General features: G+C 45.9%; 5 protein-coding genes across 13 annotated transcripts in view; 4 read left to right on the forward strand and 1 right to left on the reverse strand.

Moving 5' to 3' along the window:
* LOC149350805 (malonate--CoA ligase ACSF3, mitochondrial-like) overlaps positions 1–6,639 on the forward strand; it is an 11,021-nt gene extending 4,382 nt beyond the window's left edge. For both annotated transcript variants that reach the window (XM_089579947.1, XM_089579948.1), the window contains 2 exons: positions 1,125–1,250; positions 5,959–6,639. In XM_089579947.1, the coding sequence (XP_089436073.1) occupies positions 1,125–1,250; positions 5,959–6,203 (371 nt within the window). In that variant the 3' untranslated portion in view covers positions 6,204–6,639. The remainder of the gene's footprint in view (positions 1–1,124; positions 1,251–5,958) is intronic.
* Positions 6,640–14,092: 7,453 nt separating this feature from the next.
* Positions 14,093–15,089, reverse strand: Prosalpha3 (proteasome alpha3 subunit). The gene has a single exon (XM_089579955.1). The coding sequence runs from the start codon at positions 14,958–14,960 to the stop codon at positions 14,166–14,168; it is 795 nt and encodes a 264-aa protein (XP_089436081.1). The 5' UTR covers positions 14,961–15,089; the 3' UTR covers positions 14,093–14,165.
* A 200-nt stretch (positions 15,090–15,289) lies between these two features.
* On the forward strand, positions 15,290–20,047 carry LOC149350807 (uncharacterized). 2 transcript variants are annotated; one of them, XM_089579958.1, is made up of 5 exons: positions 15,290–15,620; positions 16,036–16,067; positions 16,134–16,351; positions 18,398–18,519; positions 19,787–20,047. In XM_089579958.1, the coding sequence occupies exons 1-5, from the start codon at positions 15,517–15,519 to the stop codon at positions 19,980–19,982; spliced, it is 672 nt and encodes a 223-aa protein (XP_089436084.1). In that variant the 5' UTR covers positions 15,290–15,516; the 3' UTR covers positions 19,983–20,047. The 2 variants fall into 2 exon arrangements, with proteins under 2 accessions (XP_089436084.1, XP_089436085.1); XM_089579959.1 differs by having other exon boundaries at positions 15,296–15,620; positions 16,146–16,351.
* Positions 20,048–22,649: 2,602 nt separating this feature from the next.
* LOC149350808 (Fanconi anemia group A protein-like) lies at positions 22,650–98,283 on the forward strand. 7 transcript variants are annotated; one of them, XM_089579949.1, is made up of 38 exons: positions 22,651–23,576; positions 23,657–23,708; positions 24,576–24,757; positions 25,652–25,741; positions 25,824–25,897; positions 26,585–26,685; positions 26,764–26,828; positions 29,728–29,761; positions 32,634–32,673; positions 32,735–32,847; positions 32,909–32,985; positions 36,849–36,987; positions 38,706–38,839; positions 40,280–40,390; positions 40,949–41,044; positions 41,168–41,212; positions 41,278–41,360; positions 41,449–41,509; positions 41,613–41,662; positions 41,765–41,826; positions 44,956–45,045; positions 45,579–45,694; positions 49,023–49,160; positions 52,506–52,678; positions 53,332–53,419; positions 53,519–53,626; positions 53,696–53,769; positions 58,466–58,589; positions 58,655–58,788; positions 59,257–59,362; positions 59,855–59,905; positions 62,064–62,251; positions 63,916–64,051; positions 64,125–64,178; positions 65,939–66,093; positions 66,552–66,687; positions 66,769–66,861; positions 75,248–75,361. In XM_089579949.1, exons 1-38 carry the CDS (start codon positions 23,496–23,498, stop codon positions 75,326–75,328), a joined length of 3,735 nt encoding a protein of 1,244 aa, XP_089436075.1. In that variant the 5' UTR covers positions 22,651–23,495; the 3' UTR covers positions 75,329–75,361. The 7 variants fall into 7 exon arrangements, 6 of the variants coding, with proteins under 6 accessions (XP_089436078.1, XP_089436077.1, XP_089436079.1 ...); XM_089579950.1 differs by lacking the exon at positions 75,248–75,361 and adding an exon at positions 71,319–75,222; XM_089579952.1 differs by lacking the exons at positions 66,552–66,687; positions 75,248–75,361 and adding an exon at positions 98,148–98,283 and having other exon boundaries at positions 22,650–23,576.
* LOC149350809 (uncharacterized) lies at positions 96,396–113,659 on the forward strand. Its single transcript, XM_089579956.1, has 3 exons — positions 96,396–96,450; positions 98,153–98,565; positions 113,399–113,659. Exons 1-3 carry the CDS (start codon positions 96,396–96,398, stop codon positions 113,657–113,659), a joined length of 729 nt encoding a protein of 242 aa, XP_089436082.1.
* The last annotated feature ends 7,993 nt before the right edge of the window (positions 113,660–121,652 follow it).

Consider the following 121,652-nt stretch of genomic DNA (forward strand, 5'->3'; position numbering starts at 1 on the left):
TGTACAGTGCCAGATAGAATATACCTAGAGCAAGTGATCTGAGCTTGGTACAGTGGCGGTGAACTACATGGTCATTGTTCAGTTTTATTTGTAGGGGTAGCTTTGTTTTTATATCTGTCATATATATGTTGGTTGAGACAGGCATATAAAATTGCACAGAATATAATAATTACATATTATTATGTAGCTGAGGTGATGCTTTTTTGAAGCTGCAAAGCTTTCTTTTGTTAATATCTTGCTGTAGGGAATGTGTTGGAAAACATTGTGAATCCCCAAGGAAGGTTATGTGAACAAGCATGGAGGTGTAGACTAAGGCATAGTTATTATGCAGCTATAATTGCTGTGTGCTCGTGTGTTCATAATCAAAGGCATCATTACCATCGAAGCAGTGACCATGTGGCTGTGGTAGGATTAATATAGGAAGTGCTGAACTCATATATACTTGTGGCAATTATAACTAAACTGGCTTTGCAAATTGTGTAGATAACAAACTGTGACCAATTGTGGTGCTCCAAGCTTGTGATTGTACTGTATATTTGAAGGCGATATTGAACTTAAAAAATTTAATTTGGTGTGATAGGGTTTTCTTTATTAAAAATCTTTTTTCCTCATACTTGTAGCAGCTGGAGATTGTAAATTCCAACTATGCCTCTCGTGAAGTTGCTGTGAGAATGAAGTCATTTTGTGCATGTGAGCAGAGTGACCTTTAAGCGGCTCCATTGCGCGATAATGTTGAGAAGTCAAAGGCACAAGAACTATGTGTCGAAGCAAGCCTTACTCTCGTTTCTAAAGCAGAGCATGTTGGCAGTTGCCTAAATGGCAAGATGGGATGAGTGTACGGGCATGATAGGTGTGCTGTGAAGGGGAGGGATAGAGCGCAGTGCACAGGTTCTTTGGGAGGGGGATGCTTTTTGCCATTGTTTGCATTTTTTTAGTTTCTGCTGCTTATTCTTTGTTGGAGCTGTAATACATTTGTAAATTTTTTTCTTGTAAATCATTTTTCTGTGGGCCGTTTATAAAAAATTTAAACTGTGTTGTTTTTATGAGCCATTAACAGTCTCCTGCAAATTTGAATAGTTTGTGAAAGGTGTTCTCCTTGCTGTCTTCTTTTGATGGCTCCGCAGGGGACACTGCTGAATACAAAGATGGAGCGTACAGAATACTTGGTCGCACATCATCAGACATCATCAAAAGTGGTGGTTATAAGATTAGTGCATTGGATGTAGAACGCCACCTTCTAGCACATCCAGGTAAGCTTGCCAGTGAGAGTGACATGGCCATGACTGTTAATGAACCTGTGTACAAGCTGTGGGAATGCTACTCCTGGAATGGCACTGCAAAATCAAAAATTTACATACTTGTGCACTGGCATCTGGTTTAAGCTTAGGATACTACTCTTTTGAAGTAATGTACTTCGTGAGATGATTATGTTAGTGTCAGCAACATTATTGCTTCTGCAGTACCTTACTGTAATAGTAATTAGATCAGGAGTGGTAGAAAATGTTGTCCTGTGAAAGTTTTTATCTTAGGAAGAGCTGCAAATCAGAGGAGGAGGTGAATGAGAAGGATAGGATAAATAACCATTTCTGTAATGAAAGTATTATAAACTTTTAATGCATCATGTCTTTTTTTTTATCTTTATTTTGTTCTGCATTTTAAAGCAATGGAAACCAAGAGAGAGCAAGAGGTGTACAAACACCTGACAAAGGCCTACCTCCCTTTAACAAGACTGTGTACAGAATAAAATGTAGAATGCATCGCATGTGGTTATACTATATGAAATATGGTCAGGAGCATATAATGACAAACAGCATATACATAATACATATTATACATACATATGTAATAAGGAACATCATAATTGTGGAAGGTTTGTTTGTCAGTCTAAGGTTACCTTTGAAGACAGTGTAAAATCTGCAGAAAGTGCATAAGAGCAAGTAAGAGCACTGTAGCTTTTATTTCTAAAACAATGCAAGTCATGTTTAACCCTGTGAAACGCTATGTACACAATTACTTATTAAGCAGACTTGCAGATTTTCCTGCAGTGGGCTGTACCTAGCAGTGATTTCTTTGTTTCAGATCAATTTTGCATTTTTCACCTTGCAAATAGGGTGGATTTTTATGCCATATAGTGAACATGGTCAATAATATTTCGCAAAACAGCAATCAGAGTAGCATATCGTCCATCATTTTTGTGCAGACATATTGTGCCACCAATATTAACATCGTTTTTTCTTTGCAGTTTCAAGCCTAATACGCACCTTTGAAATAGAAATTATTTCTAGGTCCTTTTTGTGTTTACTTGAAAAGTTGCAGCATTTCGATGTTGCTGCATCAATTATGGCACTTTGTGCGAAAATTTGCGCATCCCTGCAAAAAATTAAGTGTTAGTATTTTGCACTGGAAAACCAACAAATTGTATTTTTTGAGGGGCTAAGTATACTATTTAGGTGGAAGAATTATTTTTTTTTTTTGAACGGAAACAAAAAATAGCAGGGCAGAACTGTCAGCACTAAATGGTAGGTGATTCTTGCAGCTGATCAAAGTGCACAACAGGCAGAAAGTGAAAAGTGGGCTGTAATACGATGGGTAGTCATAGAGTTCATGATTACCACACAGCTCACTGATAACTCACTGATAACTACCCACTCACTGTTGGCTGGTCGTGGCAAGATGGAATGGGCCACGGCCAGGCTCATGATTTTTCTTCCCTGTGGGAAGCGACCTTCCTGGTCGCATTGAAAATAGTGATTCAGGTGAGATGAAATCCGAGAAGCAGAGGGCTACAAGCTCATGCTAGCAGCTTCATTTTGGTAAAGTGTATATTCACCTGTGTAGAATGGCTTCATTCGTCTCATGCTACCACTTCAGCATGATAGTCGTAACTGAGGGGACAAATGTCTGCACTGTGAAATGGCCTCGTCATTGGTAAGACTTGCCCTCAGTAAGTGGTGCACTGCAAAATGTCTGTGTTGACAAAGGCACAGACATAAAAACAGGTGAGACACACACATCGTGTGATGTGTGTGTGTGTGGTGCATTTATTTCTGTAAATGTCTTTGTCACTGTAGAAATTTACCTGCATGGCACTCACCAATTGAAGATAATGACCAGGTAGCCCATGTTGAACCTTTGTTAATGTCACTAAGTTTGAGTTATGCAAGAAGGATATTTAATAGTAGTAGTAATAGCTTATTGCAAAAAATACAAAAAGGAAAGAAACAATATTGCCAGCCATGGCAATTGTGATGTAATATTTTAAGTGACCAGGCACTGTCAGGAATAAACCGTGTGCATGCAACCACTGCACGTATTTACAACATAGAAACACTGTATATACAAAGCTGCACTAACATAGCATCCAGTCGCTGTGAATCGCACATGCGGCGCACTGCGCAAGCAGCCGGGGTGGAGCGTCTGATCGCATATCGTCCTGTAGATGAATGCGACTTAAAAGCACAGCGGCTTTTCCTCATCAAAGGACCTCCTTCCAGCTAGTGGTGTCGTCTGATTCTCATGACCCTGCTGGTGTAACAAGTGGTAGATGAAAGGGGATAATCCCTTCCCTCTATGGTCGGGGTTAGACTCCTCTCTCCATTGTGGCACCACTCCCTGCATTGTCATGTTAGCAGGGCCATGAGAATTGGCTGACGCCATTGGCTGAAAGCGGGCCCTGTGACAGGGAAAAGCCGCTGCACTCTTGAGTTGTATCCGACTGTAGTCGCTCTATACCATTCATAGCAGCACACATGGAGCGTTTACTAAAGCATTCACATCACGGGCGTGCTACTTGGCGATGAATAAGCGGGATGTCAGGCCCGCCTGCTCGATGTATGCACAGAGGCTCACCATTGTTCTGTCATGGGTGCGTGCACTCTGCTGCTCGGCTACAGGAGCGCCTTGAGATCGTCCGGAATGATTCTCAGTGCCCTGTAGGCCACGAGCATCTCGCGACGCAGCTCTGCAAAAGTGGAACAGCACAGGAGCATGTGCTCCAATGTTTCCACTGCACCGCAATCACTCCATGCTTCGCTGATCGAAAGTCCGTGGCACACCCATCGTTCGTCGGGCCACACAGAGCCGTCACACACTCGTAGAATTATTACGCACTGGAGGTGCAATAATAAGCACGCGTCGACGACGGAGATGTGCTTGCCTCGCGTGATGCATAGGTCCAGGTGTTGTTGGCGGAGGTGGTCATAGTATAGCTTGCTAGAATACTGGCATAGGTCGCCGCATGCACATCCTCCAGGGGGAGCGGAATGTGTCTAGGAGAATTTCCTAGGTGTATTTTGTGTCACTTGCAGTGAAAAAGAAATAAAGGCAGTTTAGTGGTCACTTGTAAAGTAAATTATTGCTATATCATATATCTGTCTGACTAGTTTGACCTTGTGCAGTGCAGTCAGAGCAAGAGAAGATTCTTGGTGCCTTATTTGCATATTGTTCCTCCATACCGCAGTACGTGGTGGCTTTTTTTCTTATTAAAAAAAAAAAAAGGACGACATGCCATTGCTGTAATTTTGTGCGGTTAAAAGTTTACAGGCTTTTGAAATAATAACTACACAGCAAAGTAGTCCGACGCAAGGTTTCTTTCTTTTTTAGTGTCCTTGTTATCTGCTGATGTCACTGAGTTGTGAAAGTATATGAACTCGAGTTTGTGCAGAAATGCACTGTTTTACTTTTGTTTGTAGCTTTAGCATGCTGCACCTTGCATGTAGAGGGTCGTCCACTCTTAGTTAGAACGCGCTAGCGCATGGCCGTGCTCTTTGGAGGGCCACTGCGTCCGAAACGGCTGCGCTTGAAAGCGAAGTGGCAGATGACGCGAAGCACCACGTCCAGGTACACCTTCTGCTGCGTCACTTTGCTGCGATGAGCGACTGTGTCGCACGCGGTGGCCCTCAGAAGAGTGCGGCCATGCACTAGCGGGTTCTAACTAAGAGTGGACGACCCTGTACACTAGAGACAAAGGCTCTCATGGCATCCAGTGGTAGCAGGTGACTGCAACTGCAATAATGTTGAAGTACGGTGAAATAAAATATTGCTTATGTGCAGTTGAGATAGCTTTTAGTGTTTCTGCCCAGGCGAGGCACTTTGGAGCTGGTTTGAGTTTTAGTTTGTTGAAATTTTTGACAATACAATGCAGCATTGTCAAGGTTCCAGGGCAAAAGGGGAGAAGTAGCTCCCCTAACTAGGCCCTGTGGCACCCTACAGCTGTCATAACACAAGTAGCACAAGCAATTGTACAACATTCTTGTTCATTACAGGACATATACAACACTTCTACTTTTAGTGAAAAAAAAGTAATAAATTCATCACATAGAAAACACACATTCAAACACTTTTAGTGCAGTATTAAACATTTTTTGCATGAGAAAAAAAGTAAGTGGCTTTCAGTGTGCATGAAAGGAAGGGAATGCACTCATTGGTTAGACAAAAAAATAACTGAGTACTTTTTAAAAACGGGCAAGCTATGAGACCGTTCTGTTAGTTCAAGTAATGAAAGACGACGATTTAAAAGCTGGGGGACTTGCCATGATAGTAATTGTGAAACTCCAGTTTGTCCTATGTTTGCTTTTCTTAATTAAAATGCACGTGTCTTAAAAAAATAAGTGGGCTCAATATCTGTGTATGCAGAGAGGAAGAGTTTAGGGCTGGCTCGAAATTCACAGAAGACCATCTGTGACAGCTGTTGATCATAGAGGTTTCCTATAGTCAGTATAGCATGCTTTTTAAAGTAGACGGAAGTGGACTCAGACTTGGATATGTTTTCAATAAATTTGACGCCTTTTTTACTATTGCCTTTGGGAAAAATCTTACCTTGCAGAGTTGGCTCTCCTGTAACCCGTCTCTGCGGCATTGATCCTTAACTTCATTCATAGCCATAATTTCCTAAAGTCAGCCGCCTGGATTTTTTGTTTCTGGGAAGCAATTTGTTATGGGTTCTCCGTCATCTTGCAGATATCCAAGACTGTGTCGTTGTTGGCCTGCCAGACATCACCTGGGGGGAGAAGGTGGCATGTGCAGTGGCCCTACGAGATACAGCAGCAGAACTAACTCTGCAGGACTTACGGGAGTGGAGCAGATCTCGCATGGAAGCAGCCATGATCCCAGTGTTATTGCGCGTTGTCCAGGAAATACCCCGCAATGCCATGGGCAAGGTCAATAAGAGAGACATTGTGGCTCAACTCTTTGCAAATTCTTAGGCTAGTGTTGCAAAGTTCTTGAGCGGTTTGTTAATAACATATTTATTGGTTTAGTGAATGCATACTTATATTGATGTGCTGCATTTTCTGCAGCCAATTTGTTGGAAAATGAGCCTAGAAAGCTCCTTGCTCACTTGTTGTCTTACACTTGCTTCAAGTTTATTTAAACATATTGAATGTTTCAATGAAATGCACGGAATTGATGTGCATCATTATAGTAGTGCATTTTATGTGGCATGCAAGAATTGCTGTTTTGTGTGCACTGCAACTTGAAGCTTTTTTACTTCTATAAAGGTTATATAAATGCTGGAAGCATTTAGTTTTATGGTTTGGTAATGCTTGTCAAGCTTTGTTATCCCTTCATTTTCACAAGCTGTCATTTGCATCAAGTGGTGGTATAGAAATGATATTTGGAATAAAAGTTATTTTGCTTAGTTTTGTGTGTGGTCACTTCAACAGAAGTGTCTGATTAGCTCATGAAATTAGATCTCAGTATAATAGAGTGAGAGGAGTAATATATGTATATAGAGTGTTTTTTTTTTTTGCTGTAACCTTAGATTTTGGCACCAAATGTCTTGCATCTGGGGGCTGTGCCCTTGGCTGTCTGTCATTGACTTCAGGCTGTCTAAGTCAACGAACCCAGCATTATGAAAAAGTGAGCAAAAAATAATACACTGCAATAGCTCACCATTTAATTTGTACATTCTGTATCGTTCCTTTAGTGGGAAAGCAAGTGACAGTTGCACCTGCTACAATGGCTTAGTGGCTGTGGCATTCAGCTGCTGAGCCCAACAATGCAGGATCGAATCCTGGCCATAGTGGCTGCATTTCAGTGGAGGCAAAATGCAGAAACCTCATGTACTCTGTGCAATGTCAGTTTAAAGGACCCTAGGTGATTGAAGTTACTCAAGCGCCCTATACTATGGCGTCTGTCATAGACCACGTGCGGCTTACGATGTCAAAATACCATACCATACCAACTGTATTGTATTGACCAGCAAAGGTCATTTAATGACCCTTGCTTGTATTACATGCTGAAAAACAAGTTTAGTTTAGTTTAGTTTATTAGGGTTTAACGTCTCGAAGCGACTCGGGCTGTGAGGGACGCCGTAGTGAAGGGCTCCGGAAATTGCGACCACCTGGGGTTCTTTAACGTGCACTGACAACGCACAGCACACATGCCTCTAGAATTTCGCCTTCATCAAAATTTGGCCACCGTGGCCGGGATTGAACCCGTGTCTTTCGGGTCAGCAGCCGAGCGCCGTAACCACTGAGCCACCACGGCGGGTCTGCTGAAAAACAAGGTGCAAGCATTTATTTTACTGCACCTGAAGACAAACAAAGCAGTTCAGTCTTGTTATATGCATGGCTTGGTTGTCAATTTTTGTGTGAACTTTGCCGCAGAGAAGTCCATAGTGGCTATTAACCAGTTATTCCTTAAAGAGCAACTGAATAGGTTTTAGAAATCGACAAGCTTAAAGGGGTCGAGTGTGTCACAAATGCAGGTAAAGCAGGTGAAGTTCTTTCGGGCTAGCATTTGAAATGGTGACGTAATCGACGACTGAAATTGAGACGGCCATTAAGCTTCTCCGCAGTGCAGAGCGCCAAGTGGGGGTGCACATCACGACATCCTCGAAGGTACCAATACATTACCAAAGCATATAAGTTTGCTTTCAAGGAAAAAACCAACGTCACCGAAGGCAAAGGCCTCCGAGCGTTGTTTAGCGGCATCCAACTAAGCACGGCTGGCTGTGGCTGGCGGCAGCGCACGTTTGAAATCTTACCTTCCGTGACGTCACACCAAACTTCGCCACACCATGAAAAGGCTGTTGTTGACGCATGCGCTGTTCCGGCGGCAGCGTAGCATGTAGACACCATGGGCGGGTGAACTGATAGTTTCGCCGCGTGCCGACAATGGGAGCCAAAAGCATTTCATGCTTAATACGGTATATATTTTTCCTCTGAATCTTGTGAATAGGCTGCAGAGGTAAGAAATTGTGTCAGAAGGCTGGTTAAAAATTCATTGTATTCCTAGTGGTGTGCTACAGGTCAAGACATTCCAAAAATTTCTTTTTCACAAAGCGCAAAATTTTGGTTTTGAATTTTTGTGATGCAGTGCCCGTTGACATATCTAGAGTGAGAAGAAAATTTCGTACAAGAAATTTGAAATTGACAAATATGAAAAACAAAGAATGTCTTGACATGCACTATGGTCCTAGGAATGGAACAAAACAAATACGGTCAAAACAGATGAGAGTCATTAAGAAATCTGCTTCGCAAGGTTAGTATATAGGCGGAAAACCGTAACAGAGAAAAGCATCCACTGTTCGAGCGTTTACCCTCAATGTAAAGCCACCGTGGTTCACGAAACTATGTTTTTAGAGTAGTTCCTGGTCAATTTTTGCAATGAAACTCTGGGACGGTATTAAAAAACGAGGTTTACAAGCGGATACAACAATTATCAAAGAACAGCTTTTTTGGCCCATTTTTGGGGATTTTTCGGCATTTCTTGAGCTGTAGCCTTTATGCCAAGGTCTTTCTTAATATGTTGTAAAATTGTAAACTGTTGGGTTTAACGCCTTGAAGCAATGCATAGGCTATGAAGGATACTGTAGTTGAGGGCTCTAGATTAATGTGGACCACCTGGAGTTTTTTAATGCGCGCCGACATCGCATAGCACACAGGCACCTTTGTATTTCCCTCCCATTAAAACAGGGGCGCTGCGGTCAGGATTGAACACGGATACTCTGGCTCAGTAGCCAAGTGCCAAAACTACTGAGCCACTCTGGTGCTTGTGAACCAATGTACTGTCAGATTTGGTTCACAATTATGTGCAGTGCCTACAACGACTCTGGTACAATTTTTTTCTTTACCATACTTGTCCCGCATTGTTGAGTGTCAAACAGTTTTAGTGTGAACGCACTCCACAAAATGGCCATTTTTTTTTTTTTAGTTTTAGAGAAGTGGTTTGTCCTTTATGTTGGCAGTGAAAACTTTGTGAAGTACTGGTACATACTAGGTTTGTGTGGGAACTTCCAAGGGGAGTTCAATAATTTGACATGTCCAACTCAATGCAGACCATTTTGTTAAAGTGAGGCTTTAGTGTTGCATCAAAGTGTTCTTGGGCTTGAGCTTGTGAGGATGTTGGTGCCTTTCTGCATGGACATACCCTGTTTTCATATGCACTGTAGAGCTTTGGCTCATTGAACTCATTTCTGCTGATTTTGGGAGTTGTTCGTACAGTGTTTTTCGGTTAAATTGTGGTGAGTCTGAAAATGGTTTTCGATAGTTGGTTGTAGATAGAACAGTTGTAATAAAAGACATGGCTGTGAAATTTTCTAGCAATATTCTAAGTAATTGCAGCTTGCATGAGTACTAAATATTGGACGGAAATTTTCTCTAGTATTTTTTTTTTCTACTAATGTACCGTTTTCTTAAAATCTACTGAATGTAGTGTGTTGAAATTTTGCACGAGAATATAATCTGTGGTTCTACCCAACTGGTACCAAAAGTATGCGCACTGAACAAAAAATAGATTTGTTATGTTTTTTACTTCCCCTGTGCAATAAAATGGCGACCCATGAATGGTTTTTTTTTAGTGATTATAATAAAAATGGACTTGGGCTTTTGATTCTGGTACTAGTCATGTAAAAGTCATTGCTTGAAATCTGGAGAAAATTTTGTTTGCTTACACCTAATAGTTCCTGAGAGAACGGTACATGAACTTCCAAAAATGCCATTTTGAGAAAACCACAACTTGACACCACAATGAAACAGCTTGAACATGGGACTAGGAAAGGAAAACAGAGCCACTGCTTTTTCTGACCTCATTAGAGTTGTTCTGCTATGACGTCTCATATCCACATGGCACTTTATACCTTAGCATTTGTGCACAGTAGCAATACTGGCACCATTTTCACGTTAATGAATTTCTTCAAATGTGATTATGAAGAGAAAACCATCACAGCACAACAAGAAGCTCAGAAAGAGCAATCAAGTGTCATTTATATTGATTTTGTGACATAATCTAGCTCTGCAGTGTACATGAGTCACTCATAAGTGGCATTTTCATATAGGAGCTATGAGTCAGAGGTGCAATATTTCAAAAGCTTGTCGGAAAAGTGGCTTACCACCAGAATACTAAATGAACTGGATGTGCTATGCATCCAGCGCTAGCAATCCTGAAGTTAGTGGAATTTATAAATGTAGTGTTGGTCTCTTGGAGCACGCCATCGCATGTTCTTGGTTTAATCATGGAAGTGTATTCAGCGATGAATCCTGCACACTGGAGATGACAATGCAGCCCTGCCTCTTGAAAAAGAGCTGCTTCAGGTTTGAAGGTGCAGATCATAATACTAAAAGATACTCTCACTATAAATGTATTTAGATCAATTATTACCTTTCAAATATGTCTAAAATACAGAGATTTCACCAAAGAGTTGGCTCTTTTGAGGGAAAGGAGCATAAATGTCAAGTACTCATGCGGACTTGCCACACACTTATCACCCTACCTTTTGATGATTTTTCAGTGAGTTCACTGGCTGCACCTCATAAATTGATTTGAAATAATGACTAGAGCAGGCGTATGCAGTTTCTTAGGCGGAAAAAAAACACTAGAGGGAGCATAATGTCACGTGGCCAGCCTCTGCAAAAGGCCTCTTGAAGCCATTCTCGGCCCCATGTGGAGGCCAAGACCCGGTCCTCGCCAACAAAACACGCCGCACGCTGTTGCGTAGGAGCCTACTTTTTCTTTTTTATAACTAGGTGTCACGAGAGACGCGCATCGCTCCCGCCTGGGTTTTTTAATGCGAGAGCATTACTTGGCTCATTGTGTGAAAACCCTGCTGTCATCAGAAACCCGTGGCCAAAACGCGGCACACGAATGATGTCATCGATTTAGGTGCCCACTGACCCACAGAGCCAGTTATGCGCTTTTCCTCTCCTCAAAGTTAATGGAGTCTAAACCTCCAATTTGTTCTGAGAAAAGGAAAGGCACATAACTGTCCCAATTTGTGGGTGGACACCACTGCCTACTCGCAGCACAATTTAGGTGTCCACTGACCCAGTAAGCCAATTACACTTGAAACCCGTGGCGGAAACACAGCACACAAATGACGTCGCACCCCTCCGGGAGCAATAGGCCACCTGCATCCCCACTGCCACATGCCTCAAAGCACGAATGAAGTGTCTGTCCACTGACCCAGGGAGACAGTTACGAGTCTTTTTCCACAAACTCAAAGGAGTCTAAACCTTCCACTGGTTTTGAGAAAAGGAAAGGCACATAACTACCTGAATTTGTAGGTGGATTCCACCGCCTCTCACAGTGCGATTGAGGTGTCCACTGACCCAGTGAGCCAGTTACACTTGATCTTGCATTTATACATCATAAGAATTGCTTAGGTGCCCCAATAATTTTTTCTTCTGCCATACAGTTTCTTCACAATGGTGTGAGAATAATAAAACGCAAAGTATAGACAGTATCAAAAACTGTGAAAAAAAAAAAAGGCTGCGAGGGCATCCACAGCTGCCCTAATCACAGCGCATGGCTTCACTATGGGCACACCAGGTTTGGTGTAAAATAGTTGTATTCCTTCAACTGTGAGCCTTTGGCTGAAGAAACGGCTTTCTGCATTAAGTAAATGATGACTTAGTAACGAAAGACCTGGTTTTCTGCATTAAGTAAATGATGACTTAAAAACGAAATACCTGGCTTTCTGCATTAAGTAAATGATGACTTAATAACGAAAGACCTGGCTACTTGACTATGCTAAGGATGAAAATATGCAGTCTTGACTTGAATCCAGCATTCGAGCAAGTGTGCTTGCTTTGTCAAGGCTCGGTATTTAAGTGTCCTCTAATCAATGTTTTCAACGTGCTGATGTTCCAACGCTGTTTGTCCTAGTCTCAGTAAGTACCGATCTTCACTCCATTATGCATGCTTTACAGGCTTAAATGGGAGAGACGAGAACCCCAACTTAATTATGCTCAATTGCTTTTTAGCTCTAAGTGCACATGACAGCACTCCGGGCAACCACAGCAAAAAATTTCTAATCCAGTGCACAGTCAAGCACAAGTGTGAGAAATGGAATTTGCCGAGTTGAAAAAGTTGAAATTGAAAGTAAATAAAAGGTTGGTTGGTTTCTGGGGTTTAACGTCCCAAAGCGACTAAGGCTATGAGAGACGCCGTAGTGGAGGGCTCCGGAAATTTGGACCACCTGGGGTTCTTTAACGTGCACTGACATCGCACAGTACACGGGCCTCTAGAATTTCCCCTCCAAAGAAATTCTAGCCGCCGCGGCAGGGATCGAACCCGCGTCTTTCGGGACAGCAGCCGAGCACCGTAACCGCTGAGCCACCGCGGCGGCTGTAAATAAAAGGGTCAAACTTCGAAACTTTAGTTTATCGAATTAACTTGCCCCACGACGCACAGTGAATTGGAACAGTGTCCTTCTGCAAGGGGTTTCACCTACATTCAAGGCGAAAAGCTGGGCTAGTTGGTGCGTCATTGTTAATTAAAAGACTAGCACCATAGTCCTTCAATTGAAGGACTATGCTAGCGCATAAAACTAGGACAAAGACAGAGAAAGAGACAGGACGAGCGCTAAACATCAACTGAAGATTTACTACAACAGTACCTGTTTGTTGCAGTAAATCTTCAGTTGATGTTTAGCGCTCGTCCTGTCTCTTTCTCTGTCCTAGTTTTATGCGCGTCTTTTAATTAACATTCACCTACACCACAGCATTCGCCATTTTGTGGTGCTAGCACCACTGAACAGGCTGAACCCACCAACTAATGAGTGCTTAGCAAATGGCCCTCCGGACCAACAGTGCGAGCAGCCACAGTGCCGGTCCTGGTTGGTGCCAAGAGCACCATGCCTGAGCACGTTTCTAGACAGTGTACTGCGCTATCGCTCACAACACTAGCTATTCTGTGACAAAGAAGCAAATAACTAAAAGCGCCAAGCACCTTGACAACCTTAAAGCGTGCTTGAATGAGTATTCATGGCCAAGCAAGTTCTCTGGGGTGGCTGTGGCAGCTGCATCAAATGTTTAATGGTTTATTGGGGTTTAACGTCCCAAAGCGTCTCAGGCTACGAGGGACGCCATAGTGGAGGGCTCCGGAAATTTCGACCACGCGCACAGACATCGCACAGTGCATCAAATGTGCCACTCTGTACACTACAATAGGGAAGTCAAGTGAATCTGTCTGTGAATACCCCCACAGAAGCCTCCCAAAATATTGCCTGGTTTGCAGCAACTTTACTGCCTGTGACGGCCTCAATAGCACAGCCAGCTACTGCACTTTCCAATAGTATCCTTTTGCGAAGGGTATGCTGCAACACTATAGCCTAGTATGCCATTGTTTCCTTGATCCAAACTTGTAAATGTTCAGATGAAAGAAAAGTGGTAAGCTTTTTCAGTCAGTGTCCGCTCTATGTTGTTTTGCATACTTGCAGCTGAAAGACAGGAGCCAGAAAACAGTTAATGCGACACTGGTCCCAGTGCTTGTAGATGCTTAGTTAACATAAGCAGCATTAAGTTTGCAGCATGTCAGTTAATCAGTGGGTAACTGTCAAAAGTTTGCAACTTCATACCTAGGCCTGAAAACCACCATTGTACACGGTAGTGTACAGTGCTGGTTTCTGAGGGCTTTTACTACCAAAGAATACAATCTTGCAAAATCGGACCCTGGCGTTATGGTTGGCGCTGACGCATCGCAAGCCTTGTACCCCATACGGTGCGGGCACAAAGAACAAAAACGCGATCAATCAACATCATTGCGCCCCTTTAAGTTGAAAACGTACCACTGAGCAAAGAATGGGCGAGAAATTTAGACAGGTAAGCGCCACACCAATACCTAGGTTTGAACGGACACAAGACAAACTCGATACAGGTAGGCTGCGCCAGAATCCGGCTATTTAATCGCAGAGGGTCAAAGAAAGATGAGGGGCTGAAGCTCGCCTAGCTGCGGGACTGCTTCTCGCGCTCCTTTTCCTTCTTTGTCGCCTCCAGCTTGGCCTCCTCCTCTTCGTGCTTCTTGATGAGCTTCTCGACTTCAGACTGGGGCAGGATGGTGACGCGCGTTTTGTTACGCTTCATGTCTCTAGTAAGGGTGGCCATCTCCAGCTTGTCAGAAGTGAGCTTAGTCATGTCGAGCGTCTTGCTAAGCACTTTAATGGCCAGCGACAGAGCATCCTTCAGTGTCGTTTCGTTCTCCTTGTACTCCTGCTTGAGGATGGACACAGCAGCCGCGCTGTTATTGCCGATGCAGGTGGCCTTCCAGCCGCTGTAGTTGCCGCTTGGGTCCGACTGGTAGAGCTGGTAGCCGTAATGCTTGTCCCAGCCCATGTACAGGATTGAGACGCCGAACGGGCGCTTACCCCCATACTGTGTGTAAGCTTGCTTCAGGTCACAGAGCCAGCTGACAAGGCGTTCGCAAGGGATGGATTCGCCGTACTGGAGCAGATACCGCTGAGCAATCTGGCGCAGTTCGTTGGTGAGCACGTTCGCGTCTGAAGTGATACCGGCCACACTGCAAGCCATGTCGTCATGCAGCTTGTAGATCTTTTCAGCTGTAAACACTTCGTCCAACAGCTTGTTGGTGTTTCTTCGCTCAGCGGCCAGCAAGATACCGTCGGAGGCCAAGATGCCGAGGCAGGTGCCGGCGTGACCGATCGCTTCCATCGCATACTCCACTTGGTAGAGCCTGCCTTCAGGACTGAATATCGTCGTCCTAGAATCATAGCGGCGTGCCATGGCGAACACAAAGTTCAAGACTCACTGTGCCGCACGTAGAAGGAACAGCAAAAATCGTCGCGCTCGTGACTTGCAAATCCTCGCCGTAAGCGTCCACAACCAGCGCCACTGAGTAACTGACACAAGCCAATGCCACCAAGGCGCAATGACGTATTCATTATATGAGTTGTGGAATCTCTTTTTGTCATAAGTTGCTTTTAAACATTTTATTTGTTGGAACAAAAATAGCGGGACAACTTGTGTAATTTTAATTATTTAATAAGGGATTATTATTTCTTGAAATTAGTGACATAAAGAATTTTGTAAATCCTATAATTAAAGAGTTGGGCCGCATAGTGAACACGATAGAAAAGATAATTTACGTTGCGTATTTCATTAGGGTCAAGTTTTGGTTCGAATGGCAAAGCTTTAAATACGCTAATGTCCCTGCCGTTGTTTGGGTTTCGCAGGTAGTTTCGTGGGGATGGCTTTCTCGCTCCCGATTTGATTGTTCTTGTATGCCGGAATAACTGAATTCATGAATATATTTAACTTAAAGTCGTTTTGAAGGGATAAGATGGCCTGTAGTAACTACGAGGTGTCTACTGCTACTCTGAGCTTCCTTCAGAAAGTATCAAAAGCATGTAATGCAATATCATTGCCAGTTGCACGTTGCTTAAGGTTAGTTCATCATACGTGTGTTGCATTGTTCTGTTGTTTCTATTGTTTTGACGTCGGAAGCCTTGCGGCCAGCTAGTTATGCACTTGTTTATTTTGGGGCATCTTATGATAGCAATAATTACAAACACTAATTGTGCTGCGTAGCTGCCTACGAATCGCTTGACGCGGTGTGAGGGTGCATGGAAAGGTGCATTTCCTTGCATAGTGTGCCTGCTAGCGATTGTCATTTCACTAATTCCTGCTGTGCTAGCACGTTGATGTCAAAAGCCGCCTTATTACTGCGCAGCGTGTAATATTGCTGCCGACACGTGCCTGTGGGCAGTAACTTATTGGAAAAGAAAGCTGCTTACGTACGGAGTGCTAGTTTTTTTCTGGATATTTTTTAATAATAGTGTGATTTTTTTTGTTGGTTCAGTTACCGCCTCATGGAATGCAGTGAACACAGAAGTAAGTACTTTTCATTTTTTTTTTTTAAACTTCGCTCACCTGCCTGAAGCTTTACGTGAGACCCAGCTTTTTGCCTAGGCATAGGTGAAAAAGGCTTCCCGACTAAGTGCGAAAGTTGTGGCACTGCGTGGGATCCATCCAGCATCAAGATACGCACAAAATCCAGGCCTGTGTTGCGACGGAACATGAGGAAGCTGCTTGCCAAGGAACAGCACAGGCCGTGGCTGCTCACATCGAAACAGAAGAAGCAGCTGAAGAGCTTTAGGCGTGCAACAACAATGCTGGTTAGTGGTAATCTTAAGCTTGAGCATTTTAAGTGATTCTGCTCCATGTTTGATATGTGTGTGCCTAATTAGTCTGACAGCACGAAATAGTCCTGCTCTGCATTTCTTGGTATCTGGTGATCTGTTTAATAGAAAGACAGGAAACTTCAGGCCATCGTATATATATACATGACTTGCGCTGACTTCATAGTGGCAACCATGTTTGAGGCTGGAAGCCATCCAGTATATATAAGGCTTGTGCAGATATCATAGTGGCCGCTGTATCTGAGACCAGAAGCTATGCTCTGCACTCCATCATAACATTCGTGATGTCGCATGCTACCATTGCATGGGACTCATTAAGACGTTTATGATATGGGGGCATGAAGCATATCATAAACATCTTAATCTGTCGTATGTTCACTGGGATTGTTCTGTGATATGGAACAGGGCTTCCCTCCAGTGAAGGAGGGGCCTCGTTATGGGAAAACGAGCAGTCCTCAGCTCTAGCCACACTTGGAAAGAACCAACGCTGGCCCATCATGGTGGTGCTATACTAACGAGTTGTCTGATTAGGTTTGGTTTTATGGGGTTTAACGTCCCAAAGCGACTAAGGCTATGAGAGACGCCGTAGTGGAGGGCTCCGGAAATTTCGACCTCCTGGGGTTCTTTAATGTGCACTGACATCGCACAGTGCACGGGCCTCTAGAATTTCTCCTCCAAAGAAATTCAACCGCCGCGGCCTGGATCGAACCCGCGTCTTTCGGGTCGAGTTGTCTGATTAAATATCTCTTTACAATACATGCATGCCTGTGTCCGCACACATGCTTGTGCGGACACTTGTGGAAAAGCAGCAATAAGCACTCCTGCGAGCTGGGGACTTTCCCTGTAGACGACGTAGGGCTGTTGAGAGTGAATTGCTATTAGTGTGCATATCTTCTGTTTGCCCCTTGTGCTGTTCCATTATTCAGCTATGAAACTAATGGGGCAAGACACCTTCCCACTGAAGAAAGCTCCCCCAACTTGGTTTTAAGCTCTGATCTGGTGTCGTCAAAATGCTCTCTAAGGTGTTTCACTCTTGAAACTGGTTTTGTAGATGTGTAGCTGCAGCAGCTGTGGTAGCTGCTGTTGTGCAGAAATGTGGAGTTAATGTTGTGATTGTTTCATACAGGTATTTGCTTTACATTTGTTCATGAATATTCCATTTTAAGTACATTAGGCTAACAAGCATAGAATATTAGTTTGAAGAATCTAAGCACCTTTATGCAAATTTGGTTGGTCATGGTAAAGATATCCTCAGTTTGATGTGGCAGAAGCTTCACAAGTGGGTGCATGCCAGGCTCTACTGTGGCCTACCAATTGCACCCGGTTGGTGTTTTATGATTACCTGGTGACTGCTTATTTTATTTTATTTATTTATTTATTCAATACTGCAGGCCTTTACGGCCCAAGCAATACTGCAGGCCGTAAAGGCCTGCAGTATTGAATAAATAAATAAATAAATAAATAAAATAAAATAAAATAAGCAGTCACCAAGTAATCATAAAACACCAACCGGGTGCAATTGGTAGGCCACAGTAGAGCCTGGCATGCACCCACTTGTGAAGCTTCTGCCACATCAAACTGAGGATATCTTTACCATGACCAACCAAATTTGCATAAAGGTGCTTAGATTCTTCAAACTAATATTCTATGCTTGTTAGCCTAATGTACTTAAAATGGAATATTCATGAACAAATGTAAAGCAAATACCTGTATGAAACAATCACAACATTAACTCCACATTTCTGCACAACAGCAGCTACCACAGCTGCTGCAGCTACACATCTACAAAACCAGTTTCAAGAGTGAAACACCTTATAGAGCATTTGACTGCTGGTGAGAGGAAATGTGCCAAAAATTCAAGTTTAGTGGTGTGCTATCAAGGCATCAGAACTTCTAATGATGGTCATATTCACTGGCAACTCTTCGCATGTGCTACTGGAAAGTGGCATTTAACTGCCATATTCCCTCTTGGAATGCTACTGAATGTACATATTACATGCTCTTTTTTTTTTGTTTGAAAAGGTGATTTTGTGCAGGGTGTGCGGCAAAAAAGTTCAGCAGCCGTGTCCTAAAGACCTAAAGAAGCAGTCATCAAAGGCTAGTTCGAGCACACTGTTTAGCAACAAGCCAGTCTCTACAACAAGGTGAAGAATTGAAAATTGCTAAGGACCCACATGTTATGCAAGAGCCATTTCAAAATTCTGGGTTGCAGTGTGGTTTTTGTAAGGTGTATCCTGCATTGTGATGTGCTGTACGTGCTGTACTTGTTTGAGGCATCCATTAAACTGTGATACAGCTAATACAGAACAGTACAGTGGCTGTAGAATTTAAGTAATCTTGAGAATGCATAGCTTGTTTTCAAAGTAAGGCTGCCAGAAGCTGATGGCATATGCTGACTAGGCGTATATTTCTCTGGAGGAAGTTACATAGAAGACTTGCGAGCAGCACTGTAGCACCTAGTGTACATTCATGCGTGTCCAATTTTTGTTATTTGCAGCACAATTGACTGAGAAAGCATGCTTAGTTGCACCATGACAGGCGCACAGTAAGGCGTGGCTGACCTGTACGATATTGACACATGCCTTCCTTAGAAGATGAGGAAGAGCGCAACGGGCCATTGGGGAAAAGACGAAGTGACTCTGCTCCGTCTCGTGCTGACCTGACTGGCTGCCGGTGTTCCTCGGCGCAGGAGACTTCTTTGTAACGTTACGTTACAAATCTGGTGGAGGTGCTCATCTTCTAAGGAAGGCATGTGTCAATATCAGCAGCCACGCACATACCTCTTTTACACTTTTGACAAAAGTTGTTAACAAGCCATTGCATTTGAAGTCTTTGAAACAATCTTCTTGTCCCATTTTAGTGTTGCTTTCAGTTCCTTATCGTCCTTCATAGCTTCTATTGTGTCACAATAGGTTCTTTTGCACTGTTTAAAGTGAAATCTTGTCAAAGCTTTGCAACAAAAGAAAATGTTCTAAGGAAAGTGTTTGTCAAGGACGGTGCAAAGTCAAAGGCATTGCTGTACTCGGCCATATGTTATAGTGAACTGTTGTATCGGTTATATAGAAGCTCTATCCGTGCCATGGTCTGCCACTTAGCTTACAAGACGACAAGTTGAAGATGGATTCCGCACTGCCTCAGCAGGGTCACATGTGCTTTGTTTTATTGTGCCGCAGCAGCAATGCTGCGTAGCGCCAGGGTGCCTGTCTGTATTATCGTAATATTCTGTAAATACATCTAAAGTATGTAGTGCTGCCTTGTTGGGTTAGGAGCATTTATGTACAAAGCAAGATTTTATACTGAACTCTTGTATTCTTCAAAAACCTAAGTGCTGAATGCATCCTGATCCTGCTGCTTTTTCTGTGGAGTAAACTGAACAGCAACAAATAACTACTGCTCTTGTTCCTCTTTCAGCAAAAAGAAGCCGATTTCAAGCCCAGCCCATGTGCTGCTAAAAAAACGGAAGGAAGAAAAATGTGTAGTGCCAGACCCACAAAAAGAATCTGCCTCTGTAAAACGCAACAGAAGTTTGTTGAAACGTGTTCTCATTGAGGAGGACACACGAAAAACGAGCAGTGGAGGTCTACATAGCTTTCTGTCTTCTCTTTGATTCCTAACTTATGTAAATCTTTCATCTGTTGCAAGGGCCTCTATTAAAGACATGTGGAAGATGCAGCTGAGTTGTGATTATCTTGGGGTGAGCCCACTGTTGCATTGTGCATCTCCTTAGTGTAGTGTTGCCATTTGCTGGTAGTCACTGGGAAATTTATATTGCTGGTGCTTATTGTGAACATTTTATGTTTTGGACTTTACATGAGACTTGTGGCTGAACGAGTTCTGCAGTAACAGCTGTATATAGCATTTCCCTGTGTGAACTGATGCCTGCGTCAGAATATTTTTTAACTGAAAACTTCTCTGTTTATGTATGTGCTTGCCAATAAATGTTATCCAGGTAGGCTGGGGAGTGGACATTCTAAAGGATGTGCCTTGTGTGGTACGATTCATTTGGGCCCTGTCATAAAAGGGGTGGAAGTGCAGTGCAGTTTTTATCACTTATCCAACCTCATAGAAGCAAGAACTCCAAGAGTCTTTGCATTTATATTCAATTGCAGCACCATGCACAGTAAACTACCTTTTATATAAGCTGTGGCACATGTTTTATGTGTACAAACAATTTGTTTCAACAAAAGTCTTTCTTGGCTCAAAACTTATTTTTAATGTTATTTGTAGCTTCGTATTCGGTCAGTCCCTGGTTGACTTCAGAGTAAAAGAGTGCTTGCTCACCGGTTCTGGCCTCCTGTACCTTATGAATATGGTAGTCCATATTAATTTTTACATCGCGGTATACGTCACAGGAGTTACACAAGTTTTTCCATGTGGGCTGCAACCTTTTTGCTAAGTGGTGGAAATTGAAAATGGTACACCTGCCATGAAAAGTTTATGGTAAGCAGCTCTGTAGACTGAATTTACTTCTTTGCATCCAAAGTGTCTGACGAAGATCTGCATATTGCTCTCTATGAGCACAGAACAGTGAAATAATGAGTTTCTTGGAAAAAAGATGTTAGCTTAATCTGCTGAACTGTTTTCATCAGTCCCACCATCTCTGCAGTCGTGATTAAATGCAGTAATTTCACTCACTTAACGGATAAGCTCCACTGGCTTCATGAGGAGGGTCCAATGTGTATAAGCCTGATGAAAAGTTATTTCAATGGATGCAGAGGTTGAACACTGGTTTTGTGTCTCCTCTTCAGCTAGGCTTTTGGTGTTTCTGTCCATGGCTTGTGTGTCGCGCATGCTTGCCTGTGACCCACTGAGCTGCCACTTCAGTTGTTAGCCAACAGTTATTCAACAGTTCTTATAGGCTTCGACTGTTTGTAACCAATTGGAACGGTTTCAACTTGAGCTTCCAGTTGGTTCCAAAAACACCATTGGGAATTTCCCAATTGTACCCTATGGTTTTTTTGCCTGGGTGGGGAAAGGGGTTCGTGGTTGTGGCGGCGCTCTACTCATGTTTATGTAGATGACTTGCAGTCCACGTGTGTAGACATGGATAAGACGGAGAGAGTAAACTTTATTCAGTCCTTTAAAAATTTAGTCGGGTGGTCTGCCCAAGTCCGGGAAACCAGCATCGTAGGTGGCTCTCCAAGCTTGGCCTGTCGGCTGTCGTTGATGAGCCAGCTTCTCCTCCCATTGTACAAGATTGATTTGTAAATTTAAATATTCTTGGAGCTGATTGGGGCAGTTCCAGATCATGTGTAACAGGTCGGAGACCTCACCACACGCTGGGCACTTGTCGGGTTTGTATTGCTCTGGCCAGATTTTGTTATACCTAACTAGGTTTGGGAGGGTGCCAGCGTGGATGTTTGTCCAGATTGTGGCCTCCTGCCTGCTTAGGTTTCTGTGTTGCACTCTATATCGGCATCAGCTTGGTTTATAGTATTCTGTTACTTCTCTGTATGAGCCTGGGGTTACTGGTTCAGATGGCAGCATGTCAAGAACCCGGTAGAAGTGCCCTCGGGCTAGCCTGTCCGCTATCTCGTTCCCCAGTACCGCATCATGGGCTGGGATCGAGGCCGCTGAGGTACTGCATGAGCTTCCAGCTATTGGCATCACCCATTTTTCCGTTTAAATTGTCGCATATTTGTTTCCAATTCCGTTGGGTAAGTTTTGCAGCATGCTCCTGTATCCTAAGGTTTATCTGCGCGATCTTCTGTTTCAGCTTTCTGTTGAGCTTCTGTCTTTTCCATCCCTAGTAAGCGGCCTATGTGCCTTCCAGAGGTTTAGAAGGTAGCGGTCAGCCACTGGGTTCTTTTCATCGGCCGAGGTTATTTTGGTATGCATTTTGTATTTCCTCTCGAACTTTTGAGTGCATTCCTGTACGCTATTGACTTTTGTGTCGTCTTTGTATTCTCTGAAGTTGTGCCAGTCCGTGATTTTGTCTTTCCGTCCGTCCCTAGTGAACCCGCCACGGTTTACTTTGGTTTCCCAGACGAAATGGTCACTTCCAAAACTGAGTCCGAGGTTTGACCAGTTTGACTATCTTGCTCCTAGCCCCTCCGTGATGAACGTTAGATTAGGGTAGGTGTCCCGGTTCATACTGTTTCCTTGTCTTGCTGGGGAGCTACAGTCCGTAACTAATGCAAATCTAAGCCGCTAAGCTATCAAAGGCTCCGTTCGGCTGTGAAAACATGAACCAAGTACGGATAAACATCTGCATGCACGATCGAGAGTGCTGTAGTGATAATTAACGCCTGTAACTGCACATTTGGAAGCTAAACAGCAGAAGTAACAATAAATTTTGTAAGTAAGCACTCGGAAATGGATGGTACGATGTAAGAAGGGCATGTCCCACACACTGCTGAAAATTACGCTCACGCATGCATGGTCATGGTGCAGCGGTACTACCTTACGCTGTGGTCAGATAAGAAATTTATGAGCTGCTAATAAGTTCAGTTTTGGCGTACATGGCCTCCGGCCGAGGATTTTGCTGAAAGGTATTGCGCCTGAGTTGCTCCTGCCCGCGTTAATTTTGGTTCGTGTCTTGTTTCACGCTGTAAGGGAAGGGTTGCAGAGCAGCCTTTCCTAAATGAAAATTCGACTGTTTTTGAAACAGTTCATACAAGTATGAGTATAAATAAGGTATCTGAAACGAACGTTGACCACAACTCTGCCGAGCACTCTCCAAAAGTTTTTGTAAATAGCGTACATAGCTCTCTCCTGTTCTTTCTCGCTTTATCGCTATCGCTATTGCACTTCACAATGCAAGATTAGACAGAGATTGCCACGGACGTCAATATCTTTCACTTCCTTTATGTATTAATAAGACCACTCAAGAAGCAGTCGCACATAACAAAATTGAGCAAAACCGAAACTGACATCATCTGACATCGCTGTGGCTACTTCTTGCTTGTCGGCTTCTGCTTGAACGCGCGGTAGCTCGGAGGAGCGACGAAGTCCCGCCGATTTCAGAAGTTTACCTTTTTGTGTATATGTCATGACTGCCTCGTTGAAGTCTCAGGAGCGTGGTGGACGCATGTGCGAATTTCCTGCTGCACTTTAAAAATCAGTACTGCTGTTGTCGCTGCTTTATGCCATTCTGCGGTTCTATCCAGATTGAGCGAATATGGAAACAAATGCAAGTTTTATTGATGAGCTTGAGACCTTAATCACCGGTACTGCAGGAGCCCGGGAAATCTTGTGTGAGGTTGGTATGATTCCTGCGCCTGTGAAGAAGCTGGCTAGGTGTATGTGTACCCGACAGTCACTATTATGTTACCTTTTCAGCTGAGTGATCCAAGCATAGTCTTGAAAAACGACGCCAAGGATCTCGATTATGGTAACGCTCTTTTTATGTTTCCTTTTGCACATCAGTTACCTTATCATTTTAATGTGCCGCTTACTGCTGAACGAGTTAACAAGCGGCTGGCATTTTGCTGTTGGTCGTGCAGTCAGATTTCACTTGGTGATTGTTGCTGTCGCTGTGATTTTGTAAATAATCGCAAAAAAATAAGTTAAGCCCCGGCAACGTCAGCTAAGTTTGAGGGGTTAAAAAACTGGAAAATTACATTGCATAAATGTATGCTGAAAACCTGGTTGAATTTGGTGAACGGCACTTTGGATATATCTGTAGCGTTTGAATACCTCGCGCGTTATCTTGGGTGTACACTGGCCTTATCTTACGTCAGCTCTTATTCAGTGAGCGTGCATAAAAACTATGATGATCCGTTTTCATTTTGCACTTCACAGCGCAGTAAATGCTTATAATGGACTTCTGGATGACTTCACTGCAAAGTGTGGGCTTAGCATACATTTATTATTGCAACACAAGTGGAACCTCAACTTGGAGACTAATATCAATCAATCATTTAATCATCATCGTAAGACTTAACATCATTATTTTGAGGTGTCACTTTGGTTTCAATGCTTCTCTCAGTTGGGCTTCCCATCAGTGTGGAACTACTTGAAAAACAGCAGTTTCATGTTGATTTCCAATCATGCAAAATCTTTTTCATTTAAGGCTTTTTGTTGCTTTTAAGACTTTGTAATGCTGTTTTGTTGTGTGCATTTTAGTTTAGGTGGTTTTGCATTGGTGCCAGTTATCGACCTGACTTAAGTATTTTTATCTTTAGAATTCCAACAGAAAATGTGAAGACACATGTTAATTTGTGATCATTTTTGATACCTCAAATTTCTGCTCTTGCAGTTGAGACAGATGATCTACTTGTCATGCAAGCTGCTTTGCTATCTTGCACAAACCAACGAGATGGAGTGAGCCTTACAAAGGAAAACTTTTCTGACCTCGGTTATGCACAAATTGCGATACATTGTGCTGAATCTGAAGATGAAAGCTCTGGTCAAAACTGTCTTCTCAATGACCAGGGAAGGGTAAGCTGCCACACTTTTGAATATGGTTCAGTATGCTGGTCACCTCTTTTACATACCATAAATGAAATGATGCTACATATGACAGACTTTTAATATAAGTTCTAGCCAGCAGAAGTTAATTGTTGTCAAATTGGTTTTTGTACTGAACATTTAGTCACTCGGAAAGACTGGTATCACTGCTTTTTCCGGCCAAACCTCTGTCTTGTTAGTGGTGAAAGTTTGTGTAAAGGTGGCATTTGACGGCAGATTTTGTTTAATACTTGTTTAGTTGTTTGACTTTTTGCCATAACAAATAAGAAATGCATATTGTTTATGGCAATACCAGAAAACAAATTACTATAATGGTGAGAGCTGCAGCACCATCCGTCAGCAAGGTAAAAGCCGCTGTGTATGCAATGAAAGCTGCAGCAGAGCTGGGATTGAAAAGTTATTTCTCTTTCTCTCTCTCTGCAGCAGAGAGTTCTGCTGAGAGAGGAACAGATAGTGGCACTGTTCCCGCCCATGAGAAAAAGCTGCTTCTTCTTCTTTTGGCTTGGCATCATTTCCGATTCATTTTGGCCAAAATAGGTAAACGCTGCAATCAAACTAATATTGAACAAAACACTCACTGTCATAGGCACCTTTTTGCAAATTTTAAAGCATAAACAAGCTGGCAGTTTGGTCAGGAGAAGCGTTATTACCTCTGGCTCCGAGTGACACAACAGTTATAAAAAAAAAAAACTTTATTTTTTAGCAGTCATCTATATCTTTACTCCAGGATTTGTGGCTCGAAACAGTTTTACAGTTCCCATGGCTCAGAACAGTCTGTAGGTTCTGTTGACAAAGAGCTAGGATTGATATTTCAGTTTTATTTTTATCTGCACTTTAGCTTACAGTGGTACTGGCATTTTGCAGAAGGCAGCATTGACTCTGATTGCCCATGTTAATGCTACTTGTACATCAAAAGGAATTTCGGTCAACTTTGCCAAGGTTCTTGCCAGTTGTGTAAGACCATCTTCTATACATTTAAACTGTTTTCAAGTGTGCATTCAGGGTCATTATTAAAGTATCCATTACTCTGTTTCAGATTGTCTGTCCACTGGAACTGCTGTGTCGTCTGCATGCTGGTGGAGTCATGTGCATTGAAGACTATATTGCACTGTGAGTTGTTGCGTATGGGTTCGTTGTCTCAGCCAGTCATTTCTGATGATGTCTGTCCATTTTCTGGTCTGCCACAAGTGCCGCTGCAAGGCAGCAACTTAGCAGGTTTCTTTTTCTGTGAGCTTTCTCTTATGTCTCGTGCCACTGCAGCATCATCAGACAGTCTGTAAGCAACCAATTTGCATTAGTGGGGTGAACTAGTGAATGTCAAACTGGAAAGTAATTACTGCTGTGTGTTGACTGGCTGCTATGCTGACTGCTGTGGTAATGTTAATATATGTGCCACTGGACATACAGGTTAATTTGGAAACCAGTACTAACATGAGTAGCGTGAGTGTTGAGTATGCTTGATGTCACCTTTTTTTTTTCCCCTTTTTCTCTCTTTTTCACCCTCTTCTTTCACCCTCATCTGGAGTAGCATGCCAGGCCCATAACCAGGCAGACCTCTTTATTATCCATTAAAGTCTCCCTCTCTCTCTCTCTCTCAGTACTAACATTAGCCTGATGGCATGGCTTCAGACCATTATGACTGTAACAAAGTGATCCACTTCCTAAAGATTACAGGCAATGGTTAAAAATAAAGCCTACACAGTAATCTTTTCTTTTAAGGTCCAGTATTGGCCATAAACTCACACGTCCATAACCCATAGAGGCTGTTGTTCTAACTGCTGCTGTCTACAATTTCAGTAATGTGCAGAAACCTCAAGTTATTGCAGACCTGAGCAGAAGCCTGTTTGCTTGCTGCCAGAATTGTGAGCAGAATGAACCATTTGCGTTCACGTTCTCAGGTGTGTGCAATTTAGGGAAGTAGGCGTGATGAAGCAATATGCTTGCTGTTTTCGTCATTCATTGTTCTCTTCTTGCAGTCTTCATGTGTGCTCTGGTCTCCAGTGCTTATTCATCATCAGACCACAGTATATCAGTAAGAAAGGTATGTTGCTTATGCTTATTCAGCATCAGACCACAGTATTGTGAGTCAATCAGTAAGAAAGGTATGTTGCTTATATGCACTCAAATTCTCTGCAGTATTTGCCCCCCTATAGGAGAAATGGGTTCTGTGCTAAGCTGAACAGTAAACCCCTCACCTCTGAGTTCTTTGAGTGTGAAAACTCCGTAATTTTTCGAAATTGTCTTCTAACATTATTCAAGGGTGCATTTCTATAGCACTACGCATTTTTGCTTAGTAAATTGTGTATAGTAACTATTATTTTGTGGTATTAAGCTACTGACAAAAGTAAATTTTGTTGAATAAATGGTGTGACCCTTACCCTGCTAATTTTTCACCACATTTTAACCAAGTATCTTTGTTGAAAGGACACTAAAGGCAAAGTCAATGGAAACAAGCTACTCTAGACTAATAGATTAGAAACCTTCAGGAGCACTACCAGCAATTTCTGTGCATGAAAAGGTATCGGTGCTCCTGAGAAAATTGCAATTGAAGTCTTTGATGTTTTCCCCCTTTACACCACCATGAAACACTGGTGCTATTACACCATTTTTACAATGTTGTCCCTTCAGTGATCAAGACAAAGTGGAAAACATCCTGGCCAGTCAGAGAAAGCAAGGGAACGTAAAATTGCTTTTCCTGCCGATCACATGAGCCTCTCTCACAACATTCGTCAAAAGCTGGCTCAGTTTATCACCATTCATGCTTATGGTGGCCTCACCATTCACAAACTAGTATGAACAACCTAAAGAGCTTGTGCTTGGTTTTTGCTTTTCTGAGTGAGAAAAATAAGTTGAGGTTAGTTGGGTGGACCCTCATTCCAGGAGCCCAGTGTCTTTTGCTGCTGCTCTTGCCTGGTTCACCAGCCAAAGCTGGTCTTCCGGGTGTGAGCTGGACAGCGCTGCCTCCCAGTTTATTGACCCTTGCAATATTTGGATTGTTCTGGCATGCCCATACCATGTTGTATAAGTTGTGCACGAGCTGCTGCATACGAAAGCTTCACACAAGCCGACTGGGCAGTATGTGAAGTGAGCGACGCTTTGCATTCTGAGTGGCAGGCGTGGCGATGCTTACCTGTATCAATGGTCCTTTCCATCCCCATTGAAATGGTGTTGAATGTGAAAGCAATAGCTAGTTGTGACTGGGCGTAGTTGCTGGAATTCTCCAGGGGTGTCGCTACAGTCACTTTTGTGCGACATTCTCTTTTCTGTAAAAATGGCATATTTGCAATCTTGGGAATCTAATCTTTCAAATCACTGGACTTATTCCCCTATAGTGTCCCATTATTGTCATGTCTGATTAGGAGGATAACTTATCACATAATCTAAAGCATATCAAGCCTTTACTTGTATCTTACCTTCAAATTTTTGCTGTTTTGTTTAACTTGCTGCAGTGGCTCAGTGGTTAGAGTGTTCACCTACTGAGCCAGAGGACCTGGGCTGAATCCCGGCTGTGACAGCCGTGTTTCGATGGAAGTGAAACGCAAAACATGTCCATGTGCTGTGTGGTGTCAGTGCACGTTGACCTCAGGTGGTCAGAATTAATCCGGGACCCTCCACTACAGTACCTCTCACCCTCACAGCACATGTGTTGCTTTGAGCTGTTAAACACCACAATCTACAATTTCTGTTGAAGTGTTCAGTGATTGCAGTATGTTAACCATTATGCATTTTCAGTGGTAGCTGCCTTGGCTATATGTTAAAGCACAGAAATTGAAATTATACAGCAGTAATGGAAAATTGGTGTTCACCTTGTGTAATCGTTCGTAAAAAGTTATGTGGGCAGAATTGAAGTTACATATCGAAAACCGTGCTGTAAAAGCTCGTTAATTGGAACTTCAAGGTACTGGAAAAAATGGTTAAATTATCCAAAAGTTCAAATTATCGCATGACCCTGAAAAAAAAAACGTCAAGACCTGCTTACATTATAGTAAATTTATTTGGTGAAAAACTGCACAATGGTCGCCTGGTTTTGAAATAAGAATAGCGCAACAGGCAGTTTTTCACATTTCTATCAACGCTTTATTGCGTGCACATTGTCAGGAGCATTGAAGCAGAACTGATCCAAAATGGTAAGGACCTTTCCAACATCTTTTACAGTGTGACACGATAGCTGTAGAGCCCCCTCAAAAGCAGCTGCATTGCGTGTGAGGAAGCTTCTCCACACAAAGAGCGAATGGTACGCGGCTAGTGCACAGTTTCGGCGCGCTGGGACTGGAAGAACCATGCAGATGGAAGTGACAGAAATGCACAGCGGCGCCAGTCTCCTAAACGGTGTGCAGCTTGGCTCGGTTGGCTGGCTAGATGCTGCGGACCAGCGCGAAGCTCAGTCAAGCGAAACAGAAACTAAGCGGTCAGGCTATTCTTGGGGATGGGGCCGTTTGTTTTTCATCACACCTGTCGTTGCACGCACGTCAGAGGCACGCGGGAAATACTATGCAGCCTGAAAATTAGGTTTGAGTTGTGCTATTTGGACGGTCGCTTGCCATGCCAGTTGTACGTGCACGCGGCCTCCCTTCATGAAACCGTTTCAACTAACCGGTGCGAGATGCCTAGCGTTCAAATTAGCGAGCGTCCAACGCCATAGACTTACATGGGCATTGGCCGAGACTGTGCAGTCTGTTTAAATTATCTGGGTTTCCAAATTAACGGGGGTTGAATTAGCGAGTTTTTACTGTACTTCATTTCAGGGCAAAATTTATTGCATTTCATAGTTTCAGCATTAATGTTCTGTTGAGCGAGAGTCTAACTGGCCCAGACATGCATTTGATCTTGGTAAACTACATCTGCCATGTTGCTGCTACTTCTGAAAACTTTATTTTGTGGCAATTTTTCGCACAATGTTTAATTGTACTTCTGTGTTAATGAGGCTTTCTTTATTCTAGGTTTGCCGCACAGTACTGGAAACTGTTCTGCAGCGTAAGTTCTTGTCATTTGTTATGTACAGTTCATGAATGTTTCAGTGACCACTAGCATTTATCGCTGCTCCATGCAGTTCTATGCGTGATAAACTCATTACAGAATGATTGGGACAAAATGTACGGCAACCTTGAGATGTGCTGGTGAAGTGGTTTGTTCAAGGTGCCATTTGTGGCCCTTAAGGTGCAGTGACCATGTGATATAAGTGTATACCGAGCACTGCTTATCCAAGGTACCACAGTTTAAAGCCATCACCTTTTCTTATTGGCAGTTTGTGTTGCTGGCCTCAGTGCAATAACTGACTCTCATTCCATTCTACTTCCCAATATATTTCATGTGAAATGGTGCCCCAGAAGTCTTTGCCAATAATCTTTCAAGTATCTTTATTGACTCTGGAAATTTAAATTACAGAAATTCTGTGGAAGAGCTCTTTTCAAAATCAGTATGAAAGAACATGTCAGTGAGTTGTTGCTTTTATTCTTGGAAAATAATTTTACATTCCAAACTACCTCATGTGGATTGGCTTCAGTAATGTCCTTCTGTGTGCAAATCTTCACTTTGTTTAAATAGAATTACAAGTTTCATGAAAACAAAATTGAAATTGATGGTTTCGCTGGAAACAAACATGGTGTAACGTACCCATTCCATAATTCGTCAAGTTGGCTTCCCCACTTTGAAAATTGTCCCAAAAATAGTGTCACTGACCACTGCTAAATTGAGAACATGTGGTACACTTTTGTATCTACTCCAGAAGTGTGCATAGTGTTGTTGCAGGAACCGTGTTGACATATTTCGCTTCATAAAACACACAAACTACGGATATATACCTATATTGTTTAAAGGGGTAGAGACAAAAATTTCTGTAGTATATTCTGCTTTCGAATGATGCGTAAGAGATCAGTAAACATGAATCACCACATGAAATTTGCCCACGCTCAGTACCTAACTTCTAATTGAATTTACTCTTCTGTCTGTTCTGGTTTCGGTTTCAGCATTCGAAAGATGGTTGCGACATCACAAGTGAGGTCAAGATGAAGTGAAGCATGCAAAAATTGCAATATAATAGCTGTTTATTCTCTTGCTACCATTCTGGCTTTTGGAGCAGTTTAGCATTAGAGTTTGAACGAATTAAAACAAAAAAGCAGCGGTTATATTGCAGTTTTTGCAGGCCTCACATGATCTCATATTTACTTAATTGTGATGTTGAAACTGAAACTGTGAAGAAAAAAAAATCAATTACAATAATTACAATCAATTACAACACGCTGGCAAATTGCACATGGCGATTGATGTTTACTAGTGTTGTGCACATCATTCCAGAGCAAAAACACACTCCGAAATATTTGGTGTCTCCTCCCCTTTAAAAAAAAATTTACTGGTGAAGCTATTGCTTGATGCGGTTAGTTCAGCGAGTAGCTGCCTTGGGGTTTAAGCTTGGTATCTGCTTTGGCGGTTGTTGGGTTTTTGCATTAGATGAGCAATGTGTATACTGGTTATAAATGCAAATTGCTTTTGGCCTTCTTCTTCTTGTTCTTTTTTTTTCCCTGTTCCTTCTTCCTTTTCTTCTTCTCACAAAGCGTCTGGTTACACTGAAGGCTATCTCAGATGATGTCCTTTAAGGGGAGACGCGGGTCTTGAAATGTTAAAAAAAATGTGAAAATTTAAATTTTTCAGAAATGGCACATTAGGTTTCAGTACACTGTAAAGTGTCTACCTACAAAGTTTCAAAGTCTAATTTGACCTCTAACTACTTAAAAATCGATACATTTGACGCCTCCGAAGTGCCGAAACTGCGATTTCGGAGAAAAATGCGGCAGAACTTTGCACAGTTTGCCTCCTGCAACTGCGTCTCCAGTGACTGCCATCTTGATCTTGTTCGAAAGCTGGCACTCTTCCCTAAATCCTGGTATTACTCACTGCTATTAAATCCTCTTGGGGTGTCCACATTCCACCATTTTATGAGGCTTTTACAATGACCTCTGAATGGTTGGCGTGTGCACTTCATATGCGATTTTCTCAACTTTGTGTTTTTTGTCAACGTGGCTAGCCTTACGGAAGTTTGTTTTTTTATTGTGCAATTTCAATTAATCCTATGCCATTGAATACCTAACAACTAAACCATGGAGCTATGCTATTTTTTTATGGCTGAGTCAAACATATAAAATCTTGTGGACAGTAATGTCACCTAATTATATTTCATAATTATGGTGTTTCTACTTAACTGAACATTTTTATGGGATGATATACTCAGTAACATTAATAGTAGCATTTATAGCATAGCTCCAATGGCAGGTCTTTGGCTCCAGCTCCATTCCAATCAAAACCAAAAAATATTGAGGAAAAGTGTCTTGACGACCTGTAAGAAATTGCCTAATTAGGCTTGAGTTATTTTCATAATTTGGGAACTAATTATGACATACTGGAACTAATCACAGGAGGAAGAAATACATGTACACACTTAATTTGATTACTATATCTCTAGTAATAAAAATTTTCATTTTAAGACAACCCTCTTCCTTTAGACAGTTTCTCGCTAAAATGTTTGCTGCTCTACCATTAGTTAGGCATGCAGCGATGAGGTGAATATGGCTTAGCATTTATTAAAATGGTCCACATTTCATTAAAGGCAAGTCTTACATTCCCCTGTGTTTTTGGTTCATCATACTTGGCTTACTTGTATGGCTTCTTGCCTGGTTTTGCTGCATTTTAAAGACTACCTGACTATATTACCTGTTTTGAGCCATCACGGAAAGACTGATGCACATTATACTGTGCTCCATTTTGCACTTCTGACATAAGTCGAGACACTGCTTTGCTTGTGAAAGATCTTTTGTGGTTTATTGTGGAATTTCTGTCACCACGTTCATTGCAGGGCTTCTCAAGGCCAATGAAGAGGGACAAGCTTTGACCTGGTAATATGACACATATGCGTAAGTGTTTCTTTTGGTTCTCATGTTTGAAATTTTGTTTCAGTGCGGATCTGCTGGGTCCTCTGTTAAAGAGGCCATTGGTCCAGCAGTCTGCTATCCGCTGTTATGCTCAGGAGTTGCTGTCCTGCATCTTGGCATACAACCCTGTCTACAAAGGTGGGCTGGTTTCATGCTGGATAAGGACCTGCTGCTAAAACATTGCATATTCTTTGCTCAGTTGCCCAAGCCATGTCCAACCACCACATGTGGACATACAAGAAATGTTCTCCATGGCTGTTCGGAATGTTTCAAAAGGTGTGGTATTTGTTGTCTTGTAGTCTAACTGCTGTGTATATCTTTTGTGTTTTTGTTTTGCAAATCATGGAACATTAAACGAAATTTGAATGCACTATGTTTAACAGTTTGTTCATATGGAATAATCCAATAATGCTGATGTCATTGTTGAGAACAGGCATAAATTGTTTGGAATCTAAATCTATTTGGCCGCCGCGGTGTCTTAGTGGTTATGGTGCTCGGCTGCTGACCCAAAAGACGCGGGTTCGATCCCGGCCGCGGTGGTTGAATTTCTATGGAGGAGAAATTCTAGAGGCCCGTGTACTGTGTGATGTCAGTGCACGTTAAAGAACCCCAGGTGGTCGAAATTTCCGGAGCCCTTCACTACGGCGTCTCTCATAGCCCGAGTCGCTTTGGGACATTAAACCCCATAAACCAAAGCAAACCATCTAAATCTATTTGTTTATTTGAAATGGATTTTGATCAGATGGACATAATCAATGTAGTTTAATAAAGTGGTATCACAGGTGCAAGCCAGTGAATACTAAATGTAAGCCCATGCCTTGTGTCAAGCACCAACACGGCTTGAGAAAAAAGTGGCAAACAGGCTGGACAGGAAGGCCATTGATGCATTCCGTTCTTATTAGAGATGTGAGCATATTTTTCAAAAGTGCGTAAACTGCTTCACTGATAGATCCTGTGTGATGGCTTGGTTGCTGCTGCAGTGGCTTCCTAACTGCAGTGAAGAATAGTGGACATGTGTCATGCACTAAGACTGGATCAAGATATAGGCTGTAGTATTGCAGCGATGGAAACCTCTTTCACAAATGTGTCTCACTGGCCTCTTGGTACTATAGGCAGTTCATGCAACTGGACTGAAGTAACAGCTGTGATTTTTTGATGTAGTATGCCAAATTCAGAATAAGGCTACAAGGTAAGCCTGGCTTACAACCATGATACTTGATTAGTTGTGTAAGCATAACATTGGTTGCTGTCATGGTTGATTCGCCTGCAATCTGTAACAAAAAATTTATGGTGTAATGGCATCTGTAGCAGCACAGCAGCTAGGGTACACCAATGGAAAGGGGTGAAAGCGTGCTGAACTTTGTTCCAGAAATTCTGTTTTAGTGTCTAAAGGAGTTAGTGCAGGAAAGGGAAGTATGACAAAGCTGCTGAGCTGGACATGGTGGCGTATTTGTAATTACCCTTGCGCATTAACAAGGGGTGTGGCAGCTTCTGCACTAAGTGGCCTTGTGAAATGGGTTAAAAATGAAAAAAGTGCCATGTGCCTACATACAGAGTAAAAAAGAAAATAGGGAGAAAAAAGAAGAAACGGGGCTGGGCACGCAGAGGTTCTTGGCTGAAGTATTGTCCCAAAGCTGAATGACTTTGGCCAGTGTGCACAATAAAACGTAGCAGGTATTGCCTTCCTTATTGTAACTGGGTGTGCTGTGAAAGTTGTGTGAGCCAGTGAGATTATAGTAGCCAGCTATGTGAGCAGTCCCAAGGTGTCACTCACCTAAATCCCTAATTTTTTAGTAGAATTGTCTGAAGTAATTCTTATGATCATAGATAATGAATGTCAGAGATGCTTTCTCGTACATAGTCTTCATTAAGCATTTTGCACATGCCTTCATTATGCACACTGTGCGTAATGAAGGCATGTTAAGTAGAGTCCTGTAAGAAATCGGTAGACTATCACTAAAAAAAAAAAACTGGTGAGTTTTAATGTGAAAAAAATTTGCCTAAGTAAACCAGTGAATAATATTGTGAAGAACAGTGAAATAAAAAATATTTGCTGCAGAATAAAATCTAACCAGTGATGTGTTTTCCAGAAAATAACTCGAAATGCTGAGTTGCGACTATGGATTTGTCCTTGCAGTTTCTGGTTCTCTTATTTACAAGTAAATTTGGTTTATTGTGCTTATTTAAAAATCTGCTTGCTATGCCACAAAACATGTAATGCTCTAATGAGTTTGATAAATTAGTTTAAAGCCTATATTGCTTATTGTCATGGTTGCCACGAAATGCCAGTTTATTCAAACTTACACTTTGGGCCCACCAACATCAAATGTGTATACTTCTGGTACATATCAAAAAACCAAAATAAAACATACTCAGAAAATATAGACCGAAAGTGTTCCATTCTTGTGTTAACAGTTCTTACTGTAAAGCTGTGCAAATTGCTTGCAACCAGGTTTTTTTTTTTTCAGTACCAATGTTTTCAGATAACAGACAGTTCAACAAATGTGGCATAATGAAGTGTAGCATCTAGTTGCTGTATTTAGTACAATAAACTATTTTTCTGCGTTACGGAAAGTATATATGGGTGAAGTTCTGTTCATGAGACAAGTTAACTCCAGAAATCTGTGGTGATCATATTGCATGGATTTCTAATGTCTGCAAAAATTTGTGCAGGCTGTGATCTGGTATAAATTCATAATGCAAAAAATAGATGACCTGTAGTAGAGTTGTAATCAACAGTGGCTAGTATATGGCACACAGGTTTTTTTAAACATATTTAAGCATACGTAAGTATATTTGGCACTTTTGCTGAGTGCGTATATATTTCATTATTTCTGAAAAACTCCTGTGAGTTCCATTTTGTAGTTCTTTACTTTTCATGGTTCGGGGTTCACAGTAACCAAGAAAAGTAAAGGATTACAAAATGCAGTTCAGAGAAATTTTGCGCACTTAGCAAAATATGCACAGTTTGCAAATGTGCCAAATATGCTCGCACTTCGTCATACAAGGCAAAGCGCAATACACTTTGTAATAGACAGGAAGCTATAGGGCTTCTAATGTGCAAAATTTTGTCATTTTTGGGCCTTTTTTAGACTGCCGGTTCTAAATAACTAGCTGGTGAAGCCCAAAACCACTCCTGAGATCTTGAGATTAACATCTTTTCTATATGCTGCAGATGCAGCTCTCTTTTTGGGGCAGTAGTTTTTTCCAAAAACGTCGTAAAGGCAGGCAAGTCAAACAAAAATCCCTTAATGCACTTTGTATTTTGCTTACTCCACATGTACTGACATTAATTGACAGTAACAACACATACCATTGAGAAGTAAATACATTGCTCTTTTCAATGAGCTAAAATTTATTTTCCTAGCACAAGCAGTAGGGACACAGCGATCAAACAAACATTGTAAAAAATGGTCAGTGGCCACCGCCAGCACAGGGCCCCTGCCTTACGAGTAGTATGTGTCCTTTACTCCATGTTTTTAAACAGTATAATGTCTGATTAATAATTTGAAGAACTTCAAAGCAGCTACCTTGAAGAAATAAACTCGTGCTATAAATATATTGTTTTTGTACCACATGAACAGAAGGGGTGCTTGTGTATGGTGCCTTGTGATAAGCTGGTGGTAACAGCTTAAAATTTGTTCTGATGTTTACTTTTGAGAACAGTGTTGAAGGTAAGTTTTTATGAGATGTCGAGGAGTGCCACGTACATTTTCATGAGATGTCTGGGAGTGCCACATATAGTGTAGAATTCTACATAGAGCTTGAATTTTTCAAAGTCAGAAACTGTGACTGAAAAATCGACAGACTGTGACACAAATTTCTTGATTTTCAATAGCACATAATTTCTTTTTGAACTAATAATGCAGTTAACATTAGTTTGCCGTGAATGACAACATATGATGAAGGGGAAAAAGGTTCGAATTCGAGGCAGAAGTTAGTCTTTCGAGGATATTCTTTCTTTTAATCCCTTTGAAAAGGCTGGTATGATTGTAATTGGTCGGAAATTATGATGTCATGATATCTTGATGCAAAACTTTATTGGAACATTGTTGGTGCTGTTGTAAGGAAGGCTTGTATACCTTGCAACTGTTTTGCTTTTTTGTCTCCCTTTATTTTTTGACGTTTGTTTTCTGCAGGCAATGCAAGTGCTCACGGTGGCAGATGTGACCTCTCAACTCTGCAAGACTCTCAACAGCAAGGAGGTGAACTGGTACATGTTGCTCACTGCCCTGTCAGTCTATGTCACCACTTACCATGACTGCAAGCTTCTAATTGGTAAGCATTCAGTTTCGGTTTTTATGGCCTTCCAGTGCGTCAGCTCCTGTTAGCAGAAATACTTGAAGAGGCATTGTCATTATCTTGCTTATGTGCTAATGCAGTGTTCTGTATAAATGCTGCATTGCTCATGGGGGCACGCATAGCTGCTTTCCTGGCTAAACTGCTAGCTCTTTCATGTTGAGATTTTGCAAACAGGTGGCATTTCATGGTAGGTTTTGGTTAACACCACAACTGGGTGTGGTACTTTCCAGCTTTTTATGAAATTAATCCAAATATGTGTTGTCTACGGTGATTCTAGGCCATAGAACCTGAAGCAGACTTCAGCTTCAGAAGAAATATGACGACATTTGTTTCTAGGAAGTGAAAGCCATTGAGGCCTTTTCAGCACTTGTTTTGCACTCTTTAGGACATAGATTATATTGGGGCTAAAAAAAAAGAAACAAGAAAAATGTGTCCCAGCCCACACACTCTTTACGACACAGATTATATTGGGACTAAAAAAAAAGAAAAAAGAAAAATGTGTCCCAGCCTGCGACTGGTGGCATCATTGTTTCGTTTGCTTTGAAATTCAGCTTTTAATGCAAGAGCATTACTTGACTCATTGAGTGAAAACTGCCTTCACCAGAAAGCTGTGGGTGGAAGAAACACCCCTCCTGGAGCAATAGGCCATCAGAAGGCAGGGGTAGATCAAGAAAGGCCAGTGGACTTCAGCGGTGAATGGAAACAGGTTTGGAGGTACCCCTCCTTCTCCCTGGGGTGTTATACAATACTGGCTGTTATACAATACCCTCTCGGCTGGATAACAAAGCAGACTGCCCTCAGGATGGCAGACACCTCCTGGAGCAATAGGCTATCATAAGGCAGGGATAGGTCGAACAGCACCCTTTCTGCTGGGTAACAAAGCAGACTGCAGCTCAAGGTGGTGGTGGCTGGACCCCTCCCTCGCGTGCATTAGGGTCTACATCACCAGGCGAGACAATAAAGCGTGGCCGTAGGCTGCAGTTCACTGCCAACGAAGTACAAGACCATCACAATGCAGCGAAAAGTGCGAAGCGAGCTGCTGTAGCAAAACAACGTTCACCCCTCTAGCCCCTGACAACAACTCAGAGACATACTTAGTGACAGGTATAAATGCTCTCGCATTTATACATCATAAGAATTGCTCAGGTGCCTCCTTCATTTTTGGTTTGGTCTTTATTATAGCAAGGCAGCGTGCTTTCTACAACTGCTTTGAAAAAACAGGATCTAGATGCATCCTTTCCAGGTCATGTTCAAGTATAAATTGTGCAATAAGTCAAAGAAGGGAACTTAGAATAACACATGGGTGCTGACTTGCAGCTATTATCTTTGTCTGGGTTGTTTATTAGCCCTAAAGTGTGGAATAGGGCACAATGTAGTAGCCTTTAGAAGCCATGCTTGTGCCTATAAATAGGTAGTGGTTTGTCATTCATTAAATGTTTGATGTAAATATGCCACAAATTTTAAGGTAACATACAATTTCAATGCAGCATCCATCTTGGGTAATTCCAACTTCTGTTCCCTTGTCTCTGTGAATATTTTGAATATAATCCATCTCTCAGTTGTTGATGAATATTATATATTAGTGAATACTATCCAACACTCCTCATTTTTTGTTTTGCCGTAACCTGATTTATGTGTGGGACAGCTGTTTTTGTTACCTGGGACATTTGGAGCAAATTTTTTAATTTGTACAGGTCTTATTGAAACGTTGCTGAAAACAGCTTTCAAGTGCTTGGACATGGAATATCTTGTCAGCGCCATTCTTTTGGCTAGGCATGCAGCTCAGGAAGCTCCTCAGATTTTTCCCCCATATTCTTCCTGGTTTGAGGTAAGTATTCTCATTTTGTACAAAGGAGCTATCAGGTTGCATGTTCCATCGCATTTCAAACCACTTTTAACGCACAAGCATTAATGCCCTATGTCGCAGAAAAACCAGTGTTGGAGTTGCCTTCGGCGTGACGGAAAAATTGCGATTAGTCGATTACAAGAAGCTCCCATAAATGATGCCAGCCACACCAGCTGTGCATCGGAAACCCCTGACCCTTGAGCTCTAGGTTTGCGAGTCAGACACGCTACTGCTATGTAGACACCTTCATACGGCTTGGTGAAAGCAAGGCTTTATATGTATGTTGTGTGGTCTTTCGCATGTGAAAGAGGAAATGGTGTTCGTGTCTATGTGGGCAAGAGGAACTGCTGGCACATCGTATCCTTAAAGGCGGAGCTTAAGTGTCCCCAATTTTTTGTATGTGTGAGTGGCGGTGGACACACCTTCAGTACACTCAAATATCCGTACCAGATTGCTTCTGTGGATCCAATTCTAATGCCTAGTCCCTTAGCAACTTGGACTGTCACATGTCTTTTAGTTATAACCATCCACTTTCCAGCTTGTTTATTCAGCGGTGACTTCGAATAGCCTACTTTAGGGACTGGCTATCATTCCTAAACCAAGTTGCTCACCATTTGAAAGTTGCAGGTGATGGTGCACAGGCTGCATGCACATTCTTCTTGAGCTTATGAATACTACTTTCTGGCTTGGTTTCCTTTCTAGTCAAAATTTTGATCACAGGATGATGCTTGATGCTATCTTTCATTTAAGCTATTGCCTTCTTCAGTGTGTTGCAATATGAGATCAAATTAGGGAGGAAAGCCACATGACTTGTAGCCATTACCTGGAACGATGATGCAACATGCATACATTGCAGTTCCATCTGTTAATTGCATCATACTTAGGCTTAGAACTTGCTGAGCGCTTCTCATGTGTTTCTACATGGCTGTGAGGCGGCCATCGGGCTGATGAAGCAATGCACAGGTCGGTGAAGTTGGGGAGAGAAAAAAATTTTAGGAATGAAAAGAAAAACTGAAAGGAGCAAAACATAAGCTAGAGGTGGCTACAGTAGTGTGTAAAGTACTGCCTTCTATAGTTGGTGCTGCTGCTTGAGACAGAGAATTTGTAGGGCCACATTCATTTGCACACATAGTGTACATGCACCCATAATAATGGCATTGTATTGTATTCAGTGGCACCTGTTTACATGTCGTGTGTCTTATAAGTACCTTTGAGTGCTTTTTCATCTTTCAAGATCTCCAATGATTGTTTGAGACATGCAGATGTCTGAGTTTGCCTGAGTGTAATGGGTTTTATATCAAGATATACTGTTAGTTTTGTGATCCTCTTCAGATTTAGTAGACCTGAGTTCGACTGAATTTTTTATGCCCATTCATGAGTAAATAATGCGCATCACTTTTCTTTCATTTTTACATGTTTCAGAAGTACTTTGGATTTTCTGACACAACTTACGCAAACAGCTCAAGAACTTTTGCTTTTTTAGTGAAGTTTCTTAGTGATATGGTTCCGTTTGAACAAGCCAAATACTTGAAGGTATGTCCATGCAGCATTTATGTGCCTAAAAACTATTTCTATTTTGGCTTCAGTGTGGGGTTTACTTGCATTTTTCATAATTAAACTCACTTCTTCCTTTCAAAGCTGTAATACAGTATGTTGTGGGGGTTTGTTTTATTGAACTAAAAATAATAATATCGGCTGAATGTTGTGGCTGAAAAGACGAAAGCACTGTGCTATGAATTTTTTTGTCGCTGAAGGTGATGGGGAGGGTCACTTCGGCCCTTCTTCCACCCCTTCGTCCCAACTGCCCATCTGTTCAAGAGTCATGCGGCTGTTTTCGGCATTGAAATTTACTTGTTCATTCATTTTAGCTTTCATTTATCACATCAGATAGGTAGCAGGTGCAGAAAATATACTTGCGTATTCATTTTAGCTTTGATTTTTCATATTAAACATGTAGCTGCTTTGTGTGTGTGATGCATTACAAGATGGCTGTTTCTGCCATGAAAACAGTGTTGCCTTTCTTTTTTTTTGAGGGGATATTTACTGAACTTGATTCTTTCTTCTGATCAGCTGTTTGGCATTGTTTTCTAGGTGCACCTCCAGAAACCGGCTTATGCATCATCTGAGTGTCGTATGCTTTATCACGACTATGTTGCATTAGCAAAGACCCGGCTACACGATCTTGAGGTTTGCTTTTGTGTACCATACCTTTTGCTTTTGCTTTGCTTTTGTGTACTATAACTGTGTACCAAGGTGTGGTTGAGTTTTTAGTTTGCAGCTTTATTATTTTTTTGTTTGTTTGTTTCTCAGGCAGTTGATGAGAGAAATACGTCGTGTGAGGACCAGGAACATTTGGTGAGTAAAGGTGTCTCATCCTTGAAAAAAGTTGCTGTCATTCACTCAGTGTATCTATATTATAGGCTCAGGTTCATGAATCTGTTCAGAAAGCTATTGAGGACTTTGCAGCAAAAGGAAAACTATCTAGAAGTGTCATAGAAGCCAGGTACGTAAAAAAGGCAATGTATATACTTGATGTGATGTATTTGTTGATGTGCGAACATGGCTGCTTACCCACTTATTCAAACTTGCAGCATCTTCAAGAAGCCATACTTTACTGGGCAGTTTCTTCCGGTCCTCCTAGATCCTAAAAACGTAATTATATGTGGTTATATTTTTTAAACTTTGGGTGATGTTGTTGCTGAACTGTACTGCAAGCTCTCTGTGGGTTGAAAATATTTTCCTCTTTTTTTTCCAGTTTTCTGATGAGCGAGAGGTTGTGCTCAGCATGGCACAGAAGCTACTTCAGTATGTTAATCTCATGATTGTAAAAATAGGAGGCCTAACTGACAATTTTTTTTCAGATAATTCTCATGTAACCTATATTCTGTTCTGTAATTTTATTTGCAGGCATGGGAAAATATCTCGGGAACGATATGATAAATTCATTGATGAATGTGAGGAGCAACATGGTAAGTAATTTTGATTTTGCTGCTTCGATTATATTTAACTGCAGTGTCAAAATATCATGCTGCAGCTGGACACAACTTTAGAATGCAATGAAGCTCCAGCCACATTCAGGACTGCCGAACAGAATTACTCTATGACAAAAAGTAGACTGCTGTAAAAGCCTTTTTTGTTACCAAAACAAGAATTTAAGCACAACATTATAAGCTCAAGAATTTTGATGCCTCTGGCTTGTTTGGTACAGTCAAACTTAAAAAATTGGATCTTGTTCAGTGTGGTAATTGGCGAGCGGAGTAATACAGGATGCCGCAGACCGTGGCCAGTATTACCAACTGCTGTTTTCTTAAAGGTGCACTGAAGAGGATTCTGAACTTGTCTTTTTGCCGCGGGAACTCGATCTACACGTTCCGAGCTTTCTTAGAAACTGCAACTTATTGCCCTGTATGGCCGATTCACCTAATTAAATCGAATTAACGTCCGGCTCCCGCCCTTTTTTTTTAATTCTGCCTCGTACGATGGGCGGAGTCGACCAACGCATGAAGTTCCTTTCAGCTAGCTCCGTGGAGGCTTTGCTTTCGCTTTATTTTGTTGTTTAGCTTTCCATGAATAAATAGTATCATTCGCAGATAATATAGCCGCAAAATAAGCCCGCAGAAATAAAAATACGCGCGGACTATTTGCTACTACGGACTATTACGTATTACTCCGCCGAGGGCAGAGTGGCAAGCCGCCACGGGACTGGGTGAAAGGCACTCCACGCGTTGGTCTACTCCGCCCACCATACGAGGCAGAATTAAAAAAAAAGGGCGGGAGCCGGACGTTAATTCGATTTAATTAGGGAAATTGGCCACACAGGGCAATAAGTCGCAGTTTCTAAGAATGCTAGGAACGTGTAGATCGAGTTCCCGCGGGAAAAAGACAAGTTCAGATTCCTCTTCAGTGCACCTTTAAGTTGTATCCTACTATAGCAGTTTTTATAATTTTAGTAAATTTATTGCTCATTAGTCATTTTTTGCAAAGTCTGAGTGCATCTTTTGAAGGATATAGCAAGTTGTGTGAAAGCAGAAAGGTATGTACGTTTTCAGAGCTAGGTTAGGTAATATGATGGAGACAAATTAATATATCTCCAGTGTAGCTCCACTCTAGATGCTACTTTGGCCATTTTTCCAAGGGGCAAAATGTCAGGTCTTCTTTCATTGCTCATGTATATACTGAGCTTGCTTGTTGATGCTCGTGTACATGCAATTTTGATTGAAGAAACAGCTTAGGTGGGAGCCTTGCATGTGGTATACTGCCACATTCATGCTCAGTTGCTAGTGCACAGTGAAGAAATTGTCAGGCCACCCCAATGTGTCACTGATCTGGAAACCGGATATCACTGGGAAATTCCGAGAGGACTGAGTACCTCGTGGAATCGTCAGCAAAATCACTCGGGGTATATTGAATTGAGAAAGCTTGGTCATCAAAGCAGCACAGTAACACAGCTGCATGAGATGGTGAAGTTGTGAGAAGCTGGATTGACCAGCTGATGTGTTGAATAGTGATGGTGTGCGCGCACACGCGCACACGCACGCATGCATGCACACACGCACACACAGCCTCACCAGTGGCAGCACCTGCCATCACAGCAAGCAGTGGCACATCACTTAATCGCTGCACTGGTTTGAGAGGACTCCCAGGGATCTGTGAATGTAAAGTAGAAGGTGGCCAATTCTGTATATGGGGGCATTAACCCATTATCGCTATTTGAACAACTTCCATCCGTGAACAGTGGGTCCGCACAATGGAACCGAAGTGAAAACTGAAGGGCTAGCACGCCTAATTTGCATTTGTCCTAACTACGCAAATCAACCGTCAATTTTTTTTTGCTTTTCCCAGGGCTTGGTTTGCACTGACACCTAGTCTGATCTGTATAAGGCACATGCCGTGTTAGTATGACGCTAACAGCACATTACACCTGTGTGTGTGTTGTACGAAATGCTATGGTGTCTGCTTTGCTTGCGGGTAAAAGTATAATGACAGTGCAATTTTTTTACCATGTTTGTGAGGTTAAGCAATTAAAATAAAAAAGGAAAGCTTTAAAAGATTGGGTTTTGGAAGAAGCAAATTCAGCCTAGTAAATATGGAAAATCTTCTGCGCTCCATCTCGCAAGTAGTTTGTAGTAATGTGAAACTAACAGCTCTCTCGTCCAATCAGGGCTGCAGGAAAACAACAAATAGTCCCTCGATTGTCTCAGCAGTGTTGAGCTATTTTGAAACAATTTAATTCAGTGATCAGATTGGTAGCTCGGGCTGGTGTTTTTCAAATAGAGCGAGCATTTCAATCACTGGTTAAATTAAAAGATTTGCAGATAGGCCTGCTGCAAAGTGGTGTGCCATCATTCGCAAACATGGCGTCTGCTGAGTCGGTCATACATCCTGCATGCTGTTGTTTGACGTGCAGTGTGTCCCAAGGCAAGTGACGCAGTTAGCCTTGAAAGTGCTTGAATTGCTTGGCATCAAAAAAGAAAAAAGCTTAAGAGGCACCAAGTGCAACTTGCTGCAAAGGTAGAGCAGCTGACTACTCGTACTCCTACCTCTCCAGGGATGGAGCCATCAGTCGGTAAATATGGGCGCAGAGGAACACATTTATGGAGCACGTGCCATCCTGATGGCTCAGGTTGCCATAGTGCTGCAAACTACTTGTGAGCTGAAGTATAGCCTCTTTCTTCGTTCACTGCGTTTAGCAGGTGGGACAGCATTCGTGCTGTCATTCAGCATTGAGATAAAAAACTGTGCATGGTGCTAGAAGTGTTATATTAGGTGCTCTGGGAGCAAAGAATGTCTGTTTATCTCTGCAGTGCTTATGCTAACATTCAGTAACTGAATATATCATCATGACTTCAAAATGAGCAGTGTGTTTTAAGTGAGCAACATATTAATCTTGAATGCTTTTGATTACATCTAGTCTATAATTTGTTTGGACAGCACAAATGATGAATTTGTTGAAGTGTAGTGTTGTTTGCTTAGTTATGAAGAAAAAAAAAAAAACGGAAACGATGTTCAGGGGTAAGGAAGTTGCATTTCGTCTAAGCCTCATAAAAAAGCTTAGAATGCATCTTGTTACCGTGTGGCCACATTGCTTTCTTTTGTAGGTGACGGTGATGATGTAGAAATGGAGAGCTCAGTTTTTGTGCCTGAGCATTTGCTTGCGCAGCTAAGATCTGGGTCCCTGCAGATCAAAGGTGAATAATCTTTATTTTTGTCCTTTTTTGCTAGTCAAAAGGCTGAAAGACCTGTAACCTGGCTTTCTTGTTTCATTGCAAGTATGCAGCGCCTTTTGTACCACAATGGCTTTAGTTTTAGGAAATGATAAAATAGACCTGACTCTTTTGGCTAAGGCTGTCAGTGCTAACGCTTAAGTTCTAGTTATGCTAGGTATGGTGAACACAATGTGCTCAGCAGGCACAATCAACCACTTTGTGGTGATTTTTTTTTTTATGCGATCTGTGCGCAAACTTTTTTCGGTGAGATTTTTCTGTTTCTTTATTGAATATATGTCTGCTTGCTGCTGTCAGGTTCATAGCCTTTGAACTGTCTGTAGTGCTTATTTGGGATGTGACTCGCCCTTGAAAACGCTTAGGCTCCTGTGGAAAACAACAAGAAAGATAGGTTAGCTCATGGAAGTGCTCTAAATTAAGCTATTGCAATAGTATGTGCAGTATGTAACAGGAAATTGTGTGGAAACTAACTCCTGCATTTGCACTTGCTGCATTAGATTGTGAAACTATGATTCTGAGAGTAATTGAGGAAGTAAAGAAGAATCAAAGAGAGTATCCCAACAGGACACTGGAACTTGGACATGAAATTCCTAACTCGAAAGAAATCTTTGAGGTGAGTGTGGAAACTACAGACATGGACAGAAGTAAACAAAGCACGCAGTGCTGCTTTGAATCTATTCACACCTGCCCTGGCGGAAATGAAATATCAGTGTGTATTTTTTCATCGCAACATCAGCAGCTTTGTTGTGCATGTATGTACATACCATACCTTCCAACTTCTGGGCAAGATGTAAGAGTACTTAGTAATTTGCAGTGATGTAAAGACATGGCACTCAAAAACATGAATGACGGGATGGCAACCCTACACAGGCACTGTGGGAGTTAGAATGCTGTAGCATGTTCTGTTTACTTCTGTCCATGCCTATACTTGCATAGAAAGCTACTTTTAGTGTCCATGCCATTCATTGAAATGGTGTCATGTTTATGGCTGTTGATGGCAAACTAGTGAGTCTTCTGACGACTGCGTTGTGCCTCTCCTAAAAAAATACAGTTTTAAAAACTTTTATGCTTGGTTCTTACTTTTGACAATACTGCATATTTCATGCCTTTTTGTCCTTTTAAGCTTGCCATTGTGCTGTGCATGTGCTTTAAGTCTTCACTGAAAGTTTTTGGTCAGTGCACGCAGTATTCTTCTCTTTGCCTTTTTTTCTTCTTCGCTTCTTTTTCCTACAGCTTAGCAGGTGCACATAACAGTTTTTTGATACACCTGGTGGTAAAACATCCTTGCATTTGAACAAACGAATAAAAAAGCAGCTTCTGTGCCTTAATATTGTGATAATTTGATTGTATGCGAACGTGTAATGTAAACATTTGCTCCGTCATATTGCATTCAAAAGGTAACAGTGTAAGAGATGCCTAAAGCGGCTTTTGTAAATGATCTGCTGTATATCTGTTTATTTTCTAAATTAAGGAACTGAATTGCTTGAGCAGAGTGCTGATGTGACTACTTGTGTGCAGCAGTCGCCACTGTATGCGGTGACTGCTGCACCAGCTTCCCCCCTTGAAAAGGGCATCTTAAAGGGACACTGAGGAGAGCACTATTAATATTTTTTTTATAGCAAAATCCGATAGTTTGGCATGTCATGGCTTTGTTGCCACTTGGGCGGCAGCGAAAGATGCATTTATTTCTAAGAATTTTGGATTCGAAGTTGAAAAAGTTTTTCCCGCCACTCTGATTCAAACTTGGGATTCTCCTATGACGACACAGGACTAAGTGACGTGAAACGTGACGTGAACATGACATAACGCAGACTCCGCGATTTCTGGTGCCAGCAGTGCGGCCTAGCAGCAGCCAAAATGAAAGCTACCGCCGGCCGCGCGTTGAAGGCATCTATCGGCTATTGCGGCCGTCGCTACAGTCGCTTCGCTTACGTTTGCACTGGCGTTTTGCCAGCGTTACGATGGATCTCGTTCTCGAAGTCGTCAACGAAGTTCTCGCAAATAGACACCTTTAGCATACCGTGTACCTTGTTACCGCTAGCGGAATACCGGGAGCCCCCCTAACGCCGGCGAGCAGGCGCTGATTGGTCCCGATGCTTCAGTCGCGCACGTAGCTGCCGGGCACGTGGCGCCATCTGGCGACGTCAAGGAGATTTGCGCATGCATTGGCTGCGCCTCAGTGATTTGTGGCCTCTCGGGTCCTAGAGTTGCTAGAACCATTGGTTCTAGCAACACTGCTTTGTCCTATGACGTCATAACGCTTGTACAGTCAAGCCCACTTATAACAATATTCAAGTGCCATGAAAATACCATTGTTATAACCAGTAATTGTTATAACAGGGTTGTGCCGAAAAAAAGAAAAGATGACAAACTTCAGAGCATTTGTTGACAGTAAATACCCGGAGGGGTGTGATTGTTCTAATGCCTGTAAAAGCTCGTCAATTCGAACTTCAGGGAACCGGAACTATGTTCACCGATGACCAAAGCACGGCCATCATTGCACCACCGGGAGCTTCGCGCACCTCCACATCACAGGTTTAAAGCCGGCTTTCCGAAGTGATTCTTACGGGAAATTCAAAAAGCATGCAGAATTAAGGGTGCGGTGACAGCTGACAAGTGAAAAACCGCGTTGGCTACATGCACGTGCACTGCACCGACTTACTGGTAGTATGAATGGCGCACATAGCCAATGCAGCAGTGCAGCAGCTCGCCTGACGCGTTGACGCCTGCCTCTGGGACACGTGAAATTTGTGTCATGTGTCTGGGACACGTGAAGTTAGCGAAGAACAGTGGAAGATGGGACAACGTATGCGCTGCCGGTGCCAGCCATAGCTCAGAGTGTAAAAACAAAGAAAAACACGTCTGCACATTTTTTTTCTGCAAGCGGCACACCCCTCAGTAATGTTAATAATGGACTGCTCCACCAAGGCTCCCTATCATGCTCCCTACTTTCTTCTCTGCATGGGCCCTTAGCTCAGGGGAACGCATTCACGGGCTCTTTTGCTTTCGTGGTGTCGCTGCGCCGGCTCAGTCCATTGGTCAGCTCCACACGCGCGCGCTTTTGTGTTGTAAGCATGGTTTTGCTGATGTGGTTTTAGCATTTCCTTGTTTTTTTTTTCTATAATGGTTGACACTCAATTACCAGGTTTAATTGTTATAACCAATAATGTGCCTTGACAGCATTGCTATAAGCAGTTTATTTTACCATAGAACACATGGTAAAACTGATGGTGCCATGACTGACCATTGTTATATCCGATATATTGTTATAACCAGTATTGTTATAAGTGGACTTGACTGTACTTGCGAGTTTGGCCTGTGGCGGCGATACCTGTATTTTGGTTCTTGCTCTTTTCTACGTTACAAGAGCTTTGTTGTCAGTATGAGTGGCGTTTCTGTAATCAGGAGCTGGTATTCTGCCGATACAAGCCAACTTCAATTTCTCCTCAGTGTCCCTTTAATGATAACTGACTTCACATTTTCAGGACTCTGTGATGTTTGCCATTGTGGCTGATGGAATCCTGCATTTATACTTTGGGAAGTTTTTAGTTTTAGACCTCCATCTTAGACCTCCTTCTAGCTTAGTACATTGTGCCTTACTTGAATTTATTATTTTTCAGTGCAGGAGAAAATGTAATGACCATTCAAGATGTGCATCTGTTATGCTAGCAAATGCAGGCAGAGGTGATGCCGACAGAGTGTTGTTTTTTAAGTACGAGGCACAGGTGCATTTTAGAGACTGATTTGTGTTGTTAAAAATGCACATGAATGCTCTGTCCTTGCTAGTGAGCTAAGTTGGTAAAAATGCACATGGAGCTGTATATTGCTGCTGTAATGAGCTGAAAATTTTTCACGTGAATATTGCTCTGCTTCCCTTGCAGTTTATTATTGTATGTGAAAGTTGAGAGCTGATGCTTATGATGACCCACTTTGTGTTGTAGGTGCTTCAGTTTGCTAGTGAAGCTTACTGCCATCAGCCACCACAAGCATGGATTAAATCTGTCCTGCTGGCCATGGCAAGTTCGCTGTGCACAGTTCATTTGCTGGCTGCGTTCTTGTGGAATCAGCTTACCACCCAGGTACTTGACGCTTGTGCAAGGGACTTTCAAATGAGAATAAAAAGTGCATGAAAATGACAATCGGTATATGACAAATTCCTGAATTTACAACATTAGTCCTTGTAAGTATCATTTTGTTTCAAAGGCAAGTGTAGAATAGTACTGCTTGATGCAAAGTAACTGGGAGCATGATGCTTGCCACTTTCACCACTACTTGCAAAACAGACATTATTCATGACATTGCACAGGCAGCTTTGAGAGAGTCCCTTTTCCATGACTTCAACAGTTTTTCAGAATAGCAGGGAAATAATACTGAAACAGCTGAAATGCTTAGCCGAAACCGAAACTCGGTTGTCTTGGTTGTGTGCCAATCTTGGCAGCTGTGTGGCATTTTAAAAATAATCAAGACAGAAAGGAGAACCTAAAATAAATTTCCTTAGAAAAAAAATTCTCGGAGCTGGCTTTTTTTAAAAGTCTGTCAGTAATATAATGTAAGCATTAACAGAGTTCAGCTTAGCAGTGACCCTGGGAGCTGATCTGTAAATGCATTTCTGAAACTGGCTTCTCTGAATTGTTTTAAAAAATATTTCCATTTCAGAGAGTTGTGCTTGAAAAAGCCAAATTGAAGGAAATTTTGCATTATGCAGAAAAACTACTGTGACCTAGTACAGCTAGGAAAAATGCTTGGTGTAAAACAATGTGCTCTAAATTTTAGTGTCAGAAGTGATGTGTAAAAGTCTCTGTTTCCCAACAAAAGATGAAGAAAAATATTTAATACAGGTCAGCAGAAATGACATGGAACACAGGATCAGTCTAGCCTGGTCATGCATGCCTTTTGATTGTGCATGTGTGTGTATTGCTGGGCAGTGCAGGTGTCCAGTGCATTTTAGCAGCAATAACCATTAAGCCACAAGACAAATTTGGCCAAACAAGTGTATGTTTGGCATTTGGATGTGCCTCATGAAATGCATTGCTGGTGTTTTCCTTCACATTTATGTCTTGATTGCCCGTTTGCGTATTTTAGTGCTTGTGTGCTAGTGCGAGCAGTGGAAACAGGTGCACCACTCTGCTAAGTAATGTAGTGCATTTTTAGCCTGAAATATTCTGGCGTTGTGATAATGATTGTCTTGTTTAGTTGTAGTTGTTGATGCAGCTTACTTTGTTGATAATTTAGGGTGAGTTTTCACCAATTTGTTGTCACAAAATGTTGCAACAAGCTTGTTAGTTAGCTTAGCGGTGACAGCAACACCGCTTCTAGTGTCCTTCCACTGGTGTCTGTCGTTTTAATTCATACTGCAGTCCGACACGTTCATGCACTGATCTGTCAACAGTTTTGTTTGCTGAGGCGAGCGATGCCAGCCAGTTCTGAGACCGAGTGTCTTCTCTGATTGTCAGATTTTTGTGACACTGTGTTCTAAATGCTGGATACCTAGATACTGAGCACTAAAACCAGCTGTCAAAGAAATGAATGCAGATGTGAGTGCATCTGTACAGAAAAAAATGACAGGTGTCATCTTCATAAAAAAAAATAGTAATGAAAAGGTAATAGCACAAGTAGAATCTTTATAGCAAGAAGTAATGGTAATAAAAGTTAGAAAAAGTGTTCATACCTTTTATTTATTTATTTATTTATTTATTAGGTTCTCAAAGGCCTGAGGGGTAGTTGGAGAGTACGGCAGTTATGACAAAAAATTATTTTCGATGGCAGTTTTGAATTGTTGAAGATCTTTTAAGGAAGTGATTCTGTTCAATTTGAGCAGATGGTTTATGGTTTATGGGGTTTTAACGTCCCAAAGCGACTGAGGCTATGAGAGACGCCATAGTGGAGGGCTCCGGAAATTTCGACCACCTGGGGTTCTTTAACGTGCACTGACATCGCACAGTACACAGGCCTGTAGAACTTCTCCTCCAAAGAAATTCTAGCCGCCGCGGCCGGGATCGAACCCGCGTCTTTTGGGTCAGCAGCCGAGCACCATAACCGCTGAGCCACCATGGCGGCTCAATTTGAGCAGAGTACTATTACTCCCAGGCCTATATTCTGCCCTTTGTTTCTGTGCTATGCTGTTGCCCCCAGCCTCTCTTTTTTTTGTTTTCATTTTTTCACTGAAAATTGTTGGCTTAGACAAAATAAGATGCTTTGTGTTGATACTGTAAGTGTTATAGTGATTTACTGCTGCATTCGCAGCAGTGTAACAAGACTTATGTTTTAGAGCCTGCTATATCACTTGCAAGGCCACCAGTAATTCAGAATATCGGGCCACAGAATTAATATGTTAGAAGCTTCAGAATTTTTTGCAGTGTGTTGCAATTGCACAGTGCCCCAGGGCTGCTCGCCTTGCTCTCTCAGCAATTTTTTCATTTGTGTGCACATGTTATGCATTGAACTTTCAGACTGAAAGGGCATGAAAAATGCAACAGATAGTACCATGAACTGCTTCTAAAACAGTCATGTATTAAGCATTTTTATGCATAACATACACAAAGCATAGGCCAGCCTCTTTGGTGCACAAAGGTAATGCATTTGTGCTCTTTGTCACACAGCTCAACATCTGTGAATATGTGTGTGCACATATTCATAATATGCATATTCATTCATAATTCTTTTTGCATAAGCGACAATGACAGCAACAACAAAGTCCCAGACTTTTCATGTTGCTCAGGAGCAAAAAAAAAAAAGGCAATAGATGTGCTGTACCCCTGCCTTGCTGAAGCTAAATTTCAGTAAAGTAGGCCTTTTAGTGATATGTAGCCCAATATATAGTTGAACGGTAAGAAGGTTGTTTTTGCAAACGTATGAATGGATTTAGCGTTTCTAAATGTTATGGAAATTCTTGGAACGGTAAGAAGGTTGTTTTTGCAAACGTATGAATGGATTTAGTGTTTCTAAATGTCATGCAAACTCTTCTTGGTGTGTAGCAGACAGTGTGTATGTGAACATGTGGTAAGCATAAGACAAGAGAGTCCTCCTCAGCATTGATTGAAAATGTGTTGCCATAGTTGTCTGTGATTCGAGTATCAATTCCAATACTCACAAAACTGAAAGCTTTGTGTCTTCCCATGTCTGTTTCCCGCGGTTTACTGTGTTTGATTTTGACTAGTTACCTCTCACAGTGCAGTTTAGGAAAGGTTCATTGTGTTATAGTCATAAAGGCCTCGACCATAGTTGTGACAGTAGTGTTTCACATGCATTGGTATGTGGAGTGACCATTATTATGAACACTTCATACCTCTTTTTATGCTCAATGTGCATATTGTTTTTCCTTATTATGCACAAGTGTGTCTGTATGCACATTTGTGTGTTAATTTTTGTTTATGCTTATCTGCTCGTATATTGATCATGTGTTTTTTTTTGTATGTATGTAACAGATGGACAAACCAGCTGCTGAAGTTTTTAGTCACTTCCTGCTTTATGTGCCAGCAGTATGGGATGATCAGCTTCTAAAGGTTTCTGTTCATGGGACTACCTACACATCTATGCATGAGGCTGTTTTCTCTTGGTTGCCGCTTTCTACATCGCAAGAAAGGATGAAGTTTCTACAGTTGAGTTCATGTCTTAAATACTTTCTGTGAAGTGTACCATGGATCAATTGTTAAGGATTTTGGGGTGGACCATGAATTAGTGCCCTTTGGCTCATGTGCAGAGCACTGTCATCCAGCTGAGAACTTCAGTGGGATTCTTTCTTGAGGATTGCATGTTAATTTTGCCCTGTCAGAATGAACGTGTATTATGTTTAACACGATATGCTTAACTGCTGCATGTTTGCAGTGATTTTATCATAGGTAGACATTGAGAATTAACTCTCGTTAGCAGAAATAGAAAAATCTTTCATTGAAATTGCAGCGCTCTAAGCTGCATTGACCCTCACATCTATTCATTGGGCCTTCCGTGTACACATTGGCTGCAGCTAGCTGGCTTGGTCACATTTGCTTTTCCTTATCCTGGGACTGCATACAACATTTATCAATTATGTGTAACAGTGTAGCTAAATTTAAATGCAACAAATGAAGTGTTCAGCCATTTTGCAGACTTTTTTATTTTGCAATAATTTCATGTTTTCATGGGTTGGAGTTCAGCAGTAAAGCATGAACCAGTTTAAAAACAGGCTTTACCTTTTTTTTTTCTTTGTAAGCAGGTTGTACATTAAAGATATGCCTTCAGTGGGCAGAATGCTAAACACTCACCTCATTGCAGGTTATCAGTCACCTATCTTACAGAAGCAGCCAAGCAAGTGCCCAGCACCTCTTTGCCACCATGTGTGCCAAAGGTGTTGCTAAAAAAGGTAGCACATTGTTTTTATTATGTTGGCATTGTACTGCTATTATCTTCTGCACAGTGGGGCTTTGCTGTTGATCTTTGTTTTTTTTTTTTATAATTTCAGTTTCAGTTTGTGATGCAAAGGACTGAGTCTAAACTTGATGAAATTGAATCTGATGCTTGGAAGAAGTGCTCAGAGTCACCCATAGAAGACTGGATTCAGTCTGGCAAGGTATGGCTTTGGCAATCAAGCATTTAAAATGTTGGTTCTTGTAAGTGGACATTGTTCTTTGTTTTTCAGCTGTCGGTGGCAGAGTGGGTGAATTTTGAATCTCAGATCAGTGATGGTATCAATTCTACTTCTCCAGTCTTGAGGTGAGGGAACGTTTGCTGAGCTTTAATGTTTATGTGGGCTCTAAGTCTAAGTGTTGTGTTGCGTTGGGTTTAATGACGCATAAACAGCTAAGGCTATCATGTGCCAAGCTCAGGGTCGTTCTAAGTCTAAATTAATGACAACTTTCACATTATATTTGCTAAACTGACTACTGCACCTGTTTGTAAGAGCTGCTAGTACATTTGCTTGCATGGGGCAATAGGGTTGACAACCATGAATTCTCTTTTGAGCATGTTGCATATCACCTATGTATCCATGCATTTGTCGTGCTATCACATAGGCATCTGTTGTGGTCTTGCACAAGATGTGGAAACATAGACTAAGGCAACATTGTTTCATTCCAATGATGCCCTAATGCTGAAAATGAAAACTGAGAAGCACTGCAATTAAATGTGGGAGTATTTTACATGTATTCATTGCTGCTACTCTGTGATTCTGTCCTTAACCTGCCGGTGTGCAGAAGATTTTTCGGTAGTCTTTTAACAGCCTGGTGGCACACACAGTCTAGGACAATGACCACTCAGCTGTACGCTTGGTACATAGGGCTCATATTATGATGTCCACATTTTTATTAAATATTTCCCCACTGACCTTCAAACACCTAAATGCAACTGATTCTGCAGTGGCTGTGCAATAAGTCTTTCCTCCTGGACTGCAACTTTTACATTAAGTGGTAGAACGGAAATATGTTGCATCAGATGAAAGTCTGGGGTCTTCTCTTTTTCAGGAACTGATCACTTTCCAATACAGTTCCCACCAACAGCAATGCACATCTTCCACTCTGTGCACTAGCCTCTGCATGTCATTATAGAAGATTGAAGATGGCTGTTCCCCTCGCTCACCTTACAGCCCAGACCTCATGCTGTCAGGCTTCTGGCTGTTTCCCAAGATGAAGGAACATATGAAGGGTGTGCACTTTGCGTCTGACAAAGAGGTTCCTCATGCAATGTGTTGTTGGTGACATCAGTGCCCCCCACTCCTCTACAACTGCAGGCAGAAACTAGTGCACTGGTGGCAGACGTTCATTACCGCTGGTTGAGACTAAAGGGGAATCTTGTTAATCCCAACTCATTTAATTGGAACTTGGAGCTTGTTCGAATTGATGCTTTGGTCCCATCATCACATGCATTAAAAATGCTCCTCTCAGTTCAAACTCCACAGAATTTGAACAAAATTTCAGTAATTTTTGAGTTTGAATTACCAAAACTTGACAGTATATTGAAAAGTGATGTGCTCCTTGGAAAGAGACTTCAAGTCTTATTGCATGCAACGTCTTTAATTTCATCGCTTAATAAGTAACAGTCCAGAAGGCAGTACTTACAAAACACCCCTAGCTGCTTATTCAAGGCATAAAACTTGTGCTTTGTTTCTTTTAACTCTCTCCTTACCATGAAAAAATGACCGATTTTGAGTGTTCTAAAATAAGTATTATTTCTTCAAGAAGTGCTAAATGTGCTGTACATTGTGATAAATGAGACTGTAGCTTATTGATTATACTTCCAAACAAAAAAAACTTATTGAAACTTTATTGGTTAAATATGCTGGCAGCACAAAAATAAGCTGCTGCACTGAGCCAGAAATTGATTACAAAAAAATATAAAATATACAAAAGTTTGCACATGTTCTTAGCTACCATTCTTGCGATTTTCACCTGTGTACATAATACACTGCATTTTCCGTGGCCTTTCAAGTTAGGTAGTGTGACTTATGTGCACGGTGTAAGAATATATTTAGGTGCTGACTCTGCGCCCGACGGTGCGACCAGATCTTGTTCGCTGCTGTTTGCGCTTCTCTCGAACGCGGACAGATGGCGCCATATGATGGGGGCTTGTCTAGTCACCGAGCTGTGACGGCCGTAATGCGGGTGTTGCACGATCATTTGGTGCCGCGGCTTCCATGTGCACTTTGTTAAGTGCGGCAAGGCACAGAAAGATTGAAACTGCTGTTGACACCGAATAATTTTGGCCGACTTCGTGTTTTACTTGCTGGGACTGCGTGAAAGGGTGGAACAGCAGCAAGGACGCTGCCCTGCGATCTTTCCGATCTCGTTATCAAAATGCGTTCACTGCAAAGTTTTTTCCTTCATCCACACGAATGCTGAGAGCATAGTTGATAGACGGACTCTTGAAAGGTCTGTCGCAACACGCATGCTCCCACATTTGGGCCAAAGAGCCTATGCGTACATTCAGACATTGCTTGAGCAGTGTAATGTGCCGACGCTGTGATATGATGCCCGCCGTGCAGAGAACATGGTTAACTTTGGCCAACTGGGGTTCTTTAATGTGCAGAGAAACCTCAAGGGCGCTTCCGCATTTCGCCTGCATCAGAAATATTGCCTCCGCAGCCAGGAATAGAAATCGCACTCTTGTGCTGCGTTGCGGAACGCCTCCACCGCTATATGAACGAGCATAGGGACCAAAAGAAAACCAAAGTGTGCATTTGTGACATTTTTATGGCTAGTGCAGTGCACTTTTAGCTACGCGATGCGAAAATGGTTAGTGGAAATTCCCCTGGCATTCCTCCTGCCAAGCTCATTTTTACGCCAACACCGACGATGCTGAGCTGTTGTCTCCTTCAAGGAAAGACTGGCGTGCCTGCGCAGAGGTAAAATATTTATGCGACTCTAAACTAGGATTGGCAGATGTCAGTTGAGAATAATTGCTGTTGGCATGGTAAAGTGACTTGCTGACCTCAGTAATGTTGGGTCATGAAATTCTCCACCGAGCGTTCAGGGAATGGCAAATTATGCAGCTGCATATTTTTTATAAATGTTACTGGCATGTCTTTCCATGTTTTGTGGAATCAAGATGTACAGCAGGTGGAAACTGGCCACGAGATGGCCGACCGAAATTAATTGCTCTGCTGCCATGGCATGTGCAACAAACGCTGAGCACCTAGAATGTTGAGGACCCGGACCAGTGTACAAGAGAACAAACCTTAGCACCACGAATGCCGATGAAGACGGAGCTTGCACTTAACTGAGGAGACGCCTGCAAGTTTCCTGGTGGAAGAAGGGCATGTTCCTTGGTCAGCTGATGTACTCCCGCCACCTGTGCACAGTTTCTTTTGAGAGCTGCATGATGGATCGGCGTCTTTTTGTTTTTCACAGCCCGTCCCCAAGGGCAGTGCGGCAGCAGTGGGTGCGGACCGCTTGCTTGCCTGCTTGGCACACGTGGCTGCAGACTGTCGTTTTCTAGGGGGCTTTCTTGAACTTGCCTGTTTTGTCAGGCATTTGGGACATCTAGGAAAAGTACTGGGCACAGCATTCCCCAGACATGGTCACTCAGTTGCAATATCCTATCTGCTCTGGGGATTCCCTGGCACCAAAATTTTAGGCGAACAGGCTCCGACACAGCTTTAAAAAGTGACACTTGGTCTGGGCAACTCTAGTAGCCCGATCTGCAGTTGGGTACGAGGCATAACTGCATCTAGTTGGCTTCTGGACACGGCTGGACCCCTCAGGTGTGCCACAGCAACAACCAACACGTCACAGCCGCTATGTACACAGGCCACGACGACTGTCTACGGCGTCGGCCCGCGCCACCACGCGCGTTTGCACAACGATCACTGCGGCTGGTTCAGACTGTGACACAAAAAGCTAGTTCTAGCAAACTTTGTTTGTGCACGGTGCTTACCACAACGTGGAAGCCGCAATTTAACGTCCACACTTTGTGATGCACTCTGGCAGCGGAATTCACGGACAAACACATCCTAAAATGGCACTGAAAGCTGTCCAAACTGCTCAGCCCCATCCGCCGCGCCGCAAGCGAATGGCCACTACTCCACAGCGCCCCCGCGCCGCTGCGATCGGCGTATGTAGTAGAGGGCGAACATGATCTGTGTGCACTCTTTGCCGCGGCTGGCGGTCAGTGTCAACACCTAAAATATTCTTACACCGTGCTCCTGTGCCTCTAGAGAAAGCGGTCCTGTGGGGACATGAAGTGGAGGTAGATGTGGGATGTGCTGCACATTACACTTGTTATGAGTTCTGTTCTTGTTTTCTTTATAGCAGAGCTTACGCTTCCTACTTTTTTCATTTTTTTCTTTCGTTTTGCAGTGAATGGGTTCTATGGGTGGAAAGGGGGCATGGCCTTCCGTGACGTCATCATAATCAAAAATCTGCTGCAGCATTTAGTAAAACACCTTGGCAGTATGTTGCAAAGACTTTAAAGCACCATATAAAACCACTTTCATCATTTACCAATCAAGCGCACTGCATAAAATACAATGTTGAATGGCAAAACGAAACACGCACGAGCACATGCTGATGTCACAGGCCTCTGTGACGAAGTCTCGCAATCAGAACTGAAATCTGACCATTCCACATGATTATCTAACTCACCACTCCTGCTCTAAAGGAAAAGTGCTCAGTGTAGCTCTTCGCCTTCCAGGAGCGCGCGGCGCAGCAGACGCCATGATCGTTGACCGGCAGACTACGTCCGGTCAAAGTTTCATTTTTCACGTCGCCTCCTCGCGTTTGAAAAAACAAAACTAAAACCAAAGAGATGGTGTTATAGAAGCAAACTAAATAGCACAGCTTGTCCAAGAGTGCTGAATTGAATTTTTTACGGCTTGTTCAAAACGTCGGTCATATATGACCCATGGCCTATGGTGTTGTAAGGAAAGAGTTAATATATTTATCACCCATTCAAATACTGAATTTTTTTTTATTTTCAGACAAGACTATCTTCAGTTCCTTGCTGATGCTGACAGTGCAAGATGCTTGTGCCTAACACTTCTTCGAGTGCTGGTTTCTGGCCCAGGAGTACCCAACTATTCCCACCTTCAAATCTTACTGCAGGTGCTCTGCTAGGCTTGAAAAGTGTACTGGCAAGGAACAAAAAAGCTTTTGTTTTTCTAATGCAGAGCCTGATGCTGAACCCACCAAGTGGCTTCTTAGACAAAGCAGTGCCGTTTGCAACTGAAGCACTGACTCAAATGGAAGCTGAAATTGCAAGAAGCTGTGTAGATGAGGCTGAGATGGCAGTGAATTTTTTCAAGTGAGCAATTTTTTTATCTTCATGTAGTAATTGTATCTTATATCTTTTGCAAGTAAACTGGGATGTCATCATCACCTTCATAATTAGGTTTATTTTTGATGGCAGTTTTAGTATGTGTACATTGTCATCTGGGCTAGTTTCGTTTATGCTGCGTCCCATTTGACTGATCTTTTGTCACTACTCGCTTACTGCCTACCCATTTTCTTTAGTACCTTTTTGGTCAGTGATAAAATCACCAGTGGAGAAGTCTGAAATTTTTTCTGTGCCATAAAGCAAATGGTCTCAATGTTTTGTCTTCTAACAGCAAAACTACTGTCCTACCTCTTGTAAAAAGGGGTAAAACAGCGGTAGAACTGTGATGAATTGTTCAGTGGGGAAGTTCAAGTAGTGTTACTTTACTGTTGGCATCATTATTTTACAAAGGTTGTGCAGTTGCACATCTTGCCTTTTTAATGTTGTTTTATGCAGGATGTATTGTCACCTGCCTGCATACTGCCTTCTAGTCAACCGAAGAGATGATTGCCCTACAAACGAATCTGTGAAGCTTTTTATAAGAGTGGTGAACAAATACTTGGTGAGTTCATCAACTTGCATTGTCTTTGAAAAGTTCCTTGCCTTGCTCATGTCATTTGATGTAGTATTATTTATTTCCTGTTTCCCACGAAACATCATCAAAGCTGTCTGTAAAAGGTACTTTCAAATGTCCTTATTACAGTGCCATTCATGATACTGCTGTCTTGAGCTGCATGAGCTTTTGGGGAATGCATTTAGGCAGTTTGCATAGCTGTGGCATTGCTAGCTTTTGTAACTCTTTATGAAAAATTAGCTGGGTTGATTGGTAAGTGCCTGTTGTGCTGCAGTGCACCAAGAAATGAAGAACTTTGGGAAGACAGAGGGATGAAAAAAAAAAATCTCTAAGGCACATACTTCATCTTCTCTTTGTTCCTTGGTGTAGTAGCACTGAACAATAAATTGTAACATTGTGCTTGTGGTACTGTAAATTGGCATTTTGGCTTGTGCATATGTATGGTTACTTTTCCTGCTAATATTTATGTGCATGCTGCAGGTTTTGTGCAGTCAAGAAGAAACACCTGGTTTGGCTTTGCATTTGTTCAAGGTAATGGCTCAGTTTCAAATCTTGTGATGGTCCTTTCAGTACGTACTATATTTTACGTTTGTAAAAGGTCTAAACCATTCCAGCCATCTACTCCATTTTTTAGGCATTTCATTTACTCATGCTTGGCTTGATTATAGAAATTTTCGGAAGTAATCAAAATGAACTTTATAGTAACCTACAGAGAAGCTAGGTAACTCGTTCGTGGTAGAGCACCATCTTTACTGAATGAGAGTAGCAGTCAGGGCTAGTTGGTTCATTTACAGCAAGGAAAAAGCAGCACAGCTGGTGAGGACGACAGAAAAAGACAACACAAACATTCGTTATTGCCAGCTAGATTGGTTTATTTGCGACTGCAATATATACCAATGAAAGGAGGAAAAGGAGACAAAATTAGGAAACACTGCGTAGCCAAGGATGCAGAACTAAAAGGTGTAATCAGTGCATGTTAAAGAACCCGGGGAGTCGAAATTAATCCGGAGCTGACCTCTGCAGCCTCCCTCATAGCCCACATGCTGCTTCAGGATGTTAAACCCCACAATTTACCATTTTTAAAAACAGCTTTTGCACCTCTTTGAAACCAAAGAGCCTGGATAAGACTACTCCTTTCGCATGAGTAATCATCGATGGTGTACTGACACACTTGTCTGCTCTTTTATGAATGAATTAAGCCTCGAGGATTTCTCTGTAATTTTTGTCCTTATAATGTCTCAAGACACGTGCCTGGTCAAGTTGCAGTTGGCATTTTTTGCTTTTCTACCAATGTAATGCGAGATTAGTGCCTGTGAGTGTTCTTAGGGAACCGGCGTGCTCACATAGCGGGCCATGGAGGCAGTGCCCCATCTGGCCGACCCATGTGCTGCCATAAGTGAGCAGTATCTCATATATCACACCTGACTGGCATCTAGCATAGTGGGTGTCGTGTTTCTTGACACAGCTATGATGGGCCCTTGGCTTTATCATAATTCACTTTTTGACAAAGCTTTACATATGATCTTTGTCCTTGCCTCTCCTTGATTGGGAATGCAGCCTCTGGCAGTGAAATTTTAAATTTTTTTTCTTGTGAGCATTCAGTGGACTGTACAATAAGCACACCAATTTCATTGCTGTAAATACAAAATTTCACTGAAATATTTTAAGTAGCTTTGACATTATAACTTTTTATATGCTTCACTGCTATACCAAAATTGCAGAAAGCCTGATGTGACAACAGTGCGTGGTAGGAGTCTGAGTCACTCTTCAGTTCTACCCAAAGGAATAGCTGACACAGCGATATTGTCCAAATATTTTTAGCGGCCTGATATTTTCTATGCAGAATGTTATATTCACGCTTGCATAATGTAATCATTATCGTCATGCCAAATTAGTGATGGATTAAAAAAAAAAGAGAAAGTAATTAAAAATATAGGAGCATCACTGCATAAAGAATTTATCAAGGAACCCAATGCAACTACACTTTCTGCAAGTAGTGCTCTCAGGTCAAAGAGCACTTATGAGAAAACTGCCATTGCCATGGAGATGTCAACCAGTTTTTTGCTATCTACGGTCACAAAAACGTTTTTTAAAGTCACTTCAGGGCTGAAATTTTTCGGGATATAATAGAAAGTCCTTATATGTAAGAAATCTGGTGTTTGCTAGAATTTGATTTTTTTTTTTTTAGATTTTTATGACGTCGCGTCGTCCCTTAGGTGTGAACTGCTATCGCTGGCTTCTGTGTCGAAAGTATTCTTGCAGCATCTTGATGCATCTGTGGTAGCATTATTCATTGTGGTCTAAAAAGGCATTATAATTAGCTTTTGTTTTTACTGAAACTGGAAGTAGTGCTGCTGAGAGGTCCATGGCTGATTGATCAACTTCTTGGCTATTACAGTCTACTAAATGTTGCAGTTGCTGAAAATGATGAACAGCCTCAGCTGTGGGAAGCAGATGGAAGGTTTTTTACTTTGTTGCATGCATGCATGTCCCAGTTCCAGCTTATTTAAATACTGTTGTTATTTGTGCCTGTCTGCGTGCCTCCTTTTCTTGTAATGCCTTTTTCTTTCTACCAGTTGTATAAAGAAATTACATGACAGAGTTTTATGTTTGTTTATTGCTAGGAAGTAGCATTATGTGTAGTAGTGGTCACTATGTCAATGTTTCTGTTGCACTTTCTTTTCTTCAGGGTCTTTTTCAAAGCAACTTGTCTAAAAGTCATGCAAGCAATATTTTGGAACAATGTCCCATACTTGTGCTCTACCTTATTCGTCACTGGAAAATTGTTTCACCAGTACTTGCCCTTGAGTACATTAAGTGCGAGGAACTGGACAGCTTACTGACTGGCATCAAGAAGCTGTACACTTTAGCTGAAGAGTAAGTTCATATTGATTTTGTGTAATCAAATGCACAGTCAAATCACGCTCTAAAGAGTGTGATTTGATTCTGCATAATTTTTTACGTTGTTCAGATTGAGAGTTGAGTTGGTCAGATTGAGAGTAAATCACTGACAAAAATTTATTGTACAGCTTTTCAGTGCTGGCATTGAAAGACACAACTTCTGTGATTACTGTTGTACTGTCTGTGGAATCAACTACTTTTCTCTGTCCTCTTCATTTTGAGCTCCAGCCTGAGCTGTGGATTCAAAGCACAAGCTCATGGTTAATTATGCTTGTGCACATGTTTTTGTCTGCTGCATCATTAATACATTTGCGTATGTTTGTTTCTAAATGTAGTGGCATTTATAGCTGTAGCTCTTCATACTGTAGTGGTTCGAGCATCTGCCTCACATGCGGGATGGTGTGGGGTTCGATCCCCAATGCCGCTGGTGACTCACCAGTGATACTGTAGGTACAAGCTTTCCCTTGGCCTGGTGCTCGACCTCTCTGGGATGAAATACTTAGCAAGTGGGTCTTTGACCCCACCTTGAAAGGACGAAAACACCTTGTGCCATGGTGCTCTTTAGCCACAGATGCCCTTGCACCATGAAAATTCATCGTCATCATCATCTTTGTGCACACTGGGTTTAGGTTCCTCTGGGGAACCAAGGCAAAACTATCTTTGTTGTTTGTGGGCGTTGATGGAGAAGAAGCCATTTGAGGGAGTTTGCATGCTCTTTGTAGAAATGTGTAAGAGAGCTGTTATCAAGCTTAAAAATGTGGTGTACTTCTGTGCTCTTATACTACGCATTTCTGCCGCGAGCGCTTTTTTGGTCTAGTGTTTGTCCAAAGTGGGCACACACTGCAAGTCTTGTAAGAGTTCTGCACAGTTGGATGCAGTCCTCTCTAGTGTGACTATGTGGCCAGTAGCCGTAGTTTCACTGCATGTGCATGGCAAAATGGAGTATTGTAACCTCTGGGCAAAAATTTGGAGAAAGAAAAGAAAGGAAAGACAGGATGATTAACCAAGGAATATCCATTTGGCTACCTATGTATGGGGAGGGGGATGAAGGGAGCAAAACAGATGAGAAAAGGAAAGTTGCGTTAGTTCATCATATGAATAGAACATGTTCATGTTGATTGGATGATGTAAGTATGAGAAAAGGTGTGCACTCGAGAGTTGTAGCTATGTTGGCACTTGGGTCACACCACAAGTCGGTGGGCAGGGTGAAGGGTTACCTGAAGAGTGTGTGCAGGCATGCGTGTTTCTTGAGGGTGATTAGGCATGCATAGCTTTTAAGTGGCAAAAGCTATTCCAAGGATAAATGGGCAAAGCCAGCTGTGGAAAGGTGGCAGATGGAAATGTGTTGCCGAGGTCTACTTCACTACAATTCAGGTCTTTTGTGCGAGTCCACTAGATTTTTCACGCTGAAAGAAAAAACTGGTAATGGCGCAAGAAACGAGGACACGGAAGGCACAAAAAAGACAGGACTGTGCCTTCCGTGTCCTCGTTTCTTGCGTAATTACCAGTTTTTTCTTTCAACATGAACCAACTTCCCCAAACTAGAGTTTTACGTGACCAGATTTTTCACTTCCACTTTATAATGATTGTACTTCACATTACAGGCATGTTCATGTGTGGCTTTTTATATTTTGCTTAAGGTTCATAGGGGGCTCTGAGGAATCTGGAAAAAGGCTGTCAAAGATTACCCAAACCTGGCTTCCGGGATTTGTGCTAGCCTGTTCTCTTAGTGCGCATCAAGTGGTACCTCCACATTTTAAAATCCTGAAGCCTATGGTGAGCCATTTTTAATTGTTGGTATTTCTTTGAGCTATTTTCACCAATTATAATGTTTTCTCTTTTTTTCTAGGTGCAAACCATGGCAATACAGTTCCTTATGTTGTTGTGTAAAAGGGATAATAATGTAAGTATAACTGGTTATCGTGTCTGTGTGTGCATGCTGTTTGACTTTATGCAATCAAATGCTAAAACCTGAAAAGTTCTGTCATTTCTCTTAGTTCAGTTCAGTTTATTTTATTTTATTAAGGCTGCATGTAGGAGGCATTGCTGGGGCTGTTCAATAAGTTTCGCTTCCGCAGTTGTAACTTTTTTATCAAACGAAAGAACTGAAAGATAATTAAAAAAATGTTTGGAATGTCCTCTTTCACTGTAGCATGACTTTCCAGTACAGTCCTCACTTGTGGAGGTGCACTTCCGGTACCACTTCTCTGGTTTTGCCTTTAGGAGTGCTCTTTGTGAGCCTAGTTGGTACATGCTTTCTGCCAAAGAAAGCGTGAAATTCAGGCACTACACATTGAGAAGCAGACCAATGAGAAGCACTTGTTTCTGATTGTCTTCTCAACATGTAGTGCCCGAATTTTGTCTCTGGCTGTTAGTCTCTGTGAGCCATTGCAGAAGAATGACAGCATCAGTTCTGTGATGTCTGCCTAACCTGCCTTACATCCTGGACCTCACATCATTGGGCTTCTGGTGGCCTGCTGCAGTAGCTGAGTGGCCATTGCATTCAGCTACTGAGCCCAACATTGTGGATTTTATTCTAGCTGCAGTGGCCACATTTCAATGGAGGCGAAATGCAAAAATGGCTATAACCTTTGCGCACATTTTGGAGCCTAGGTGGTTGAAATTAGTCTACAACCCTCCATTACAGTACACCTCGTAGCCTACAGTGTTGCTTTGGTGCATAAAAAAATTATGGTACGATCAGAAATCTGATGCAACGATTCTGCAAATGCAGTTGGATTAACCCTTTTGATGCTTTTACTCTAAGCCGAGGCTTCACACAGGCAACAGGATTTTTCTGCAGGGTGAAGGTAGAAGAACGTAGGTCGAGGGTGGCACTGGGTAGGTTTTGGTTTGACAGGGTTTAAAGTCCCAAAGCTACCCAAGCTCTGAGGGAGCTTCTACATTAACTAATTTCAGTTCTGAAGGGCATGCACTTCATGTGTGACAAGGATGAAAAGAGGTAACCAGTGCAGTATACCTGTGGTGACATGAGCAGCCATCCCCATTCTTCTGTAGTGGCATACAGAGATTAGTGCATCAGTGACAAAAATGCATCATCTTTGGTGGGTGCCATATGAAAAGGTGGAGTGCTCTAGGAAGAGAGGACATTCCTAAATTTAGTGTGTGTGCAACATCTTTCAATTGCACCAAGAAAATTACATCTCGGCAGAAAAGGCTTATTGAACACTGCTTGTGAAAGACATGTTTTCTGCAGGTACAAGTGCACAAGACAATATTTTGCATGTTGCTCATCTATGTGCAATGAGTACAGACCTTCTTCACTATCAGATTTGGCGTATGGAAGGAGGCTCCTGCATGGCAGCCCTGTACCCCTTCGGCCGCCATACTTTTGCGAGGTTTGAAACTAAAATCTCGGAACTGAGGAGCGCTTGTGGGCCCAAAAGACCCTGCACAAAGGGAGATGTGGAGGGGGCAGCACACCCCACTTCTCTAATAGGCGTATCGAAGAGCGCTGACAGAAGGCTCCTCCCCTACGCCTTGGGGTGGGAGTCATTATCGGATTTGCCAGACAGTAGGATTGTCTTGATAATGTGGGCGCGGCACGATGCGACCGCCATCTTGTTGCACGCCACGCAGGTGACGTCACCTGAATAAGCTCTATAGATTCCCAGTAAACTGTTTCCTTTTTTTTGTGTGCAGAAGCCTAATGGTGGCTTGAAAGTATGTCTGTCAAGCTTCTTGCAAGAAAATCCAAACCTGTGCTCTTCTTTGGAGCCTGCCAGTTTCAACACTGCTTTGATGCAGAACCTGATGTCTGCCCTGGACTTCTTCCTGCTTCTTGTTTTCTGCTTCAGGTAATAATACTTTACTATATAGGCACTGTACCTTCAAACAAAATACTATGAGCTGGCCATGGCAGGTGGCTAGCATGATTGTTTTCAGCAGGAGTGTTTATTGTATTTTCACCGTATGATGATTCAGTGGAATGCTATTTATTCAAACTCATTTAATTTGAATGTCCGGTGTATCAGAACTGACATTCAGTACCATCACAATTGCATATTGCAATGAAAAAAAATCCTTTAGTAATTCGAGTGCATCAGTGTATAGAACGATTAATTCAAACAGGCTATGTAGCCAGCTTCTTGGCCCAGCCAACGCAACTCAGCAGCATAGTGGCTTACTCAGTGTTACATCAGTGCTAGCTCACTAGCGAGCTGCAGCCGAACAGTGGCCTTTTTTTTTTTGTGTTGCTAACTGCAGCTTGAGGTAAAATGTCTCATGGCTAACTGGATGCCATTTCATATTATAGCCTTGTTGTTGAGAATTTGGAGCGGCAAGAACCCAAGAGAAGCTGTTGTATGAACACTGCACTTTTGCTCATGACTCATATTGACACAATAGATGAGGATGTACTGAATGTTGGCATGTCTTCTGCACATCTCCAGGTATGCTTTTGGTATATACGCAGCTCTGCTAGTATAATAGCTGTGGTATACATTTTTGTTAAGTATGCTAATTGGTTTCAGGCTGAAGGTGTGTGCATGCCAATATCAATCTCGGCTCGGCTGTACTCATTGCTAACAACAGCACCACCGAAAGTGCTCAAGTCCTTGCCAAAAGTGAGTTGCTCATATAAATCTCTGCTGTCAGATAGAAGCTAGAATGATCAGTGTTATTTATGGTCGGTTTTACTGCAGCAGCAATAGAATTGATACATATTGAAATACTCAGCGAGGGCACTACAAAATGTTCCTGATGGCTGCAGAATTTGTACAATTTCTGAAGTGGGGCATTCCAGTGAGAATGCTTTGTCGTTCTATTATTATGTATCACAAAACAGACCAGGCTTCTACCTTATAAGTATAAATTGTGATTATTTCCACTCTTCAACTTGTTTTACTTTGGCAGTCTTTAAATCGACTGACAACTGATTTTTGAATGCCCTAACTTTTTCCAGCACATTCGAAACCCGGCGTCTAAAGTGTGGTTGTGTTAAAATAGTGCAAGAGTTTTTAAGAATTTTTTGCTCAGTGGGCCATGAAGCTTTACAAGTAGTGTGACAGACAGATGAATGAAGGGATAGACACCACAGGTTTGTACTAGCAACCGAATTTATACAAAAAACAAGGTGTGTAGACTGCACTACATATGTGCAGAGGGTAGAAAGCTAGTCAAAGAAATAAGAAACTAAAATTAACAGAACACCATTAAGCACAGATGCACATGTCACTTTAATCGAGGTATGCAATTTCACTAAAAACAGTGGATGGATGACTTATATCCCCTATCACTCGGGCACAGCTGAACTCACTTCAACCAAAGTAGTCTGTTTCAAGGGAGATGCATGCCCTGTCATACCTCAGTCCTTCAAGGGCCATGGACCAGGGGTCTGGACATTTTAGAAAAACAAGCCCACTGCATAGATGAGGCATCGAAGATAACCTCTGCAATATATTAGAGCTATGCGTGCCCCGAAAAGCTGTAAAAATTCAAATCAAAGCCCGTTCGCTCTTTCCTTCGAAAAGCACACATCCTCATCCTCTACTCTGGCAGGTTGACGTCATTTTGAAAACCTTCACTAAAGGCATTCCATTGGTGCATCGTTCTGACTGAGGGGCCAAGGATGGGCATAGCCAGTTTTTTGCGTCGTCTGCTCGTTGCGCACACGCATACAAAGCCTGCATGTAGGAGAAAAAAAAAAAAACTGAGGAGGGAGCGTCCGGCGACAACTTGGAGGCCTAATCATAAAACGTAAAAATATAGTAAAATGGAGAGAGTCAGTTCCCCCCCATCCCTCATGATCATGCTACGTGATAGCATGCTGTGATATCTGCCCCGCTGTGTGTGCACTCCCTCCTCAGTTTTTTTTCTCCATGCAAGCCCCCCAAAACAAGGCTTTTAGTTAATTGTGCCAGTTCATGTATGCTTCAGTGTGTTCTGTGCGTATGCCGTGTCGTGTGTCGTCGAGCCTTTCCCTCGCTCGCACACTCGACACACTCGATCGCTCCGCACATACACTGCTTATCGCTCATTCATCTTGTCTACACTGCCACTGTCCTGGTTTTTCTTGGCTGCGTTGAACGACAGGAGCTTAGGAGCGGAGAAAAGACACAAATGCAGAGAACACATAAACATACACGGAGAAGTGGAATCGGGTGGTTAAAACGGTGGGGAGGCCTCAAAAAAAAGAAAAGTCATGAAAAAGAGGCTCGCTAACTGGGGTTGTCACTGACAAAAGCAAACAGATATATGAAAGGATGCGCTTGCTAACAAGTTTAGGTGGTCAAGCCGATCGAGTCTCTCGATTGTTCAGTGTGCGGAGAAAATGCTACAACGCTGTTTCGATGCTGAGGACAAGCAACCTTATATAACACGGAAGGCGTGGAGTGCAGAAAAACATCTGTGAGCACAGCGGAGCAAGGCCACAAAGGCACACGCGCCAAGCTATGCGCAATGACAATGGAGACGCGGGGGATGAACACCGGCCGGTAAAAGACAGGGGTCAAGCAGTTTTGTTGCTCACCCAAACAGGAAGGGCAGGGAAGAGAGTGGAGAAGGTGAAAAAAAAAGAAGCTTCAAACAAACAAAAAACAACTGGGGAGAGGAAGGACAAAGCAAAAAAAATGCGTCGAAACACCACGAGGAGACCCAAAGAGCAAAATAGAGAGGGTGTTGGGAGACCTGCCGTTCCACCATGAAATAGACTGGGTAGCAAAAAGCAAGAGAAGAACTCTTGGCAAGGCGAGGCCATGACCTAGACATGTGACGTACTCCACGCTATTAATGAGTCTTTTCAAAAAATATTTGCAGCTGCGCCTTCTGGGGATGATGCTTCGCTACCAGAGAGGTAGAAAATATTTTCGACCAGAGGGTGGTCCGTGGCCCTTTAAGGGAAGGAAGTTTAAGAGGGGACACGGCTTTCAGCAAAAAATTTTACAGCGAAAGCTTTACTTAATGACGAAAGCTGCAAAAACCATTTCATTGATAAAGCCTGACCCTGAGTAAATAAATAAATAAAAAAATATGTGTGACTAGGGTTCGAACCCGCGGCGGCACGAATAGATCAGCTTTGGTGGCCTGTGCATGAAAGCACTATGCTATCACCGCAGCTGATCACGCCTCATATTAAATTGCAACACAATCTTGCACTGTGCATTACACGTTTTCTTCATCTTCTGATACTACTATTGAACTAACATCGTCGCCAGACATGCCGACAACCCAGCAAAGCAAAACCATCAGCCAATCAGGCTAAGCACATGCTTTTGCACTTCTACTCGGTTTAACTACATTAAAACCCTACCACTTTTTTTTATTTCTTCATATGTTTACATGAAATTTGTTGAGAAGATTAAAAATAATTTTGACTACTGTCACACAATTTTGCTGTTATATCTCCAGAAAATTGCTTTGTAATATATATTTTCTTCTGAATCTTGTGAAAAGGCGGCAGTGTTAAAAAAATGTGGCAGAAGGCTGATTCACCGTTCAGTGCGTTCCTACTGACATGCTAGAGGTCAAGACATTCAGAATATTTTTTTGGCAAAGCACAAATTTTGGTTGTGAATTTTTGAAATGCAGTTTCCGTTGAAATATCTAGAATGGAAAGATAATTTCATACAGGAAATTTAAAATTCAAAGAATGTCTCGACCTGCAGTATGGTGCTAGGAGTGCAACAGTGCAAATGGGGTCAAAATAGATAAAACAGTCTTGAAGCAGTTTGCTTCGCAAAATGAATTGCTGGGCAGCAAACCATAACGGAGAAAAACACCCCTTGTTCGGGCGTTTCCCTGCAATGCAGAGCTGCTGCTGTTCACGAAAAATTTTTTTAAGAGTACTTGCCGGTTATTTCAACAATAAAACTCCGGGACAGCATAAAAAATCGAGGCTTACAAGCGAATACAAATTAAAAAGAAAAAAAATTTTTGCGCATTTTTTGGAATTTCAACGCCGCGTCCCGGACCCTTAAAGGTGCACTGAAGAGGATTCTGAACTTGTCTTTTTGCCGCGGGAACTCGATCTACACGTTCCTAGCATTCTTAGAAACAATGACTTATTGCCCTGTGTGGCCGATTTCCCCAATTAAATCGAATTAACGTCCGGCTCCCGCCTTTTTTTTTTAATTCTCCCTCGTATGGTGGGCGGAGTCGACCAACGCGTGGAGCGCCTTTCACCCAGTCCCGTGGAGGCTTTGCTTTCGCTTTATTTTGTTTTTTAGGTTTCCATGAATAAATAGTTTCATTCGCAGATAATATAGCCACAAAATAAGCCCGAAAAAATAAAAATACGCGCGGACTATTTGCTACTACGGACTACTATGTATTACTCCGCCGATGGCAGAGCGGCAAGCCGCCACGGGACTGGGTGAAAGGTGCTCCACGCATTGGTCGACTCCGCCCACTGTACGAGGGAGAATTAAAAAAAAAAGGCGGGAGCCGGACGTTAATTCCATTTAATTAGGGAAATCGGCCACACAGGGCAATAAATTGAAGTTTCTAAGAAAGCTCGGAACGTGTAGATCGAGTTCCCGCGGCAAAAAGACAAGTTCAGAATTCTCTTCTGTGCACCTTTAAGAAGTTCCTAGTGAGAGGAGATTGATAATCCCCTCAAAGGGTGTAGGGTGTACTCTTGTTTTCAATTTTCAATGTGCTTTACTTCCGTGGCACCTCGATAAGATCCGCTTCTCTGGCCACTGCATGAGAGCACTAGGCTATTGCCGCAGCCGATCGCACCTTGTGTTGAACAGCAACACACTCTCGCGCTATGCATTGCACATCATTGGCAGACGTACCAGAGCCTGAGACACCTACAGAGCTGTGCTCAAATTTCATATAACTAAGGTTTGGTTTGGTTTATTGGGGTTTAACGTCCCGAAGCAACTCAGGCTACACTGTTAGCAAAAAAACACCCAAAAGGAGGTTTTTTTACTCCATATGTATGGTGTTTTTTATTTACTCCCTTATATAAGGGAGTTATTTTGGAGTATAAAGGGAGTTATTTTGGAGTGAAAAGGGAGTAAATTTTTTACTACCCACAGAAATGGAGCCCAAAAATGGCGTGTTTATCTTCATTCAGGCTCACTCTTCCAGCAGTGACAGCGGCGGAAACGGGCAGTAGCTCTGCGGGCCGCCGGCAACCCAACTTGGGAAACTGCGCTGCCCTAGACCCCGCGTCACGCATTCTTTCCGCCGTCTGCTAGCCCAGCGGCGGCGTACGCGGCAGGAGTCGTCTGCTTGTCGTCTCCTTTTGCTGTACGAGCTCGTTACGTTGGCCATGTTCGTAGATAAAGGGATGTGACATTATAATCAGTAGTTCAAAATTGACAAGGAGACGCTGGGTAGTTTTCACGGTCATGCACCACGCTATATTTCACCCAAAACCAGAGGAGAAAAGATGAAAATACACCTGATGGTAGTTTGGAATGGTAGTGTTTGCTTTCATATTCACTTCATTAAGGCTTGGATTTTAAACACGGTTGAGGAAAAATGTGGCCTCATGAGCTCAATCAAGAGCTCAGCGTTGACACTATGTTCTATCACAGTTCCCTGTTCATGCAACACATAATCTGCTGCAACACATTGCGAGGACCACACTGAAAAAAGCCTGTGAAAATTAGGCCTAAGCGGGGGCTGTAATGGGGTGGCGACACAAACAAAGGAAAGTCAGTTATCGTTAGAGCACTGGAGGCTTCACAGGAGCAATTCAATTATGTACCGTAATGTAGCGGAAAACGGCTACAAGCCGATATCTTGTACCGCGGCTGGCGCCCGTGAAGGAGCAGAAGTCAGCAGAGATTCGGCGACGATGGTAACCAAGCGGTCTTCACTCACCGCCGTTATCAGACGACTGACCAGAAGCAGACGAGACGCTAGGTGGCGGGGCGGATTGCACAAAATGGTGTTTTTTTCTCTATTTTGGCACTGGTGGAGTATTTGGCACAATTAACTCCATTTCTAGACTGGAGTAAATCCTGGTAAATCCTCATTTTTACTCCCTTATTCCCTCATGGGAGTAAAATGGAGGACAGTCCACCTTTTTACTCCCCACTCATGGAGTAAATGTTTTCACAAATGGAGTAAAAAGGGTTTTTGAGGAAAGGAAATGGCTCAGTATCTGTCTCACATATCTCAGCGGACACCTGAACCGCGCCGTAAGGGAAGGGAGGAAGGTGGGAGAGAAAGAGAGAAAGAAGGTGTCGTAGTGGAGGCCTCCGGAATAATTTCGACCACCTGGGGATCTTTAACGTGCAATGACATCGCACAGCACATGGGTGCCTCTTGCGTTTCGCCTCCATCGAAACGCAGCCGCCGCGGTCGGGTTTGAACCCGGGTACTCCGGCTCGGTAGACAAGCACCTTACCACTGAGCCACCACGGGAAAAATGAATTTTTTATGTGACAATTGCATTTTGTGAGAAAAGAAGTATTAAAAAATTTCAGTTGTTTCGAGCGTTATCCTTTTATATGTTGACACTGAATGTACAGCGCTTAATGGACCCTTGGCGGATCTACTGAGAAGCTCTTTACAGACCATGTGACACGACAATAATCCCTTCGAGGCGTACACGGGTACTTTCGAATGACATCTGAGTCGAATGGCAGTCGAGACTTGGAATGGCATTCTAACTCGACGGGCTCCCGCGGTGCTACACGACACTTTCCAAACGCATTAGAGATTCTCAGCTCGTTTTCAGGGTACAACGACGACGACGGTCACACTAGTCCGACAGCGGCACTGTCGCAGTGAACAGCAGCGTGTGATTATAGTGAACTATCTAGTTCACTTTAATATTGTAGTGGGACAAGTTTTTTGGCTAAATGACACCGACGAATCCGATCGGCGGACGGTCAGCCTTCATGCCCTCGGGAGTTCGGTGGCTGAGCGAAAACAAGGTGATGAGGTGACGGTGCGAATATATGCGCGCTTATACATTATCCGTATTGGAAATAAGCGAAACAAACGGCTATATTTCACATGTGCACACTTGGACACTCACTAGCGATAACCACTTGGCAAATTAATTTCAGTCGACGACGACTCTGTTCCCTTCAGCGACGACTAGGCCTAGCGAGTCCGCAGGGTTGGATCGGTGATTGCCGTTGTTGTGAAGAACGAATTCACAAGTTTTAGCGAATGCAAATGGTCAACGAGTGTAGTTTTGACAACAGTGACATGAAATCAACTATTGCTTACATCGCAGGACGCGCATAAGATCACGGGGAGCGGCGGTGTGACTCGGGCTGCCGAGCAGTGCTTTACGGCCAGCAGCAGTCGTCGCCGTCGCTAGCTTTTGGGTAACAAGTTAGGCCATTTCAGTTAACGCGAACGGTCACCAAACATACTTCTGGATAAAGTAGTTTAAAATAAAGTACTGGGCATGTCGGAGGAAGCCGGAAAAATTAGCGAAAAGCGCCGGTCCTACGCAATGTCAACAACCCAGCTGTCAAGTGTTTCTCAGGCGAGCGATCGTGTCGGCGCTTCCCACAGATTGTCGCATTGCGTAAACAAGCACGGGTACAACAGGTACAGAAGAGAAAAGATTATTTAATAGAACTAAAGCGCATATTTCGTTTAATGTCTTGCAAACGAGCACAGGCTGTTCATACGCAGCGATGTAAACAGCAGTATGAGTGCAGTCGTCCTCATCGGCGCACTCCTGGGGAAATTTCATGCACACGCGGTAAATGTTCATTGGTGTACTATTATCTGCAAGCACTCACTTAGACGGAACACGAACTATTTGCTAAACAAACAGCAAAAAAAAGCGAGTAGCGGGTATCGAAATGAACAGCCACAGAGCCGAAAGCAGTCGCGCGGCTGTGGGCGGGGCGAAGCGACGGCGGTGGCGACGGCTATTGGTCGGTTCGGGCGGTGTTCGCGTTTCGAAGGCATTCCAAAATCTGGAATGTCTCCGCGGAGCTCCGTCGACTCGAATGTCATCTGAACCGAATGCCATTGAAAAACTTCGTGTAGCAACGTTAGTTCGGCAGTCGAGTCGAATGACATTCGGTTGGAAGGCATTCGAAACGCCCGTGTAGCAGGGGTATTCCTTGGGCTCCTTTAGATTAAAGAATTTTGGGGGAGTTCCAAGTCGGCCATGTGACAGGGGTATTACATATAGTTCAAGTTGCTTTTTTATTTTGTATGTCTCGGCTGTTTCTATTATGAGCTCATTTACATGTTGGAGCAGCACAGTTATCAAAAAGGGGGAAGCACCTGTAAACTCAGTAGTTCATTGCCAAGTGAGAGCCTACAGTTGTAGTTAAAATGTGTTTATGCAGCTTTAGTTGTGTGCTATTATAATGGCCAGTTTGACCTATTCTCATTGATCAGTGGGCATGCTTATTTTTAGAGCGCAGCTCTCAGGCGCCCGTTCGTTGTTTCATGTCGTAGGCGACAGCGTCGGCATTTTCGGCGTAACACGCCACCTGACATATGGCATGTGTAGGTGTGTGACAGGTGGCGTGTTGGCAGGTGGTAACAGAGAGAAATACCACCTGCCACAGCGAGAGCGAAGGAATGAACAACCGGAAGGAGGCTGCCACCGGAAGATCCCGGAGGGTGGCTGCTATCAGCCTAACACATCAGTGCAAAACAGAATCTTTCAAATCTGAGCATGCAAACAAAAGTTACTCCGCTTTTTATTTTGAATTTTCAAAGATCAGATGAACACCTTGTTTCAGTCACCACTTTCACTCGCCCAGTGCTGAGATTAGGCGCTACCTATCAGAACTGCACTTTGCACTGCAAGCGTGCAATTGCTGCCTTTCGAGGGAAGCCGTCAGCCACGCATTTTAACGGTGTCGTCCCTCTGTGTACGCGCTGTAGACAGGACAGGGCCGCTGACTCAACATAGGAAGCTCCACGATTTTCCTTTGTGGGTAGGATTGGATGGCTCATGGGGCTATCTATATTTGTGGGAAGGGTTGCATAGGCTGCATGTTGACAGTGACAAACTTGTACTGCAGACTAAACTGTCATGCTGACAAATTTTTACATTTGCAGACTACATTGGCCAAGTGTCCATTGGTCTTCCGTCAGCGCATCGACGAGCTATTACAACGTGGCCACAGCTCGCACCCATGATGGTTACAATGAAAAGATTTTATTTAAAAACCATGTCTGTTGGCTGTTTTGGTCTGTTGGCTGACCTTGCCCACTCTTTACAGCTACATCCTTGGGATGTAGGCATAATAATGTCCCGAGGAGGTTTGGAACCTACTTTCAGCATGTTGTAATGCCGTTTGATTGTCAAGCTTGAGGACACCTTCTAATGCAAGCCACCGAAGAGCATTTTAATATGTTTTAAGGACTCTGAAAAGGGTTTTTCAAATAAATAATCTGCTCTAGTGTTTAGTCAATATATGGGCAGCTTCCACTTACATTGTGCAGTCACAGACTTCCTTTCATTCCATTAATATTGTCTTCGGCTGGACAAAGGCTTTGTGCATAGTATACATTGGCCGTGCTCTAAGAGTGTTCTTTATATCGCCACGTCACCACCATGATTGATGAATGTAGGAGGTTATTCCTGATAACGTCCTGAGCAGTGACAAACATTAACTCTGCACATACAAAGGTGCACCTATGTCCAGTTCTTTGTAAACATGCAACACACAACAGCTGGTTAAGCAGCTAGTATGTCGGAAGCTTTTCTTTCTTTTTTAGAACTGCTGTTGTCAGTATGGTTCTTTGCATTACAATAATAAATGTAAAGTTATTAAGTTAAACTTGCTGTTTTATTATCAGAGAAAGGTAAGTGAGGAATAGTTGGCCTGGATTGAATTCACCCTTTCAGGCATTGCTAATTATTTCGATTCAAAGCAAATATTTTTCTGCCTAAATAGTATGTCAAGGCCTCCAAAAAGCTAATGCATTTGTTTTTCAACACAAAGACCAGCGGTTAATTTCTTCCATGCAGTTGAAAAATTTTGTACAGAATGCCACCATAGATTGTAGAAGCACTTTTTGTTTTGGAGGTAGTGCAGGTGGCAAAAATCTGTCTACATAAAATTGGTGGAGGACGTGCTACCAAGCTTGGCTAGGTGGGATAAAAACCACCTTGTTTGCAACATGAAGGATGCTAATTTCACATGAAACAAAGAAATCGGTGCTAGGGATAAGAAAAAGTAGCTAGTTTGGTTATTGCCTTATAGGTTAAAAAGGGCCCCAGCTGCACTCTTGGCCTATTCATCATCAGCAGCAGCTTCACAGCTGTAAGCGAGCCTCAGTTACTGGCTTAACAAGAGCTAACTTGCCATCAGTGAGCCAACTGAGTTCCTATTTAAATTATTTAAAGAGCATTATAAAAGCAACCTCTCTGAAATAATCTCCTCAACTGTATATGCTACTAGAAAAAAGTACAGCAACTGACTGGAGTAGCATTATTGACATTTAAGTCTTGCTATCATCACTGACATCATTTGCTTCCCTTCTTTGGTAATGTTTGATACGAATTATTATTTTTTTTACTTGTTTTGCTTCAACATGCCACTGTATTGTGTCTTTGATATTTTGTCTTTCTCCCACCCTGCTAAAATTCCAAAATGTGGGATTGCAGTATCTACAAATAAAGAAAAAAAATAATATGGGGTGATCAGTGTGATTGATGTGGCGGAATGCGTTAGCATGCACTTTGCGGCTTGAGCGTTCTTTGTTGGCCGCTGCAATCGGACGCAGCTTCCGCAGAGCTGTATCCAAGTGTCCACTGAGAAACGAAAGAAAGATGCACATAGAGCCTCCTTATGCACCACCACTTACGCTCTTTCATGTATGTGTTTGTTGACGGTCCGACTTCTGACCGATATGGCTGATGCAAGTTGCGACTAGCAATTCTATGCTAAGCCTCACGCATATTCGAACGCAACCGGTCCCACATTTGTGTGGCATTTTGGATTTGATGCGGCGGAATGCGTTCGCATGCACTTCGTGGCTTGAGCATTCCTTGTTGGCCGATGAGACTGGACGCAGGGTGAAGACGAGCGTGCCATCTGCTACTGCGTCCGCTGTTTTATTGCCCACTGTACGCTGCCAACTGGTGCCGCACAGCTTGCGAAAAAAAAAAGTGAACACTTTATAAAGCCTCGTTGCAGAATGTAGTGCAAGCATAAAATGGGCATATGGGATAGCATATTCGCAAAAAAAAAATTGTTGATTTGCATTGTCCAAATGCAAATTGAATGCGCTAACATTTCGGCTGTCACTTTGCTTCCGGTGTTCAGATCCAGTATTCACGGATGGTAGTTGTTCGGATACCCATAATGAGTTAATGCCCATATATGCGGAATTGGCCATTCTCTCCTTTACATTCATAGATCCCTGGGAGTCCTCATACCTCTCCCGGCGCAGCAGTACAACGGTTAAGCGATGCGCTAAGGCAGGTGGTGGGACTTTGGTTGCTTCGGTTGGGCTGAAACCCAGGTTGCAGCAACCTCTCCCGATTAACTGAACTGCCACCTGCCATGGTGGGCAGGTGAGCAGCCTGCTACAAAGGCTTCAGACAAACACACAATGGCTAAATGCGGGGAATGCCCACTAAAATGGCGCGCCTCGTAGTGTACATGTGCCAAACGCTATTTTTTGAGAGAGAGATGCCATATAAACGCGTGTAAGGGTCGCACCCAAACTTTCCACGACCCACACGGGAATAGCCTTCGAAATGCACGTGCCGTGGCCTCCGCGATCGGCTGCGACTGCGAGCAACGAAGCGCTTGATCGCGGAGGCCACGCACGCGCACAGGAGCTTCTGTGCCGTTCACGGATGGCGCCCGAGGCCGTGGGCTATCATCATCATCGTCAACTTTTTCCTTCTCCGCGAGCTCCCACTATCCATATCGGAATCAGTATTGCCAGCTCCAGCCTTTTGTGGCTGTCAAACGCACGGGAGTTTCGATAATGTGTGTAAGCGTATAGGGCCCCTAGAGCGTGTTGGTTCACCGTTGTTGTGACTTTCGTGTGCTGCTGCCGAGCGTTACAATTTTTTCCACCTCAAAAGAATTATTACGTCCCTACGCTTAGCGGCTTAACGCATAAATCAGCGGAAGCTGACTGGCATTAGCGGCCGAGAAGTCTGGGGTGGCAAGCCCATTTCCACGTTTTACAGGTGACACCCGTTTTGGCGCTCACGTGCATATGTGGCCTCCTTCCGCTTGCGGTCTTCGGTTCGGTCGCGTTCCCGGCACACTTCACGGACTTCAGAGCCCCCTTGCACGAAGCAAATAGCCTAGTTCCCACTGTTGCCTTATTCGCAGTCTAAACCCTCTGCTGGTTTTGAGGAAATGAAAGGAAAGGCGCATAGCTGGCCCATGGGGTCAGTGGCCACCTCAAAGCGATATGAGGTAGCGGTGGTGCCCACTTACAAATTGAGCCAGTTACGCGCCTTATTCTTTTCTCAAAATCAACGGAGGGTTTAGACTCCGTTGGTTCTGAGGAAAGGAAAAGCGCATAACTGACTCCCTGGGTCAGTGAACACCTCAATCGCGCTTTGAGGTGATGTGACGGTGGTTTGCAACTAACGCGTTCCGTGGCGGCCGTTGTACTCCCTAAATTACTTCTGTTAAATGGCTTGCACAAAGCTATTACAGCTTTTGCTCTAAATAGCGAGAACTGCAGCTTCAGCGACATATGATGCGGTGTAACCCCAAACACGGCGGCACCAGGCTGTTCCCTTGACAAAGGTTGGTAACAAGCGTTCGCCGAAGCCATCATGTCTCCTTCAACTAGAGTGTACTAGAGTACACTCTAATTTCAACCACCACGCTCCTGAAATTCTAGTCCGAACCAACAACAGCCCTACCCAACAAACACAAAACCTCCTCAAAATCTCCCAAAAATGACCCATCGGGACATCTGGAATCTCCCCAGGAGGTGCTCATTTTTCCCGAACACATCTAAAAAACGTCCCAACAGCTAGCAATGTCCAAAAAGTTGTGCGTCCCATGGAAAGCCCCAAAAGGTTAATGCTAGATTTCTCGGCTCTGGTTCAATAAAATTATTCCTCCTTTTTCATGCAGCCTGCAGGAATTCAAGCGCACATATGTGCCAAATTTCAGGTGCATACTTACGTTACAGGTGGTGTAATCCACCTTTCCACTCGTCTGAATGCGTGCTGGCTCGGCCGTTCTGCACTTATCCGTTTAAGTGAAATGTCCTAGCATTTTGCACACAACGGAAATATGAACTCAAAAAGTAACCCGATTTGGCCCATATAAGAGCAAATAGCAGCGCCATACAGAAGTAATTTCAGTTTACTAGCTGTGCTCTTAGCATAGAGAAATATGCTCTTAGCACGAATTGCATCCTGTCGTCCATGCCGGCGACCGCACCATACACCACCACAATCAAAATGTATTCATGTTTCAGTCAAAGAAAAACAATACAGACCGAATTGAAAGTCCGTGCCGAACAAAACTTACGTTCAACGGCGCAAATCTGAATGAATACAAACAGCAGACGCAAACGTATGCACCATTTCATACACAGTGTACATAACACTACGGCGCCATGCATATAATGATGGCCTCTTTTTTCTCCAGCCCTGAGAAATCTGCAATATGAAGCAAGTAAAACAGAATACAGGCTGAGAGTTGATGCACCTTAAACGAGCATTCTAAGGGCTACAAAAGCAGATATGCACAAGCAAAAGCAAACGTATGTAAAGAGCAACTTGGGTGACAAAAGAAAAGACGAGATGGGCGTACGCTGCAGACACGCAGTTTCAGGTCACGGATTTTCTTCAAGTTGAAACCCCCCTCACGCTTAGAGACTTGGAGCAAGCTTCAGCGACGTGTTATAAAAAAAAATATTAGTTCTACTAGGCGAAAATAAAAAAAGTGCGAAAAGGACCAGCAGTATGCTTAAATAAATAAATAAAATAAATAATTAAAATAAAAAAAAAACACTACGGAAACCCAGGGATGAAATACAAGGCTGCAACAGCTGAAACCATAAATTAAACGCAGGCTTCTGTCTTGCGCCTTCTCACAGCACAGCGAGCGCTCAAACATACGCGTTACACCCTCGTAACGATCCTGGGAGTTTTATTTTCTTGTGACTAAGTGTGGGGATAAGACTGCTTGGAGCCAGGCGGGAAGGTGAACGTGCTCAGGTAGGTACGTGCGGTGGCGCGCTGCATCCATGGTGCGGCAGACCGCGCATGCGGCACAGTCCAGCTTGGGAGTCGAGATCAAAGCACGATTAATCCAGTGGGAGAGAGTCAATATAACCACGCGAACACTGCACAAACTATCCCGCTGCGGCAGGATGGCTGCGCGGTGGCGAAGTAGGTAGAGCAGGCTAATCCATGGGCACTCGCAGAAAGAGAGTGGTGGGTCTCCGAAGGTCCTTCCCGCCTCAGACCGTAGTAGACGGCCACGCTGCCACCACCAACGTGCTGCAGTCGTCGGGGGCGCTGAGGAATGCAGGGTGCGTGCGAGGTGTCACCTATTGCCACGAACTCCGCTGCCGCGAACGCCGCCTCGAACAGCGGCATCAGTAGGGCCGTGGAGCTGCGCAAAGGACTTGCGATGCGCCGCCGCGGCATCAGTTCCAAAAGGAATGGTGTGGGCACGCCGAGGTGCGCGGGAAAACTTCCGTGAATCCGTAGCTACGATGTCCACGACAGCCCAGTTGGCGCAGTGACGAGAGCAAGAACTGCCGCGCGCTGGGGCTTGTGCTCGAACGTCTCGGGCAGCGCGAATAAGCGCGCGCAAAATGGCGTCCGTCCAGCGAGGAAGCCGGGCGAGCGACGGGAGGCCATTACCGCACTTCTGCTAGACAGCGGCGCATCGAGGAGTGCCGATAGTCGGAGACGCCTGGAGGGACCACCACATAATGTTGAAGTTGGGCGCAAGCTGGGAAAACGCTAGAAGACGTGAAAGCTGGTGACCGCCGCTGCTGGCGGCGCGATGAAAATGCAGACCGCCGCCGCCTGCCTGCAGCATGGAGCCGACACGGCCCACGTGCGAGAAACGCATGCGCCGAGAGAGATGCGGGTTTACCGTTTCCTTCGGCTGTTCGAATGAAACTGCTGTTTCATCTCTCAAAACGGCGAGTGCAAGAGGAAAACATTCTCTCCCCGCAGCTTGTGGCGCGAGGGAGAGAGAAAAGAGAGCGAGCTGTCAATTTTTATTTCTTGTTGAAAACCATTGGTCCCGAAAGGTTATACCCAGTTACCTTCCTGGGACCAAAATGCATTAATTATTTTTTGTTGCTGCTTAAAACTCTCGAAAGAACGTTTCTAGACCTTTAGTGGGAGCACTGCCTTTTTTCTTGTGTTTCTATGTCTTGCCTCTATGTTCTGGAAACGTTTGATAAATGCTGTACTTGGACTGGGACATTCCATCCTTTTTTGGAGTTTCTGAGGAGGTTTTGTGTTTGTTGGGTAGCTCCTAGTCTCACTTCCTGATTGATTTTTACATGTCCAGGCAGCATGTACCGTTTCCGGCGAGGCACGCTAGTGGAGGGCTGCGGATTTATTTCGATCACATGGGGTTCTTTAACTTGCACAGAAATCTCATTACACGAGTTTTTGCATTTTGCCTTCATAAAAATGTGCCGCCGCGCCGGATGGCCTCCCCAACCCACAACCGTACGCTCACACCCAAAATGAGCCCCTTGACTACCACAGTTATATCGATACAGGCGAAGACGCATCATATACTCTCCTCCCCACTCCACACTATATCACACTCATTCCCATCACCTCTCCTGACAAAGACATGGCACTATGAGTACACTCGCAAAAATATGAGGAGACGAAGGACAAACTAGCCCGGCAGCATACGTTACTGCAGCCCATCTCCTCAGTGTACATACTTGTTCCACTCCACTCACTTCCCTTCATCTGCAGAGCCAGCCCCCCACATCCTACCTGTGTACCGCCCATTCACTATAACCACCTGGGAGATCGCCCTTCTGGCCACACCAGCTGGTGTACAGCGCAAGATGACTGACTGGGCTAGGCTAGAGGGGAAGGTCAGAGGGCCCTTAGACTGAGGAGCCCTCCCAGGAAGGTTTCTATCTTTATCGTGCGTTCATTCACAAAAAAAAAGTATGAGTAGCAAAATATTTGTACATATTTGGAAGAGACATATTGGATGCATCAGCGGCTTCTTTTTCTGCAGCATTCAATAATCGCGGATCAAGCTTATATCCTCTTCTTCCCGATCTGTGAACTCGTGCGCCGCAACCGAGTGCCGCAGATAGTGAACAGCAGCTCGCTTGAAATGCCTGAGGACTGAGGAGAATGAATGAACCGGCCGACTCAGTCTCCGCCTCGGCCGCCACCAATTTTTAAAAATAATCTTTTTGAGGTAAACCGATGTTTTTTATGCGAAGCATACTATAGCTATTACTTCAGCCCTTCACCGTGGTTATGCGCCTCCAAATCACATGATACATGACGTCACGACAGTAGAGAAACGGGGGCCCACCTCGCGCCGTCGCTGTGGTTGTGCGCCTCCAAATCACGTGATACATGACGTCACACCACGTGACACGATGACGTCACGACAGTGGAGAAACGGGGGCCCACCTCGCGCCGTCGCTGTGGTTGTGCGCCTCCAAATCACGTGATACATGACGTCACACCACGTGACATGATGACGTCACGACAGTGGAGAAACGGGGGCCCACCTCGCGCTGTCGCTGTGGTTGTGCGCCTCCAAATCACGTGATACATGACGTCACACCACGTGACACGATGACGTCACGACAGTGGAGAAACGGGGCCCCACCTAGCGCCGTCGCTGTGGTTGTGCGCCTCCAAATTACGCGACACGATGATGCTTCGCATTCTCCAGGCTTAACCAAGTTAAGCCTCAGCCATTTTTTTTTTCGGCAAAGTAGCACCAGTGTTGGAGGACGTCAGAAAACAGGCGAATCACGTCAACTAGTAAGCTGGTTAACTAAATTCTAATAGTTAACATTTTATCTATTACAGATAGGCATCTGGTTGCAATTAGAGGTTTGTAGTTGACCATTAGTAATAGCCGTATCTTTGCTTAGAACTTAAAAAGCGCGATTACCCTCGGCGCTATGGCTCAACAAATACTGACCATTTCTCTCACAACTCGAAAGTCACGCAATCGCGTTGCGCGCAAAGCTGCGCCCACCAGTGAACGTCACTCCGCTGCGCACGTGACTTGCTCATCGTCGCCGCGGCAGAAGCAGTGAGCAGCGTGGGCGGGGCATAGTAGGTCACGTGTTACGTGCACTGAGGAGTGACGAATTTGATGGACGTCGCCGAGCGCACACAGCCAGCGCGAGATTTTCGAAATGTGCGAGAAATGGCCAGAATTTGTTGAGCCATTGCGCCAGGGCAATCGCGTTTTCTAAATTCTAAAAACCGATGTGGCTATTACTAATGGTCAGCTACAAATATATAATTGCAACGGCCTATGTGCAAAAGTTAAAAAGTTAACTATTAGAATTTAGCTAATTAGCTTACTAAAGAACATGATTCACCTGTTTTCTGACGTCTGGAAACATTGGTATTTGATAAAAAGCCACCATTCTCCCTTAAAAATCCTCTTTTAAAAAAATTATTGGCGGGCTTCCCTAAAACGTGGCATATGACTACTACCATTGGTGGACGGAGCTAAGAAACGCGACCTTCGCGCCATAGTGCTTAGCAGCGGAAGAAGCGCTATGCACTCGGCATTATTGATTATGTGTTCCCGTTCCAAGTACAAGGGCGAGTAAAAAAGTAGCCTTAAAATGGCGATTGAGCCGCCGCGGTGGCTCAGTGGTTATGGTGCTCGGCTGCTGACCCGAAAGACGCGGGTTCGATCCCGGCCGCGGCGGTTGAATTTCTTTGGAGGAGAAATTCTAGAGGCCCGTGTACTGTGCGATGTCAGTGCACGTTAAAGAACCCCAGGTGGTCGAAATTTCCGGAGCCCTCCACTACGGCGTCTCTCATAGCCTTAGTTGCTTTGGGACGTTAAACCCCAGAAACCAAACAACCAAAATGGCGATTGAAAATCGCAGTCTTGTACACGGTTCTGCTCTTAATATGTTGCTACCTGCCGCCAGGTTGGAGAGTGCACCACAGTTTATTAGCATGACGTGAAGGATGGCGTCGCCAGAGCATATAAGATTACCGCCCACTTGGAAGTGTGCATGATAGAGATGCAGTCTGCGGCTTCTGGTTTTTGGATAAGAGAGCGTGAAAAACCAATGGTTATTAATTGATGAATGAATGAAAAAAGCAGCATCTTTACTCGAAAGCTTTTTCTTTCTCATTAAACTGCCACTAGAAGAAACAGAAGACAATGATCGGCGTGCCGCGTCTTTAGGTGCCGCACCGGCAGCTGACATGAGCACCGAGAGGCTTCAGCGTTACGGCCAGAAGGGGCGGCGTATTCGGCTGCCGCTAGGAGAAGGAACAGAAGATGATTGCCAGAGTGCCACGCCTTGTACTTCCACGCCGACAGATACCAGCACCACACCGCCAACTATCAGCACTCCGAAATCGCAACGTTTCAGAAAGGACGATTGGCAAACTCGGCTGACACGGTTGCGCCGTCGACTGTTTGAGCACATGACGAGTACACCGCCCGGCAGTCGTCAATCAACACCAGGCAAAACTGCTGCGTCTGGAGCGCGCCTGACAGCAGAGCAAGGCTCGTGTGAGGATGAGGCCACACCGCGGGGACGCCCATCACGTCATCACCGAGGCGATCAAAGTCAGAAGCGTAGTGCGGGTAAAGGGAAGAGTCTGGAAAACGCTCCAGGAGACGCACGGCATCTTTGGCCCAAAGCATTGTTTCGTGGCCATTCCAAGATGAGCTTTGGAAGCCCGTCGTCCATATACGACGCGTCCGTTCGCTTCACAAGTCGGCGCAGCTTTCCTCATGATAAGTCCCAAAGCGCCGGCACTATCGAGTTTAACGCTCGCAGGTCACGCAAGCCGTACAGGCTGACGTCCAAGTCTGAGACTTACTCTGACTCTACAGTTCCTTTTGTCACTACCAAAGACGACAATTCCAATCAGTCGGGACCTGATGTGGCTAGACGCCGGCCATCGAAGCAAGCAAGCCCTATGAAAGGTAACATCAGCGCCTCTCAGGAAAAAAATGCTGACTCGAGCAAGGGCAGCATATCAGCCCTCGCTCATGAAGACGTTCAAGGCGGCGCGACCTGCAAGGTCAATCCAGTCAGCGACATGGTATCAAAGCAAATCAGACAGCGCGCGGAGCGCTGTGATCTAGGCGAAATTGCATGTTCGGGGACAGATGCTCTGGACTCTCGAGTTCAAAGATTTTCCTGGGACAGCGATGGTGATGAGGAGGCAGGCTACTCTCCTCTTGCCACAAGTTCCCCAGTGGATCGAACAGAAAGCGTCGACTTGCGTTTAGCGAACCCATTGGAAATATTTTCTGTTACTGCAAGTGGGCATGTTCTGGGACGGCATGTTCAGGATGCATGGCTCGAAGTAAGTGACCACAGAATGTCTTCTGCACCACTCGATCATGACAAGTCAAGTTTGGCGCTCGTTCCCCAGGAGAGAGGAAAAAGCGAGCTCGCCATAATTGCATCTTCGTTAAAACGTGACTCGCACCTTTTTTCGCCCAAGCGTGACGATCAGGCACCAAATGACGACACGGTGCAGATTTTCGCCGAATATGAAAGCACAACTCCCGCTCCAGCATTGGACAGTAACAGCCTGGAAGTGGCTCTCGCTGATAGCAAAATGTACCGCACGCCTGGTACAGAAAAGCAAGGTAACCGAGGTTTTGGTGATTACTCGGAAAACAGTCTAAGAACGGGTCAGCCTTTGAGGAAAGCACTTCAACAACTGTCGCCACTGATGGGCGAATGCGACGCTCATTTACCTTCAATTTCGACATACATATGTCATGATATGCGGAAAGGTGGCCTCTGGAAAAACCTGCGACCTCTTAGCGGCGGTAGTAGGGTTCCTCCTGAGGTGACCCAAAACAAGAGGACATTGAGCGCCGACCTTCTCACGCAACATTCTAAGGGAGTAAAGAACTCTAAGCTTGATGTTCTGGAGCGCTCGTCTCCCGCAGCTAGCTGCAATCGAGACGGCAAGCACGTGCTTAAAGTGCTGAAAGCTTCTGGGCTGAGCGGGTGCCACGCAACTCCTGAAAGCAGTAAAACCTCGCCGCAAGCACTAGCCGCCGCCCACCCTGACGATCTTGCAGAAAACGACTTTCTCTTAGACTCTGTAAAGAAGACAAGTAGCGCTACACCACTTAGCGACCCGCCCACGGTTGAGCAACAGCAGCCTTTCGGACGCGTAATTCTCATGAGGAAGAAGGCGATAGTCTATACAGCTATTCTGGTCGTTTTGGCATTGACGCTCGGAATCTCTGCATCATATCTGCACAGCAAATTCTTCAATGCTCAGAGTACCCAGTTCCCTGGGGCGCGTGCATCCAAGTCGTTGCTGCTTGCTAGAAACGGAACTTTCGTTGGTCCAGATGCAATTAAGGAAGATTACGACACTTGTTCGACGACAGCGTGCAAGTTGGATGGCGCTTATCTCAAAGGACTTTTGTCCTGGGACCTAGATCCATGCGACAACTTTTACCGTTTCGTGTGCAGTCGCTGGAAGGGTGGTGGCGGCGCTGTCAAAGGGAACACCGCGACGGCTGCCTCAGATGAGTTAAGCCACCAACTGGAACAGAGCGTGCACGTGCTCATTCAACGCAGCAGTTCTCCGGAGGACTTCGCCCCGCTCAAGGCGCTCTTCTACGAGTGCATGAACACGCGTCAGCTGGACCTGGACGACTGGAATCCGATGCTGGAGCTGCTGTGGCTGGTCAGCCTTGAGGGGTTTCCCTTCAGCTCTACGCCACGCAACAGCACGTCGCTGTGGAAGATAGCCGCCAAGGTGCTGAAGATGACCGGTGCCGAAGCCCTGCTCAGCATGCGGGTTGTTGCTCATCCCACGAAGGCCGACACGGGCATATTGAGTGTCGGCGTGCCCACCATGCTAGCATCCAAAGGCAGTGATCAGGCACAGGCAACGCAGTTCTACAACAGCACTGCTTTCGCTTGCATAACTGCCCTCAAAAAGCAGCGAAATCCGACAGTGTACTCGCTCGAAGTGGCCGCATTCGCCTCGCGCCTCGAGATGCTAGTGTACACTTTCACTGTGCTGGCGGGAATGCCGACCGGTCGCATTAAGCCTATCAAGACTCAGCCGGAGCTGTCCGCTTTCTTGGTCGAAGTGTTTTTGAACAGTGACTCCTCCCTGTATTCCGGCAGCCACACAGAGCTGTACACTCAGTCGCCCGCCTTCTTCGAGGCGCTCATCACCTTAGTACGCAATACGGAGCAGTACATTGTCATGAATTATCTAGGTGTTCGCCTCATGATTGAGGTAGCTGCATTTGCTCCCTCATCGGGCAGACCTTTGGTCCACACGCTTGTTCACCACCTTTACGGCCGGCCTAGGCCTCTGCTGCCACGGTGGAGGCTCTGCATACGTGCGGCGGAGAAAGCGCTACCCGACTTGTTCTTGCACGCCGGCAAGCTTGCTTTCAAGACACATTATGCACTTGACATGGTGCAGCGGCTGCTGGCAGCGCTCCGCCTTCAGCTGGTCCACAGCCTTTCCAAGCTGGCAATCTTGGACCGTGATTCAGGGGCGCGAGCGCAGGCCTTGCTCAACAGCACTCGTTTCCGTCTCTTCCGACCTGCTTGGCTGAGCAACCACGAAAAGCTTGAAGGCTACATGAGTGCACTACCGCGTGTCGTTCGTGGTCAGAGCCTGCGCTCCTTTTATACGCTACACAGCCACAGCTTCACGGAAAGCCTGCGCCGAGACGAGGCCGACCGCTGGCAGGGCTCGGCCTTTGACCACGACTGCACCTTCGACGGCAACGTAGTGTACGTTCCAGTTTTGCTCTTCAATTTCACGCTGTTCAGCTACGACGCCGACCAGAGTCTGCAGCTACCAAACTCCGGCGTGCGCATCGTACGGTGCTTGCTTCAATTGCTGCTCAACAGCGTGAACAGCGGAAGCAGCGTGAGCCCCGTCGCCAGCCGAGTCTGGTGGCCCGACATGTCCAGCTCTTTCCTAGCAGTGGCCCAGCTCTGTCTCCAGCAGTACGGTGTGCGCCAGCTGGGGCCCCTTGAGCTGCTGCAGCACACCGCCGCCCTCAAGCCCGCCATGGACCTTTTCCAGGAGCAGAAGCGCATCGACGTGCGCTTCGAGACCTTCCAGACCTACAGCGTGTACCATTTGTTCTTTGTGTACTACGCGCTTTCCCTTTGCGAGGAGTCGGCGGCGGACAACACTACGGACAACGCAGTGGCCAACTTCCTGACGAACGTTCCTCTTTGGAACAACCGGCTGTTCCAGGAGACGTTCCGTTGTCCCGTCGGGTCGAACATGAATCCCTCGAGGAAGTGCATTGTCTGGAGAGAGACTCATTAGACGATCGTTTAAGTGTGCCTCTCTAGTTTCAGGGAACAGCTCTAGCTGCACCGAACAGTGCCGCTCGTGCTAAGGTTAAAGACAGACGAACAGTGTGCGGAGACTTTCGGCTCCGTTCGTGAACACTGTGTGAAAAAGTCTTGCGAAGGGTCAGTTTTTTTTTTTTGTATCCTGCTCTTGCTAAGCAGCCATCAAAACAGAACAGAGTGTGGGGGAAAGCAGTGTGAACGTGAAAATGCCCAGTGTAATAAAGTGATGGTGGCAGGCTTAAGCAGGTTATTCATGTGAGGCAGTGGTTCGTGCTTCTGCAGCTGCAGCTGAGATGCTTGCAGTAAAAGAAATGCGGTTTACGTTTACGCTAACTGATGTAACAGTTCGGCAGGCTGACAATGGCGTCTGTAGCACATTCTTCGGTACGGGAGATGGGACACTAAGGACAAATAGAAGTTGGCCTGTACCAATAGCTAGGTACCGCCCTCGAATCACAAAAAGACCACTGTCACCGAAAGCAGAACTTTTACAAGCTAGAAAAATTACCGAAGACACTTTGAAAATTCTAAAGTGTGCTTGGCGAAAGCCGGTCTACACACTGCCGCTTCCCCGAACCGCTTGGCGCGTGGCCGGCTTCCCGCATGTCCGGTTTTTATTATCTTTGGCGTCTGTGGTCGGTTTTTTTTATTGTGTTTTAGAGCGCAGCAGGTGGCGGTCCCACTCTGACGGTGAGCGGGAACCATTTTTGGTAAAGTTTGTACGTCGACTGTACCTCGCTCGTTCGCTTCATAAATATGGTTCAGATATCTCCGAAAAGCTAGTTTTCTCTGCTTTCAAAAGATGCATTTGGTTTAACGATAGCTGCAAATTTGTTTCAACTGTAAAAGAAAACGCAAAGGTGAAAACTGGCAGTTGAGCTCAACTTGTCTCAGGAAATGCAAAATTGTGAAAAACCTCTTGCACCTAGAGAAATATCTTTCGAGATACTTTGAGATGTAATGCTAGTGCGCATATTTAAGCATGTAGAAGTACGTGTATAGATTAGTTTATTAGCCACGCTTGTTTGAAAAGCATAGAAAACAGAACAATGTAATCTGCAATAACTTTTGGGATATGCATTGCACTGCGGCGACTTTTTGTACAGTTTGAGATTGTTCAATCGCTCATCCATTCTGAAAATTTCATTTATCTGCCTTGTTTAGTTTAAAAGTTATTCCTGATCAAAGTTAGCGTTTTTTCGAAATAGTTAAAAACGGAATGCAAAACTGTTCAGTTAACCAGCACTTTACAATTCTGAGATTTTGCGTGAAGAAACTTAGTACTGCGCTCTACGCGGCTAAGCATCGCCTTTACTCTACGACTTTTAGGGAACGTGCACTGTCTAGTTGAATAAATGTTGATTTTAGCTACCTTTTTCGTTGTGCTTATGAAGGGCACAAGCTCTCGGAACGTTCCGCAGCTTCGTTTTTTCAGGTAAATATACTCTTAAAATATCGGGCTCTTATTCTTTTATTCAACTCGTAAAAATTACCGACTACAAAGTCCACAAATTACAAACAATAATAGCAATAACGCAACCACATGCGATAAATGTAGTAAGTAGCGCCATCTACATTAGCGCACATGTACTAAATGGTCACAGTTCCGAAAAATGACAAGTGTGGCGCTGCCAAACACCTAAAATCAGGGGGTGTTCACGAGAGGGAATCATTTCTCTACGATATTTGCACGTTCCCTTCCATTTTGCCCTCTGTAGCTTCCGAGCAGATTTACAGCATATTGCTTTGCTGGATTGCTTTTTGCGAAAGCAACACTACGCGAGTCGCCTAGCCATTTCGCAGAGCTGAGGAAAGGAGGTACTGCGCATGCGCGAGGAGCAGTGACGTCACACGGCGCACAGCTGGCGCGCCGCCGTCGTCGCTGCGGCGATGACTCAGAGGTGCCGCCGCCGCGCTCGCCAGTTGCGCATGCGCAGTAGCGGCGCATAGCTAGCGTGCCGGGGCCGCCGCCGCTGCCGCGCGCTCTCCATCGCCTCTCCCGCCTCTCCCTGACGCTACGAAAAGCATTCTAGGCGTCGTTTTATTTTTCGAGGACAGCTTTGTTCGTTGTTGCGGCTAGCGCTGTGGAGGGGAAGTTGGAGAGCGCTCGATTCGCCTGCACTCGCTGTACCATTTCGGCAAACCTGTGCGGCGGTGCCCCTGAGTGTGTAGCGCTAGTTCCGGCAGTTTGAGCCACGGTGTAAGAGTATGCTATGTCTTTCACCGTGGTTTGAGCGCAGTTTGGCACTGTCTGCTTCCAGAACGGATGGTCGAGTGCAGGCTTAGTCGTCTGCTAGCCCTGGTGACGCCAGTGAATAGCAGCCAGCTGTTTCTGTTTACACCCCACATCAGCGGCTGCCAACATCTCGTATCTCGTGAAGAAATGTTCAAAGAACACATCACAATAAAATGTTGCCATGAACAAGCCTCGATGCGTGCATGTGCACCTCGTGACAGCTGGCGCGAAACGCCGCGGATGAACTGTGTCGACGTGCATCATGCTGCATGCACGTCTTTGTATTTTACAGTGGTGTCAGTTACGTGTAGCCGTTTTTTTGGAGAACTCGAGCAGTGTTCTAGCTTGTCGACGAGTGGAATTACTTGAGCCTCCGCCGTTTATCACTACGCGCAAACCATCATCTGCCTTCATGGCGGCTGCAGCTGCACTATTTCGGCACTAACCACCGAGAAGGGTTGCAGTTTTCCTGAACTACACTCGCACTACTTTCAAACGAATGCCGTGGTTCAGAGCGCACCGTGTTTCACCGCTGAAATGAAGCCATGTGAGCTGGAGTGCCACGGGAACCAGTTCATGTGGTGCAGGCGAATCGAACGGATCTATAAGTCGGGTACAACCAGTATTGTAGGCGTTATCGAAAAAAAGTAACTAAATACGTTACTCGTTACGCTAAAAAAAAGCGCGTTACCGCCTACGTTCCCTACAAAAAAAGATGACGCGTTACCGTTACCATTGCCGAAAGAAAGGACCGCACGTTACTTTGCCGCTACTCCATGGCCATAATTACACTGCGGCTTCGCTGTAAGAACTGAAAATAACAATTTTATCAAGCTCATTTTTCACATAATTCCGACCTCACAAAGAAAACATACCTGAACTCAACAAATTTACAGTAATTCTGGTGTGCTCCTGCTTGCGAAATTACGCGGAAATTGTGTAGCAATAAAGGAATGCTTAGTTCCGGAAAAAAAATGTATTTGCGCACATGAACATTTTTTGTCACTTGAACTTGCATAATTATCACAAAAATGTGAGTGTTTATGTCAAGGTGTTCAAGGTCAGCCTCGCTCGCTTAGGAACTCAATAAACAGAAACGTAGCCGCAGTTGCAGATAGAAATAAGCAAAATTTATTTTGAAAACAATGTTGATAAATAACGACAACTTTCTAATAGTTACAACTAGCTGTTACTGCAGCTGCACTGCAAAGCTGTTATCGGACAGCTTGCCTCGCTTCCTAGTGGGGTTGTTAGTGGGGGAGTGGGTTGTTCCTTGTTCTGGATAGGGGAGAAAGGGGGGGGAGGGGTTGTATGACTATGAAGGGAGAAAGTTGGAGTGATAGTGTTGTTGAGCAGAAAGTTTTTAGAAAGTTTAGTATGAGGTAGCTCACTACTGCCGGCACAGGAACAAAGGCCCATTTCCTTATTTTTTTCTGATACTTCAGTGCTAAAGCCGGTTGACTGCAGTCCCCTTTTCTGTGCTGTACCATTGTACTCTTTCGACGGCTCTCTTGGGGCCATCTTGAAGTAAACTGGCGACATTCCTGAGTTTACTCAGAAGGGGGAACTGCTTCCACCAAGAATGCGAGAGTGTCGCCTGGGAACAAGACCTTTTGGTTGGAAAACAAGCTTACGGAGAAACTGACTTACCGATTTCTGCAAATGGTCTATTGGTGGCTCGTCATGCGTCCACTCTTTAGAGAGTTCCGTGCGTGAGTGGTTTGGGGGCAAGTGTATGAATGCGTGTTCGTGCTTTTTTTTTTCTTGAGTGCGTCGTCAAGGGCAGGTGTTTTCTGGCATGCATGCGAGCCCCAACAAGGGTCGTCGAGAGCACCTGTAGATGTTGTTTATTTGCAACATCATTTTCGGCGTTTTTTTTTCTGAAAAATAGGCGGAACTGGGCAATTGAAATAAGAAATAGCGAGTAACGTGACACCTCAAGTTACCGAAAAATGTTAACGTAAGTACGTTACCCGTTACAGTTCCGAAATGGTAACCAGTAGGTTACAAAGTTACCGAAAAAAAGTAACGCGTTACTGACAACACTGGGTACAACTCAACAGTGTTGTCGGCAACGCGTTACAAGTAACGACGGTACCGGCAACGCGTTACTTTTTTTCGGTAACTTTGTAACGTACTCGTTACCATTTCGGAACTGCAACGGGTAACGTACTTACCAGGGGCGCAGCAAGGAGGGGGGGTGCTTATGGGGCTTCAGAACCCCCCCCCCCCCCCCCCCCGAAGTTTTTTCGAACTGCCAGCACCGCTGAACAAAACAACCACCGGCGCCGGAAGCCATTCTGGATTTTGTCACATACAATGTCTTTTTCAGACTAGAAAAGACATTTTGGAGCGAACATTGCGAACATTCCGACACGCTGCGGTGGTAACCCTCTCGGTAGCAATTTCACGTCTCTTGTGCAATATCGCTCAGCGGTAAACAGAAATTGACATTTGCCCACTTCTCTAAACCTTGTTCTTCACCAACCCTAGATTCTATGGTTGGACAGGCATCCGTCGAGCGTTGTCTGAAGTTGTCTAGCTGTCTTTGTTACAGTTGTGTTATCATAGATGTAACATTATTTGATAAAAAATATTTTTTTCCAGCGCTCGAGTTGGCAGGTTACACTCTAGACAAGGAGTGTTCCAACTACTACTAATATTACTACGCATCAACAGGGACGAAGTGATTGTACGCGCAAAAGACGAGGGCAGAAAGAAGAACACAAGAAAGGCACCGACTTCAACTACAAGGTTCATTGCAAAAAAAAAAAAACGCCAGAAGTATATACCTGGGACATAAAAAAGCATATATAATTTGCATGATGTCGCACCTTTCTATTTTTGTCGTCCGCTTTGCCTTTTCGCTTACTGCGTGCTGGGCAGCATTATTTTTCTTTCTTTCTTTTCCTTTGCCAACACTAATATATGTATCGACATTGAAAATAGAAAAGTCTATAGTCGGGTACAACGCAAGAACGAAGCGGCACATACCCTCAAATGAGGCCCTCCAGACAGTAACGTCGACCGCACAGCTCTCTGTGGCTATGCAGCCAAGCCTAAACAAGAGAGGGAGGGAAGCGGTCCTTTGTTCCCGTGCCCCGCATCCTTACCCCGAACAAAGATAATCCTCCCTCCGATGCCGTTTGGGCAAAGACGGTACCCTCTTTGTCCCAGCTCTCCAACTTTTCCCTTCACCCTTCCACAACCATAACCCGAACAAAGGAAGCCCCACTCGCGACGGCAAGGCCCTTCTTCCCTCTATGCTTAGCCTTGGCTACATAGCCGCAGAAGGCTACCGCGTGTGGTTGTGGAAAAACCAGCAAGGGGCAGGCAGGGAAAGAAGCATGCCGAATCCCCCCAGCCAACACCTCCCCCCACGCACGACGGGGACAAGCAGCCGGGTTTGCCATGGTTCATCTGTAACCCTCTGAAGGCAGGCGCAGCAACAAAAGAAAAGTCTTCACGCAGCGCGCGGGTCAAGAAAGGACCGGAAACACATCTCAACATCTCAACCAGAACCAGTCTCGGGTCGCTCAGGGGCAAAACGGGTAGACACTTTCCCAGTCATGGATCAGTGTCGTAGCCTGGTGGCAGAATCTGAACTACTCGCAAGATGGCGGCAGTGGAACCGCCACCTTAAGCGACCGTTTCGCGGCGTCGCCGTTGTCCATTCGGCGTTCACTGTGTTCATTGGCGTTGGCGTTGACGTTTTACACTCCGATCATTTTAAAGAAAGGAAGCGCGCATAACTGGCTCCCTGTGTCAGTGGACGCCTGAATCGCGCTTTTGTGTTGTTGTTGCGGCCGCAAGAGCCATTGCCTAGCAACCGTCGCGGTGGACACCCGAACCGCACCGAACAGGAAGGGAGGAAGTGGGAGTGAAAGAAGAAAGATAAAGAAGAGGGGCCGTAGTGTAGAAAATGAAAATTGTATTTGAGGAAAGGAAATTACGCAGTAACTCTCTCGCATATCTCGGTGGACACCCGTCATCCGTTTGCTGCGGAAGGGAGGAAGTGGGAGTGAAAGAAGAAACAGAAAGAGGGGCCGTAATGAAGAAAATGAATTTGAGGAACGGAAATTACGGAGGAGGTTGCGCCGCTGCGCGGAGGAGAGGCCACAGTTGGCACGGCCGCCGCGGTGGCTCAGTGGTTATGGTGCTCGGCTGCTGACCCGAAAGACGCGGGTTCGATCCCGGCCGCGGCGGTTGAATTTCTTTGAGGAGAAATTCTGGAGGCCCGTGTACTGTGCGATGTCAGTGCACGTTAAAGAACCCCAGGTGGTCGAAATTTCCGGAGCCCTTCACTACGGCGTCTCTCATAGCCTTAGTCGCTTTGGGACGTTAAACCCCATAAAACCAAACCAAAACAGTTGGCACGATTCTAGCGCAAGGACAGACACCGCGAGCATGGACGGACACCGCGAGCATGGACGGACACCGGGAGCACGGACGGACGCCGCGAGCATGGACGGACACCGCGAGCATGAGTCATTAAAGGCTTTCGCCTTAAAAGACCGAAAAACATGGAGGAAGAAAAACTCGGGAGAGGCCCTCGCTATCCGAGCTGCACGTCGGCAAGTGTACCGGAACTCACGCGCTTTCCCAAGGACTCATCATCATCATCAGCCTGACTATGCCCACTGCTCCTATGTCTCTACAATTAACCCTGTCCTTCGCCAGTTGCGGCCACCGTATTCCCGGAAACTTCTTAATCTCATCCGCCCACCTAACTTTCTGCCGCCCCCTGCTACGCTTGCCTTCTCAAGCGTACTACTAGGACTACAGTGTTTGGCTGCCGGCGCAGCGGAGTCGTCTGCTGTATTGTCCGCTGCGCATGCGCAAGCGCGCTGAGACGGCGGCAAAGTAGGGGGACGAAGGGGGAAGCAACGTTGCTAGGGGGAAGCCGGCTTCAAAAAATGTGACGTAACCGCCTCTCCCGAGTTCTTTCCTTCCTTCATGCGGAAAAAACAAAAACAAAATACAGGTTTCACCATCACCGGCCGATTTCACAAGTAAAATTCGTCTGTCGAGACCTATTTTTAGGCGCAGACCTTACGGGCTACGCTACAGCATAATTCACTTCAAAATGGTGGCAACGGGCCCCTTTCGTTAAGGACGTCACGGCACCTGTTTCACCGCAAATATAGCTCCTAAGATTTTCGTGCGTCCTAGTCGGTCCCCTGCACCTCCCTTAGCCAGTTCCTGTGCAGAATCAACAAGCAAGTGCTTTATTGCCAGTCGTTTTCGTCGTCTTCTGTCAGCAATTCGCTTGTGCTCTAAACGCCACTGTGTGCTTGGAATTAGGGCGAATTAGTTTAGGCAGAAAAGCTCGAGCCTTGTGACTGACGCGGAGGAGGACGACGCTCGAATGAAGACGACGAGCTGCTAGGCACAACAACGGGTTGGTTGGTCGATGTCCGCTTGCTTCATGAATGTGCTTGAAAGGAAGAAGCTTTGAAGAGCGTCGCTCACTGAACCATGCAGAAATGCCTTATCTGGCTAATCACATTATGTTCCGTCGGGGAAGCTATGAGTGAGTACTCTTCTGACGCCAAGAGACGCGCTCAGTCCGCGACAGCGTGCATGGCATGCGTCGGGGGCAAAATCAAGAGATCAGTGGACAGTTCAGGCGCTGGAGAAAAGCAGTCTGTAATGCTAACGAATGGTGCTGTTTGGCATGCATTCGTTCGTTGTAGGTACAAGTAGCATTTGAAAAATTCCGGCATGATTAATATTCATGCATACTGCGCGTACCGCAGGGCCGTTGATTCAAAACTATTCGCTGCACTGAGCTCCTAGCTCGGAACGCTCACAATGTGTGCGTTCTGGGCGTTTAGACGGACGCTGACTCATGTCCAGTGTTTGCACACTCTCGACACGGTACGTACGGATGACGGCAGGAGGGTTTGTTATAAACTTGGCACGAGATTATTTTTTTTTCCCTCGCATATGTAGGTCGCGATGAGACCCCACAGCGATCAACTAGAAACACATAAACATAGATGTCGTCAGAAGCAATGCAGGAATGACTGCACTGATCAACGCAGGGCGTAATACGTTCAAGTGGTGAAAAAGAAGCAGCAGCAGAAAGTGCGGCATCATATAAATGACGTCTAACTAACTGCATGGTTATGGAACGGCAATATCGCTGACCGTCATAGTATGTGCCACATTTTTTGTGCAGCCAGCACTGCACGCCAGCAACAATAAAGAATACAATATACAGGGTGTTTCGCCTAAGACTTTACACAATTTTAAAAAATAGGCATTTTGAGTTGATAACCGCCTCTGTGGTCCAACAAATTTTCGTTATATCGACGAGTTACGTGCCCTAGAGCGGTTGCTTTGCCTGCAAGCTTCACGAAAGCCCATGTATTTTGGCGCTATGTAGCCAAAATTTGTTGGGCCATAGCGCCGAGGGTAACCTTGGTTTCGAAATTCTAACAACTGATATGGATATTGCTTACGGTGAGCTACACGCCTGTCGATAATTATGGAGCCTAATAGCAGTAGTAAAAAGTTAGCTATTCGATATTAGTTAGCCAGCCTGCAAATTAGCACGTATTGCCTGTATTCTGGCGTAATACACCACCGACAATGCTATGCCGAACAAAGCGCTCTTCTAAATCAAAAAGCCTATTTTTAAAATTGTGTAAAGTCTTAGATGAAACACGCAGTATGTAATAAAGGAGTATTTACTCATCCGCATCCACCCTAGCGCAGCCATATGGCTACAACGGAAAGCTAAACAGTTATCACAGAAACTTCGTTGAAGAAAAATTCGTCCTGGTCTAGGGTTTGAACCTGGGACCATCGCCTGTCCGGGGCAGTCATTCTACTAACTGAGGTGACTAGGACGGCTAGCAGATGTTAGGGCGAGAGCGAATTGATCAATAACTCGCAGTGGGAACGGTGTTGGTCGAAAGTTTGGGTGAATCCGCCAAGGTGGAGTATATTTGTAATAAGGAAGAAATTACTCATTTGTATCCACAGACTATGTCGACGAATTTTTTTACGGCATTGATGATGGGTCGACCCGCACATAGAAAGCGATAAAAGTGTTACATTGAATGCCTCGCTACCGTAGGTAGGCTGCAAAATCTATGGCGACATGTATAGTTTCTTCTCATTCCTCTGAAGCTAGGCACGTGCTTAGCATACTGCCTCGGGTCGTTAGCAGAGCTGATGACGGGGCCGGCGCGGCTGCTTTGCGCATGTGCTCTCGCGGAGGCCAGAGCTGGACCAGCGTGCTCTGGAGCGAGCGTACCGTCGCGACGTGTGGCTGGCCAACAGCCTGCTGGACTTGATCGTGGAGCGGTTGGCGCGCGAGCCGAGCGTGTCTGGTGCCCTGGACCCGCTGAACCTGGACGAAGTGGCCATGGACCGCGGCCGCATCTTCAATGTGTCTGTGGAAGGCTTGAGCCGGCTCCACCGGACCGGGGACACGGCGCTCCGGCTGCGCAACGCTTTCACAGTAACGATCGAGGGGCAGCTGTCGTTCGGCAACCTCTCCATCAAAAGCATGTACCACTTCAAGCCCATTTCTGTGCTCGAGCTAGAGGGACACATGGATGTGCTGCTGACGGGCCTCACGGTTGCCATCGAGATCCGCGTCAAGCATGAAGTCCCTGTGCTCACACAGTTCAAGGTGACCGAGTTCAACTTTACATCCGCCAGTTACAATCAAGAGCTAAGTAGCGTATGTAGAAAAGTTCGCAAATGCATCGAGGACTGTTCGTTCGCTGCAGGCTCTTCCGGAGCAGCACGACGTCATAATTGGCACGCCCGAAAGGCTGGCGTTATAGAAATCGGTTACCTCCTTCAGAAGCGAATGCCGGACATACGCGCACGGTTGAGGTACCTGTGCTGGTGGTTCACAGTTATGGGAGGCAATATGTTGTGGTAAAATATGATCATGCTTTACCATTACAACCCTCCACAGCGATTTCAGCATACCGCATCACTGTAATCGTAGAGCGAATGTACACCATGCTTGAGGGAAAATATACTACCATTATATCACTGCATTTGAATCATGGCAGTATAGCCGTACTGCTGATAGCCGTGTAATTTAGAGCGTAAAAAAAAATCGAGAGGCGCTGGTTCGAGAAAACATCTGCCATTTAACCGATCCTGAAAACTAAAAAAAAAATATGGTTGATTTGCGTGGTTCATGCCAAATGCGAATTAGGCGCGCTAGCAGTTCGGTTTTCACTCCGGTTCCGAAGTTCAGATCCAGTGTTCACGGATTGCAGTTGTTCGGTATGGATAACGGGTTAGTGTACATATATGCGGAATTGGTCATTCTCTACATTCGTAGATCCCTGTGAGTCTTCCGACCACACCCGGCGCAGTGCTGCAGCGGTCAAGCGGTGCGCCACTGCCCTCCTATGGCAGGTGCTGCCATCGGTGGAACTTGGGTGGGGTTGCGACCCAGATTGCTCTACTCGAGCAGCCCGCTCCCGCGTATCGATGATGCCATGGATTGTCTTCAATCTGCGTCGTACTTCTCGTCTGTTGCCCTGCGCGCTGGGTATTGGCAGATCCCCATGCATCCATCGGACCGGGAGAAGACAGCGTTTGTTACGCCCGATGGACTGTACGAATTTAATGTCATGCCATTTGGGTTATGTGTGCCCCCGCTACTTTCGAACGATTTATGGACACGATATTGCGTAGGCTTAAGTGGGAGGTATATGTGTTACCTCGATGATATGATCATTTACGGAAAGACCTTTCGCGAGCACAACGAAAGACTGGATATAGTGCTGGCCTGCGTCGCGCGAGATGGACTGGTCTTGAACTCGAAGAAATGCCACTTTGGTGAACGGCAAACCCTTGTCCTCGGGTTTCTTGTCAACAAGGACGGTATTCGGCCCGAGCCACAGAAGATAGCTGCGGTTCGGGAGTTCCCACAACCACGCTCTTTAAAACATCATAGAAGCTTTATGGGCCTCTGCTCCTATTTCCGCCGCTTCATCCAAGGCTTTGCCCAACTTGCTCATCTCCTGACTTCCCTCCTTAATAAAGGCACCCCGTTTGTATGATTGTCTGCATGTTAGTCTGCCATCCAGCAGCTGAAGTTTATGCTCACTTCACCTGTTTTGCGCCACTGAACCGGCGGCACCGACCAACTCCACACCGACGCCAGCGCCGTGAGCGTCGGCGCAGTGCTTATCCAACTCCACAACGGCGCCCAGAACGTGGTTGGATAGGCAAGTCGCACTTTGACGAAATCGAAAGGCATCTATATTGTGGCGGAAGTCGAGTGTCTCGCTATCGTCTTTGCTGTGCAAAAGTTTCGACCATATCTACATGGACGTCACATCAAGATTGTTATAGACCATCACTCTTTGTGTTGGCTTGTTGGCCTCCACGATACTTCTGGTCGACTCGCTCGCTGGGCCTTACGCCTACAAGAATATGACTTTACTGTGGCGTATAAGAGCGGTCGCCACCATGCTGATGCCGACTGTCTGTCCCTTTTCCCTCTGCCAGACACGGCAAGTTGCGAAGAGGATTTCGATTGCTGTTTATCTTCTCTCACCACGGAGTTTCCTAGCCGTGAGACGTTTCTGCAAGAACAACGTAAGGATCCTAGTCTTCAACCATTGTTAGATCCAGCCCGTACGTCTGCTCCTGTCACGCCATTCGCCATATCGGAGGGTGCAAGTCTGCTTTCGGTTGTCCCTGCCAGTCTTCGTGGCGTTGTCCTTCATGCCATGCACGACGACATTGCTTCTGGTCACCAAGGGTTTTCTCGTACGTTCCACAGAACGCGGCAACGTTTTTACTGGCCTGGACTTTACAAGACAACTCAGCTTGCTGGCTGTCTGCAGTGCCAACGCTTTAAGCATCGCACTGCCTCGCCCGCCGGCTTGTTGCAACCGGTCAGTCTCCTTTTGAGAAGATGAGGGTTCACTTACTTGGTCCGCTTCCCAAGTCTACCACGGGCCAACGCTGGATTATTGTTTGCGTCGACTACGTGACTCGCTACGTGGAGACAGCTGCTCTCGTGTCCGCCAAAGCAACAGGCGCCTCGTTCTTTTTTTGCTGCACTCGGTCATCCTTCGCCACGGAGCTCCTTGAGTCGTAATCAGTGACCGTGGGCGCCAGTTCACTGCCGACATTGTGGAAGAACTACTACGGCTCTGCAACTGTCACTATCGTCATTCGGTGCCCTATCATCCGCAAACAAATGGCCTGATGGAGCGCATCAACCGCACCCTCAAGAACATGTCCACGCATGTAGCGGCCGACCATAAGAACTGGGACACCGTGCAACCGTTTGTCACGTACGCTTACAACACTGAAAAACACGACGTCACTGGATACTCCTCGTTCTTTCTCCTCTACGCCCGCATCCCACGCACCTTCCCAACACGATTCTCCCCTTTTCCGACCGCAGCCTCACACAACCGCCTCCTCGACGTGGCCGTTCGCCATCGCCTCGTCGTCGCTCTTCAACACCACAGCTGCTGCGGGCCGATAGAGGTGAGGTGGCAGAACGGTCGTCTTCCCCAATTCCTATGCCTGTCGTTATGTTGAATAACAAATCGTCTGTGTGTGTTGATGCTTTAAATACTCTTGCTTTAGTGCAAACCGGTGCCGCTGTGTCAATGATGAGCCTTTCTTTCAAAAAGCGCCTTGGACAAAGTAATGACCAGTATTATAGTTTTTGTAGTGTTGGGGGTGAAACTTTCCGCCCTGTTGGTATCTGCTGTGGGAATCTGGCTTTCCGCCGTCGCCTTTGCGCGGCTAGCCGGCCTCCCGCGTTGTTTCTCCTCTTTCCCTTGCCCCCGCCTCAGGCGGTGGAGAGGCGGCTGGGTGACTAATCACTGTCATTTAGCCACAGCTCCGCCCCGGCTCCCCAAGGGCCTTTGCCATTGGCGCCTTTTGGCGGGAATTCGGGACCCCGCTTTGGGCGGCCGCGCGCCGCGCGACCGTCCGAGCGGGGCCCAGAGAGAGAGAGATCCCTCCGAGACAGCGTAAGGTGCGTACGTTACTGTTTGTCCGTGCCGGCCTTTGCCGTTCGGACCAGTGCTTACTCGAGCTCGCCCGCACGTGTCCTCTGACCTGCAGCGGCTCGAGCCTGTCCAGCGGGGTCCAGCGACCTCTGACAGGCGTACCTTGCGTTGAATGCCCACTCTCTCTCGCAACCGGCCCAACGGTCGACACGAGAGAGAGATCACAGCACTGCCGCGGGGACATTCTCCTGCAGCGGCGTGCTAGCGGTGCGCATTACTCGAGTCGCTTCGTGCGCGCAGCGGAGCCTTGCTTCTCGCGTGCCCCCGGGACGGGGTGACTATTGAGTGTGTGTGTATCAGCTGGAGGACGATGTGAATAAACGTCTCCTTTGTGAACTTGGAGGCCTATTTCTTTGCGGCGAATCGCTCTCCTCCCAGCGGAGGCTGAGTGCACTGCATCGGTGTCCCAGTGTGTGTGTGGTGACGGCTGATCGGGGCCCTTGGCTCGCGCGAAGCTCGAACCCGCGGTGGGTGGTGGCCTGTGTCCACGTAGGAACCCACAACTGGCGCCCAACGTGATAAGTCATTGGTGCTTACGCCTTTGATGACACATTAGCCGAGCAGGTCGCCTTGCCGATCACGCTTGCGCACCATGTCTAACCCCAGCGGGGCACTCGGTAGCTACATGTCGGCTCCCTACGGAGTTGTAGCGTCGTTTGATCCGCTGGCTGCTGTTCCTTCGAATAGCCAGACACCGTGGTTGGCCGCGGCCCCTGTTGGGGTTTACGGCGACACAACCCAAAATGTCGACCACGCGGCTCCCGTTGGAGCTGTATCGGAAGCACCCTGCGGTGCATCCGCTGGTCACATGCCTCAGCTGTGCACGCTTTGCGCCCAGTGCGAAAGCAGTTCGTGTCACACTGCCGCAACCGGCAGTTTCGAACAGCAGCAGCCGTGCCCCGCGAGCAGTCAATTCTGCTCTGGGAACGGCGAGGCGCTGGCCCGGTTCCCTGCGGAAACCGCGCCGCTCATCGAACTAGGAGCCTTGCCTCCCTCGTTCGTGCAGCCCGCCCAAGCCTCCACTGAGGCCGGGGCGCAGGCGCTGCTAGCCAGTGCTGCCCAGATGATCCAGTCGCTGTCAGGGGCTGTTGGGACGCTTTTGGCCACGCCGAAGTTGTCTCACCCCGCGGTCAAGTTGCCCATGCCAACATACCGCGGGTATGATGACCTACTCAGTGCCCGGGATTTCCTTGAGTCCCTCACCCATTATCAGAGAACTATGGGTCTCACTGAGCAGGTGGTGCTTGCACACATCATCCCCGCAGCGCTGACTGACACGGCAGCTCGGTGGCATCGGCTTTCCGGCCACCGGGCAGCGACTCTCGAGGAGTTCCGTGCAGCATTCCTGCGCGAATTCCTGCCCGCTGACTACGAGCGTAGGATGCGGCGAGAGCTGGAGCTCCGTACTCAGGCTCCGGATGAGTCGCTGCAAGAGTATGTTCGTGCGATGGAAGACCTTTTCTCAATCGCCGAGCCCAGAGCCTCGAACGAGGAGCGTGTCGAAAGGACGATCAGGCAGGCACATCCGACCTTTTCGGCTTACCTGCGCGGCGGCCGATTCCGAGATTTGGAGGAGCTGGCCGCCGAGGCAAAGCGCATTCAAGGCGACATTCTCGCCGCGCGCGCCTATCGTCCGCCACCGCCGGCAAGCGAGGCCCTTGAGCCACGTTGTGCATGGAGAGGGGCCTTGCCCTTACCCAACCGGCGACCACCCGCACAACCTGCCTTTGCAGCTGTTAGCGGGCAAAACGAGGCATGGGAGTTGAGCGACAGAGCTCTCGATCCCTACTCGTACGGGAGACGGGCAGCCTGCGCTGCACCGTTTTCTGAAGCGCGTGCTGAGGGGCGCCAAGCGCTCCAACGCACAGCGGAGGGGGAAACCCGACTCGGCCGACCCTTTGGTCGTGCAGCGGGCGGACCCAGGCAGGGAGAGGCGCCATTGTCCCGCGACCAAGCTCGCGGCGGTGTGCGCTGCTTCCGCTGCCAAGAGAGGGGCCACTTAGCAAGAGAATGCACCGTAGCCAGGCCTCCTGCGAGGCAGGGAAACGGCGGCGGGGGTCGGTCGTAAAGGGACCACCGGCCCAATCTCTGCTAATTCCCTCTGCGTACAGAGCAAGCTGCCTTGCTAATGCGCACGCGCCGTTTATTCCGGTCACCATTGCTGGCCGCGAATTTTCGGCGTTACTGGATACGGGAGCCAGCGCTTCCTTGTTCGGTGAAGAGGTGTTGTCCCACTTGCAAAAGCACTCTGTGCGCTTGCGGGACTGCCGTACGGCATTCAACCTTGCGAAAGGCGTAGCCCATTCGGCTGGCGCCGCGAGGCTGGCTGTCAGGTGGGGAGAGCGGACGAGACGCACGCGTTTCATCCATCTCCCAGGGCTCAGTGTGCCCATGATTCTCGGACGGGACTTTCTCCTGAAAACCGGGATCGTGGTGGACATTGCGAATGGCGGCTATCGCGACGGACCATTTTCCCAGCTTAAGCCGTTCATTAGCCCACCGGCGTCAGTATCTGCCTGCGCAGTGAAGGCGTTCGGAGAGTGCCACGCTCAGCGGACAGGGCCACGCCCTTGTGTCGAGCGTTCCGTCGTTCAGCCTCCCCTTTGGGACCGAGCGGCGCGGCACGACCAGGCACCACATCCGCTGGCCGCCTGTGCGGTAACATTGGATGACACACAGAAGGCTCGTTTGACAGCGCTATTGCGTCAGTACGATGAGCTCTTCACGGATCAACCTGGCTGTACCACTTTAGTGAGCCACAAGATCCACACTGGAGACGCGCTTCCTTTGAAGTGCAACCCTAGACCCGTCAGCCTTGCGAAAAGGCAGGTGATTGATGGGTTGCTGGATGAGATGCTGTCGGCGGACATTACCCGCCGCTCGTCCAGCGCCTGGGCGTCTCCGGTGGTGTTGGTGCCTAAGAAAGATGGCAGCCACCGTTTGTGTGTGGATTATCGCCGTCTGAATGCGCTGACTCGCAAGGATGCCTATCCGCTCCCGACGATCAGCTCAATCGTAGGAAACCTGGGCAGCGCGCGGTACTTTTCCACGCTAGATGCCTCCAAAGGTTACCTACAGGTCCAGATGGCTGACACTGACCGGTCTAAGACCGCGTTCACGTGTCACAGAGGGCTGTTTGAGTTCACTCGTATGCCCTTTGGTCTCTGCAATGGTCCTGCGACTTTTCAGAGGCTCATGGACCGCGTCCTGGGGGAAGCGAAATGGTCCCACGCCATGTGCTACCTGGACGATATCGTGATTTATTCACGAACCTTCGATGAGCACTTAGGCCACATTGCCGACGTGCTCGAGAGGGTACGGGCTGCTGGGATGACTTTGAATCCTGCGAAAGCCCAAATAGCGCGGACCCGGGTTCAGTTACTAGGGTTCACGCTGGGCGAGGGCTCCATTGAGCCTGATGCGGAGAAACTTCGAGCCATACTCGAATTTCCCGCGCCCAAGGACGTACGCGGCCTCCGCCGCTTTCTGGGAATGGCCAATTTTTATCGGTCGTTCATCCCGTCCTGTGCCCGCGTGCAGGCACCCTTGACCAAGCTCTTGGGAAAGACTGCAGCGTGGCGATGGGGGCCCGAGCAAGAGCGATCCTTTCGCCTCCTGTCTAGTGCCATTGCCGAGACAGCGCAGCTCAGGCTACCCGACCTGACCAGACAGTTCGTAGTCCAGACTGACGCGAGCGATCTGGGTTTAGGAGCAGTTCTCCTACAGGAATTCGATGGCGTGCTGCAACCGCTGGCTTTTGCCAGCCGCTCCTTGCTGCCCTCGGAGAGGAATTATTCCGTGACCGAGAAGGAGTGCCTCGCCATCGTGTTTGCACTGCGCAAATTTGACGTCTACCTTGATGGAACGCAATTCGTGGTGCAGACAGACCACAGTGCGCTCAGTTGGCTGATGCGGCTCCGCGAGCCTGCGGGTCGGCTGGCGCGCTGGGCTCTCCTGATACAGCATTACGACTTTTCCGTGCAGTATCGAAAGGGGAGCACAAACGTGGTAGCTGACGCGCTATCCCGTGCCCCACTCGCCAGCGGCGCCTTGACGCCTGTAGGCGGAGGGGGCGAAACAGCGGACGAGCCGCCGGGCGGCAAGGAGGGAGAGCCCGCGAACGGGTTAACCCATTCCGCAAACCAGGCAAGCAGCGCTTCGCAAAGCGGACGAGAGGCAAAGCTCTTCGTGAGCGCCTCGGAGTTGCCGACGCGAACGGAAATTTTGGCTGCAAACCTGAGTGGGGACGAGACCATGCTCCCCTCTGGGATGACTGGAATCGTTTTCAGCCGTAAAGAGCTACTGAAAGCCCAGCAAAATGACCCCTTTTGTCGCGAGGTGAGCGACGGTCTCAGGGAGACGGAGCGCCGTGACGCTACTGGTATTGTAGCGGGCGCAGGGGGGCGGAAGCCAGCGTGTGTCGCGGCGAACCCCGGGGATTCATATTTGCTGGACCATGACGGGCTCGTGCTGAAGTACATAGCCACCGATGACGAGTCCATCGACCCGTTCAAGGTGGTTATCCCCAAAAGTCTAAGAGGCGCACTTTTGCGATTCTCTCATGACGAACCACTGGCCGGTCATCTGAGTGGCTCCAAAGTTTTTGCAAAACTGAGTCAATCGGTGACGTGGCCCGGCATGAAGCGTGACATTTTCCGCTATTGCCGTTCCTGCCATGTCTGTCAAGCGGTGAAGTCACGGGGCGGCAAGCCGCCTGGAATGATGAAACCAATTGACAGTGTGCGTCCGTGGCAGATGGCCACCTGCGATTTGATGGGGCCTTTCCCCAGGAGCAAGCAGGGGTTCATTTACCTGATGGTAGTCGCTGACCACTTTTCCAAATGGGTTGAGTTGTACCCCCTTCGGAAAGTGTCAGCACGAGCGGTGCTGGATAAACTCCAGGAAGTGTTCTGTCGGTTCGGCTTTCCGGAAAGACTGATCACGGACAATGCGTCCTATTTCACCGCTCGGGTGTTCGGTAACACGTGCCGTTCCCTCGGAATCGAGCACTACACCACTTCACCCTACCACCCCCAGTCCAATTTGACCGAGCGAATCAACCGAACGCTCAAGCCAATGCTGGCGGCCTTTGCCGAGTGTCAAAAGGATTGGGCAGACCATTTGAGCGAGTTCGCGTTCGCCATTCGAACAGCTGAGAATCGCTCAACTGGTTTCTCTCCCGCCTTCCTCAATTTCGGGAGGGAGCTGGCGAATCCGATGTCAAACGTCGTGCAGAGCCAGCTCGGGGATGAGCAGACGCGGGCAGACTGCTCTGCTTATGCGTCGACGCTTCGGGACCGGCTTGGTCGGGCTCTCAACAGAGCAAGGCAGAGTTTGGCGGCAGCCAGAGCCCAACAGAAGGCTCAATATGACCGCAAGCACCGCCGCCTGACTTTTCAGGTGGGTGATCTTGTCCTGAAGCGCAACCACGTTCTTAGCGATGCGAGCAAGGGGTTCTCAGCCTCGCTCGCTCCTAAGTGGCTTGGTCCGTACCGAGTGGTCAGAGTCTGGTCGCCACTCGCGTACCTGCTGGAGGATTCCCTTACGGGGAAAACCAGCCGTGCCCACATCGCAGATCTGAAGGCCTACGCGTCACGGTCTGACGAGCTTGCGCCGGTACCCATTGGTATCAAAGGCAAGCGCAAAGGCACAACTGGTGCTGCGGAACGCAAGCGTACGGAGCACCGGTACAATCTGAGGCGACGGTCACCGGTGTGATTAATGCCGGACGGCGGACTTTTTCCGCAACCGAAGGCACGCAGCCTCAGCTAGCTGGCGAGCTTTCTCGTCAGGCCCTACCTAGGCGAAGCACGGAGTGTTATTTTTTTTTTGTTTTTGCAGCATGCTCAGTTCCAGCCTTGTGTGTTTATCTATTTATTTATTTGTTTTGTTTGAGTCAGCTTCTAGCCACTTTCGTTTCCCCGCTTGTACATCTGTTTTCGTTCTAACGTACCGAGATGTACATAGGCAAACTTCAGCCCGCTCGTGCTTGCTGTTATCTTCTAGAAGGAATAGATTGGATTAGGTGTCGTTTGTACAGCGCGCCTTTTCTCATTTCCGGCCCGACTGTGGGTGGTTGGCTCGTTAAGGAGCCGTGTGTCGCGGTGCGAGTTTTGTGCGGCCCGTATGGAGGGGAAGTTGGCGGGGCGTTTGGGACGATGGGGGGGCGGAAAGTGCACCCTTTGACCCTCGCCGCGGCGCCTCTGGACGCTTCTGATGGGGGGGTCGTTGTCGCCGACCAGCGTCCGCGCACTTGCGGGTGTATGCGTGGTTGTGGCTGTGACTGTGTGCGCGCGTAACCATGAGCCAAGGCTACGCCTGTGAGTTGTGCCGCTGTGCTTCTGCGTGAGCGCGAGGATGAGAAGGACCCCTCGCAGTGGCCAAGGTTACACACCAGGACGCCGCCGAACATCTGCGCCCGTTTAAGCCGGCGTGAAGGGGGTGCACTAACTCTCTTGTGCCCGAACGTGATGTCGTGTCCAAGGGCGCGAGGTCAGTGCTCTGCCGCGGCCCCGTCGTCATCAACGCACCCTACATCAACGGAAAGAAGACCGCCATCAGTCGTCGGCCCTCCCAACCTGTTCAACTTGAAGTCTGCGAGCGGTGAGTCGCCGACAGGCCCACTGGGCCGCGCCACCGAACTTTGAGGCTGGCATCCACCTGTAACATAGTTGTACAGTTGTATTCACATCTTCTTGTGTACCGTGTATATAATCTGCAAGCTGTTTTGATTTACTGAAGCGTATGCAAGTGTTGTTTGCCTTGTTTTTCCTTTGTTTTTTTTACATTCTTCTGGCTGGAACTGAAGTGTAGCTAGTTTTTTTTTTTGTGTATTCATTTCTTTATTTTGGAACTGAAGTGTAGTTTTTTGTGTATTGATTTCTTTATTTTTGGCCGCGTGCTTTGCCGATGGGTAGGAGGGCATTTAAGGAGAGGGGGATGTGGGAATCTGGCTTTCCGCCGTCGCCTTTGCGCGGCTAGCCGGCCTCCCGCGTTGTTTCTCCTCTTTCCCTTGCCCCCGCCTCAGGCGGTGGAGAGGCGGCTGGGTGACTAATCACTGTCATTTAGCCACAGCTCCGCCCCGGCTCCCCAAGGGCCTTTGCCATTGGCGCCTTTTGGCGGGAATTCGGGACCCCGCTTTGGGCGGCCGCGCGCCGCGCGACCGTCCGAGCGGGGCCCAGAGAGAGAGAGATCCCTCCGAGACAGCGTAAGGTGCGTACGTTACTGTTTGTCCGTGCCGGCCTTTGCCGTTCGGACCAGTGCTTACTCGAGCTCGCCCGCACGTGTCCTCTGACCTGCAGCGGCTCGAGCCTGTCCAGCGGGGTCCAGCGACCTCTGACAGGCGTACCTTGCGTTGAATGCCCACTCTCTCTCGCAACCGGCCCAACGGTCGACACGAGAGAGAGATCACAGCACTGCCGCGGGGACATTCTCCTGCAGCGGCGTGCTAGCGGTGCGCATTACTCGAGTCGCTTCGTGCGCGCAGCGGAGCCTTGCTTCTCGCGTGCCCCCGGGACGGGGTGACTATTGAGTGTGTGTGTATCAGCTGGAGGACGATGTGAATAAACGTCTCCTTTGTGAACTTGGAGGCCTATTTCTTTGCGGCGAATCGCTCTCCTCCCAGCGGAGGCTGAGTGCACTGCATCGGTGTCCCAGTGTGTGTGTGGTGACGGCTGATCGGGGCCCTTGGCTCGCGCGAAGCTCGAACCCGCGGTGGGTGGTGGCCTGTGTCCACTTAGAAACCCACACTGCTTTGTATCAGTCGTCATTGCTGGAGAGAAATTTCGAGCAAAATTCGTGTATTACTCTATGCCACGCATGATGCCATATTAGCTATTGATTTTTTACGTGAATGCAGGGCCACCTTGGACTGCGGGGCTGGAGAAATTTCTCTCCAGCGCAATAAGCCGTCTACTTTAGTGGACGATTCATCTGACCGCAGTGACGGTGCCTTTAATGTCACGCAAGATGTGCTCTTACCAGCCATGGCAGTAATGTTTGTTCCTGTTCACACTTCCGACAATCGCACGGGCACCTGCCACTAACTTGTTGAGCTAGATGTGCGCAACGTACATTGGGGAAGTGCTAAAGCTGTGCACCACTGTGAACCGCACCAGAACTGAAAAGGACAAGGTCGGCCACCTCCTGAAAGGTATCGCCGAAGACGTGCATAATTTCTTGACCACGAAGGACAACCTTGCCTCTTCGTCTGACGTCATCCGCCATTGCCGGACGTTTGAGGGATTAAAGACACGCCACATTTCCCATTATGGCCGCCCCTGATCCCTCAGCATCCTGATCGGTCCCTTTTGCAGACCCTTTGCCGTGCGAAGGAAGCGCGACGACTAGCTCGCCTCCGAACGATCAGGACACAACTTCGCACCAAGGGCCGTCACGACAGTGGACACATCGCGGTTACGTATGAGCCAGGTGACTACGTCTGGCTCTGGACTCCACTGCGTCGACGGGACCTCTACCAGAAATTCCTCGCCAAGTACTCCGGCCCTTTTGTTGTTCTCGATCGCCTCAGTGACGTCAGCTACTGAATCGGCAGTCATCCCAGGTGATTGCCGCTCCCGGAAGGCCCAGGTTGTTCACGTAGCCCGTATCAAACGCTGCCATCACAACGCTGGCTAACGCGCTCGCGGACGAGCTTCGACTGCCCGGGCGAAGTGTCAGGCCACGCTGCGGCACTGCCACACTGGAGTGCAGTGGGAAGAAGATGACAAACTCCACGGGCGCGAGACTGCGGTACAGCCCGCCTGACGCTGACCGTTCAGCGACGTCCCCGATCCCCATTTGTAAATAAACCCGTTCCCTTCCTCGCAACTTAGTATCAATACATATACCGATCTCTTCAACGTCGGTTCGCCATAATCGAGTGGTGCAGCCCAAGTTGTTCGTTGTAGCTGAGACAAACTGCCATTGTTCGTTATATCTGCGGCCGTTATAAGTGGGCTCGACTCCTTCCCCCCCCCCCCCCCCACACACACACACATACACGCACGCTCGCACGCACGCACACGATTGCCCTTGCCGCTGTGGTTCGACAAAAATCTGGCTACTTCGTGGCAAACTACCGTCTGTTGTAAAGGTTTACTATCCACCGCGCCTGTTCATTTCAATGGCGCGGTGAACTGTAAACTTTTGCAAAGGAAGGTTAATGCGCTTTCCCCTGTGCTCGTAACTAGTGGAAATAGCCACATTTTGTCGAGCTACAGCGCCTATGGTAATCTCGTTTTCGAAATATAAAAAAAAACTGATATGGCTATTACTAACGGACGGCTACACATCTCTAATTGAAATAAAGTACTTTTTACAATATGAGAATTTACTATTAGAAAATACTATTACAATTTAGTTAATCAATTTACTAGTTAGCATGATTCGCCTGTTTCTTGACGTCCACCAACACTGGTTTTACTATGCCGCAAAAAGCTTCGCTTTATCTGAAAAATTCTATTTTTAGAAATTAGTAATTACCTTCCCTGAAACACCTGGTATATACTTAGGAAGGTTGCCCACCTCCCCGTGGGCAGGTGAGAAGCCTGCCACAAAACAGGCTTTAGACAGACAAATACACAACGACTAAATGCTGGGAATGGCCACTATAAGTGCTAGCGCACTGAAATTGAATATGGACTCGCACGCAACAGAGGCACAGATGGCACCAGGCTTGCCCAGACAGCCTGAGCGTTGCTCTGCCTAGCTAAGAACGAAATTAATATATTTATTCGTGCCAGATAGTGCGGGCTGTGAGGCACGCTGTAGAGGAGGGCTGTGGATTATTTAAAGATCCTGGGTTCTTTAACCTGCACCTGAATCAAAGTACGCGTTCGTTTTTAAGCACAAAATGCTTTTAGCGAATTCCGTTGTCGGCGCCCTGCGAGTGACCTTGACGTAAGAACGGAGGAGAATATGGAGCCAAATATAGATGGACATTGGCGAAACTTTCCGTTAACCGGCCCTACGTGCTGCGCTGCCGCCGGAGCAGCGCATGCGTCAACAACAGCGTCTTCGTGGTCCCGTGATATTAAAAGCCAGCGTGGAGCGACGAAGCCTATGTTCTGCCCTGCAGCTCGAGAGGCGCACGTGCAGTCTAGGCGGCACTTGAGCGAGGCAACAGCGCTGCATGAGTTGCTGTCACTGCGTAAATGCCGGCGAGTAAGGTCCAATGACGTTGCCGATCAGCGCATCTATGGTCCCTTGGGTCAATACTTGAAAAGCGACAAAGAAAGCAGAGCGCTGTCGCCCGCAAAGGAAAGCTTAGGAAAGAAAAGTGGCTGATGTGGGACGCTCTCTAGGACTCGAGTGCGACTATCAGTAATACACGAGCCGTCCTGGAATACGCTACGCCTTTCCTGCAGTGCATTTCATGCTTGTATAGATACTTTCGACGACGAGATAGTCTGAATTTTTTCATGTAGCCTCCATCGAATCTATGAACTCGCCCTCAGCATCTGATCACCGCAGCCACTCAACCCACTGCCGGATGCAGAAAAAAAAACGCGAAATCTGCCAGAAGCTATTGTCGGTCTGCCTGCATTTGCGCGCAAGCATTACCCCTCACAGTGTCAGCGATTAGGCGGTGCCGCGCTTCGTCCGTTTCGCAAGGTGTGCAGTTGAAAATCTTCTGTCGGACTGAGCACCAATTGAACTCACGTATTGCCATTCCATCATCGTTCCGCCTCGGCGCGCTTACGCTTGCGTCCAAGAATTCTTTCCTGCGACAGTTCCATATGTTTGCCGTTGCGTGCTGTCCCTTCTGCTCGGCGATCGCTTTTGAGGCACGGAACCGACTGTGTCGCGGTGACTTTAGTGTGCGCGACTTTGGAAGCTCACCTTTCTTTGGCTGATGATGCAAAGAGTTGCGCTTCTCGCCTCTGACAGCAGCCTTGCACGCCACTCCAGTGACATCCCCCTATTTCTCGGGACACCTGAGTGGTCTCTTGGGACGTCCCTTTTACCTTCGGCTCACACGTCCACTGCCATGATCGTGGAATCTTTGCTTATTACTGGGCCACCAACGGACGACTACAGTAGCCAGGGTTCGCCAACAAGTGCTATTGCACTTAAAAGCAGACGTAGAATAGAGCAGAGGACTACAGCCTTAGCAAGCTATAGCGTCCGGTGAAATTGTTTTCTTTTACGTTTCCTTTGCCTTTTAAACTGTGCCTTGTGCGTGGCCACCCAGGCACCATTCATGCTTCCCATATGCCTTCTCAAAGCCCGAAGAATATAATTTCGGTTGGCGTGCGCCTATTCATCTTGCCGTTCGTGACGCATTCTGACATGACTTCAGCCGTTCGTACTAAAGCTCTGCACCAAGCTCGCAAATTACGACTTCACGTGCGCTTCTTGCGTGCGCCTCAGATACACAGAAGATTGCTATGCTTTGCGTTTGTTTCGTTTATCCGGGACTGAAAAGTGGAAATCGCGTATCTCCCCACGCAGGTGGTCGAATTCGGGGTGGCTGATGTAACGCGCTTCACGGGCGCCACGTTCGCCCTCAATTGGCTGGGCCGCATTCTGACCACCGAGCTGCTGCGCCAGTACAAGGAGTACATCATCATCACCATCGAGACCAAGGCCAAGTCGTTCATCGATTCGGTGCTCGAGAACATTAAGCTGCCTTTTCGCAGCAAGTTCCTCCAGATCACGAACCACGCCCGCAAGGCGCACAGAGAGCGACGAGTTATCCGTCGGAAGCATTAAACTGCCGTTTCTGTTCTTGTATCGTTTCAGCAATGGCATCACTCTATCGGTGACAGAGTAACGTGAGACGCTCTACATGTTGCCATACAATGGGGAAACAGGACAACGCAACTGCTGCATTTGCAGGTAATATAAGTGGAACGCAGAAAATAAAATTCAGGTCACACGCAACGAACATTTTAACTGTGCAACGGTCGCAAAAACGCGGAGGAAAGAGCAGCAAACACCGATTAAATCAGCCACTTCCCAATCCGCTCCCAAAGGTATTATCATCACTTGTTCGTGAAGTTGATAGCACACTAATACACGAGTTACTCGCCTTTTCAATGCAAGCTGCGTCCACTGCCACGTGTGAGGGTGCATCGTGACAGCTGCGCAATATTCAAGGTTTACCATTTGAAGGTTGACATCCCCACGTTGTACAGTGGGAACGGCTGTCAGGGTGTGAACTCTGTGTTCCCTCGGACGAATGTTCGCATATTGTACAATTTCTCCAGTATAAAGATTACCACATGACGCGCTTAGCTGCTGAACCAGTCCGCACACCAAAAGGCAAATTCCGTAACAAGATCCGTGCGCATACAGCGCCTAGATTCATCGTTTCTTTTTTTTTTTTTTTTGGCACACTGACGTGTTCACGCTCTGCTGTATCGGCACTAACCGATTCGGAGCGGTGCGCAGGTTCTTTTTGAAGTCAACAGCTTTGCGCATTGTCCCTAGAACTTTACACCCCCCCCCCCCCCCCCCAGCCTTCAAAAAAAAAAGAAAGGGGGGGGGGGGGGGGGATCGGCTTGTCTGATCTTCGAAAAAAAAAAAAAGAAAACCGCCGGGATTATCACACTTTTAGGGCTATTTTGCCGAAAACCTTATAGGAGTCAAAAGAAGGGATACTGGTATTAAATTGTGTGGGCGCATAAACGCATAACTATCCAAGGCTGACGTCACTGCAGAAAGTGATGTCCAAAAGAGCTGTGGCCCTTGTGTTGCAACAGTACTGAATCACTTACCTTCATTTCTGCGCTTTGTTGCTACGACTAATTTTAAGCCAACATTTACAGTTCTTAGTTTTCGCCTTGATGTATATGTTGCGTTAGCGCAAATAGAAACGCGTCTGTCTGCTAAAGCGCCTCCTGTAAAGGGTGCTGCTCCGTCTCAAAGCTCTTACTGCAGCAAAGACAGCCGTGAAGAGGTCGGTTTGGGAAAACGTTGGTTTGGGACTGGCCTCGAACCACTAACCGTAGCGTTCAGAAAATCCGCACTGCCTGCTTCAGAAACACAGATTCAGAGAGAACAGCTAAACAAGTGGAGCGAAACTACCCGCATAAAAGCCACCCTGAAGCAAATGAAGATCGAACCGCACACAAAACTCCGCTACACGAACGAACGTTCTACTCTCTGGGCGGGGACAGGTGCTACCGCTGTCGTTGACAAAGTACGGTCTCATCAAGCCGGTCGCTGAACGTGACCTCAACACAAGTGCACGTCTGAAGGGAAGGGTAATGGCGCGTGTAATAGAGCGCCGCTTGCTACACTTCCGAACAATTCACCTTCAGAGCCGCATCTACACCGACTCACAAGCAACATACTAATCGGCAAAGAGTTCAGAGCAACACCGCAAGAAATGTCAGTGCCTTTGAGTACGCTACAGAACCACAGCCCCCCTGGCGGAGGGCCGCACTGAGGCTGCTCTGAGCATGTGCGCCGTTATTCCCAACCTTGAAATATCCAAGATATGCTCACAATGTTTCTTTTTTTTCTCTCTATTAAAAGCTGCTGAAAGCTGGCACTAGGATGTTGCCAATAATTTCGGATACATTTTACCTAAATAACGGACAAAAAGTGCGCTTTCGTGGACCGAAATGGTCTCAATACTCAGTTCCAGTTGAGAACAAAAATACAGGGTGTTTCACGTAACTTGAACCAAGGATTTAAAAAAAGTGGTAAACCGCAGCCCGCTGAAACCGACGACACATTGCTCGCCATCATGTGGCGCTCCTCAGAATATATTTTTTATTGCACTTAATTAGTTAATTAACTAAGATGAATTATGCAAATTTTCAAATATTCATTTTAGTGCCAAGAATGTTACGTTAGGTTGTAGAGCAGGTTTATAAACAACCGGTCCAGTTTATTGTAGCATCGTATCTCTTACGGGGTCATTTTTTTCTGCATCTAAAGAAAGCCCGCGAAATGTGAAAAAAATACCACGTGACTGCGCTCGTGCGCTACCAAATTGCAGCGCTCTCAACGGCGTTTCGAGCAAACGGAGCGTGCCCGCTGACCGTGGCGAAGTGAACGGCCGCCGCGCCGATGCGGTAAGTGCTGACGCACTGTCAAGCCGCTGCTGAGAGTGGCGGCCGTTCACTTCGCCACGGTAAGCGGGCACGCTCCGTTTGCTCGAAACGCCGTTCAGAGCGCTGCAATTTGGTAGCGCACGAGCGTAGTCACGTGGTATTTTTTCATAATTCGCGGGCTTTCTTTAAATGCCGGAAAAAATGACCCCGTAGGAGATACGATGCTGCAATAAACTGGACCGGTTGTTTATAAACCTGTTCGACAAACTAACGTAACGTTCTTGGCACTAAAATGAATATTTTAAAATTTGCGCAATTCATCTTAGTGAATTAACTAATTAAGCGCAATAAAAATATTCTGAGGAGCGCCACGTGATGGCGAACAATATGTCGTTGGTTTCAGCGGGCTGCGGTTTACCGCTTATTTAAAATCCTTGGTTCAAGTTAGGTGAAACACCCTGTATGCGGGGATGATGAACACCACCTTCGTGATGAAAAAAAAAAAAACCTGAAAGAAAAAAAGCTGCTGGATAAACAAGGCTACGGTTAGTTAAATGATCCGGAGAGAGCCCTAGCTCACTGGGTACAAATCTCGCGCCGCGGCGGCTGCATGGCGCTACCATTTTCCACACTCTCTCTCTATTGCAAATCCTTCCTAGCACGGACCTCGTCCGAGACGGCAGTTGAAGGTTCGCCCCCTTCGCTTTCTGGTTGGTGCAGTTGTCGCGCGGCCCTGGCCGCCCGCAGTAAAGCGGTGGAAGAGCTGCGTGCGTCCGTGCGTCACGTGAGGGCCCACGATGGGCTCTGTATAACGGCTCACGCCGTATAAGTTGGCCGCCGACGACTTCATGCGGCGAAGCTGCGACAGCAAGGGGCTTTCTAATTGCCCTCTCAATGCATCCATTAATTCGATTTCGCCCTCACTCCTCCGTTCCACTGTTGCGTGTGCTGCTTGTAGAAGGGGCTTCAGGGAGGTGCAGGTGGGTGGAGATATTCCAGAAGGTGTAGGTGGGTGCGTGGGTGAGCTCCTATCATGGGCTTCTGTTGGGTGGAGGCTTCTGGGGGGTGAAGGTTAGTTACGAATTAATATTCAGGTGGGGGGGGGGGGGGTAGAATTAGCTACGTTTTTCTATGAAAAATAAGAAGGTTTGACAGAAAAAGTCTCCTCTCTTCCTGATGATTATGAAATATTAGTGGGGTGTCCATATTTCCAAAGCTCAACACTCGTTTCAGGGTTTTGCCTTTTTCGGTTCACACCTGTCACAAGTCGTTATGGAAGCAAACTAGAACTTTTCAAGCCTATTAAAGATCTCAAGCAGACAAGAAACAAGCAAACGAAAACACTTCCACCAAAGCCGTATCCACTGCTAACGTAAAACGTGGAAACGCCCATAGTAACGCTGCGTTCATTTTGGCACACCTGGCTTGAGATGGTCGTGCGTGGCTGGGCGCGAAGGAAGATGCAGGAACAAGCGGCACGTATACATTTCGGCAGTAACCGAAACCGACACCAAAGAAGTTACGTGAATGCGTGGCGACACCATTTACCAAAGAGTTATAACCAGTTGGTCTTGCATTCACCTTCTCGACCCTATTAGAGAATAAACTTAGAGACTCCTTTTAACAAGCAGATGCCTCGACTGCAAACACTCTAAATAAAATCTCCGAACGCATACACAAGTGTAATGCTGGGAAATCGCGGATTCTTATAAATGTGCCTGCACGCTGGCTCTATGCAGCAACACCACATGAATCAGTGGAACACTGATTCTTACAGTTGCAATGACGTGAAACAAAACACAAAGCTACCAGGAGAGATGCATCCCACTGTTCAGCAGAAGTCATCACCTCCGACTGTTAGTTGCCCTGACGAATTTTCGACACAGCAGATAACTCAAGTTTCCCGCTTTTTTTTTTCGTATCGGTTGATGTTCCCAACAATGTGCACTCGCACGAAGAAAAATACATCTAAACCTCCTTGTGCTGCATAACAAATCTAGTGTATCTCGAGTGCCCTCTCTATGCTTCCTGACTGTATTTTCCATGTAGCAGTCACTCTTCTACACGGTCCACACAGCCAATCGCGTTTGTCCCTGAGCCCGCATGGAGGGCGCTGTGAGGTGTACGCCCGGTAGGTGAAAATGGAACACCTAACACGCCAGGAGGAGCGCCTGTTCTCCACGTTTTTTTTATTAAAAAAAAATTAACTGCCATTTTCATACAGTATACCCATGCTGAATGAAGCGTAATGAAATAAGTACTATATTCAACGGCATGAAGGAAGGCAACTTTTATTTTTCATCCATTTGTCATTGTCCTACCGCCATAGAAGATACAGAAGAGGACGATCAGTGCGCTGAGACCTTGTGGTGGTGGTGGTGGTCAATCCCTTCTCGTGGGCGTCTGTCTGTTCCGAAGAGCTCAACAACAAGAACTAGGTACCGACAGGACTTATCACTGCACCGAGGCTAACCCTCCGCCATGGGTGCGTGCCGTTTTGTTTGAGGCGACCAGAAACGACAGCCGATATGAACGACGTAGAGGTGGAACGTTCCCGACGGAAGAGGACGCGGGACGTTCAACATCCCCGGGCGCGCCGTCAGCTCTTCACGCATTATGAAGCGTGCCAGGAAAGCTGCTCAGCAGCCGAACAAGCTGTGCGCCCAGTGCTGGGCTTGTTCACGGACAACGGGTTCCGTCGGTCGGTTAGGCTTGAAATAAAACGAGCAAGGAAAGAGAACGTCCTTGCCGAGGCAGCCGAAGAAGGAGTGTGGCCAATTTCTGCATCCCCCGCAGGGCCAGCTGGATGCAGCGACTCCAGCATATACTTCCAGAGGTCATGGTCAATGAATGGAGGCAGCATTGCCATCATCGAAAGCGGCCGTGCTGCATCCTCTGACAGTCTGCTGCCAGCAATGAGTCCGCAGCCCTCTACCTCTGCGGAACAGCACGTTGATGCGACTTGCCAGGGCGATCTACTGTAACAAAGACGCCAAAGCAGAGAACTGCGGGAGTCCATGTGCACGGCTTTTCGACCCGAATTCGTGAAGGGGCCTGGAGGCCTGTGAGGTCTGCCCTGTGTCGTGGAGCGTCAAATTGTTGCAGGTTGTTCTCGAACTGCCGCACACTGTTCTCGAACGCTGCTCCAGGCAGGCTATCCGGCTTGTCCGAGAAGTTCTGCGCATGGACTGACATGCATGTATTTTTTTTTAATTTCCTGCATCCGTCGTGAACAGCATTGTCAAGCAGTGGTGCGTGCCAACCATGAGAAATGAGACCTTCAACGTACGCGAAAAGGACACTTTGCTGCGCGTGTTACTACTCTTTTAAGAGTTAGAGCGACGAGCAAGGGACACAATAAAAAGACAAAACGGCACAAGAGCTGAGTTCGCTCGCCTCAACATTTGAATAGACGCGCTTGAATTGCGCTCTTTTCCACGGAATACAGATCTCTGGAGTATCTATAAAAGGTGCTGGTGATAACGCGGACGAAATGTAGTCTGTGATAGATATCATGCACTGACAGCATTCCGTGTGACAGCACCTTTATTATTCATTTATTAATAGCTCTAGGTGCATGCATATCACAGCGGGGGTTACAGAGTGATTAAAAAAGTTAACATATATTCGAGACTCTCTGAGCGAGCCATACAGCATCAACAGACTGAATTGAAACCATATTCGCAGGTAGGCGGTTACAGTCTATTTCTTCTTGCTGCCGCGACATCACCGTTAGTTTGGTTTAGTTTGGTTTATGGGGTTTAACGTCCCAAAGCGACTAAGGCTATGAGGGACGCCGTAGTGAAGGGCTCCGGAAATTTCGACCACCTGGGGTTCTTTAACGTACACTGACATCGCACAGTACACGGCCCTCGAATTTCTCCTCCAAAGAAATTCAGCCGCCGCGGCCGGGATCGAACCCGCGTCTTTCGGGCCAGCAGCCGAGCACCATAGCCACTGAGCCACCGCGGCGGCACATCACCGTTATACGTCCTGTGCATCACCCATAGCGGTGCCACTGAAAGCCTCCAGGCGGCGGCCTCTGGAAACAGGGTTGGGGCGCTTTCGCTGGCTTCCTCTTCGCCGCGGATGCGATTTGCCGCTTCTGCGGGTGCGTGCTAACTATTTTTGTCGAGGCAGCAGCCGAAAAGAAATTAAGCCGTCCGATAGGGACATTTTTGGTTTATTGGGGTTTAACGTCCCGAAGCAACTCAGGCTATGAGGGACGCCGTAGTGAAGGGCTCCGGAAATTTCGACCACCTGGGGTTCTTTGACGTGCACTGACATCGCACAGCACACGGGCCTCTAGAATTTCGCCTTCATCGAAATTCGGCCGCCGCGGCCGGGATCGAACCCGCGTCCTTCGGGTCAGCAGCCGAGCGCCGTAACCACTGAGCCACCGCGGCGGGGCGATAGGGACATGTGTCCGACGTCACATTTATGTGGGACAACACCATTAGCGTACGTGCGATATGCTTGCCGGGGACAAATGTCACAAAGCCAGGCTATAACGTGGGGCTGATTGTAAGCACCTCGCCCAATTTTGTTGTTTGGAATTAGTGTTGACGGGGTGCGCTTCAAAAATCCAAGTCCAATTTGTTTTCCTGGCCTGCTAATTTGTCGAAAGGCGTGTAGCCCACCGCGGTTAATATCCATATAAGTTTTTCGAATTTCGAAAATGCAGTTACCCTTGGCGCTGTGGCTCAACAAATTTTGGCTATTTCGGCGAGTTACATGCACATGCAGAGGTGGCTTTGCCTGCAATCTTCTCGAAAGCGCATGCATTTTGGCTCAGTGCTGCCAATATTTGTTGGGCCACAGCGCCGACGGTAACTGTGTTTTTGAAAGTAAAAAAAACTGACATGGATATTACTGATGATGGGCTACACGCCTTTCGATAAATAAGGAAACTAACAGTAAGAGTTACAAAGTTAACTACTCAACATTAGCTAACCAGCGTAGCCTACAAGTTAGCACGTCTTAGCTGTATACTGATTTACTATACCGCTGACAATGTTATGCCGAAAAAAGCGCTCTTCTAACTCAAAAAGCACAATTTTAAAAATTTCAGTACATCTTAGGTGAAGCACCCGGTATAATGAAAGTTGCAGCGCAGGAGCGCGGCTAAATATGAAACAAAATCTGCTCCTCATGTCGAGAAAAAAAAAACAGCACAAACTATGCTACTGGTGAATCGTGGAACACGAACTAGTGCCGTTACCAACAATGAGTTGCGAAGACGCGTACGCAACCAAAACGAGCAACAGGACAATGGTTGCGTCTGCATAAGTATCAGCTGGAAGATCACATATGGACGTGACACAATTTCTCTCTCATCATTCCGCACTTATCGTCCGAAACCTTGACGCTTGTAACCGCTGGTGTCAGCACACTTCAGTGAACATGATTAACCGAATTTGTGAACACAGAGCTTGAATGAACTGCGCCTGTTCTCTGGCTCTACCTGAGCAACGACGAGGAAGCCGTCTTGTAAGCCATTATTTTCAGAAAGAACATGCACATTAACGTTGGCTGTGTTGGCTTTGCACTGCATTCCACCGATCATCAGGGGATGCCATATGTGCTTGAACAAGCACACCTAATGGCACATACATTATACAGGGTAATAAAGCACTTACATATTATTCTTGAAGCGTATGCACACGCAGTAAACGGACTTGACGAAAACGGTTTCAAAA

Source organism: Amblyomma mixtum, chromosome 3, assembly GCF_055824585.1.
Source record: "Amblyomma mixtum isolate Tamu chromosome 3, ASM5582458v1, whole genome shotgun sequence".
In the NCBI taxonomy this organism is placed as follows: Eukaryota; Metazoa; Arthropoda; class Arachnida; order Ixodida; family Ixodidae; genus Amblyomma; species Amblyomma mixtum.

Excerpts from the sequence above, each read along its gene's own strand:
- Prosalpha3 (XM_089579955.1), bottom strand. The coding sequence starts at position 14,960 with ATGGCACGCCGCTATGATTCTAGGACGACGATATTCAGTCCTGAAGGC.
- LOC149350807 (XM_089579958.1), top strand. The coding sequence starts at position 15,517 with ATGGCCTGTAGTAACTACGAGGTGTCTACTGCTACTCTGAGCTTCCTT. Across the intron at positions 16,068-16,133 it reads GGAATGCAGTGAACACAGAA|CTTTTTGCCTAGGCATAGGT; the intron begins GTAAGTACTTTT and ends CGTGAGACCCAG. Across the intron at positions 18,520-19,786 it reads AAGCCAGTCTCTACAACAAG|CAAAAAGAAGCCGATTTCAA; the intron begins GTGAAGAATTGA and ends TTCCTCTTTCAG.
- LOC149350808 (XM_089579949.1), top strand. The coding sequence starts at position 23,496 with ATGGAAACAAATGCAAGTTTTATTGATGAGCTTGAGACCTTAATCACC. Across the intron at positions 45,046-45,578 it reads TGGGTCCCTGCAGATCAAAG|ATTGTGAAACTATGATTCTG; the intron begins GTGAATAATCTT and ends TTGCTGCATTAG. Across the intron at positions 59,363-59,854 it reads GAGTGGTGAACAAATACTTG|GTTTTGTGCAGTCAAGAAGA; the intron begins GTGAGTTCATCA and ends TGCATGCTGCAG.
- LOC149350809 (XM_089579956.1), top strand. The coding sequence starts at position 96,396 with ATGCAGAAATGCCTTATCTGGCTAATCACATTATGTTCCGTCGGGGAA. Across the intron at positions 96,451-98,152 it reads TTCCGTCGGGGAAGCTATGA|AGCTGGACCAGCGTGCTCTG; the intron begins GTGAGTACTCTT and ends CGCGGAGGCCAG. Across the intron at positions 98,566-113,398 it reads CTGTGCTCACACAGTTCAAG|GTGGTCGAATTCGGGGTGGC; the intron begins GTGACCGAGTTC and ends CTCCCCACGCAG.